Consider the following 144,179-nt stretch of genomic DNA (forward strand, 5'->3'; position numbering starts at 1 on the left):
TCCCCACTCAGTCTTCTCTTCTCCAGGCTGAACAAACCCATGTCTCTCAGCCTTTCCTCATAAGGGAGATGTTCCAGTCCCCTCATCATCTTGGTAGCTCTCTGCTGGACTTGCTCAAGCAGTTCCCTGTCCTTCTTAAACTCAGGGGCCCAAAACTGGACACAGCACTCCAAATGTGGTCTCACTAGGGCAGGCAGAGGGGGAGGATGACCTCCCTCGACCTGCTGGCCACACTCCTTTCAATGCACCCCAGGATACCGTTGGCCTTCTTGGCCACAAGGGCACGGTGCTGGCTCATGGTCAACTTGCTGTCCACCAGCACTCCCAGGGCCTTCTCACCAGAGCTGCTTTCCAGCAGGTCAGCCCCCAGCCTGTACTGGTGCGTGGGGTTGTTCCTCCCCAGGTGCAGGACCTTGCACTTGTTCTTGTTGAATTCCATGAGGTTCCCCTTGGCCCAGCTCTCCAGCCTGTCCAGGTCTCACTGAATGGCAGCACAGCCTTCTGGTGCATCAGCCACTCCTCCCAGCTTGGTATCATCAGCGAACTGGCTAAGGTTACACTCTGTCCCTTTGCCCAGGTCATTGATGAATATGTTGAACAGGACTGGACCCAGCACAGACCCCTGGGGAACACCACTAGTTAAAGGGCTCCAACCAGGCTCTGCTCTGTTGATCACGACCCTCTGAGTTCTGTCGTTGAGCTAGTTCTCTGTCCCCCAGCTCTATATGCTGAGCATGACACCATATGTTGTGGGATGTCCCTGGGGTCAGTTGGGATCAGCTGTCCCCCCTCCCAACTCCTTGTGAACCCCAGCCCACTCACTCGTGGCGTGGGATGTAGAGCAGAAACACCTTGACTCTGTTTAAGCCCTGCTCAGCAGTAAGGAAACATCCCTGTATTATCAACACTTTTTCCAGCACAAATCCAAAACCCAACTCCATACTAGCTGCCATGAAGAAAATGAACTCTATCCCAGCCCAAACCAGCACACTTATCTAAGATTTTGAAGATAGAAGTAGCTTAAACCTTACTGGTTTTAGTACCTAGGGTTAAGCTCTTCTTCAAGTTCTCAGAGTCATATCTATTATTTGTGTTATAAGATCTGAACACAAGTCTGAACTAGTCTCCACCTGGGTTTCCTGTAACTGAGGAGTAAGAGAAAATTCAGCCTCTAGGGCTGGTTCCTCTTATAGTGGAGTTTGGGTTCAGACCTTCCGAGGTACATGGCTTTCAGCTGGCATGCCATGCAATACATAATAGGTGCTTAAGCTTATTTAGGATCTGAATCTCAGATGTTGGCAATAATGAGCTCCTGAAATCACTGCTGAATGGAAGTGCAGAATGAAAAAACTCTTTACCCTCAACATAGTCCTTTCCAAATTAGGATGAGACATTTGCTGAGGATAGAAAATATCTTGAACATGTTGTACTTGCACTATACCTGTTCTATAGCTAGGCAGAGAACTCACAGTTCTGGCATCTCTCCCGGACTCTGCAGTATGTTCACTTTCAGTTTCAGTTTAGTAGTAAAAGATCCTTTCTTGGCAATGGCTACAAATATCAGAATTCCCACTGTGAGGAAAAGTTTAAATATTCAGCAATTCCCCTTCAAAGCATTAGTTGAAAATCACTATAAGGAATTCTGCTCTTTTCTTTGTTTTTTATCTTGTGAAGAAAAGCAAAACCATAAAACCTCAAGAAACAATTTCTGTCTTTGACCTTACCCTTGCCTGGATTGGGCATACGTATGTATGTAAGTAGACCCTTGCTAGTCAGCAGCTGAATGTTTGCAAGTTTAATGATTAAGTGTCTGACCCATTCAGTTACAATACTAGAGCTTAATCACACTAGTAACAAGTTCTTAGAGATCTGGAAGCTGTATTCTGCTCGTATTTGCTACTTTTCTTTTTACCTGTTACAGTGCACTTGGGCATCTGCTAGTTTTGGTAAATTCAAGTTGACGTTGTCTTAGAGAGGCAAGAGAAGACCACAGGTGCATGCCCTAATTGTAATTCCCAGAGAACCTGAATCAGGCCAGCTATGGAAAATAATTAATTCTCTTGGTCCAGTATAAAAAGGATCTGATATGTGCTGTTCTAGTTGACTGTTCTTATGATGGAGGGGAGGGCTTTAGGGGAAAGCCTTTAGGCAAAAACACTGCTAGAAGAAGCATGCAGAGCTTTTCAAGCTATATGTTCTAATTCTTGCTTATATTTCTTTTGTGGTTGGGCTGAAGAGAGTTGTCCCTTTGCTCTTAAGCTCTGTGTTTCGAACATAGGAAATTACTTGTCTTTCTCACAGGCTGTAACTGTAGGCTTTGAAACTGTAGTTGACTTAGTATGTTCTTGGCTTGCTGACTTTGCTTTATTCTCTTAACAGAATAAATGATCTCATGTAATAACTAACCTGACAGATCTTCATAATTGATCACTATTCCTCACAGATGAAGGGCACAGGATGCAAACAGAATGAAGCAGTGTAAGTATTGTGCAATGTAAGTATTGATTCTTTTAATAGCAGTACTGCTTTTCTCTGTAAGTGCCCACCTCAGCAATAAGAAATTATGGGGCAAAGTAGAAGTGGGAAGTAAAATTAGAATTAAATGAAAAAAATATGTAACTGATAACTCAGTGAGAGCCTGCCAGGTAGTCTCTCATTGCCTGAGGGTTCAGCTTTACATAAAGCCCTTAACTGTACCAATAGATTCCTTTTGGAGTGCTGAAGGCTAAAACAAGTATAAGTGGGGAAGGAGTAATAAATCAACCCTGCTTGTACTAGACATAAGTTAGTAGTGTTCAAAACCCCTTTATACAATCAGAATGATTTGCAGAGGAGTGACCGGCGTAGGCTAAGAGGTGCTGTGGATAATGGGTAGTGGTATGGGAAGGGCTGCCCACACCTCTCACAGCAAAATTATAACCTAGCAAATTGTGCTTTCAAAGTCTGATGTCCTTGACAAACAAAGAATGGCAAAACTTATTAAAGTGTAGTCTAATCATTGTTATACCCTGATACTGGAAGAGATAGGTGTCAGGTTCTGTTACTGCTGAAGTTTTCACAACATCCAAATGATCTCTTCTGAGGTGTGTGAGAAAGCACGTTGGCACATAATATGTGCACACCTATTCCCAAACCTGCAAAACCACTGCAGGAACCCTTTAACCTGTTCTTTCATCTTCTCTTATAGATCACTGTTGTCTCGCAATCTGTTCCCACTGAGCATGCTGCAGTTGTCTAACAAATTTCACATTCAGATGGTTGACTCACATTACACTCCACAGGGTCTTATAAATGTTCTGAAACTGACACTTGTGATTACAAGTTAGTTGGGTAAGAAGAGGACCCCTGGGCACAAATCTCTGTTGTACCTGAAAATTTTTTTGGCACCAGTGGCTAAATCTATCCCAAGCCTACAAGGTCAGTTTGCAGCTTAGTTGCCACCCATATTTATCTGCCTCACACATTGAAATTTTGCCATGATAGTGATTGGATCTCTAGGAAATATCTCAAGTAGATTGTTTCAGTGGATAGCCTGTAATTCTCATTCTCTTAAAACAATCTTCCAGGGTATGCCATTCTCCTGAAGGTGCCATCTTATGTTAAGCTTAAAAATCAAAACATAAAACAAAACAAAATATAATTTTGTAGTAATAGAATTCACCTTGATTTCAACCCTCAATGGCTTGTAACTTGGTAAACCTTGGTCACAGCACTGTTAACAGGTGTAGGCATTGTTCTGATAACCAATAAAGGTAAGGGGTTGACTACTAGAAGGGACAAAGAATACAGTGTAATATCACTAAGTAACTTGAATTTCTTATGTTAGTTGTGATAGCTCATATTATGGAGGCACTTAGGAATAGAAAAAATACGGAAGACAAGGAAAGTCCTGTTTATACAGCCTCTTCCCCTAAGCACTTTCAGATTCTGATGATTTGTCAGTAGGAATTCCTGCTGAGAACTAATATATTTAATCAAGCAATAGTATGACAAAACCCCAGATAACTACAGTTACTAAGGGAATCATTCCTACATGTATTGTGCAGATTTTAGAAACAATAGCAATTTCAGAAGCAAGCGGAGGGGGAGGAAATCAGATTGTTCAGACTGGTTTTAAAGTATTTAGTATGTAGCAAGTTTTAGAGTATTTAGCATGAGGTGATATTTGAGAAGTTTTCAGCTGAGTCTCCTGAGAGAACTGTTTCTCTCAGTCCATGATCAAGGCAGTGCATGGCCTTGTGTGAGATAGGAACATGCCTGAAATGGAAGAAGGTTTTAACTAGGATTTTGTAATTCACTAAATGAAATGGCTGGTTATTTTCAACTCTCAACACAATCCACTTCTGAACTGCTGAATATTGTGAAAAATAAGGCAGTCATTGCTCTGAAGTAGCTGCTTGATATTGAGACAATGCAGCTGGTATTTTTGTCTGGTGTTTTTTTTCCAAGAACAAAAGCATATAAAAGCAAGGGAGCTTGCTCAATATCTTGGAGAAACTTGTATTTTTTGTGGTAGACTGTAAAATGAGCACTGAAAGGGGGGGGAAATAACTTTCTCTGGCTCTGCCTTATGTGTGTTCCTTAAGTTGTCAAATATCCACGTAACATAAGGGTTCAAGAACTTCAGCATTCAAACACTGTCACTGCAACTGACTGCACCAAGGGCCTAATATAATGCATGCTGAAGTCAACAGGAGTCTTTCCGTCAGCTGGAATGGATGCTGGATCAGGTTCAACACAACACAGAAAAGCAAGCTCTGCAGCTCTTGCTCTCAGAGGAGCTCTCCACTATGTCAGCTGAAGTAAACTCTCCATTAGCTGAGTTGGTATTGTCATCTGTGATACTGAACACGTAAGCAATTCTACAAAATAAGCCATGTGCTAGAAGGTACTGTGATAGGCACTAAATGCAGGTAAGTATATATCTTCAAAAGCACAATCTCTGTGCTGTATATGTGCTATGATGTGCATTATGCAAAGTTTCTGCTCAGCAGAATTAGTCTTTTTATTCTGTATTTAATTTTGATAGTTAAAAGACTGTATTTTATAGTTACTCAGCAAAGAGTGTTCACTAAGATGGGGAACTGACATGCAGGGAGATGGACATGCAGAGGTTTTTTCTGAACCTATTTACTGATCTCCCTTGTGACCCAAGGCAAAGTTGCTATAGCTTTCTCCATCATAATTCAATTGCTAAAATACCAATAACACTTAACTAGGGGCCGTAAAATGCTACCTGTGTTCTACTGTGAATGTGTCCTCTTGCCATTCACAACCTGAAATCTTAGTCCTGCAAAGTTTTGCTTTTTATTTACAGCCCTCTAAGATCTAGATAATACAGTCTTCGTCAGAGGTACAAGCAATAAAATATTACAATATAGTTGGCATCTCTGAAGCTAGACTACAACCCAATCAAACTGACACAAATGATAAAATTCAGTGCTGCAACTCTTGCAAAGCCTTTGCAGCACTCTGAAATGTTTGACTACAGAATGGTCCTGAAATCAGTATGGTTTTGCCATAAAAACACACTATATCAGTGCCAGGGAATAGCATCCTTTGTTGCACTGATTTAGTGCTCTGTGCCAACCCCATTCTCATCAGGAATTGGTCACCAGGGACTACTCAAAGTGTTTTGCTACTTTTAAGTAAGAAATCTAAATTAGTGGAAGCTTCAAGTGGAGGCATATGTTTTCTTTTGCGACTAGAAATCCCTCTGTACTTTGCATCAATAAAACAGATTGATTCTAAATTTGCTAATCCTGTTGAAAATGGTTTTATTGTACTCTCTCTTGAGTCTTAGTAAATGGGGATGGAAAGTGATAGTTCTAGTAGATTCAGTGTGATGTAGATGGTGAGTCAGAACCCCTGAAGTCCAGCATGTTGGGGTAGTTTTGTTTTGTTTGAAGAAATAATATAGGGCAACATTATAAATGTACCTTCAGCCCTAAGTAAGCTTTGTTTCTCACTCTTTTCTGGACGAACTAATTTTATATTAGGTACCAATTTCTTCTATGCAGAGGAAGAGAAAGTTTTGGGTTCATACTACTATTGCATATTTGATGACAGGAGAAAATATTAACCATAGGTATCTCTGAGGTACCTGTGGTGATAGGATGCATAGTATCACAGCACCGATCCTCCTATATAAATTTGTTAAAGCATTTCACTGACTCTTCACTGTGTGGAAACCTGTTCAGTAACTACCTAGCTTTTAACCACTTGGGGTTTTTTGCCTTGCCTTCTGCCCCACAGGAGCAATGTAAATTTAAATCAAAGATGATTTACAATGTTTTGAAATATGGTGTATGTTAAACTTGTAAGTGACAAGTATCATTAGACCTGATGGGAAGGATGAAGACGACTGTGTTCTGTGGCGAGCAAAAATGCACTGCCTGTAACAGAAGCTTGCAGCAAAACTCCCACCCCAGCATGTTTCCTACTGCTTTTCCATATTGCTGCAGGTGATACTGCAGAGCTAAACAAAAAGAAACAGATTTTGCTTTTTCAAAGCTGCATCTTTCCTTCTTTCATCTCTTCTCTGCTTATCTCTTGCTGTTGTTCAGACCCCCCTCTAGGAGGAACATTAAAGAACAATGCTGAAAAACAAAGGAAATAACAAGAATGTTTTCTTTTAAAGAAACCTTTTTCAAGAGTCTCTGCTCTCAAATGCTTACCTTCAGATTTTAATGTTGTTGTTTTGTGTTTAAACCCATTCTACTCTGTCATAAAACCTCCTTGTGTCATTTCCAGTGTCAGGATGGGAAACCTGGGGCTTGAATTGTGTAAAGGTACAGTTACAAGGAGAAGCAGATGGAAGGTAAAATATTGGGTGAGATTTTCTGTCTGTCTAGCCACCCGTTCATTTATTGTTCATTTCCATCTGTCTTTGCCTGGCTTCCAAGTTTGCATTGTGTATTTCTCTAAGTGCTGTTAAGTGCCAGAGATTTGACTGAGTGCTGCACTAGTGCTACATTAGCTTATTTCAAGAAGGAATAGTATTTAGTTATAGTGAATTGGGTTTATGGTCAATGTTTTTTTTACAGCTTTTTTTAAAAATATAGTTGCTCATGGGTCTGCAGAAGGCTTTTATGACAGGTTTATTGTGTAGCCCATCTTAACTGACATGTTACCTACAATGTAGGACATGCTCCAGGGTTTCTTTTTCTTTACTGCTCATATCTTTATTTGTCTTGCCAGTTTTTAATCCTTATTCTCACTTTTCAGCTGGCTTGCCTCTTGATACTTTTTATTATTTAAGATTTATTCAGCAAAATAGTTGTAGTTCTTGTTAGTATGGGAAAGGATTCAGTAAGGTAGCTGGGATTGTATACAGCTTTTAAGGTGACTTTCCTGAATTCCTAAGCAGGTCTGATCCTGATGGTAGGTGTTACTTTAGACATAAGCTTCTTGCCTCTGTCTCCCCAGCTGGATCGTGGAGATGCTAATGCTACTCTCTCAACTGCAAATGGGTGGTTGAGAAGGATAGTTAAACAGTGTTAACTGTTGACTGTTTTATACACCATGCTGATAGTTGTCAAGTGCTGCACCCTCGAAAAGACTCACAAAACCTGGTGTTTTTAAGCTCACTTGACACTTTGTTCAGATAAACACCAGTATTCAACATGTAACCTGAAAATCTGCGTATGTGTATATATCGGAATGCAAAGTCTGTTGTTGACATTACCAGCAGCTTTAGGTTAGAGGACTAAAATCACCCACAACGAAACTGCTAAAATGTTACAGAATCCTGCTTAGAATGATGATGGAAATGTCCAGTGAACTCTGAGTGATGTGATGCTAACAGTTCCTGGATATGGAAAACAAGATATGGCTACTGTAAAGTTAGCCAGAGCTAAAGGCCAGGTGCTGATGTTGGGAGCCTTTAAGGAGAAGCTATGAGAAATGACCCAGGTCAGATCTGCAACTGAGAGGGGATGGATGTTTTGAAGAAAGATCAGGAGCTGGAGTAAGGGTACTTATCTTCAGGTCATCAGAGGAAGATGGTAGTTTTAAAGACTTAAAAATACAAATTCTGACATCTTTCAGCACCTAGACGTGGTTACTGCTTTGTTCTCAGTGTGGTTCTTTTTTGACTGTTCATTCGTTCATTCATCCTTTCTCTGATTTCTTGTCCTAAAGTAACAGTTGTGTGAATTGGCTGAAAAACTCCACAAAGTTACATAAGGCTTTAACAGATTCTCAGCCGTGGTGGGCAGGGGGAAATCCATCCTCTCTATTTCCAGGCTCCTGTCTCCTCCAGGAGATAGGTGCACTGATTTTTCTGTTAGCTCTATTTGTGAAATAGTTAAATGCTGCTAGGCATTGAATATCAATGCAGAAACAGCTCAGCTATGATAAGCCACACAACCCTATCAGCAATTGCTATGCTGTTGTGAAAAAAAAAAAAAAAAATTCATATGCAAGTTGTCAAGTTTGTCTCAAGACAAATATATATTTCTTTGTGAAGCTTAAGTATGTCACTAATTTTTTCATTATTATTTTTCACTCACTTGAGAGTACTTCTTTATACAGTAGACTTCATTGAAAGCCATTTGGGTAAGAATGATAGGATTAAGAAATGTAGTATTAGAAACTTTCTTCATACAAAAAATTGTTGCTTTCTCTCTAAGCAATTATGTTATTGGAGTACAACTGGAAGTTCCCCAAAACTTCATGCCTGAATTTCCGAAAAGAGTAATTCCATCATAATCAATCCCATATGTTGTGCGAAAAGAAATAGCTGTCTGTACTGAATTTGCTTCAGTGATATACATTAAAATATTCATTATATATTTATAGTGGGCACAGATACAACATGTATCTTCATGTCTTGTAAATAAATGCTTTTTCTGTTTGCTGGCCAATTTCACGCTATAAGCCTTTCTGAGATACTATTCTGTTGAAATCTTAGCTGACATGTTTTGTTTCCTGCCTTTTTATAACTTTTCAGTGGTTTGGGAACTGAATTATAATACATTCCTCAATCTGATTTATTTTTGATGTTGCATGGTCACCAGAGTGCTGCTAAGATGTTCAGAGTGAAAAGGAAAAGAACCTAGAGTTTTTCTTCAACCTGTTTTGCAAGCTTGGCAACACCAAGTAGCAAATTAGTGTTGGCATGTGCTCTTCCCCACATATTCTCAAGGGAATTTCCTGATATGAGGACTCTCTAGTCTTTAAAATACCACAACCAACTCCTTTGCCATATTCCCTTAGAGAATCTGAGAACATAGGAAAACTGTCCAATGTCTGCTGAACTCTGACCTTCTGGGTATGGGAGATATGTGTTGGAAGCTACCCATTATAGATTAGACTAGTTGCTCTGGCTTCCCTGACTATTAAGACACTGTAATTGTGTTACTGATTTCCCCAACATAGTCAATCCCATCTGCAGAAAATGTTTTCATGTAGTACTCCCTTCAAGCTATGCAATAGCCAACTTCATTACCATTTTCCTTGGCACACCTCTATGTGCAGATGCAGAGATAACTGCACTGTCTAGGATGTTCTTATGAGATCCCTTAGGGTGGGACTAATTCTTTAATGACTACCACAAGTTATTCCAATAGCTCATTGCCACGGTAGTGAGAGACTGCTCACATATCCTGTTGCCTTTTTCAGAGAAAAGAATGTTTGTGTTCTGAGAAATGCAGTAGATTTTCCTTAAAGTGTTTATGAAAGAGGAGGAGATAGCCATTAGACTGTCATGTAGGCTGCTTTTCCAACCCCACAGTTATCTGGCAATAAATACTTGGATAGGAGTAAGATGAAGTTGTGAAATTGAATCATGATATCTCAACAGATGGTCATAAGCAGCCTAAATGAGGTGAGTGCATCATACGCTCGACTTGACTCTGAGAAGATTTATACAGTTATGTTCTAGCTTAAAAGGAAATACCTAAATACCTTTGCTAATCTAGATCTGTACTACATTAACTTTCAAAGATATACAATATCTTCATTGTACTTTAAGGTAGATTATTGGTTCTCTGAGCAAGAAGGCATGTAAAAAATGACAAAAGGGAATAGGCTCCTATTGAATTTACCAGAACAAGTTGATGAATTGTATGTGAAAAGGGAGGTTGGAAGTATAAATATGTTCTACATCCTTTCCATGACAGGCTATGGAATATTTATTATAAATGGAGACATAAAGCAGGAATAATCTTCCCCATGACCTCACTGTGACAAACTGGCTTTCTAATTCTTGCTGAGTGCTGATTATTACTTGGCTAACACTCTGACTAAAGATGAAGCATGTGCTAAGTTGCAGGAATTCTTACAAATAGGCTAAGCTATTTTCAGAAGGGCAATTTTAAGGACACACTAATGTTTTTACATGCAGGAGTATTTTTTCTTAAAGAATATGAGTAGATCCACACAATGTGCAGAACCTTCAGGCAAATAATATGAACGCAATTGCTCATACATGCATTATGTTTAGGGTTTGGTTCAATGCAGTAGGCTCGTGAAGTGAGAGTTGGGGACCTTGGTTACAATGCTATGAAAGGCACTCTCATCTTTTTTGGAGGCATATATTAACGGAACAGGCGTAACATTAATCAACTTGTTTTAATTTTTATCAACTCAGAGAGGATGCTACTGGCAAAGGTACCTTAGAATTAGATAGGTATAACATGAAACCGTAGAGTTAAGAGGTTCTTTGTTGAGTTTTATCACCTGCTGGAAACATTTGAACTGTATGTACAGACTTTCCTCACGGAAGGAAGCAAGGATCCTGCTGCGTGTAGCAGTGCAGCTGTTTCTATACAGTGCTTTCAGCAGGCTAGAGGGAAGGGCTACAGTGAAATCACAGAAGGAAAAATAGTCATAACTAGTACCATTAAATTAAGAATTGTGCCTTTCTTCGTGCAAGGTTTCCCCTACATACTATCTTGATGATTTTACTATGGTCTGAATTAAACCAAAGCTACTTCTGGTCTGTACTTTGAAGGTGGCAATGTCCTTAAGCAAAGACTCACCATATCTGTCTGACCATATGTAGACCATCTCCTGTCTAGGCCTGTAACTTCAAGGAGCCAAACCTTCTAAGTGCTCTGAGCAGTGTAACATAGACTTCATACTGTTTAGGTTTAACCTGGATACATGTTAATCTAGCAAGCAGGTCAAGCCAGTTAGACTTACCTGAAAGTTGTTTTTTCCATACCTTCCCTATGTTGCATGACGTGATCTTCTAAATCTTGCACCAACCTTTGATAAATTCGTCGTATGCTTACACAGCAATGAGCCATAGTCAGGGGACCTCTGCAGTATCCTTCTTACTATGTTTTCAGAGCCTGTTAGTGGTAGGTAACCTCTTTGCAGTTTTGTTCCACAGCCCTCTTAATGTATAGATACAGGAACAAGGGGGAAAAAAGGTAAAAATTTTCAGGTCTTACTGATACTGAACAGCAAGAATAGCACATTTCTGGGGATAGTTGTAGCATTTCTTCTAATAATGTCCAAAAAGCGTATAAAGGAAGGATTAATCATTCATTTGGTAATAATCTAAACACCTGTAACTTGCTTTCAAAGTTTTCCCGTATGACATAAGAGTTCCTCTACAACTTATTCTACCATCTCACCATGCAGTCTGCTTCTATGATACAACACTTCTGTTCTGAAATTAAGACCACTAGGGGAGATCAGTGGAGGGAATTGTCTCTCATGAAGAGTGTAAAACATCAAATAGAATGAGCAAACACCTCTCTTAAGTTCTATATGAGCTGTGGGAAGTTTCTGCTTCTATGAAATTTCACAGACTGCCTGAATATAAATCTCCTAAATCTGTGAAAACAGAGAGGATGTTTTTTTTTCTTTCAGATCCAAAATATGAGACTTTTTCCAAAACTAGACAGGCTCAGCATTGTGCAACATTGACAAGACAGAAGAGCTGTCTTCAGGCTCAGTAGCATGTTTCTATTGGCTCTGTTATCTGAGGCCTGTGGTATTATCAATGCAAGCATACCGTTAATCCATGTAACGTTATTAAACAAGTAGGTGTATCTTAGTTCCTCAGATGGGTCAACATTTCTCCTATTTTACAAAAAGTCTGATAACTTTGTGTCTCTGACGTTATTTTCACTAAAATGGAACAAATCCGTTTTTGCAATCAAGTCATCCAGCAAATGCAGGGGGTTTTCTCGTATTCTTGCTACCTGCAAAGAATCTCAGGTGAGGCACATCTGTAGAGCATCTTTCACAAGCACATACTGCATTGGTTTGGTTGATTTCAGCTCAGCTGAATTTGACAAAAAAAGTCTTGAGCAAATCTTAATAGTAATATTTGTGGTTTTGTATATCGCATGTTCACAGGGTAACACAAACTTTTACATAAAATACACTGGAGACTTAAACGTATGCTTTCCTATTACTGTGGGTTACTCCGCCATATTCTGTGTCAGCGTGTCAGATTTGAAAAAAATAAAAGCATAATAAAATAGTTTCCAGTACATGTTTAATTTCATATGCTTGAGGGTGTTACATTGGTGTACAATGTTACTCCTATAAGACGGCTTTACTCCAGCATTAGAGGTGAATTTTTAGTGGTTGCATACTTCAAGGTCTCACCAGCTTCAGGTATAATTTCATGTTCTTGCCTGCCTTCAAAACTTAAAGGAAACATCCAGTTATTAAATCAGGGATAGAAACAATAAAAGAATCCAAACAGTTTTATGAAAGGTCTATGAAGTTTTAAAAGGAATGTTTCTGTGAAGATCTGGGAGACAATAAGAATCCATCAAACTGTCCTTTGCAAGAAAATTTATGGTTCTAATTTTGCTGGTCTGCGTAGAGTATTTTCCAGAGGCTTTTGGGAATATCAAATTTCCATTTAGGGGAGTAGTTCACTAGAGAGCACAGCAGAAGACCCTAGAGAGATATTTTTGCTCTGAATCATTAAAGGTTAAAGCCATGATCACAAAGATATTCAGTCAAATCTTGCCCTTATTTTCAAACCACAGAAAGATGTATGCAACTTAAGTCATTCATGTGAGAAGTTGGCTATCTTTGTGGGGGCCACAGAAAGCTGGTCTGCTTTCAATGCCTTGGATTCTTTCAGTTCTTGCCTAGACTTTTCACTTAATTCAGCAGAGCAATGGTGTAGAACAAATTGTCAAATGCATGCACAGAAGTCCTAGAACAAAATTTAAGCTATGCCTGACCATAGCTGTAGGATCAGATGTTGTTCATGTTATTGTTTCTACATGCTTAAATTCTGCAATGTCTTATGAGTATTAATTGGTACCTCGTGGGGTGATTCTGGGTACAAGGTTGTGTCAGAACGAAAGGCTGTGGTCATGGGTGGGAGGGGAATCAGAATCGGGCTTCGCAAGAGAGGTGTTGCTCCATAGCAGATGTCTATAAACATGCAATACTCCTCTGCTTTGCAGGAACAGAGGTCAGATGCTCTCAGAAAGGGACCTCTAAACATGATGGGAATACAGAGTTCTCCAGGGCACCTCAGATATTCTAAATGACTTTTTTTAGGGATCGTCATGGAAAGGTTTTAACCACATAAAGTAGAAATTAGTGTTGTACAGGTATTGCCTAAAAGAAAAGTTACACTATATGTTTTTAAGTGTCTAACAAAGGAAAGGTATTTTACATTTAACATTTTCAAGTGTTAAGAAGCAATACATTCTGCATAGGCTAATAGGGATAAATTTTACTTGCACTTTAGGTGAGCTGCGTAAAAGCAAGGATTATACCTGTAGGTAGGAAGCTCAGTGTGGGCATGGCTTCACAGCTAAAGAAACTGCTTCAGGTTAGAACACTTTTGTAACTAATTGATAGTGTAATACTACCTTAATACAACAGCACTATGCAGCTTTCTCTCTGGCTGAATTGAATATGACTCAATATAATTTTGTTGCTTTGACCTCTAATAATTAAAGAGAAAGGCTTCTAAATTTTGCTAATAGGATCTGTGTAGATATCTACCCTAAACTGGAGAAGCATACAGAGGCGTCATGGTGACTGTCCCTTTAAAGAGGCTTGTGTATGTAACTAAACAATGACTGGGAACAGATTTCTTCTTCAAACTCCTGGACAAGTTGTAGTACTAGTAGTAAGATAAAAACCAAAAATAAGCCAATGTGGAGAAATAGAACTTCTAACGCCAGAGCTGGAAACCTTGGTGGCTGTGGAAGTGGCTGGCAGAAGTTCAGACCAAAACGTCACACACAGCACCTGTGAGTGCTGAATTCCAGCAGCAGGGGAGCACTGGGAACCAGTGGCCGTTTGGGGAACACTTGTAGGTGACACCAAGGGAAGGATAAGTATGATGCAGCAGTGGATATGTTTCAGATCTATGTTTCATGCTGTAAGTCTTTCCAACAGCTGGAATGTAATCTTGCAAGTTATAATTTGCCAGACTCCCTGATATGGCATTTAAAAACAAACAACATTCAAAAGTCATTGCAAGATCTAGAATGAACACTTGAGATGACAGGTAAAACACTGTAGTAAACAAAAGTCCTTCAGGGCTAGGATGAGGCTTGTGACACTTAATACTGGATATGTTTGAACCCACAGTACACATACATAAAAAAATCAAACCAAAGGCCTATGCTTAAAAATACTCAGGACAAGGAGAAATCACACAAGAATGAACTGCGGGACTTTAACTATGACAACCAATATCTGTTATAATGAAGTGGATTAAATAATTCTAGCGTTTGTAAATACCTACTTAGAGCAAACTAGATATTCATATCATTCCAATTCTCAGAGAGTATAAATTTTAGTATTATTAATAACTATGGCTGGGAAAGGGGGAGGTAGAAGACTGTACTTCAGAGGTGCCCCAATTCTTTAATGCCAAAGCCTTAAATATCTGAGTTGGAACTGGGACAATGAAAAGTAATTATCTCACTTGTCTTGACGTGGTCACAGAACACCATGGTGTCGTGGCACGAATTCCGCCCCAGGTACAAAAGAGATGAAAACTGAGGTTTGTGGAGGGAGATGGCAGAAGTGTGAATTTGTCAGGATCTCTTCTGGTGGTGGTGGCTGCGGTAGCCACAGTCCCTCTGGTGATACCCTTTGGGGTCTGGTGAGCTGCCATCAGGATTTAACCCCTCTTTCCCTGTAAGGGAGGCAGTGAGACCTGAGTTTGTATTCCAGCTGCTGGGCTGATAGCAGATGGGCTTGTGTCTTTGGGAGGATAAAGGGGCTGTAACTTTTATCTGGAATAAATAAATACTGTTTCTCCTGCTCCACAGATTTTGTGTGGAACCTTTGTGCATATGTTCAGCTTCTAGACAGAAGCATGCCATATGTGCAGGCTAGCTCTTCCTGAGGTATAAAAAAAATAAGAAATCAGCAAATGGCACCAGCCCCACATGTCTGGGGAGTTTTAGAATGGAGCTCTGAGGGCTGGATGACAGTAAATTCTTAAGGAACACGGAGAAATTGGGACAGAAGAGCAGCAACCAGTGTGAAAGGGTGAGGAGAGGCCTGGAGCACAGCGTGCAATCTCAGTGTGACTGAGCGTTTTGTAGTGAGCTGAGCCGTGTGAGGCTAGGAAGATTTTGAGGGAGACCTAATTAAAATCATCTGGCCCTCATGAGGGAGATTTCTTTTTCCTTGCAATTATTTTTTATGTGTTGAGGATATTTAATTAGGCACGTAGAGCTGATGTTTCTGAGAGGAATTCAAAGCGCACTCATAGCTATTTTTAGTATATTATTATATTGTTGGACTTGGGGATTACAAACACTGCAAGTCTATAAGAACAAAGAAACTATATGTCCAAGACTGCAGCAGTGGTTCAGGATTGACATGATCTGCAGCTATGGAAGTTCTCTGTATCTGATTTTTGGGAGGCAGTAAATGTCTAAGTAGAAATTCTACAGCATCCCAAACAGATTCATCAGCAAGGTTTAATTATTTCTTCTTTGACCTGCTCAACCTCCTGCAGCTATTCTCTGGCGTATTAATATTAGATGAACTTTGGAGAACAATGGTTTTGATAAGGTTTTCCACTAGTGTCTTAGTTTTTTATTTCAGCTGAATTTGTTTTTTCTTTTCATTTTCTTTTCAGTGATCACAGTTACAAAAAGAGACCATCTGGGAGCTTTCTTCTTGCAAGTGGTCTTTATAGCAAAAAGTAATTTAGCAAGCAGTGGCTAATAGGTAACTGCTAGACTGACGAGGTACAAACTCTGGCTGCTTCTTTATAGTTCCACACATTCTGCATCTTTCTAACATGAGGATAAATGCATGGTGTAGCTCTGTGAACATCCAGAGGAATAGCACAGATATGAGACCATAAGTGTGTAACTTTGTCAGAGATCTCCTGGAATAACTTTGCAAAGGCAAACTCAGGAATCATACCTGGATGTTTTTCTGTGGACCCTTATGGTTGAGAGCTTTTTTGTTTTTCTTTTCTTTCACAGAGCTAGAATTTCACACACAGAGCTAGTACATGCAAGTGCTATTCCTGATATGAACTGAGCTCATAGGTTCTCTTGTCTTACTCAAAAGACTTCATATTATTTTCACAACAACATGCAAATTTAGGTTAGCAGATATGGTAGAATACGAACACAGTGGGGAAGCAGGCTCTCTGTGCGAATTCCCAGGGGCAGTTCTAAGGATCTCTCCCTCTGGACTTTGCCCTTTTTTAATATTGTATGGTATAAGGGTTTTCAGTCAGCAGTAATGTTTTGATTTAGAAATGGGTACCTAAGAAAAAGGTGAGGTGAATATATATGTATAAAAACATACACCTATACTTGTTCCTAACCAAAACTTTGCAATTCACTTAACCCTCAGACATCTTTTTAAATACTTGAACTCTCACCCAAACATTCATTTCTAGAGTCGTAAAGTGGTGAGGAATCTCCTCTCACTACTATGAAGTAAGTCAAGAGCCCTTCTGCTCTGCTACTGCATTTACTATGATGCAAAGACCCTATGAAACACATTGCTAATTTTCGCACTGTTTTAGCGCTGTATTTGTATGTAACTCCAGCCTCTGTAAGAATTCACTGAATTTTCTTCCAGCTCGTGATTCCTCACTAAAGCCACTAGGTGGCTGTCTAAGAACACTCATATTCTTTTAGTTGCTGAAGCCCAGCTCTTTCGCTGCTGTGCCATTCTCTGATCTCACACTGGAGAGCACCCTCTCATCAGCCACAGCAGGTACCAGGTACCAGCTGCAAGGTCTGGGCTGAGGGACCCCAGCCTCACACAGACTGGACACCACCAGATCCCTTTGATTAAACCACTTTTATTCTCCAAGACAGAATTAAGTATTTATGTCAAATAAGTCCGAGCCTCGCCTGAATGACTTCCTCGCGTCAACAGTTTCTTGGATTCTATGCAGTATTCATAGAAGTCAGGTAAAAACAGGGAATAAGGTAGACTGTGCGTAACAAAGGCTAGTTTATTCTTCCGGTAAGCTAGAGGACTGAGGCAAAGCAGCTTCCAGAATCTGGAAGTTGTGGTTTGTATGTTGAGGGGATAGACTGAGAAAAAAAGCTACGTGCTGTTCACTTAACATCCTTCTTGTTAAAGTCCTTATTACCAGATGTGGCTTGAGTTTGGCTTGTACGCACTGATTTTGTATGGTTATGAATCCTTTAACTTAAGGGAAATTATTTCTGATTGAGATGAAAATTGGACCCCAAGGCTCAGGCTGAGCTGAACTTTGGGCATGTATCTCAGTTTTCCAATGCTTTTCATTGGAAACCCTGACTTACGAAGGAAAGTATGCATGGATCTATCTCCAGTCCATGTGTCATCCTATTGTCTTCAGTACTGCAGAATATAAAGCAGGGAATAAGACCACACAGGAATGCATCTCTCTAGAGCACCTCTGAATCTTACTTACATGGTCTGTGTTACTCTGTACTACCCCAGAAAGATGAGGTAGGGAATAGGCAGTATGTTGTCTCTTTGCCTTAATGGCATTGCAGCAAAGCTCAGTCGGCACATGGCTGGAAATTATCTCAATTGCTTATGCATGGAGAAACAAGGGGGAGGATGGGCAAATAGTAGGGAATAGAAGTGTTATCTGTACTTAAACAGATTTTTCCCATCACCGTGTTTTCAACAGGATACTTATATTCCATAAAAAAAAAAATTTTTCTTTTAGTTTAGACTAACTGAAAAACTCAGATTTACCTGAGATTTTAACAATTTTCAGTTGGAAAACTGAAATGTGGGCTGGGTCAATTCCCTATCTTCCAGAAAATCTCAGACTGTGAAATAGTTTGTTTCCTGTCATCAGGACACAAAAAGCTGATGTACAGCTCTCCAGTGCCTTCTGGGAGTTGTAATTCGCTTGTTCTCTGCCCAGCTTTGGTATTTTTTGGCACCTTGCAACTACATGATACCTTTTCCATGTGAAGATAAATGCATAATTTTTAGCCTTTATTTGCCATAAATCTTAATTTGCATATTGCAAGTTTAGCTGAAATAATAACAAATTGCCAAAGTGTTTTTGCCTGGCTGTCAGGCGAGTATGAAAGCTAGCATTCTTGGCTCAGAATCTGTGGGATTAATATGAAATGCTAAAACATGATACTGGAGCTGATCAAACCATGCAGCCTACACCTGAGGGGAATTTTTTCTCATGGAATTCATAAAAACGTCCTTATTTTCTCTTGATTAGATGTGACTGTTAAGGTTTAAATAGAAAGCAGCAACTTGTACATGGACAGCAGTGGGAGCTTTACTGTTCCAAAGCCATAACTTTTAATCAGCATAGTTCCCTGTCAAAGTGGATTACCCCAAGACACTTCACAACCCACTCTGCTCCCACCCCCTGATGGCTTCGGGGGGGAGCTTTGGAACAGGAGGAGGGAAGCAGTGAAAAAGGGGATGCAATTGTCCGAGAGAGACAGAGCTATGTGCCAAAATGTCTGAAGGTTTCAGGACTGTATGATCCTCACATTATCAGTACTTTATTTTTTGATTGACTGCTGTTTTTAAAAAAGCAAATCCACTGTTTGCCTTCCTCTTTTATATAGTTAGTATGCCACAGTAACACAATTTGGAAACTGAGGTGTAAACTCTCCTTTCAAAGAATCCGTGGGTATTTGAAGGATGCTGGCTGGGATCCATCCAGTAGGCATGAGGTTCAGAAGGTTAATGAGAAGTTCAGAGAAGAGCATTTACAAAAGCCAGCACCAAGAATAACCCAGTATTCTGTCCCTGGGCAAAGTGTGATTGTGTAATCTAGGAAGCTGGGGAACTACTTCACTCTTGCTGTTTCATGAATAAGATGACGTAGCATATATGAAATAGTTTGGGGATTTTTCCACCTTAATTCAATTCCTAATATATATATAAAAAAGCTAGATTAACAGCCTGGAAGAACTGTCCAGTATATATTGTGTATATGTGGATAAGAAGAGTTTGGGTGGTAGGTTCTAAAATTGGCCTTGTTAGAGGAATCTCTTCTCTGACCTAAAAGAAGACGACGACCTTTAATCTCCCTTTAAGTCGCGATCTCTCAGCATGTAAGTGCTGTTATCAGCACCAGTCAACACAAAGGCCCATTGCACTTGCCTTCGTGCAAACATGAGGTGGGAGTTGTGCCTGCATTAAATAAAACCATTTAACCGAACTAATCAAAGAGGGGATAGTGGATATAGTGAGCCTAGAGAGAGGTGGTTAAAGGGCTGAAAGTGATCAATTATTTTATCAAATCCAGTCTCTGATCATAACAGACTGCTCTGTCATAGCTTTAGAGTCCAGAATGAACTAAGTATCTGCTCTTCTGTTTCTTTTCCCCTCTTCCTTCCCCAGTGCAAGTACAAGAAGTTGCAAAAACACTATCTACCACCTTAGAGCAGACTCAATACAAAAGGTCAAAGACTTAAAACTTGGTAATTCACAGGAGGATTTTAGAAGAGTTTAAAATATGTGCAATAATACTAGGAATGTATTTGAAAATGTCCAGATGATCTTAACTGGGTGAGAGAAAATCCTTCTTGACCATAGACTTAGCATTGGGTGTAAAAAGAGAGTGAGCAAATCACTCAACCAAGAAAAACAGAGTATCGGCAAGTCCTGTACAGTGTCTCATCTCTGCTTTTTGTCAGTCAGAAGACAGATTCCCTTCTATTTTGTGTTTCCAAGCTGTGCTTCAAGACAAAAATACCATTCTCGGTCCCTGCTGAACACCAGCAGAAACACTCAAATTCAATGCAATGCAAATACTGTGCAGCAAACACAAGCCAGTATGGCCTTCCTTCAAACTTGCAGCTGTTGATCACAACAGGTCAAAGCTCAGAAGCCCTGTAATCCCAAATTTATAGCTCTGGCACCAACACTCACCTGTTATATAAGCAGTTCTGTGAACTTCTTGCTTCTCAGCTCCTGGGCCCAGATGAAGTTTTTTCACCAGTGCCCACAACCAACCCACAGCACCGCACTGCAGCACGGAGGCTTTAGCTCGAACACAGAGAGCAATATGATTGGTGAAACTGAGCAGGATTCCCAAAAATGTGTAAGCTCTAGGGCAGAAACACTGTGCTAAGGAATAAATAAAATGGCTGATGAGTGTGCTAGATGGTAAATTTGGCTTTTATGACAACGGGACGTTCTTCAACAACCGTGGGCTGCTAGGGAGGGATGGACTCCACCTGTCCGGAAGGGACAAGGGAATCCTTGGCAGAAGGCTGGCAAACTTGGTGAGGAGGGCTTTAAACTGAGGAACTTGGGGGGAGGGGGACAAACTGGCAACGCTGATGCCATCACACAGAATGGGGGAATAAGACAGGACAACCTGAGCAGTGATAAATGTGCCGTAGTGGCCTCATGCAGTGGCAACCAGGAGACCAACCACCTCAAGGGTTTGCATGGCTGTAGTGGGTCCTCGTACACCCCTCTGGAGAAACCTGTGTGCTCAAGCACCTTTCTGAAATACCTGTACACCAACGCACGCAGCATGGGGAATAAACAGGAGGAACTAGGGGTCTGTGTGCAGTCGCAGGGCCACGATCTCATTGCAGTTACAGAGACATGGTGGGACAGCTCTCATGACTGGAATGTGGTCATGGATGGCTACAGGCTTTTAAGGAAAGACAGACCAGCAAAGCAAGGTGGGGGAGTTGCTCTTTATGTGAGGGAGCAACTGGAATGTATTGAGCTCTTCCTTGGAGTGGAAGGAGAACAAGTTGAGAGCTTGTGGGTAAAAATTAAAGGACAGCCAAATATGGGTGACACTGTTGTGGGTGTTCGCTACAGGGCACCTGATCAAGAAGAGGAAGTTGATGAAGCCTTCTACAGACAGCCGGAAGTAGCCTTGCAATCACAGGGCCTGGTTCTCATGGGGGACTTCAACCACCCTGATATATGGTGGGAAAGCAACACAGCGAGCCATGCACGATCCAGAAGGTTCCTGCAGAGCATTGAGGATAACTTTTGATGCAGGTGGTGGAGGAGCCAACGAGTCAAGATGTGCTGCTCGACCTTATCCTAAGAAACAATGAAGGGCTGGTTGAGGAAGTGAGAGTTAGGGGTAGCCTTGGCTGCAGTGACCATGAGATGGTCAAGTTCATGATACTGTGAGGTAGAAGCAGGGCTATGAGTCGGGTTACAACCTTGGACTTCAAGAGAGCCAGCTTGGTCTCTTCAAAGACCTGCTAGGAGGAATCTGATGGGCTAGGGCTCTGGAAGGCAGGGGGGTCCAAGAGAACTGGCCAGTATTCAAGGACCACATCCTCTGAGCTCAAGATCGGTGCATCCCCAGGAGGAAGAAATCAGGCAGGGGAGGCAGGAGACATGCATGGGTGATCAAAGAGCATCCAGATAAACTCAAATGGAAGAGGAAGGTTCACAGTACGTTGAAAAAGGGACTGGCCACTTGGGTGGAATATAGGAATATTGTCAGGATATGCAGAGATGCAACGAGGAAAGCCAAGGCCCACTTGGAATTAAATCTGGCAATGCGTGTCAAAGATAACAAGAAGTGCTATTTTAAATACATCATCAGTAAAAGGAAGACTGGGGACACAGTGGGCCCACTGCTGAACTAGGTGGGTGCCCTGGTAATGCAGGATGCAGAGAAGGTGGAATTACTGAATGCCTTTTTTGCTTCAGTCTTTACTGCTACGGCTGGCCGTGAGGCATCTCAGCCCCCAGAGAAGAGATGAAATATCTGGAGAAAGGAAGAATTCCATCGGTTGAGAAGGATCGGGTCAGAGATCATTTAGGCAAACTGGATCCTTGCAAATCCATGGGCCCCGATGGGATGCACCCACCAGTGCTGAGGGAGCTGGTGGATGTTATTGCCAATCCAACCTCCATCATCTTCGACAGGTCATGGAGGACAGGAGAAGTGCCAAGGACTGGAGGAAAGCAAATGTCACTCCAATCTTCAAAAAGGGCAAGAAGGAGGATGTGGGGAACTATTGTCCAGTCAGCCTCACCTCCATCCCTGGAAAGGTGATGGAGGTCATCTCCAGGAACGTAGAGGAAAAGAAGGTTATCCAATACAGTCAACATGGATTCACCAAGGGAAGATCATACTTGACTAACCTGATAGACTTCTATGATGGTGTGACTGGCTGGGTGGGCAAAGGGAGAGCAGTGGATGTTGTCGATCGTGACTTCAGTAAGGCATTCAACACTGTCTCCCATAACATCCTCGTAGGCAAGCTAAGGAAGTGTGGGTTGGATGAGTGGACAGTGAGGTGGACAGAGAACTGGCTCAACAACAGAACTCAGAGGGTCGTGATCAACGGAGCAGAATGTGGATGGAGCCCTGTCGCTAGCGGTGTTCCCCAGGGGTTTGTGCTGGGTCCAGTCCTGTTCAACATATTCATCAGTGACCTGGGCAAAGGGACAGAGTGTCCTCTCAGCAAGTTTGCGGATGATACCAAGCTGGGAGGAGTGGCTGATACACCAGAAGGTTGTGCTGCCATCCAGCGAGACCTGGACAGGCTGGAGAGCTGGGCCGAGGGGAACCTCATGGAATTCAACAAGAGCAAGTGCAAGGCCCTGCACCTGGGGAGGAACAACCCCATGCACCGGTACAGGCTGGGGGCTGACCTGCTGGAAAGCAGCTCTGGTGAGAAGGCCCTGGGAGTGCTGGTGGACAACAAGCTGACCATGAGCCAGCACCGTGCCCTTGTGGCCAAGAAGGCCAACGGTATCCTGGGGTGCATTGAAAGGAGTGTGGCCAGCAGGTCGAGGGAAGCTATCCTCCCCCTCTGCCTGCCCTAGTGAGACCACATTTGGAGTGCTGTGTCCAGTTTTGGGCCCCTGAGTTTAAGAAGCACAGGGAACTGCTTGAGCAAGTCCAGCAGAGAGCTACCAAGATGATGAGGGGACTGGAACATCTCCCTTATGAGGAAAGGCTGAGACACATGGGTTTGTTCAGCCTGGAGAAGAGAAGGCTGAGGGGGATTTCATCAATGCCTATAAATATCTAAAGGGTGGGTGTCAGAATGATGTGACTAGGCTCTTTTCAATAGTGCCCAAGGACAGGACAAGGGGCAATGGGCACAAGTTGGAACACAGGAAGCTCCACCTCAATATGAGAAAAAACCCTTTCCTGTGTGGGTGCCAGAGCAGTGGCACAGACTGCCCAGAGAGGCTGTGGAGTCCCTTCCCTGGAGACATTCAAACCCTACCTGGACTCGGTCCTTTGCCCCCTGCTCTGGGTGTGCCTGCTCAGGCAGCGGGGTTGGATGAGATGATCTCCAGAGGTTCCTTCCAACCCCCGCCATTCTGTGGATCTGCATATGTGTCTTAGTTAAGTGTTTTATATCAGCTACCTGAGACTGCACTGGTATGATCTTGAATCGATGTGGCCAATATAACATAAGTCTAGTCTAGCCAGAGGTTGGTTGACTGTTTCTGCCACTTGAGCAATCTCTATGCTTATCTGAACAATATACTTATAAGAAGGTCATAATTTTCATGGCAAGTTCCATTGCAACTGAGAAAAAAAGTCAGCATTAGATGTTAACTGGCCACAAGAAACAACGCCAATTCAAGTTCAGAACATGTAATATGGTAGATGTATATCACAGTAGCCCATATACCGTCTGATGGTCTCACTCAATAGCTGAATGCTTTTAGAATTAGATGTTACATTTTGTTTATACACAATTTTGGTTTTGCAACTAGTATTTTGGAAGTGGACACCAAAACCCTCAAAATTAAATTGTGGTAAATTATACAGTTTGAAGAAGTCTATACTACACTTAATTGGAGAGAGCTGCGTTTACAGCCTGTTATTGTCTGTGCTGGTTGACTTTTCCCCACACACCAGCAAAGACAAGAATGAATAAGTCATGGTAGTTCTGGGCAATTTGGCATTTGCAGTGTATTTTTGCAAAGCCTGAGCTGATGAATGTTTTGCTGACAGGCAATATCTCTGGCTAGAAATGGAATGTTCTCATCCAGTTAAAATATTTTCTATCAATGGAGGGTGCTGTACAGTTAAATTCTTTGAAAGTTAAAATTCCTGTAAGAGACTTGGGAGTATCTTTGTGGAGGGTGAAATGATTTGTATATTGAAACTTCTTATTCAGCTTCTGTGGATAAATAGTGACATGTCATATGCAATGAATAATCTATGAGCACTTTCTGCAGGTTTAGCTATTTATACCATTTGGGGGAAAAAAAATCAGTGAGGTGATCTGTTTCTATATTAAAAATACACATAGACAGCTTATGCTGTCTTTTTCAATCAAAAGTTATATTTCAGCTATCAAAATCCTCCAAAAATGAAAGCCACAAAATATTTTTTTTAGTAGCTTATAAAAATCATTTTTGGTTGTGCATTTTGAGGAAACAGAGACCTCAGCAACCTTTTACTTGCTCAACAGTTACTTTGAATATACAACATGGAAATGTGAGTTCTAGTGCTCTGGGGAACGTATTGCACCAACATGGCTTTTTCTGTGAGAAGAGCCGTAACTGCAGCCAGGGAAAACATTCACGGCATTTTCCCTCATCTTTCTTACGGAAGGAAAAGATAGCCACTTCTGTGTTCAGGTGCCCCCCTCTGCTTGAGCTCTGCAGGAATCCTGGGGATCATCGCAGTGTCCGAGGTGAGCAATGAGGATGGCTGTAATACATTACTGTGCTCAGAGCACTGTGACAGTTGGTCAGAAAGGTCGTGCTAGATAGCACTGAGCGTTTTGTACAAGAACAACTGTTGAATTCTGCAGATACCCCGAATCGCTTCACCTATAACCTAAATAGAGCTAGTAGAGGGCCATTATTTCCATAGAAGCACAGGATTGTTGGCAGAGGATTCCTGCTTTAGGGAGAATGCCTTCAGTTTCTCCTATTAGACAGACCTAGGTCAGATATTATGGTGATGTGAGAGGTGAAGATCCCAGAGAGGGAGTTCTTGTGTCTGATTTTCTCTGAAATGTGTTTTATTCCCACAGGTAAGAAATTAATGAGTAAACATTTCCACTATAAACCCTTCCATATTCTTTTTGAATGAGCTTTTGTGTCAGCTCTCATATGTTATTATGAAAGGATTAGTGAACGTTATCACAACAGAACATAATAAATTAATACTTGGCATCCCAAGTCACCTAAGGGATACTAAAGGTCTATCTTAAGTTGGAGTAAGCACACAGCAGTGTTAGGGTTGAAATGTATGGTGACAATAGCTTGATTTAATGCTTAGAACGTAAGCCTGGAAGGTAGGACTTAGCTGAAGGTTCCTGCTTCCACTGCCAGAATCCAGAAATTAAAACAGATTCTGTTTATAACTGAATACTACTTATTATTGAAAGAAAGTACTTAAAATATTTCGTATTTTGAAGTATATGTCCCATGATAGATGCTTTTCTTCAGGGAGCATGAGTTTGATGTTACTACATCACAATGTGAATTGAGAAATTCAGGTTTTGTCTCTAGGTAAGCCCATCTGGGACATTCAGGCTGGTTTTGCCCCCATATCTCTCCTGCAAAATGAGTACAGTGCTTGCCTTAGCCCTGTCTGGTGTGCGCTGGCTCTTAGAAGGCAAGCTCTTTGGGCCAGAGGGTGCTTCTGATTACCTCTACCCAGGGCAGAGGCAATGACTTCCCTTGGGCAATGCAAAACAAACGCTGTACGTAACAACCCGCATCCGTGGCATTTGCAGTGCAGGTCTGCGAATCACTACGCCCTGCTACCAGTCTGTCACTGCCTGTTCTTGTGGGAAGCAGGTGTTATTTGTAAGCTGCAAGGTGAAGAACTTTGGAATGTGATATACCTTGAAGGACACACTCCAGACGAGACCGGCCCCGGATTCATTCTGAAGAGCAGGGGATGAAGTGATAGTGGTGCACAGTGTGTAGGAAGTAGACAGGAAGGTCAGCTTGATTTGGCTGATGTTCATACATTATTGGCTGGGGAGGAATTTAAGGTATTTTCTAGCAGCTGCATGTCCTTATTTCGGAACATTTTTTGATGGAAAGAAGACATACTGCCTTGCCAGAAACTCACACCTCTGCAGTCCCTGCTAACTGCCAGGCTAACAGTTAGATTGATTCATATGTATTGCTTTCCTCTCGTGATAGTCACTATCTGGGTTACCACTCAGCGTCGACCACACCTCGGTTTTGATTCGCTCTGCTGTATCTCAGCTTCCCTGCTGCCTGTCCCCCTACTAGCCTCTCAGGCCTCGGCAGTGCTCAGCGTTTGCTTTCGAAACAGAGTCAAGATAAAGTTCCTCAGCATTGCTGTTTCAGATCTTACCCTCGTGGAGCTGCTTTTGAAGCATCTGCATTGTCCAGCCAGTGAGCCATGAGCAACGCTTTTTCTCCTAATCACAATGAGCTCACTATTAACGTATTCTTTTCCTATTGTGTCTTGCTGTACACCCAGGGCTGTAAGCCTTTCCTGAAGTGTGTACGCAGTGTTGTGCACAATGGGATCCCAGTGACTCAGTAGGGTTGGACTTCTATTACAATAGAAGTAATAATGTTAATTTATTTTATTGATGCTTTTGAATAGGATTTGCTGAAAAATAAGGGAAATATGGGGTGTGGATCATGTTACCATAAAACCACATGCAGTGAAACGTTCATTTGTCTCCAGCATTTCATATCTTCTGGGCATCCGATGTAGTTGAGTTTGATTTACACAATCAAGCCATTCATTAAATATCTGTTTGAGTTTTAGGCAGATGCATCCTTTACCTGAGTGATGAAATCTGACTACAGGAAACAGAGCTATTCCTTTGTGAAAAGACCCCATTCTGCTTTATAAAGTGAGCCTTGCAGCAATATACTTCTAGAAAACTGCCAAGCTTTGTATACCAAATATCGTTGTAAGGGCTCAGCAATAAAAGTTGTGGACTTGGGGTTGATCCAACCACACAATAGCACGTTTTTATGCAATAGTTCCTCTTTCAACATCCATCTCCAACACTGTAATTCACTGACAACCGTCAGCTCATTTTAATTCCAAAATTCTAGCCCAGAACACAAAGCAGTTCAGAATCTGAATTCTTGTGTGGGCATATTAATTATTTAAATCACTAGCCCAAATCATGTTCGGAAGGGCGCTTGCTGGCAATCCTTCGGGAGCAGACTGATCCATTGCATATTATCACCTCCTAGATTATACTGTAAGTCAGAAGCATGCTCAGCATTTCCTATCAACAATACTCTAAGCAGCGTGCTGTTAGAGAGCTGAGTGATGGTGAATGAAGGGACAAGTGGCAAATATGTGTTACAGAATATATGTATAAAATGATCCAGTGATTCAATGTAGTCCCTACTAGGGATTGGCCTGGAAACGTCTTAGCTGAGTCATTTTTACAAAAATAAAGTTCCCCCAGGCACATGGGAGAAGCTGTAAAACCTAATGCTGTGTTGAATGAGGCTTCTTACCTTGCAAACCACCTTGCAGATAAATACATGCAGGGGAGAATCATGCTGGTTCTGTGATACACACGTTTCCGCTGTCTTTGGTGGAAGACGCAACAGTCAGTTTTGGCTTGCACATAGGGGGGGCAACTGTACTTTTGTGTAACTTAGCTTTTGTGTTGTTATGAAAATAAAACCATGACGTGTTGTCCCTTTTGACTTTTTGTGCCTGAAATGGGCACAATCCGAGCCAGCTGCTTCAATGGTCGGGTAGTCATTCAAATGAGAAACATCTTCTGCTCTTAAAAGGCAACTACAATATATTCACTCTGTTGAATAACCAGTCGTGCATTCCTCAATTGCCAGTATAATGGGACCTTCAAAAGTAGCGGAGTTTCACATGACCTTAGCACATACGCCTGACTTTGAGTGCCTGAAAGGAATGACCTCCATCCCATTCATCATAATGGCTTGTTAACACTCAAATCTACTGTTTCGAGGGTTCCCCCGCCAATATTAACCCATACAAGACGTGAATGGTCGGGGCATGGTTAGGCAGAGGTCACACTTGGCTCTGGTGGCTAAATTTCCACTGCCCCAGAGAACAGGCTTTTCTTGTGGGCAGCTTTTGTCGCTGCCCCTCCACAGAACTGGCGCAGGCCCAGAGTCGCAGACATCGGCCAATTACGTAGCAGATGAAAACAGGATAATGTTTTACTTAAATATACTGAGGGACAATCGACACAAATGCGAATGAATGCATACACCACTTATAGTACCTGATATTTACTTATAACCTCCGTATTTTATTCATGAATTTTACAATTCCAAATATAATGAAACAGTTAGAGTACTTTATTACACAGCTTATAAAATAATTAAATATTACACTTATATTTTTTGCTTTTTTACACCATAATTCATACTTTGTGACACTACCATTTTCTTTCCTCAGTTGTCACTTAAGGAAGTGAGCAAAGAAATACAAAGGAAAAGTTATGCATTAATAAATTAATTATTTTACATCAAATAATAAAAAGGACACAATTATAAAAACAAAACAAAAAAGCCCTTGTCGTTTTCCTAGAAAAAAGGTTATAATTACATGATGTCCAATATCAAGACAGAGCGGTGTGGGTTAAGATATGTTTCCAATCATCATGTCTTGAAGTATCATAGAATACATGTTTTTAATTTAAATTGTTGCAAAAGGAACTGCTAATTTTAAGTGACCACTGTCTGGCATTAGTGCTGAGCTGGCTAATCTTAACACTGAAACGATACTTTAAAAAAACAGCAAAACTGAACTACATTCATCAAACGAAGTTGTGGGATTGGGTGGAATTAGATAAATATGTCCCTCGTAGGCACTCCCCAGAAAATTACAGTAGAACCCAGCTCTGTCTCAGAATGGGTTTGGCAAATACGTTGGGTATTTTTTCAATGCAGGACCTTTTTAAATTGTAGCAGTTGATACAGAGTGTCACCGAACATCTCGATACTGAATGCTCACAAATATTCTGTTTAGATTTCTTTTGTTTGCTGGTGGATTCTGAACTAAAGAAAAGTATTAGGAGAATGTATAAAAATAGAATTGACTTTTATTTGGTTAGAGTAAATCATTCACTTATCTTTTTATTTCTTTTCATATAAACTGTGTGAATAAATAACTATTTAGAGAAGTGTAGCGTGAATTAATGGACTGTAATATTCTTGTTATTGCCTTTGGGTAACGGATGAATCAGAATTTGCAGAGAGATTTGAGATTAAAAGGAAGACATTCTTCAGTATCTTGTCATTCAAACAAGCTAGCTTCTGAAAAAAACTACTTTAAAATAGCAAGTTTAAATTTTAAAAGTACATATCTAATGAGCTTAGAAAGTTGAAAACATAACCATTGAGCTCAATAAATCTGAGTTCCTTGAGTTAGTTGAAATATGAAATTCTATTTTACTTGTAGCACAGCAATATTAAAAGTCCAAATATTCTAATGCTGAATATTTCTAGGAATACATTTCAAGTTACTAGTTAACCACCTCTGAGTTTCTACACAAAGCAGAAAATGAATTCTTCAAAACAATAAAAACATTAGCATGATGCAAAACTTGCTTTTCCAGCAGCAAGTGTAACAGAGAAGCACCATATATCTTTGTAGTGCACTATTTACTTCTTGTGGTCACACGTGTGACGCTGCATTCTCCAAACAACAGCTGTTGCAATGTCTGTCTGTGAAAGTGGCAGTAAACAGCTCCCTTACCCTGGGATGACAGCATCATAAAAGATATGAAAAGAAGCACTTTTCTTAGTGGGATCTGTCATGCTGCCACGCTGTAACCTTCCTCCTTGAGCTCCCAAACTCTTTTGCTTTGTGTTCTGGTAAATTAGCCAGAAAAGGCTTCCTTGCCTTAATTTCTTCCTCATAACATAAGACAGTGCAAAATGACACTTTTAAAGAAAGAAGAACTGCCTCTCGAGTCTCAGTGTTCAAGTGATCCGCAGTACCCTGTACTTCAGTGAGGTCAGCAAATAGAGAAAAAAAAGAAACATTCCTTTTTCAACACACAGCCAACAATTACTGTACCTCAGACATTCCCTTAGAAAAAATGTCTCTTCCTCAGCGGTTTATGTGGCACCATGTCTTGCCTCAAAGCAAAGTTAATTCCAACATAAATTGAAGAAGAGAATCCTATCACTGAAGGGTTCAGATAACACGCTGCTATCAGTTCTTCTTCGTGCATGATTTACAACATTGCTTGCCATAAAATTTGTGGTTACAGACACCGTGCTGGGGTACCAGATGACACCACGTGAAGAAATCCACACAGGAAGGATCATCTGAAGGACAGAAATCCAAGCAAGATGGTAAGGCTGTGTTTTAGCAAGCCTACATGTCAGACAATAGTTCTGCATACTTGTATGCGTTTGGTAGTATTAAAACCACCATGGGTTAATCAATTCAAAGAAGAGGAACATGAACTAGCTTTCATCTCAAAAATACTTGTTTCTTTTTCAATTGGTTAAGAGATGTTCAATGTGTTAGATCAGATTTGTTAATTTGATAGCGATAGAGCTAATATAATAGGAGGGTCAGAGGCAAAAAGAATTAAAACATTTAGGGCACACTTTGAGGTTCAGGAAACAGGAGGAAGTTCTACTCCAGAGGATAAAAAGAGTCACCTGTGTTTTCATCTCTGATTACAAGTGTTGTTCTAAAGCCAGGCACTCGTACAATCGAGCCCGCGCCGTGCTCGATGCTGATGGCTTGTTGCCATCAGCATCACATGGAGTTTACCTGCTCCTCAAAGTCATGTCAGCATTGAGTGTATGTGTGTGTACACACAACATGCATGGAGATCTGAGTGCGCGGGCCCTACGCCACGCACGCACGCAAAGTGCTCTGCTGTGTGTTTGCGCTCCAACCCCTTCCGGAGGGACTTACTCCTCTCCATTTGACCATGCAGGGAGCCTAAGAAATCTCTCTTCCTAGACACTTTAGTTAGGTGGCAGGAATCGGGTTTTTAAGACTGTGATTATGCCACGTTGGTGAAATCTTAATTAACTGCAGTGGGAAAAGAGACAGGCTGACAACTCTTAGTTCTGAAAAGCCCAACTTTTAACTACAAATACAAATAAACCATATTTTTCAATTAAGATTTTATTTCATTTAAATTTATGTGCGCATCATTTATACGCACAGCCCGGTCACTTTAAAAACATTTCATAGCTGCTCCTTTCTACAGTTTTGTAGTGGATGCTTTATGTTTCTTTAAAAGAGCAGAGTGATGATTCATATGGATGATTTATAAACAAATTCACCACGTCTGAGAGAGCAGTAAGACATTTAAATGAGGTTTAGCAAAATTTATAGCTAAACTGAAATCTCCTGTGAGCATGGGAAAAGATTCCATTCGACTCTTGGAACTACTGTTTACATGGTCAATAAAAGGAATTTACAAGGAGACAGTGAAGAAAAATCTAGCCACTGTTGTCTGCGTTCTCAGATCAGCTAAGTTGAGTCACGGCAGACAAATGCTCCCTCGCATAGCACAGACAACTTCTTCATATTCTGTGGGCCAGGATTCACCTCCATCTCTCTGTAGGAACTTCTTTGGTTCGTCACCACTTTGCTTTTTTTGATTCCCTTTTATATGATGACTAAGGTGACTTTGTGTACATTTATCACCCTCATATTTTTTGAATGTGTAAGGAAAGATTTAATAGTAATATTTTTAAAAAAGATTACATTTTATTCCTCAGTTTTTAACACCATAAGCCTGTCTGTAAATGCTAATGTTACGCAAAGAAAATACTGTCCTTGAACAAAGAGTTGTCCAGGAGCTAGGAAGCTCCGAGCCGAGCGGCAGCCTTCCCGCTCCACAGCATTGCCTGTCTATTCTTAGCTGGGAGTCAGCAGGGGTGAAACTGGGAGTTCAGCCCCAGCTTTCACGTTACTCCACCTACCATCCACCAGACGGAACTTGCCCTTGGGAGGACCCAAAGCAGACAGCAGATTAAAAACATGCACAGCACAAAGTGAGGAAATATGGTCTAAGTCAGGAGGAATCTCTCCTGCCTTGGAAGGGTGAATTTTCAAAAATTACGAATTATAGTTTAAAAAAAATTTATAAGCACTGAGGAGGCAAATGTTAATAAATCTTTATGCCCCTTTCGAAGATCAGAGTGCAACACTAACATTACAGAGGTATGGCCGAAAACTTTACTCTTGGGACCTAATCCAAGGACCATTGGAATGAACACAAAGAGTCCCACAAACTTCAATGGATGTGGATCAGGCGGTCAGTTCCTTATTTCTATTTACTCGAGTATTTATACGTTGTTTAAATTTTCATTCATTTTAAGCAGTTGGGTTTACTCGGAGTTACGGTGACCGTAACTGCATCTAACAGAGGGGTGGAAATGACCCAGTTTGTCTAGGAAAGTGTGTGAACTCTCCCTGAAACATTAATTTCTGGACTGTGATCACTGAGCTGGAGCTGCATGGTTGATAATAGAGACTGATTTGCTTCAATGTAACTCCAGCACAGCTGGTTCCCTCTCTTTTTGCTGGTTTAGACAGAAAGTTAGAGAGCAGTGAAGAGATAATTGATCTCTAGAGCCCGACGACCCAGTTATAATAAAGGGGAAAGGGCTTCTGCAGATGTGAGGAGAGAGCGAAACAAGCCAAGGCCAAAATTAATAACAGACATTACTCCAGACATGAAATATAGTAGAGGAAGGCAGGGGTGAAAGAAAAGTGCTTGCTGTATCGTGACGGAAAAGGATGTAGCACAGAAACTCCAAAGTACAGCAGAACTTTTTACAAAGGTTAATTTGAAGTGTTAAGAACATTTACTTATAAAAACCAGCAGAACTATTTACTTATCCCTTTTAGGACCATTTCATCTATATATCCATGTTTGGATTCAGGTCCCCCGCCTCATTGGTTGGCTAATCTGCATCGGTGCAATAGAATGGTCTGCTAAGGTATCACTGGGTTTTACAGGGTTTCTGTGCGCGGTGAATGCCAGGAGTCGGTACAGATGAGAAGGGTGGTTGGCTAATGTCAATTTACAAGATGCAGGGTCAGAGCGTGACCTTTGCTCCCAATTCTATTACTACCTTTCTCTTGCAATTCGGCCTAAGTTTTATACAGGTTACTTTCAGCTCCCAGTTTTAAAATGGTAACAACGCAGTTAATGTATGGTATTTTGAAAGTTAATGTTTAAAGTGCTTTAGCTTACCTTGGTAACTAGTGTTACATGGGACAAAGCTGGACTCCATGAGCTTTTTCTCTGCAGTTAAGAAGGGCTCACAAACTGTAACCAGCTTGTAAGCAAATACCTGGGATGGGGCTAATGCAACTCTCTCTTTCTGTGGTGGTTCTGAGAGAATTCCTATTCCATCATTCAGAGTGACACAAACCCTCTTGCTCCTCCAGAATTGCAAAACACACTGAAGAGGTGGAGAGGGATACAGTAGACATCCAAGTGGGGACAGAGCTTAATTTCATGTTCCCTGACTGCACATCATACACTGATCAGAAGCAGTATGAAGAGAAAGTACATTCTAGACAAAGCATTTTTGGACTCCCAGGATATGGGTGCAATCTGAAGCTTGGGCAGGCTTCAAAAAACTAAAAATAAATGACAAGTTTGTATTGCTTAGTTCAAAAGTTGCTATTGTTAAGCAGAAAACACTACCAGCATAGGATGCTTCTGTTTTATTCAAGAAGATAGTATAGAGATGCAGCTCAGAACCAAATGGCATAACTTTTTGTCACGCTTTTGGTTTTTTAACATACCTCTATTTTTAAAATCTCACAATGACACAATTATTCTCTCAAGTCTGCTGTAAGAGGATTCACTTTGAGAAGAGAGATGCTGTAGTGTCAAAGAGTAACTGTAAAGCTGGAAAGTCTGAGAAAAAATCATTTCTGAAGGGAGACGCCAAATACTAATCTTCAATGGGTATAGCTGGAAAGGGTGATTTTTGCTGGATATAGAGCCCTAAGCAACCAACCCTGCTGCAGCGTGTAGAGCTGAGCTTTACCTCTTTTCACAGGGGCGGGGCAGAAGTTAGTGTTGCAGGCTCTCAGGACTGCTGGTTTCTGATGGGGCAAGCACCCTGAAGCTGGTCTTCCGTGGCGCAGGCACTGTACGCTCCGGGTTTGCACTCCCCCTCCACATGTTACTGTACACTGTAGAGAAGAAAAACGTAAAAGCCATCTTTTGTTACAGAGACTCTCTGGGAGCCCGTGAAAGCCAAGGAGTAACTTTCAAGAGCTTTGGATGAGACTTTCAAAGAGAGAGAGGTCAGGGTCGGATGTGTTGCTGTTCAGCAACCCCCATGAGGACCAACTTCTCAAAGATGCGTGCATCTGTTCTCCCTTCTGAAAGTTTGGTTTTTAAGGACTCAGCTGAAAATTTGGTTCCTTACTTAGGCATCGAGACAGAAACTGAACACTTTAGAAAACCTGTTCTTGATTGTCTGTTCTGATCTCTTTTGAACTCTGAGCCTCTGGGCCCAATCCTGCTGTCTGAACAGAGATAAAACTCCCATTGGAACCATAATTATGGCAGTATCTGGGGAAAAACACTATGCGTTTGCAGGAAGATCTATGGAGTATTTTAAAATGAATAAGCCTTTTACTTGTATGTGTTTCATGAAAAGTTGTCTTTAAGATAAATGTGATCATTTTCATCTGATTACAATTGTCAGGCATACATTGTTTCATGTAAATGTTATTAAATGAGTGTGTGTCCCTGATATGTGACTCATAAAGTAGATAAGTTCCAGAAATACAGAAGCTTGTTTGCAAGAATGTAGAAACAAATACAGACTGATCCCATAATTAATCATAGTATTTAGGGAATTCCAAGGAATCTGTGCAGATGCTCAAATACGTTGTGCATATAGATATGTAATAGTTCAACCACAGTGCATTTTGAACAAGACTGAGAAGAAAGCGTTGGAAAATGAACATGGACTATAGTGCCTCTCAAGCATGAATAACAATTTTAGGTGACATTCTTCAGTTTTAGCGGAAAGTAATGAGCTGCACCAAAGCAAATGACGGATGTGGACCAGCTGCATCATGTTTCAGTGGCTGAGTGGTGCAACCTTCTTTAGGGAATGGCCTCATGCAGGAGACACGTGTGGACTGTTAGTACTGGAGATACCTCCTCCGCACAATCGGACGTTTGACCATGGCACAGTGTAAGACTGAAGCTAGCTTAATCTAGGTAGCTTGGACTCACACTGCTCTGAAGTCACAGTGGTGTGGTCTTTGATATTTTACACCCACCAGGTGTCTGTGCCACTCCAGCTAGTGTCCATTCAGTGGCATATGATACCACAGCTTTTCTAGGTATGGTGCTCTCTAAGCCCGGCACTTCAACCTCCCCTTCTAGTTACGGTGGATACTCTGTCCAAGAGTCAGCAGTCACGTTGCAGTTGTTTTGTTCTTTAATGTTGTGTAGTGAAAAGCACTAGGGGATGCTACTCGAGCTACTGTGTAGAGAAACGTGCTCCTTTTGTAAACTCTGTAAAAGCCAAGGCATGAAATAGTGCTGGAGAAAGGGTGCTAGCTGGGAAAGGGGCAGAGAGGGCAGAAAGTTTCCCATTCCTACCTGCTGCCAGGGTGAGGAGTACCAGCCAGACACCACGTTATACGTTTGTGATGGACAGGGTCCATTGTTACAAGCTTCTTCCAGGTCGGCGTTTGGTTTCTTGATGTTTCTACATCTTCTCTGAGGAAAGGTGATCAATTTCCCGTGGATGCTTTTCTCACCGCATTTTAGTTCTCGCTTCTGTACACCTGGGCCACAGGAGGCTGAGCACTGTGGAGGCAAAGGACACCTCTTAAATCTACAGAAACACATTCAGATAAAGGAGGATGTGCCTGTGTAAGAGACCCCAGATTCTGCAAAGCTACAGAAGCATTATATAACTAAAACCACAAAGACCATGTTCCATAATGTGTAAGCTTAAATAGGAATCCAAGTCAGTGAAAGTCCTGAAAAACAAAGACATCAGGGTACATCTAACTACATCTGGATGTAAAGAATTGTGTTTTTATAGCAGCTTGCCTACAACACCTGATTTTCAAATGACAGCTCAGCTTTCTCTCCCCCACATGGTTTGTGTGTGTCCCTGAGTCAACGTTTCCAAGAGCAGCAAAAGAAGGCAGCGAGCCATGTAACTGCACCACTTTACCTCGCTCCAGGAAGAAATCACCCACTGGAGGCGGTCATTTTTGGGGCAGCGTCCCAGCACACAGGTCTGCTGGGATTCAGGTTTCTGGTCTCTGCTGCACATGCTTTCAGGCAAGATTTTAACCTTGGGAGAACCGGTACTTTTGCAGTAGACATCCCGTTTCTTAACACCTCTCCCACAAGTCTTGGAGCACTGTGATAGAAAGAAATATTCATTTGAACTACAGGAAATGAAAATTGACATTATTCATATTTTACAGCAGAGCGTAGAAACCATAGCTAATGTGCTGTGTAGCTGCCATTATAATACAAGTAAATTTGATGCTCTATTGGTAAACAAGTAACAGTAACATCTGTATGTCACTTCTAAAACATTGTTCTAAGTGCTTTCTTAACGTAAACTCTGAACCCTTATGGCCCCTGTGTAGGACAGATAACTAGTATCTCTCTTCCGTATAGGAGGGAAGTTGGACTTGTGAGCAAAATGCTTTTTTCCCTGGACAGCATAGTTGAAAGCTGGCCCTAACCTTCCATCTCCAAATATCCCACGGCAAGATGTTCTCAGCTATTTGTTATTTTGTCCTCACCTTGGCCAAGAGGGATGAGATAGAAGCAGAGAAAACTACCCAGGGAATCTATACATAACTCCTTCACTAAATGAACCTCTCTACAAGACAGAATCTGATACAGACAATGGTTAAGAAGTTTGACCAAAGATCTTTTAATAGCCAAGATTACAGCTGAAGCGTAGGACAGGTCACCAGTGAATAAGTATGCATTGCTGAGCTGTGGTTCAGTTGAAAAGACATTCTGTAGTTTTCACTGCCTTAGTGTACAACAAAATGCACGAACGAGCCATTTCTGATGAAAGGAGGAAGTAACAGCCCCGAAATAATGCTGCCAGCTTCCTGCCTTCTTGCATCCTCTTCTAATTGGTCTGGTTTTTTTGGGTTTTGGGTTGGTTTTTTTTTTTACGGGGCACATTCCAAGGCAGAATCCTGTACTATCACTATCTGTATAAAATCACAAATGTTTTTAACAGATTTCATGAAAACAGAGTTGTACTGAGGGTGCAACAGAAATACCTGCATGCTGAAAATCTGTGATTTTAATCTTTCCCCCAAACAAACACAAATCTTATTTCATTTAAATTATTCTGTGTAGAGAGGCTGGGTATTTTGCATTTTTTTTTCCCCTTTAACTCCTTTGAGCCTGTGATATAACAGCTTTCAGCTGAATCTTAAAATCTTCAGTAACTTGTTCAATAGGCCCATTCACTACATTCTGCAGGACCTGTGGACTTAATTTTCATAGGCTTATTTCAAAATCCCAACTTGAATTGTACACCTCCTAAAGAGGAGGGAAACGCTTTATTATTATTATTATTATTTTTTAATTGTAGATGAAGGGAAGTTTGAAAGTATGAATGTGGTTTTTCTTCCTTTTTAAGTATCTAATCATCATACCTGTTTTTTATAATCTCCTGCCACACTAAGGTTTCCTTCACATACACTGGAAGAAAAAGTTTCTTTTTGAGTGTTAAAACTCCGTTACGATGGACTATTGAGTAGTTACTTGTCTGTCATAGTGCATTACAGGGCACTCCCCTGGAGAGGCAGTCTGTGCTTCTCAGCTGGGAATGCTTAGGTCAAGATGTTCTTGAACACCTAAAGAGTAACAGTACCAAGAAGTGCACACAGAAGTCACAGATTTTTCAGTAAATTATATCCACCTTGAATCTCACTAAATTAAGCTGGAAAAAATATAAATAAGGTAGCTCCTTTTGATATGAGCATACTGTCAGCTCCCTCTTGAATCCCAGATTTCCCGGTACTTCATTTATCCTCACATTAACAGTTCATACCAGCAGCAACAGTAGTGAAAGAAAGAGCAAAGATCAGATTTGTGTAAGCGTGTGTGGTTTTTTAACTCAGGCTGGTTTAATGTGGGGCAGTTGGCAGGTTTGTGAAGCAGGGTGTGTACACGCAGGAATCTGCCCGGGGGCCTGATGCCCCTCATGGCGATTAACTGCAGCAGTACTCTGCTTGCAGTGGAATAGTTACTCTAACAAATGCAAAAGTACAGACTTGATCAGTGAACGTGTAAATCACAAATTTGTCAACCTACCATTTGCATATGTGTGTGCACTAATATGGAACCCTGACCCCAAATATTTCTTCATTCCTTGACTACCTGTCATCTCTGAGAAGAGTTAATATTGCTATGGGAAGTCATCTCTGAGGGGGGTTAATGGCTTTGAAGAATTCATACAGCCTTAAGTTATGAAACCAGAAAAAGTCATCCACCTCTTTGTATAAACCAAAAAGGACACCATGTGTCCACTTCTGGCAAGCCCTCCTGTCTAGGAAGGCTAGTTAAAATACAGACATAGTCTACATATTATCTTCATGAATAGAGTCACTTGCAAAATACTGATCCTCATGAAGTTTGCACTATTCTTCTTTCTGAGGAGAGTTTTTAGCAGTATTTTCATTACGCCAGCAGACAAAACCGTAAGTTTTTCTTCAAATTACCTGAGACCACAGGCCAGGGCTCCATTCAGGTGGGCAGTCCTGACTATTGCACATCTGCACCTGGGTAGGGGTGCTGACAGGACACAGGGCATGGGCCACTACCTCCTCCCGTTGGAAAGCCCTTTTCTGGACACAGTGAATGAGGCGACTTTGTTGCCCTCCTCCACAGGATTTGCTGCATGCGCTCCATTCACCTGTTGACCAGCTTAAAGGAGAAAATGTATGTTAGAAACACAGAAGTCCAATTAGCTTTATAAAATCAATACATATGGGTGCCCATCAAATGTGAATTGTTCAGGGGTTCTGCTTAGCCTACTCTCCTGATGTACTGATACCTGTTGAAGCAACCAAAAAGCCTCAGTTACATCTTCTGTCTTCAAAGCATGGAACATTTTGCTAGGGATGAAATATAAGTTGCACAACTAGAAAAACCAGTATTACTTATTTACAGTTCTCATCTACCAGAACCAACTTGCCTACGAATCCAACCTGGAATCTGGAATTCCACGGGGTCTGAGAGAGATGCTGCTATTGAGGAGGGTGGAAGATCTAAGAGTCTGGCTAACAAATCACCATTCCTTTTTACTACGTCTCTGCTTTTAATTGAAAAAATCTCTCTCAAACAGGAAAAGAAAAATATTTTCTAAAGAAATGACAGGATGATCGCTTTTGTCACTTTCGCTGCTGAAGAGACCTTCAAACGGACTAACAGACCCGAGGCCAAAGGAGGAAGCCAGATAGATGGAGAGAGTTCAGTAAATAGATAAGATTTCATTATTGGAAAGTTCTGCCTTTTTGTTGTTACATTTTTTCCTTTTTACATCTCTCTCAGAAGGTTCACCTAAGCTGATATAAGAGAAAAGCTGGCGTGGCAGGGAAAGGATGGGGCCAGTTTAGCTGAGCGTGTCCCTCCCGGTGCCTTTGTGCGTAGATACACTCACACAGGGTGACAAACAATGGCATGGTGCTGCCCAGTGGTGTTTATGTCAAACCTTAATGGCCTCTATTCACAAAAAATAATTTGCTTCCTAAAATCAGCAGCCCTGTCACCAGTGGCTGGAGGATTTAAATGTCCTCAGACTAATAATTTTGGCAGACAGATGATGCAGAATCTAAATAAAACAGAGGCAATTTCACCAGCAAAAGCTGTCAGGCAAATCTATATGGCAGTCACAGGCATGCTTCAGTTACGCATCATGTCACTGAAGTTACACAGCGTCTGAAGAATTATTGCCAATTGTTTAGGATAAGCTCTGTTTTGAAATGGCAATAGCTGCTCAGTATTTCTATTACTGAAGCACTGAGTGGGTCCCCAGCCTTTGTGGAACATTTTGCAAACATACGACCAAGTGTCTTTGTCCCGGAAGGCTTACAACGTTAAGACCATAAATAACAACTACAGGACAACAGAAGTGAAGAAACAAAGGAAATTATGATTACTCAAGTTGAGAACCCTTATTCAAAGACCCAGCACTGGATTTGAACTAAAGATTTTAAAGCAGCAGTTTTACAAATTTTTAATCATTTGTGCCACATAAAAGGTTCTCGTCTCAAATCCGACTGCTTGGCCTATCCTCCTGCCACGGTTTCTACAGCATCAGCCCCGTGACCGCTGGAATACTGCTTATATACAGTTTTAATGGCAAGAGAGCTTTTTATTTTTTTCTCTTCTTACTCCGTGAAAGATGAACAGCATCCCATTTGCCTGTCTGCTCACATCTGCCTGAAAACAAAGCTAATTTTAATTTGTAAAAAAATGTATAAAAAGCCTATTTTGGAAAAATTCCTTTGGGAATAGAAATCCCAAACCTCAGTCTAGTAACTTCAGTAAATGCCAAAAGTAGTGGGAAATAAAAAAAAAAGCACTAATTTAAGGACAAAGAAATATTAATGTGAAAAGTCAGTAGTTATGTAATTCCAGAACACGTCAGAAGTTTCCTTTTCATCTGATTTATAAATATTTGGGCTATTGCAACACAAACTTCTCAAAAAAAAAGTTATCGTTTTAATCCATTTTACAACTTTTAATTAGTCTGCCTGGGTGTTTCTGACAACGGTGATTGGTTGAGCATCCAAAAGTGTTCATTTTAAGAGTTTATTCGCCATAACTGCCCTGAAAGTTCCCCTCTTCACAAAGGAGAGGGCAATAAACCTACATTAATGTCCTCCAGTAAACTGCCATTTTCCAAGATTATCTGGGCTGTGATCCAAGAGTATCTTTCATTAGCTCAAATAACTAAATAATTATGACCAGATTTGGCAGCTCTGAAATCCAACAACAACAGTGTGCAGTACTGATGCCTTTCTGTGTTCTTACTGTTGGGACAGTAGTTTGTTCCTACTCAGACATTAATAAGTCTTTGTTCTTATGCAGCAATTATTCCTCACTGACCTTTGTAAGTCTGGAGCCTCTTTTTTGTCACAAAACCAACACGCTGGTATCTTATCTATTAGTCACCTCCTTCCCTTGCCTGTTATGCCTACCTTTTTTTGTCTTTTTTTTTTTTTTTGCTTTATTTGCTGGCTATTAGGCATTCTTTGTTTCCTCCATGGTATTTATTAATACTACATTTTTTGATGTTGGCAACCTCAGTTTTATGGGAAATATTACATGCCGTGACTTTCTGGGCAGATTGCTCAGCAGAGGTATTCTGGCATAGTTTCACTCAGCTGAATGGCAATCTGTTCATTTAAGACATGGTCCTACATGTAGATCCTCCATACATTAATATATCCTAAGGATTTTAAGAATAATTAATTAGTGACTTGAATTGTTTTTCCCCAGAGGTGGCTTGGCGCTTTCATGGTTTTTCTTTTTTTAATCTTTTTAGGGTTCAAGTCATTAACTGTGCTTTAAAGTAGTAAATCTAAGAATTTCAGAGCAATTTTAGCATGAAAACATGGCACTGCATGGCAAAATTGATATTCAGCATTTTCAGTGATAGGTGTATCAGTGGATATTCAAAATACATCGGGATCACTGGTTAATAGAGATGGAAATTTTGTGTGTGGTCCAGAGAAATGAATATGATTTTGGTGAAGCTTTATAGCATAACAATGCCACATCAAAATGAAGGTAAGCATGAACAGCTTAAGACGACTCCTGGGAACATCATAGACAATACAGTTCTGTGTACATGATACTGAGTTCATTGGATAAAAATAGTTCTGGCAGAAGATAAGTCGCATATGAAAAGATTGTGTTTGGCTACATAAATTACTTAAAATTGGGATTGAGAAAATCATGTGGCTAAACGCAATCTAAAGAAACTGCTGAAGCAGGAACATGGGGCTCTCATGTCACATGTTACCATTATTTAAACCTTATCTCTATCGCTTTTGTGGTCATAGTGTATAATTTGCCATTTAGGTTTTGTGTACTCTTCTGTAATCTTTAAGTTTTGCAGAAAATTCCAAACTATTACTGGACTATTTTTTAGTATGTTCAACATATTGCAAACTACGGATTTTTAAGTAAAAACAAAGCTGCTGCAGAACATATACATCGTTTTGCTTTGCCCCATCATCCTCTTCTGGACTGGGGGAGATGAGGAATGCTTCCTATTAAACTTCATTAAGTGTGTTATTTTATGAAGTATGGGAGCAGGCTTAGCCAATCCCTTTTACCGCCCATTGCTTTTGTCACTGCAGAGTAAAACCAGCAGATGACACCAGGTCTGGAGCTTTCCTCCGTTTCCTCTGCCTTCTGCTGCCTCTGCACTTCAATGCACCTTCCACTGTATTTCCCACTGAAACACTCGTAATTTTTTGAACATATCACTTTAGAAAAATCTCCTATTCTGGAAGTCAAAATGTCTTGTCCAACACAGTACAGCTTTTCTGATCTTCAGAATGAAATTAAAGGTTGCTAAGGTTGCAAAGTCAGGAATCCAAAAGTGAAAAAAAAAACCAGCAGAAGAAAGATGGCCAACGTGTCCTTAAGTCTACCCGTTTATAATCTAAGCGACATGATACTGTGTTTAATTATATGAGCACACTTTTTTTTTCCAAAGGACCCCTACTACAGCTACTATAAATCAGTGTAATTCCCTTGTTTTTAAAGGAACTCTATTGATTTAGACCAGCTGGATTCTAAATGCTTATCTATACGTCAATGTCTTCCTTTTCATCTCACCTTTCTTAAGCCTTTTAGAAAATAAGATTGTTCACATAGGCAATGTCTTCGTATTTATTTTCGTGGGCACCAGGAGCATTGCTGATGATTTATTTGGTTTAGATAGTCCTCTTCTTGCTATCATAACACTCTGTGAGACATTTTGTCCAAAAATCACTAATTACACTTCACAAGATTCTTCTAACCTAATCTGATAGTGGAATCTGAGTCATGGGGCCAAGCTTCCACACGGGGAGTAGCACTTTACTCAGGAAATGGTCTTATTGATTCAAGGTGAGTAAAGGTGGCAGAACAGGCCTCTAAGTAACTTAGATTTACTCAGTGTCACATAGCTAACCCCAGCATGGTGACAGAGCTGCAAGCAATCCTCAGGGGGTCTTGCTTAGCAACATTAGAAATACCGCCCCTGTTATTATCATTGGGCAGAAGCCTACACAACTAACATTTTTAAACAAGTACTGTTCTACGTTACAGAATAAAAGTGGGTTCATCGAGCAGGCTATAGGATTCTGTGTGCCTGTCGGAGAGGACTTCTTTTGTGGCAAACCTGGGCATAAGGCACAGCGAAAAGGTATAAAAACAAAGAGAACTTACTATGCTGGGCAGGGATTGGTATTGCATACTTTTGTTTCAGTTAAAGGCTTTGTCCTTGGGCCACAAAAGGAGGAATTTACTTGCGTACGATGATCTTCTAAACAAATTGCCTTTGCTGTAACGTGTCCTATGGAAGTATTAGAAAAAATACAGTAAAATAAATGTATACTGAAAAAGAAGAGAAAAAATAGTAGGGAAGAATTTTAACTGAACAAGTCCAAGCTCATCCTTAGCACAATTCCACTGACTTGAACTAAATAAAATAGGATTTAATTTGGCAACGTGTTTTTAAAATTAATTTCCTTCTCTGTAACGCAGGTACTATTGAAGTCAGATGAAACGTTTTAGTTATAAACAGCATATTTGCAGAATCTTCCCCCAGCAAAAATTAGTAATTCTTCAAATCCTAATTCCCTGCAGAAACTAGCAGTGCTTGCTTAGAGCTCTCCTCGTGCACTTGTGAACTGCACCAATACATTTTGCAACTTTTTACAGTGTATCTTTACAGAAATCATAATTCTGCAGGTTCCTGTACCTAAAGCGTGTCTAGTGTCAACATCAGGACAGGTTACAGAGAAGGCTGCAAATGCCTTAAGAGATGAAGTGATTCTATAGATTTATCTTTTAATTGAGAAGTCTCATTCACCTCACACATGGTTCATTGGGCACAGCAAGTCAAATGAGGAAACATGGTTGTTTCCATCATCTTTATATCCATGCTGCAACCTTAATTTGTTTTAAAGGGAAGCAAGAAAAACACAGTTGTCATATTTTATGTCTGCAGTGCTCCTGGTGGGGCTTTCTTCCACAAACAATCTGCTGAGGTGCTGTGAAGTTTGGCAACACACTAGCAAGAGATTCCTGAATTTCCCCTGGACTTTTTTGCCATTACAGGAGCATAACGTGGCATTTGCTTGATCACCCAGTCCCAATCTTTGGTATTAAAGACAACTGCATCATATAGTCTTACTTATATGACCCAGTTCCAACTTAAAGCCACTAAAATTTTAATTCTTAATTCTTTTTGCAGGACTTCCCAAATGCCACTTTTCTGCTTTCATTACATCCCAGCATGACTTTCACTGACAGGACATCCAGGTTTTAGAAAAACAAATAGATGGTTTGTGCAAAGCAAATACCTAGAGGAATATGATCATAAGAAATCCTTAGTTTGTATAGAATTTCAGACCAGACTCTGACCTGGCAGAACTCAAATATTTGTAATTAAACAGTGAGAAGATCAGGGTGCGACTGTCAGTAAAGGTCTCGATAATATTTTAGTCTTCAGTTATTCTCTACAGATAAGATAAATTTTACTTATTATCTATTATCTTTCTATGTTCCCAAATTACAACAACATGAAAGCACATAATTCCCACATTACTTCAAGAGCAATATATCGCATGCATACAGATCGACCTAAAGAAAAAAGACTAAGTCACTGTAAGTGACATGAATTGAGACTGGCATTAATTTTTTTTTTTTTTACTTATAGTAAAAAAAAAAAAAAAGGAAGTATGGAGGTACTTCATCTGTGTTATAAGTTTTCAGCTAAAAAAACTAAGGACCAGGTGTTCAGTGTCACCCCCTGTATGTATCGATACGCATGTCTGCAAAATTAAAGGCAGCTGAAATGTTTGAGATGCTTTAAAAAAACAAAAAATAAGAGGACTGGCAAATGGCAAGTTACCTACCACCACCACAAGTAGCTGAGCACTCAGACTGCACCGTCACCCAGGAGTAACTATGTTTTTTGACAGATGTCTTGTTTTCATTGTTGGTTTTCGAAAATGTGTATTCCCAAGCAATCCCAGGATTTTTGCCTTGTAACAGGATCTGTAGAGTGGTGTTTGGGGTTTGTTTAAAAAAAAGGAAGGAGGAAAAAAAAAAGAAAAGGATTCTGTCATTCTGAAAGGAGATGAACTAAACATGATACCTACCATGTCTGTGAAAGAATTTTCAGAAGACCTGATTTTTTTGATAAGCTAAAAACCATCAAAGTAATTCCTAAACAGCAAAGCATTTGCTTGGACTAACACCTGCAGGGTATGTGACAGAAGAGTGCAGAAATACATGATGCAGCATAACGCTCCTCTAAACCAGAAGGCATTTGACTGGATTGGTGGAGCAGAGATGCCTTCAGTAGCATGAAATATCATCCAAAGCCTTTTGGCGATGCAGCAATAGTCGCCGCCCCTGCCCCAGCTCTCAGTGCTCTGCTCTTGCAACTGGCCCTCGCTGCGTGGGTCCCGGCATTCACCAGGGCTCACGGCAGCTGCTAGAGTTTGCCCGGGCGCTGTAGTGGGTGGGTTAAGGATTTGGGGGTGGGAGAAATTTCCTGTCTTTAGTAAACAAAGTCCAGGCTAGCTGAGCCTTCCACAATGCCTCCTACGAATGAAGAAGCCTTTGCCCATTAGGTAAGCAGGAATCAAATGCTTTACTAAAAGAAGCCTGAGCAAAGCAGTGGTGTAGCTGTGCGGGAGCCTGGAAGAGAGGTGCCTAGAGATGGCTTCCTCAGTTCTTGAGGCTGAGGGTATAAAACAGATTTTTTTTTCTTCTTGTAAAAAACATTTTTCTATGCGAGTGGTGATCAATTTTGTTTGGAAGATCCTCAGCTGGTATTTTCCCCATAATGATTGAAGCAGATAAAGCTTCAGTCCAAGAGAGGACCCATCCCTGGGTGTCTACATGGGAAAGAGGATTGGAAAAATCTTTTATTAGTGATTTTAGCATAATGAGTTCGAAAATTTATAGAAAGTGTGATTACTGACTATAATAACAATCTTTGTCATTTAACTCAGGGAGCCTAGCTCTCAAGGGTGTGCTATTTTAGTGGTGAATTATACTGCAGTTTTCATGTAGGCAACTTTCTAAAATTCACTGTATTCATTTCAGATCTGAATTATAAGCAATGCAAGATGCATGAACATCTGACACATACCTAAATTTGGGGAGAAATTTCTATTTAAAATTTATTTTAGAAACTATCTTTGGCAGCAATGTGCATTTGTAGTCATACTTAATAGAAAAGGGGCAAGAGTTTGCAGTTACAGAGCTCTACTAAGTTTTAACTCTTCACCAGTACGGATCTGGTCATAGTAATACAAAGAGCAGGTGCAGTTAACCTCAGTTCCTAAATACACTGTTTGATAAGCCCTAGCATTTCAAGTACAGTTTCAGGCTATGTTAATGCTTGCTATTGAAAATATTAATAAAATACCAGTTAAGTTCACATGATGTCTAACCCGAGTGCTTAAGCAAACCACGTAGGTAGAGCTGATCGCAGTGTAGACTGGTTTCATAAAATAGCAACAAACTTGCATATATGTAGTTTTAGACCAAGAAATAAAATAACATTTTTAAAAGTAGTAGACAAGGGTTTTAAAGTATTCTGAAAGTGTACTTATTGGAAAACAGAAATTACCCAAGACAGTGAAAATTCAAACCAAATTTACATGACCTCCACCTCAGTAATGTTGAACACATGAAGGACCTGGACTGCATACTGTTTACTTTGCCTGAAGAAAGAAGACCGGATGCTATATTTTCCATTCTTAGCAGCCAAAGATTTTATTTCAGGCAGTGAACCTTAATAATGATCCAAACTGAGAATATAGTGATTAGGACTGTAAAAGACAAAATACTCCTGAAAGAATTGGAGAGTACGTGTCTTCTCGTTGGAAGACTCAGATTAGAAGATCTTCCAAGCACAGGTAAAATAAAGTATTTCATGTGAAAGTTTTCATCTCAGCCATCCAAGTTTAATTCACGAGCACCTTAGAAATCCATGAGATTACAGAAGAAGCAGATCTGAGAGTGATGACTGACCTCTCTGTTCTTAATTAATGTTCTGATAGAAATAGTATTACTATATCTGTTTTAGGGGTGAGTCATATATGTATGTACGTATCACAACTATTTTACAAGAACGGGATGAAAATCAAACACTCTGAAATTAGGAAACATTAGAATTGAGCCTGCTGTGCGACTTCATGCTGCCCTGCACAGGTGCACTCTGAATCACTGGTTCTTGTACTGTCTTTCCAGAAAGCCTCTACTGCGTTCAGTGCTCACAGCACACGGTGCTCACTAATGAGCGTATTACAAAGTTTCCGTATTTTACTTTATGCTCATTCATCAATGTGTCGTTCCGTGCCCTATTTGTGGTGCTCTACTCAAACCGTTACCAGTGTAACTTTTTTCATGACCTTCCTTTTCTCCTTGGCCGTTCATCACTATCTGATGTAAATGTTTTATAAGATTTAACAGCGCCTTCAGATGAAAGCAAATATCTAATCTATATAAATTTTTCTTTTTAGAAAGCTGTCCAGCTGCTGATAGCAAAAAGTCCAATTCTGTTAAAACAGCTGTTCCACAGTCACTTTGACTCTTGAACCTGAAGTCCACGGGTGTTTGAGTTTCTAGAAAAAAACAGGCGGCGGTAACATGTGTTCACTCTACTGTCCTTCTCTTAAGGACAAAGTGAGACAAATATCTGCTATGTAAAGTTTCAGAACATGTGCTTCAGAAAAAAATAGGGTGCATTAAGACTAATAAGAATTGAGCCCTGGAAAACTATTCTTTAATTAAAACAATTCCTTTCCTGGTTCTTCTTACAGACCAGACCTCAAAATGCTTTCATTTGCTTTTACTCCTACGAGTCCAAGGTATTAGCACAGCTCTCAGCATCTTAGGCAGCCAGAAAATTTCAGAGAGTAGCTTATTTTCTTCTTGTGTTAGAAAAGATCTGGCTAATGTACGGCAAAAGTCAAAGTCAGATTTCCTCTTTCATGGCCCTATGAGGATGCACTTTCTCCCATTTCAGTAGGTGCTCTGTCTTCCTTCAAGTGCACAGGCTAAAATTCTATCTGGCCTTTTAGTAAGTCGTGTCAAAAGAGGAGGTTTGTCCATACCTCAAGATTTTGTGTACGGTTAGCCCTCACCTCATTTGATTCTGACAACTCTCATAAAACTGTGCTATGTCAGTGGCCAAGAAAACAGTAGAGCTTAAAACTTTTCTGATAAAAATATCTTGAAGTATTAGACTGACCACTTGCGTCCTGAGAGTGCTCTTTACTTTGCGATAGTAGAGGCAAGAAACGGAACAAATGCATCCTGAACAACAGAATTCAGAACACGGAAGAGGGAAAATGAGAAGATAAAAGTGGCAACCAGTCTTATTCCTGTTAGAGCAATATTCTCCTGGTGCTTCAACAGTGAAGGGAATGAAGAGGAAATGGTCTCAGGCGAGTTAGAACAAGACACGTTAGTATCTATCGCTTCAGCAAGCAGCCACACAGTGATGTAAGAAACTCGCAGCCTCCAGCTGAGTGCCTGTGGGGTAAATCTGGCACACCAGGCAAGCTGGGCCTTACACTTTTAAGGCCTTGGGCTACACCCCCTTCTTGTGCATTGGGAAGTAGACGCAGTTCTGATGGGCAGATGAAGTGAACTTCCTCTCCATTTCCTGGCCGGCAGCCAAAGATAGGGCCCCTTCCCGCCCAGCAGACTACAAGAGGGAACATTTACAAAGCAAGAGCTGCATCACAGTCAGGTCTCTTCCCTCCTATATCATCCCAGCTACACAGAAAAAGGGCAAAATCAAGCTCTGGAAAAGTATTGTAGACAAAATATTGCAGGGCACAAAAGCGTATACTTTAAAGTCCTTGGCACTGAGCTGAAAAACAGTATACAATGCGCAATGTTCAAGTTTTCATCAGGCATGCAATACTGTTGCAAAGGTGCAGTTTTGCAAAGTAATGAGCATATAAGTTTTCTATCGTATTTTCAAACATTCGTTATAAAGCCCTTCCTTAACAACCCAATAACTGAAGTCTGCATATACGTACAGCCAAGTTATCAGACCTACAAATTTGGAAAGACCTCCAGTGCTAGTCTACTTAACTGGATGCATTCCAGCATCTTTTCAGCCAACTGGCATTTGCTCCCAAATTTACAGCTGGCAAACAACCGCCTTAAACATTTCCAGTTCCTCAATAGAACTGTTTAATGTCTACCTTTAACACACCAACCACCTGACTTCAGACACAACACTCAGCAGCTCTGACCGCAGGGCGCAGAGTTATAAAATTTACAGCTTCTTGAGTTCGAAAACCACAGACTCTATGGCTGGAATTGGGCAGATCTATTTTGAAGAAAAGGAACTGTGGCTTTCGCTTAGGGCACAAAATGTTAAAACAATGGATAAATTGAATTCTCCTGAGTAAAGAACCTTTTCCTTTTGCTGCTAATTTTGATTTCAAAGCTAAAGTAATAAATTTTCTAAACTAGCTGTGCATCTGCTCCTTTGTTTGAGATTATTTTTTTTCTCTCATGGCTGTCCTAAGTTTCCAACACAATACTCCATAGTGCAGGTCAAATTTTAAAGGAACCTATCAACATCACTTTGGTATGATTGTCTCTGTGCTTTTCAGGTGGTATTTATTGTAAGATGTGTATGTGAAGTTACTTGCAACACACTGAATTAAAAGTGATTAATTTACTCAAGATAAACTCCTCTTTCTTCCACAGTAGTCTGGCCAATGTATAGGAAAGCATACTAATGCCTGGCATGTAACAAGCTGAAAGAAAGGTTCATTATCTCTGTGAAGGACTAACAGACATTTACAACTCACTCACACAGTGAAGCTGAGCACAGAAAAAAAGCCCGGTGAAGGAATAGCTAGTGTTTACCCATATGTGTTTCATGTATTTTCATCTTCACTCATTCTGTATGTGCATAATTTATGAAATGGGCATGAGCCCAGACTTTGAATCCCAGCGTACATGGTAGCTTTGATCAGAGTCTTCAAAAATGCGTCTACATTTCTGGGGTCACTCCCATGCTTTGTAAGGCTTTGATAATGTCTTTAAGTGGCTGTAACAGAGTTAAGCTATCTGCAGTGAGCCATCAGTTACACCTATAAGGGCAGATGGAGAAGTTTGTCTGTGGAAGACCAGTGCCTGGCTGTGTTATGCTTGTGAGACCTGCAGGTTTCATCCACTGTGAATCTACATGCTGTTTAATGAATATTGTAACATCCAACATCCTAAGCCAGAGCCTGATTTCTCTGTTCACTCAAGATTAATTCCACTGACTTTTAGGAATTTACTCTGGTTTCAGTAGCATAAATCTAAGCATGCTGCATCTGATGCTCATGGAAAACTGTTTAAAACAGGTTTTAAACAGGGCTGTTGCCTTGAATGGGCAGTTATTGGATGGGAACCTTGACAGTGTCTAACACCCAGAGCTTCACAGGAGAGTATTGATAGAGCACCTGTTTGGAAAGCACCAGTAAAAGGAGAATTGCCCGTTGATTACTTACACCAGACCTTAAAACAAAAGCAGTTTTATCTGTTTCTAAAGTCTCTTTAAACACAGTCTTAACTAAAAGCTTATGACGAACTATTGGTTTTTTTCAAGAAAGTCCACTAAGGTCTTTAAAAGGAAAAAAAGAATAGCCTTGAAAGGTCCTGTATGATCCCATTTCTGCTTCAGCTGTTTCAAATTTATCTTCTGTTGTTATTGTGTCTCCATTTTTTTACTGTTCACATGCTAAACACACAACCTTCAGGGACACTGTCCAGCTAATCTCTTCTCACTAAAGGAAAACCTTTTTATCCCCTGTATTGGATCAACATCTGTAGCTTATAAGCACACCTTAGCCCTCTTTAGCTTACTTTCTCTTTAGGGGAAATCGGTACAAATTTATCATCTAGTAGCTAATAATAAATGTAATGCTTTATAACTGCAACTTGGCTTTCTCCCAGTGGCAGCCAGATCATCAGTAAAGTCATTCCACCTGGCCTCCTTTCTCTTTTTTTTCCCCCTATTGATAAAGAGGAAGTGATTTCACTGGTTTTAATTAGATATATTCCTGCCTTGAAGCACCATTCACCTCTTCCTGTGAATGTCTGCCTCTTTGCAAAGCATCCTTTCCATCTGTTACTTATTTCTGTCAAAATAAAATATCTTTTTTCACAAAGATTTCACAATTTCTTGACTGAATATTTCACCAAGTTTGAGGTAAACTTCAGTGAGGATCCTGATCGTATCTCATCCTGAAAAACTTTACAGTGCTTTCTCAAATTGCATTTGACTTCTCAAATCCGTCAATTCTTCATCCGCTTATTGATAGAACGGAAAACCGAATTATTAAGTGTTTTAGTTTATCAATCCCTGGTCATGCAATACTTTTCATGCCCACGTAACAGTTCAGTTTCTTTTGCCCTTTCAGAACATTTCTCGGAATCCAAGTCAGTCATGCAGGGTGAACAAACGGAGGTCACGAGTGAACCTCGCACGAGCTCTGTATTGGTAGTGCCCTGTGATGGCAATGTCCCTTGTGCTCCGCTAGCCTCTCCTGGGAAGTGTTTTCAGCAGTTAGTGGTGCCCACTGGCAGCCCTGATACGCAAAGCCAGATAAATGAATGGTGCATTTACTGTTTGTTTCTCCTCAAGTTAAATATTTATCAGATAACAGAAAAACTCTGACAAAGTCTTTAAAATGAAAGTTCTGATCTTAGATTTCATATGACCAAATGACAGATAAGTGAGCTGGATATATTCAATTACATTTTAAAAAATTCCAGCATGTTTTCATTTAAGATGAGACAATTATGCTTCAGAAACCATATTTTAAAAACCTGGTATTAATTTCTGAGCCTAGATTATCATTTAACTCTCATATTTCTAGTCCTTTGACCATTGTCTGTTCTTTCATCTAACCTGAATCTGGCCATTTTGGGAACTGCCTTCTGAATCCATGAATATTTTTCATTTCAGCTTTTATTGGTTTCTACAAACACACAATCACCAAAGTATCGATAATAGTAACTTCAGAAGGACAGATACACAAATTCTGAAGGGCACTAGTTTACTGGTTTTTGCATTCCCTCCGTCTGTGCAATTAATTCTTGAACAATCCAGGAAGGGTTCTGATTAATTCTACAATCTCATAATGCATTTACAATTCCAGTAGTTGAGCTCAGGAAGTACTAGTCCTATCCATTTAATTCCACATTCATCTCACAATGTTCTCTTCGTCCTCATAAAATATTTGGCCACTATAGTTTGTATTTTTAATCCCACAACCTAGTCAAATTACAGATTCGCTGCCCTTTGTCTTCTTTGGTATGGTTCATTCCCATAATTACATACATATCATACATGTAAATATATATTTTTATGTGTGTGTGTAGTTTTTTTATTGTGAAATTCCAGGGTAAGTAAGAAAAGCACTTAATCAGTCTTTTTCTTGTCTCTTACCCATTTTCGAATAGCGTTTAGGTCTGCAAAGTCTAACTAAATGATACATGCTCCGCTGAACTATTGAAAAATCTGATAGGAAAATGGATCATAGGAACATACTGTACAATAAGAGATAAATACAAAGCATTTCGTAGATCTGCAAGACTGAACTAGTGATATGCAAGAAAATAAGGATTTTTAAGATTTTTTTTCTTACTTGGGCTTCCTCCTTCTCTCTTAATACATGCTTCAGATGTCTCTTTCAAGAAAATATTTTGGGGAATGACTCCATTCCAAAGGAAGTGATTGCCTTGAGCACAGACTTGCCAGACCTGTCTGGACCCATACCTGGAGAGCACTGGTCCCATCCTCTCCTGTGAACGTTGCTCAGAGGACGTGCCTAACCTGAACTTTCTGGATACACGCATACATGCAGGCTGAGGTGCAGTCAGGAACACAGTCAGAAACCTGGACCGTTTGAGTCACCACATGAATGTCTAGCAAACCCATGACTACAAACTTAAACAGGCTCAAGCTGTGTTAATCTGTCTTTCAGATCATAGTGGAATGGCAATAAATACACCTACAAAACCTTTTATTTTCTGCGCACCTGAATAATAAAATGTCTTTTATTCATGCATGCAATTTATTCAATTTCTCAATACCTGTAGTGTGCATTTTTACAAGGGCTTGCACTGAATTCTTCTGGAAAAAAAAACTAATCTAGAAAATAAGAATTAATTTTCTTTTGAATACAACCTAATTTAAAAAATGGAAAAAAACCCTAAAGAGTCTAAACACTGCGGGAAGAAGTTGAGGTCCAAACCTTGGGAAGCCTTATCTTACTGAAAATCAACTTAATTGGATAAAAAACTGCTGGCAGGCCTTTTTTTGGTATGCTTCTTTGAAAATTACAGATAAGATAAAAAGAAAAACAAAGCTAAAATGTACTATGCTTAAACATTCCTTTTTTTCAGCCTTCTCTCAGTTTATGGTATTTATAGTTGAAGTAGGATTTGTTCATTATTACTGCTGCAAAGAGATCTTCAGCAATATGTGTGTTTTCTCATAAAAGCATATTTCTTCAGTTTTCATTGGCATTTTTGCTGCTCAGAGTTATTGGCAAATTATAAATAATGCAGAGCTCTGAACGTACAAAGTTTTGCATTTTTTTCAGCATTCAGCTTGTTGAATGTTGCTTAAATTATTGAAAGGGAAAAAAATTTTGACTACAGCTCATAGACACAGATAAGTGGGGAATACACAACTGTAACATTTTCAGTCATTTGAATCCCTAGTTCCCAATGCCAGTGATGTAGGTATTTCAATAAAAATACAAGGGAAGTTTAAATAAGTTCTCATAGGAGCAATAGCCTCCAGTTAAATGTTAAATCTTAATAAATCTCTTTAGCATAATTTGATAGGATGAAAATAGAAGTGTTATTTGGCATTAAAATTTTTTTCTTTAATCTTTATTCTGCAAAGTATGTGCATGATATGCAGCCAAGTCATCTTGCAAGCAATTTATTTTTCATACTTTAGCTCTATAATGATACAGTTCCATCTACTTTGTATTATGACAACTAAGATTCCTGAGAGTTCAGCTTAATGTTTCATAGTATTTATAGGTGTGCTTGTTTCTTTGGTGTAAGGCTATTTTGGAGGTGATTTGCAGATAGAGAAGCATGTCTGTAACTTGTAGACTAAACCCTTCCTTGGACTAAAGCATCCCTGTTAACATACATCCCCAAACTGAAAATTCTTCAACTGAGAAAAAAATGTTTTTAAAAGGCATCGCAAATTGTGATGGTAATTTGTGAAAACACATGCCCTTGGCCCAAGTCAAACTGTCCATTCTAGAACATGTGTTCATCCTAAAGTACTTCAACATGTGTTCATGGTCCACGAACTTCAGTGGGTCTTAAAGGTATGTGTAAGTACATTACTCAATCGTTATGAATAGCAGTAAGGCTCTTCAGTATTCAAAATAAAAACTTACTAAATCACTGTGAAAGATCAAACAATCCTTGAAGAATATATTTCATGTCACAGTCTATACTTACTGTGTTACTCAGTTTAAGAGAGCAGAGCTGCGTAAGGGAGATGGGATGCAGAGCTCTCAGCTAACGGCTCCCACTAAACCTCTGCAGAGAGCAGTTTTCACTTACGGTGTTACATGATGGGGCGAAGAACCACAGATTGCTGCCTCAGGTACAGCGCTCGCTCTCATGCTCCCCAAGTGCACGTCTGAGAAAGCTATACGTTTGGTAGTGAGCTGACCAGAGTATTGCTGGAAGGTATGGGAAGGAATTGAATCCCTTCTGAGGAGGGCTCCTTCCTTCTCACAGGGAAGGATTCATCAAAACAGACATAACAGATGAGTTACGAAGCCAAGGATTTCCTAGAGCTTTCTAACAAAGCAGGCGAACTAATGTAGCTAACAGGGAGTAAAGACTTCAGCGATTCAGCCAGAAATTGACCCTCAGGTGTTCTGATGCATTTTAAAAGAAACTCTAAGGTTTTTTTAGCACTATTAGCAGCCAATTTCAAAACTGTAACACTGGGACAAACTATATAAGTACCAAATTTACTTTCTACTAAATACAGTTTCAACACAAAGCATCTGGCAGACAGAGTAGGCGGTACAAATCTGACCGGGAGATAAACATGTATAAAATTCATTATTTTAGATGCTATCACCAATGAAACTGAATCACCAGAAATTACACAGGAGCCTGTGTGTGGTACTTTGACCATCTGTATCCCAAGGTAGATATAAAACTGGCTGCGTGTGCCTGCAGTTTCATAAGCATTGTTTGAAACTGTTACCATTTAGCCATGCCATAATGTTAGATTTAATTTTTACACCACTGAATTTTATTGTATACCATTTACAGGATGCATTTATAATCTCTATTACCATTGTCCAGCAACTGAGAAATAATGCTGTATGGTGTGTTTTATGCACCTTCCTTTTCACTGAATTTGTGACGGTTTACTAAACTTCAGACCTTGATAAACTGGTGAAAGGCCTTTCAATCTAGCATGAGCACACAATTAAGTCTGAATACTGTTGTGACTCAACGCTGTTCTTTAATCTTGCTGACAGCTACAGTGCAGAGCTAAAGCTGTCGTTACTAATTCTGTAATAGACATCAAGGGAAGAATAAACAGAAGAAAGCTTACTTCAAAGACCAGCGTCTCATTAGTTGGTCCTGCTGCATATAGGCTCTCTGGATGGTTAAAAGAGCGTTGATAGTCAAAAACTGTTCCAGCAAAAGAGAACTTTCCTGGCCAGTCAATTGTCCAGTCTCCTGTTAGATAATACTTTTTATTGAGGTTGCGCACTGCAAGGTAGCTGCTGGAGATTTGCATTTCATGGAGCTGTATACTGCGTGCTCCTGCTGGAATAGTGACCACAGCATAGTAGTCTGAAATGAAAGAAGTAAGCAACATTTTTGCAGTTGTCACACAGGTAGAAATGACTTATCATTTTTTAGCCAATTTGAATTTTTTTGCAATTTAGAAGATATAGAAGACAGCTCTTCTGATCCACCAAATTCACTCTGTTTTCACAAGGAGAAACCAGTTCTGTTTTTAACCCTGCTGTGCAGCCTGTAATCAGAATAACTCACAGGTATTTCAATTCCTGGAATTTTTCTTTGTGCTTAAAGACAAGAAAAAGCAAGTTCATCTTAGAAAAATGCAGAACAGACTAATGGTGGTTTCGCTGTAATTGTCTTACCATGTTTTCCCTGTGGTGCCCTACAGTAGTTGGAAGGTATGACTTCTATCATGGACAAGGTTTTTGAAGTGAGATGCACTGGGATGCAGAGAGCTTTCACAAAGCCCTGTATACCACTGGACCTCCCTGCTGTAACCCATTGCCCTCTGAGCATGTAGGAATCTCACTCATTCTACAGTCAGATGAGATACTGCTGACAATCTCCAACACATGCTGCACACAGATACTTTTGCAGAGTATTCACTTTAGATTATTCTTCTAGCATTGTATCTCTGTATTACTATACCCTACACAATTTCCTGGCCTATATTACTGTAGTATTATCATGTTCGACAATAAATAGATCCTCAACATACTACCATGGGTAAAGAAATATTATCTGCATTTTATTCCTGAGACACTAAGGCATAGTGAGATAATTTCACAAGAAGCCTGTGACAGTGCACTAAAGAAAAGTCCACCTCCCAGTGACTGGATCATCCATTGAATCAGCTGGACAGCTTCCAGCCAACTTAATTTGAAAATGGATATGGAAATACTGTCATGTTTGGCATTATGCTGTGTATTGCTTTTTATATCTTCTACGGTCCCATTCCAGTCAGAGCTGTTGACAGCTATTTTTTCACTTGCCTGAATCCTAAAATCTCTTTTAAGAGGAAATTCACACGTAAAGGGAAAATGTGGCTTAAGAAGCAAGAGAAATGCTTGCAAATTAACTAACCAAGACTTATGCTCATAGCTTTCTTGTTACCAAGAAACAGAAGAAATGTGAACTCTCCTCTGACTCTCCCTGTGATTTTCAGTTCACATCTGGACTTTTAGCCACTGCCCTAATGAGCAAGGAGTCATATATTTTACATGGAGATACAGCAGAGCAATGAGTTGATGATCATGTGGAACAGCTTTCCTTACCATTAGCTTTGTGCTGGATCAAGTATTGGCCTTTAAAGAACTTGCATGTTGAATTATCTCCTTTACAAACTCCACAAGCATCCAGTACAGCTTTGGAACCAAGTCCATGATCACACCCTACTTGCTGCAACCAAAAGGCACAAGTGAAGGACTCAGACACAAGGGAATTTGAAGAAACAGCTGCATTTTCCATAAAGGAGTCAATTGCCCACTTAAAAAAAATAGACATTAGGATTGTAAGAAACTCAATTTTCTCTTACTTCACATATTCCATCAATGCAAACATCGTATTTATTTGGAGAACACAGAGTTCCATCCTTCACTTTGCTGGACATTGCAAAGAAAAAGTCAAAGTCTTCAGCTGTGCAGTACAATTTACATCTATCTTCCTCTGGGGGAAAAAAAAACCAAACCCAAAAAACAAATAACAAGACAAGAAAGTATTAGCAGACCTGCAGCACAGAAAAAAAGCACCCTGCTATTGTTTCTTCCTGCATCCTAGACCACAAGCTACAAGGATTAATTATGTGTAGTGAAACATTGGGACTCCAAGATGGGCAGAAATATAGCCAAGCACAGTGGCTTATATTATGCTATTTTAAAAGAACATATGGGTTTGACTGTCTACACATAGAGTTAAGAATTCAAAATCAGTGTGAAAACATGCACAGTGCATTAGCTCTGCTGATGTGGCCCTGATTTCTGTCCCACCGATCCACAGTTTCAAATTTCATTTTTTATTGAGAGAAATGGGAGATTGTAATAATTTTATTTAATTTCTAGTTAAAATTTGAAAAATATGTAAGATGGCACAAATGATCAATTCAGCTGAAAGCTAGGACTGGGGGCAGATTTTCCCCTAACAAAAGCACTTTTCCTCTAAAAAATCCCAACCATTGTCAATCAAATTTCTTCTTACACACAGATGGTATGTTATGCTTATAAAGGGCTGATTAATTCTACATACACAAAAACAGTCATGCAATTGTAAATATTGTCACAGTTGCTGAAATTCTAATAGAAATAGCAAGTGCAACAGATAAAACAGCATAACAAAATTTTGCAGAACATGAAATTGGATTCAAAATAGTATCCTTTTACTCTTAAATAAGCAGCTGCATTTTCAATAGCGCTTTCTACAGAGGCAAGGCATCTGTAGCAATTTTGAAAACCAGATCACGTTTTCAGGACTATAAATGTAGATCTTGGGGAATATTTTTGAGAAGCAGCTAAGAGAGTAAGGACAGACATTTTCAACTTGAGAGTCACTTGGCGACATCTTGCTTTTGAAAATTTTGCTCTTTGTCCCTCATTTTAAGCTCCTATTTCTTTTACTAAATGCAGCCCCTACCTTTAAAACCAACATAGGCTACTCAGTTTCTGTTAAACAAGATGCATTGTTCTCCCTGTTATACAACATCCATAGTTATGTGCTGTGAAAACATATTTCCTTTTTCCTCTGTTCACAATGGCTGTTAGGACATAGGTTTCTAAATACCCACAAAAATGTCTGCAAAGTCTTTTGAAGAAAATATAGTCAGGTTACGAATGAAAGCTACATGTATGTGTATGTGTGTATATATATATATATAAATAATTATACACTTCCTATCAAAAAAGGCAAATTTGTACAGGTACTAAATGAAGCAGCTACAATGTGACTTAATCCAGGCACTTTTATTCAGGTAGTAGCAACTGCAGCTACAAATTGTGCTTTCAGACGGCAGAAAATATTTGTTGTATCGATAAAAATGAATATTGATTCAATATATTTGCAAAATTAAGAGGTGTAAAGTCAAAATAGACTTTGCCTGTACAAAAGACAAGAAACAGTTATCGAGGCTTGAACTTTATAAAGATCTCTTAGTAAAAGCTGACTTAAATAAATTTATGCCAGTACATTGTTTGTTTTTCCAATTCTCATGGGACTACACCAGCAGAAAAGTCAAAAGGTTGATTTATTGTTACGTTTTGAAATCTGAGAACATTCCAAAGGAAGGAAGATTCTGGTAGTGTTATTGTGGGACCTCACATTTCCCATGCTGAAAAATCCATGGAAGTTGTTTCGGTTTGTTTTTACACTAACAGATATGTAATATAAAATGAAAGAGAGGGGTAGCAACAGCCAGGGAGTCATGCTAAGGACAGAGGTGGAAATTCACACCAAAATCAATTCTGCATGTTCATACAGGCAGTATCGCACAGGAGGCCGGATTCAACCAGGCTAGAAAGCAAACACATCTCCAATAAGCCAACTGAATTTCTATTTGCTTACATTAGGGTGATATTTGCCCAAATAATATGGATGAATTACAGCTTACAGTTCACTTCCTGCAATCGCCTTTGTCTGTCAGAGCTGTAGCATAATTACCTTCCACTTTAGTATATGGCTTCCATTTGTAGTACCATCCCCGGAAGGGTTTGCTGTTGTATTCTGCACACTGCTGGGCACGGAAGTCCAAACTATTTGCTGGACATGGCTGATTATTACAAAGTTGATAGATACGACTGGAACCTTGGCAGAATTTGCCGCCATACTGTGGCCTAAAAAAAAGGAAAAAAAAATTCCTTTGCAAAACCTACCTTTTGTGTGATTGACATGTTACATGTGTATTAACAGAGAAAATGAGAGCACGCACTGTCTTAGGAGATGAGTATTTCTTATATGGGCCATTAATTTTCATAGTTCCTAAAACCAAGAAAAGCAGTTACCATGAATTATCTACTTGGATCACTGCAAACGCAGCAAAGATGCAACCATCCAGAGGTGAGTCATGTTTTTACTAATTTAAATTTATAGGGCTATTTCGTACTGACTGGTTTCAGTCTTGTTATATAGCTATTTTTACTCTGCTGTAGCCCAGGAACGAACATGTGCAAAGAATTACCTATCACAATAAGAGTTAACAGCATAACACTGATCAGACATAAACAGAATGAAAAATTACATTTAGTTGTTCATTTCTTTTGTAAATCATTTTGAAAAGATGTGCTTTTAAGCAGTCGAAGGAAACAAGACCTGTGCACCGTTGTCCTGCTTTAGGAAAATGTTGGATTTTATGGAGAACTTTAAACATGTCACATCTACTTCAGCAAATGTTACCTGGGCATTTCCTTTAATTTGGCCAGAATAAAAAGAGCATATTCTATTACTTTGCTAGAATCTTATTTTATCAGAATAATACTTTTTAACTATTTGGTCTATGCACAAGACTGTAAAACAATGTAAAATGTATGACTTGCTCTTTTTAAAGTGACTGAGAGGTCTCACAAGCTGCTGAGAAACGTATTCACTCACTTTTGTATTCCTTATGGACCTACACAGGAATTCACTAACGGTATTTTTGCAGTTTCACAATGCTCAGATATACATCTGCAAGTACTGAGCCAAATCTTCAAAACACCAAATTCTAAGAACTGTTTGTCTTATTGTACAATTTCTTGCATCAAGTGAAAAGAAATGTAACCATGCTGCACTTGATACCTTTACAGAATGATTTTTAAAACTTAGGGAACATACATACTTGGAAGAGAAGCTCTGATCTTTCAGTGGACAGCTTGCCCATGTTACACACGTATTAAGGAAAATAATTAGAATAAGATAAAAGATATTGAATAATAATGATATTAATAAATTAACTAACAATAATAATTAATAATAGTAGTATAAAAGATACAATTGCAACAAGTATAATTTGAGTTGTTTGTTTAAATCCCTAAACCCTATGTTACAACTATTCCCCATATCTAGTATCTCACGCAACTTCTCCTGACGTGCACCTGACTGGTGTAATACGGTGACAGCTTGGTGCAGCATGATGAGAAAATCCAGGTGCTTCTTCTGTTTGCTTTATTATAAATTTTAACCCTTGTATATCTAGCGATCTAACCAAGCTGGGGCTTGGTTTTTGTGTTTTGACTCAGCTTTGAATGTACAAAATATCTGTCTTTTCCAGAACTCTGGGCTATCAAACAGTCTTTCAAAAGAAGAGGTGGAAACCCACCCACTACTCTATTTAGAACCTGGTTCAAGCACCAGCAAAATGTGTTGTGGAAATAAAACCAACTTCCAGTGACTTTTCTTGAGGTCACCTACTAACTACCCTGACACTGGGTATAATGGTGAAGGTCTTAAAACCAAGTCAAATTTTCTGCCCTAGTTGGTGGCAGTTCAGTCTGTGAAGGGCAGGGAGGACACGTAACATCAGTGAAGTTGGGCAGTATTTATGCTGACTTTGTGCACTTGGTGCAAGCTTTGAGTTAAGGCAGCCAAACCGCTGGGTCCTTATTCAGTTCTCTACAGACCCTCTTTACAGCTTCAGCACATGTATGATTTTTGACCTCCTTCAGCCCCAGAGAACAAATCTGTGTGAGTGTAAGGAAAAGAAGCAACCTCCTTCCAAGTAAGTGCCAGCAAACAAGCAATATAATGGAATTATTTATGTCTAGATCGTGATTTCTAGCCACAGTCTTGCATTTGAGCATGGTATAATATTCCACCAAACTAAGGCAGCCCTGAAAGAGGCATTCTGTTTCCCAGCTCTGTTACAGCATTTTTATATTACAGTACACTCCCATTGCTGAAACTGTTGGCCAGGGAATTATGGAAACTTCCCCACCTTCGTTTTCTACCTACAAGATGTCAGTGAGAGTTAAGTAATTCACAGGAAACAAGACGTAGATCTACAAAACCAAATTTCTGAGAAAAGATTATTATCTATACTGATAAAATCATGCTTTTATTGGTGATGTTTATACCACCCATAGCTTTTGGTTTGACTGCCTACAGAAGCTCTGTTAGTATAACTGTGCTTACAACAGAACGCTTTGCAAAAAGGGTGTTCTGATATTTCTGTAGTGATACAGTGCTCCTAATATAGGTACAGCCTAAACTTTAAATCTGTCTGTGTACCTCCCCAGCACTGGCACGTCTGGGTAAAGATTCCTGAATGAACAGATGCTGTTAGAGCTGAGGCTTTGCTGAGGATAACTGGAAAAGGGAGAAATTTGGTGAGAAAGGCCAGCAAAAAAACGGTCTCCAAGGAATGGTTTGTAAAAGGAGTACAAGTGCAAAGAAGGAAATATTCCACTTCATATATGACTTAAATTTTAAAATGCTACAGAAATAGCTTAAATTAATTCTGCAGTACCCTTTTAATAATAGACTTCATGGACAATGAAATTAAAATGGCTATTCACTGCAGTGCAACACAGAGAGTGAGAAACCCTGGAATTAATCTGATCAAGGAAAGTATTTTATGGATTATAAAGGGAATTAGACTCTGAAATTCTGGACTCCTATTTTTTCCTGTTTTGTAATCATTTAAATTCAAGTGAGAACATTTCTGCTCATATTATGACCATACTATGACCGTATCACAAAGCTAGACTGTTTTATTCTGCATGAATTTGAAAGGTCTACAAGGTCTTTAAGAGTATTAATTTTTAATTGGTATTTTAAATGGCATCACGACTTTGCATTAGTTTACATCTGCATTGTCTGTAATCACTGTTAGAGATATTGTACACAAAAGATTAAAAAGACACATTCACACAATTTTGATTTAGTCTTTTGATTGTATACATGCCTAAAACTCCATTGTACTCTTACTGAACAATGCACTATTGTGAAGTGGGTAGGATGCAGTCCTACAGATATGATTTAGGTATTAATTTAAATCTCTCGGGCACTCTTCAGGTTCTTTCCCAGCTAAACTATTATGTAATCTATTTCTATCTTGGAAAAGTACCTCAATTGTAAAATGTTGTGACATATGAAAACCAGATCCATGAAATTACACTGTGACAATTTACAGAAACATAATGATTTTAGCAAATCTGCATAGTTGTGTTCCACAGGTGACCTCCAAAGGTGTGCATTCATACATAACCTAGGCTGTAAGTCAGAAGCTATACCCAGAGTTGTTTGGGTGTGCTCACAAGATCTGTGTTAAAATTGTCGAGAGAACAGGAATTGAAATGCTTGGATATTATTTGCAAGAGGAAATTTTCAGATACAAACACAGGTAATGAGGTTTTCATAAGCAGCAGCCTGAATTTGTGTTCTTCACCTGTCTCTAGGATATGTCACCTTTAAGATCACTGGAAACCTAGAAATGTCCCTCAATGTTCCTAAGAAGTCAGTTGCTTTGAAAAATTGACTACTTATTTTAAAACCCCATTTTAGAGTCCACACCCCTTGTCCTAATCTCTTACAGAAATACATGTTATTCTTTTTGTCATTCTCAAAATTTTGCTATCCAAAATCATCTATCAAGCTTCTGAACAGAATAAACATTAGCTCCTACACAAATCTGGATTAGGAAAAATGAAATAAATATATGACATATGAAATAATATACATATATGTACTGAAATATATAAACATCTGAAATATATTTCAGAAGTTAAAAAAAAAAAAGGAATTATTATTCTTTGTTTATGTGTAGCTATAGAGGTGAACAATGAACAATGACTAGGTTATAAATCTTTCCATGTGGGGTAACACTGAAAAAGGATAGTATCATTTTTCTACGGAGTCCACATTTATACAAAAGTGCCGTAATGGGAAATGCAACTACCTGGCTATTCGTACACTGCTGCGTGGATGGTTTATTTATAGTTCTGTCATTTCATCAGTCTAACTCTGAGAGAGATTTGTAGTATCTTCTCTTTGCTCTAACTGAATTATCACTAATATAATAAAATTAAACTTAGTATAAACATGATCCGGTTCTGGTATCAAGTCTTGGTTACATCAAGTATTGCATTAAGTCTTGCTTTGGTTAGAACAGACAGATCACTCTGAATGCAAGTTTGACATACATAATGCTACAGTAAGGGACAACCTTCATGTTAAAGAGCTTCTGTTTGAAGACGATTTGAAATCATTATCAGTTAAAATAGTGCAACAAACTGAAACATTTCAACTACTGGGCATTCTTCTGTCACACAGGGAGAGCAAAGGAAGGCTTACGAACAAATGCAAAGAACAATGTCATGCATACAAATTTAGCAGGCAAAACAGGGGCCATAGTAGGAAGACCAAAATATACGTATGATGTGTAATTGACACCCTGCATTCTCTCTCTGAATAGTTTAATAAAGGAAACTATCCAAGTAATTTTAGTTATCGAAATACACTAAGAAACAACAGAAAAGTTTGAGAAAATGGTCTGCTACAGCTCTGCAAAAATTGCCATGACAGAGTGAAGGTAGTAAAGACTATTTTAACTAACTCACATTTTCCTATAACATACTACATGAAGCGTGGATATTATTACTGCAGCACTGTATAGTAGGTGTGAGGCTTCTTTACAGCCTCATACAAACTGTGTCATATTTTCTCTGTTTTTTATTACTGCAGTTTAAATGCTGTTTTTATTGTGTGCAATGAAGAATACATGTGTCTGTGCCTGTTGAAGTTGTGTACGAAATAAAACAGTGAAAATCTTTTTTCTTGTAAGTTGAAGTGAATTGTGTACTTGGGCAAGATGCTGGTCAGATAACACTTCACCTCTACTTTGAAATAGCATTGTAAGGAATTGTAGTATTTACAGTGATAAGACATTCACTAGAGGAAAATACCAGAAATATTTCATGAGTTAGCTAGCATACAGTTCTAGGGTTCAGCAACTTTATTCTGACCTGTGAAACACAAAAGAATGCAATAAACATGACAGGCATAAAAAGAATCTGTCTACAACAATTTTGATATTGATTTTAAACATTTTTGGTTTATTATCCTGGATAATATGATCTCATCAGAAGTCTTAATAGCTTTTAAGACCTTTTTTCCTTGCTCTTAAATTATTAGGTGTGAATATGTCTGCGTGGAGTTTCGTGACTCCTGCAGGTACCTGATAAACTCTAATGTCACAAAATAAATTGGGATGGTTGGGCCACAGATGGTATAGTACTCTAGCAGCCTTCAGACAGCCACTTCTTCCTAGTATCAGGACATATTTGTGTCTTTCAGCTACAAACTGGTCATATTGGACATGAAAGAAAGGTCTTAAAAACATTTTCACACATACTATTTCCCTACAGAAATGGACTCCGTTAATTTTTTTTTCTTCTAAAATCTTAAATAGTTAGTATAAAAATAATACCTTTTCATATCTATGTCTTACTTTGGATTATTGCAGTGTCTTTCTTGATATGTGACCCCACCTCCACAAGTGCGAGTACACTCTGACCACTCTGACCAGGCAGACCATTGGCCATTTACAGGCTTGGGTCCATGATCACCATATTTGACACACTGTCCTCTTCGACACCACTGCCAAAAGAATGCCAAAAAAATATCCCATCAGAGTTAGCGGTATCTAGTAGATGCAAAAAAGAAAAAATCCACATTTAAAAGCTCCAGCGCTTAACCTTAATAAATATGAGGTAACCCAATGAACTCAATGAGATAGTTCACATTAGAACAAGGCCTCTGAAGTAGGACATTGATCCACACAATGGTATAGGTAAGTAATGTCCTAAAATTTGTCCAAGTTCTGAGCTGAAGGTCTCTGAGGTACAAATTCTCAAAACTGTTCTCTTGGAAAATATCCTTCTGGCTTACTCTTCCCAAAAGGTCCGTGTTATTTTATGGTCCTGTGCTGTCAGCACCTCAAAACTTCCCTTGTAATTTAAAAATAGCCTGCTAAAATTCTGCTCAAATTCCTCCCTTTTATTATTCAATTATGAAACACTGCACAAAGAGAAAAAGCAAAACAGAACGTTTGTTAGTGACTTGAAAATCAAACCAATATTCTGCCGGAAGAAACATTACAGCGAAAGAAAATATTTTGGTTAACTACAGATGTGTGTAAATTAGAAGGAAACTAAACTTTTAAACTAAATTTTTAGAAACTAAAACAAATATCCATGTTCTTTTAGTAGTGATCACTGATGATAATACGCATGATGGCCCTAGCCTGTACAGCAAATATTATGGCTTAAGGAATGTATATATCAGAGTAGAATTTAAAGCCTTGATCTGACTTCTGTTATAATTAATGGGTTTTCTTGCAGAGTTAGATTTGCCAGATGTATCTTATTCCACAGCTCAATGGGAGAGGCATCATTCCCTACCATCAGACAGGTGCCACTGTGAGGACTGGTCCTGACTACGTATCACAATGCAGTCTTTTACAGAGCAATCCGAAAGTCCATGATAGCAAACCTGGAGGGATCTGGATAAAACTGTTTTTGACAGGAGCTGTTATTTGACCCACTACAGTCTAAAAACAAGTTAGAATGATATTGTCCTATTTATAAAACAACTTACCATACTTATACCACAAGCTGTTCCTTCTGCTGCTGGCATGAACTTTGTCTCGCACCTATGACCCACTTTGTGACACCAGAGAGATTTGCATATATCCTGAAAAGAAGAAGGTACTCACTATAGTACTCATAATTCCCATTATTCCCTGGCGTTCAGAAAGAGTAATGAATGATACAATGCCTTTGCTATCTTAAAAGCCCTTTAAATAAAACATTTTCTGAATTTAGAAAATCCAGGGTTTAAAATTCATAGCACAGCCATATCCTATATATTGCCTTCTTATTTATGCCCATTTCGCTATATATTTTTTAAAACTATTTTGAGTGTGAGACTATAGTAGAACAAAAACTGTGTTGAAAAGTTCAAGGCTAAAATGTCATCAATATAGTCAATATAGTTTACAGTGACTATAACACTGTGAAGAGACTAGATTTTCTAAAACACAGGACATACATGGGAACATAGTCTCTTCATAGTGCTGTTCACTCTCCCTTCTTTGTTTATTAGCTGTAGAGGAAACACAGCTGCCATCACCTGATAAATGGGGTCAGTATAAAATAAATCAAAATATTCCAGGATAATAATAGGAGTGAAAGAAACAGCAATACTTCTTTTCAGAATAAGCACTCCAGATTATTTAACGTCTTCTCTGAAGAGATCAGCAAGGAGTGTAGCAGTCACTAAAAGAATAGGTTAATCTAAATTAATCCTTCATCATAAAGTCCAGAGTATAAGTTACATTTTTATTATTCTAAAATAACCCTATAGATATTTTCCAGACTTTGCTGTCAATGCATAAGAATAAACCACAACACAAGAAACTTACTCCTTCTTACCCCGCACCCCATGCAAGTTTTGATCAAAACTCTACTGCCTGCTAATTTCCCTTAGCAGGAGAGGGCTCATGAGCCTTCTGTATTCAACTGTACTCCATATGACTCCTGGAAAGAACACACTTCCTTCTGAAATTCCCCTGGGATAGCGATATTCCAGTAGAGGCCAGTACTTTCAAAGCAAATTGCCAAGCAAGATAAGGTAGAGAAATAGCCCAGGCCTCTGAAGAACACTGTATTACTTGTACTTATTTAGTGTACTGCAGTTCTCTAATGTAATTTTAACTTTTCAAAAGTACGTCAATAGGTACCTTTACGAAGCTGAGGTTGCACAGTTTTGCTTTCATTCCAAATTGCCATTTGCACTGGGTATCAGCATCATAGATCTGCCCTGGCAGTTTGTCAGGGTATTTATACTGTCCTGTTTGCTTAGGTTCATCAATCAGGCAGGCAGCTTGAGCTGTACTATAATGAGAATGTATATTAGTCATGACTATGATCTTTACATCAAAATATTTTAATTTGCTACAGACCAGCAAAACCACATAATATGGTATACAGTACCTTTAACTAGCTTTAGAGTTATGCACTGAAATGAGAATATCTGCTTGCAGGAGCCAAACGATCGTGACATCTTGTTGGTAGCCTGACCTGCAAAGTTTTAAGGAAGCAGGAACTTCCAGGCTTTGGGACTGTTGTGACAACAAGGAAGAATGATGTCAAATTCTTTTCCTCCCTTTATGCCTGTGTAACCAAGAGCATGGTGATTGAGTCTGCTTCTTTCCCTTAAATGGATTCCCAAAAATCAGGAATCAAGGGAATCAGCAGGCACACTGTCTCATTTCAGCATTCATTTTCTGTGGATTGACAAACAGAAGGCTGTTGCAGCTTGCATGCATTGGGTTGGCTGTGTCCTGCTTAAGACCAAAGGTACCCTATGGTCTACTTTTTTTCCTTTGTATATGCTTGAGGACCCATGTACACAGAAGGTCACTCTATGCTGGATTTCTCTTCCAAGTGTGTGTCTCTTGGACAATACTGCATGTTGGAGAGCTTATATGACTTTTTAGTTTGCCATTTTCTTGTGTACTCAGAATATGTTGTATCATTGGAGCAGAAAAAATTCACCAGAACTTTGTCACCTTTCCTGGCCGCTACTCTAAGATACTAACTTGGAATTCAAGGATCAGATCCACAGAATTATCAGGGAGTTTGATTCTCACTCTAAGGAATTAACGTCTAAAATGCCTGCATTGCATCTGCTCTTAGTACCGCTTACACGTTGTTTAGTAATCAATCATGTACAGTCTACCCATGTATGACAAACAAAATAAAAGGAAAGTTGTACAGGAAAGGACTGCAATTCTGATGACATTAAACAGAGACCGAAAAGCCGTTCCTTTAAAAGCACCACTGAATAACGCCAACATGCTGGAGAAATAACTGGCACCTTTTTCTTTTTTTCCCCCCCAGAAACAGTATATGAAAAATGTAAAATGTCCTTGCTCATGACATGAGCTAGATTAAGAGAGAAACACCAGTGAGAAAGGCCACTAATGTTAATTTACATTTTGTGATTACTTTGATATCACTGTGTCTGCCCTCTTTTGTGTTCACTTCCTACTAATTCTCTAATAAACCTAGCTGCTGACAGGAATGCCTGGGAAAGAATGATACGCCAGTCATTACTGCAGGATATTCATGGAAGGTGAAATTAATTCTTTTGAAATGATGCAGGACAAAAACACTTATATGCCATACCACCTATATGCTTCGTAAGTCCAAGTGTATGTGCTCAAATAGTACATGGGTTTGAGCACATTTTAAAAGAGGTGAATTTCACACTTAAGTAATTTTTATGTCTGTTCAAGAGTTCAAGCCCAGTTACTAAAGCTACATTCCCTGGCACCAGCCCAGATTTACATCTGACCTACCTGAGAAATTTGTTGAGATACTGCCTGCTGCATACAGACCAAGAAAACACTCCATTGTTTCCTGTGAGTGTGGGAGACATAATATTACCCTCAGCTTTTCTGCAAGGATTTCCTTCTCCATCATGAATCATACCAAAGCTGAAAAGAGAACCAGGCATGAGAGTAAAAATCTAGATTAATCAGAAGCAAGACACAATTTGGGGCAGAAGAAACACTTTCTGGGCAACAGTTCTATGGTTGAACTCCACAGGGAATGTGGAATTCAATCCTTTCATTCCAAAGGGATGAAAACATATGCACTGTACAAATGACTATTAGTATGACACAAGCTCCAATTAATAGCATTCAAATTTTATTGTCATCATGCACTTGTCTGATGAGAAAAAGATTATCAAGTTTCAAGGAAGACCCATACTGGTGATGCACAGGAGCTCTGCAATGTGAGCTAATGACAAGTCACTGGCACATAACTACCAGACCTGCAGACTGGGTCAAAAGTTTTACAGTTTAACTATTTCTCTTTCCTGAAAGAGAAACGTTTTGTGTCGAGATGGATGGAAGTAGTGTGTCTTATGTTCAGTCACACTTGTACTTGCCTAGAAATCTGTCAGCTTAAAATATGCATGCAGTCTGAGCCTGCCTTTGCCTAGTGATAATGCCTGATAACAGGAATGGTGTGGAGATCAGAATCCACTAAAATATCAGTGTCACGCAGCTGTAAGAATATAACATAACTGTCCTCCTAATGGGAGGGAAGAACTACATAGCTACATTCAATCTGTAGCAAAAGAAGTGGGATCGAATGAATAAAATAAAAAGTATAAATATAAAAATATCGTTCTTTTTCTAATTTTGGCCACTACCTTGCTATATTATCTCAGGCAAATCACTTCCTTTTCCTCACCTTCGTTATACACTGTCACTTACTTTGTCTAGACTGTAACCTCTTTCGTGGGAATACTGCCTCTTATTGGGTGCTTTGCTCAGTCTGCAGCATCATGAGGCCCTGCTTTCACTAGCAGAGGTGTTAGGATAATATAAAGAATAATAAGCAATAATAAAACCATGTTAAAAAATTATAAATTATGTGGAGCTTATGGTTATAATAAAGCTAATTTTCAGTTTTTTTCCTTTAACTGTTTTATATTTACTCACTGTACAGGACATCTGTGAATTTCAATGTGTTTTGAATAGAAATTTCATAATCTGTTACTTCAACATTGTAGTACATTGGTGACTTTATGAATGTACTCTGTGCATGTGCAGGGAATATCTAATTTACTGGACTCGATCCTCTACTGTTATAAATCATGGCAGGCTCATCAGAGTTACTGCAAGTGTTGCCACCAGCTGAGGCTCCAAACTTGCTAAAATATATGGTTCCTTCTATAAATGGACAAAAAGAGTCCCAATGGAGCTAGTATTTTGGAATCCTTTAAAATATACTAACTTTGTTCACATGCATTGCAGCCAAAGAATCCACAGTTTATGCACCCACTGATGCAATGGGCTCTGAACTCCCAAAGGAATTGCTAAACTTTCAGGTAAAAACACAAACTACTTAAAGAAAACCATAAAAATGTAAAACAACTGAAGCTGCTCAGTGGATCACAGAGTGTGATTTATACAGTATACAATATTCTCCCTCTATGAAATCCTCGGGTTAATGTATTCACAGTGGACCTCAGCACCACCGTAGCTGTCACAGGTTTTTTTCTTCTAGGAATCTCTGTATCACAGAGACTGAATTCTGTTGTCTTACATCACATGCTGGGCAGTCTCAGGAACAGGAACATGAACAAATGATGGTAAAGACATTTTGCACCTGGGGAAGATTTTTTCCAGGAGGTAAAATGCATTTTATTACACAGGAGTGTGGAACTGCACCAAAGAAAGGCTGAATAATTTGAGACTCAAAGGCAATGGTGAAGAAGGGAAAAAAACAACATTAAAAAATTTCCAAGAGATAAACTCTCAAGGCAAATAAGAAAATAAACAGGAAGGAAGGACATTAAGAGGCTAAAGGGGATAATTCTTGAAAAATAAGCTATGGGCCTGATTCTCTCCTAAGACTGATTGAAGGGCATTAAAAATGTACTGAGGCCAGTGAAATTGCACTAGCGTGACAGGAGGATCAAACAATACATATTTTACATATTTGGTCCCATTGAAAGCATTGGCACAATTCCCACGGGCTTCGCTGGTAGCTGGATTAACCTTTAATTCCTTGTTTCCCTTCAGATGTACAGAAACCTGTGAAAGGGTCACTCATGTAGACATTAGGTCATAGTATATACTGTAGAGCATATTTGTACAATGAAAACTAAACGGTCCTGATGCAGTCATGCAGAATCGGAAGGATTCATGCCTTGACAGTACAACTGCTTTTCAAAGATATTCTGTGCAGTAACGTTGCTACACAAAATACAGATCCTATGCCCATGTTTTATCTGATCCTTGATTTCAGGTTTGTACCTCATAGAGAAACTATGTTACTATACTGCCAGGGGTTAGGCAGACTCCAGCTTGAGCTATGTTAAAACTGAAAATCAAAACCATGCAAAAAGTTGTGAAAAAGTAATTCAAAATTATTTGGGGAAAAAACAGGAAAGCAAAACCTACTCATCCTCTTTAGATTTAATTTAACAATTCAGAGAATAGCTGAAGCTCCATGGATGATTATTACTGATTTTGTTTGAGAGACAGCAGGTTCTTAGGAAAATTAGTCTTATTATCATAGAAATCAAACAGAAAACCAATGGATATAGACACAGAAAGGCAGAAACCAGAAACAAAGGTTGCTTTTAGCCAAACCATGCATTAAATAGGTAGAGAGAACAAAGACGGACAGGTTCAATGGAACTAATGGCTCCCAAATCCTATGAAACACTGGGTCTTCTGGGAAAGGGATATCTAAAAGACTCAGAGAGATCACTTCTCCATCCTGTAAGCTGCAGTGTCCTTTCCCTTTTTGAAGCAACCACACGGATTCTACGAGCAATTTGTCTACAAAACGTACTGTGGGAAGCTTGTAAATTATTGTTGTCAGATTTTGCTGGTTGTTCTGGTTATCACCTGGAATATACAAAATGTCAAAAAATAAAAATAAAAGGGAAGCACCCTAGGCAGCTGAGTCACCATTTCATCCAAACGACACACCTCTGAGTGAGGAGTCTTGACTCTGTTTGGCCTAAAATTGCCCATAGCTTCCCATCAAATTAGTAACAGTTGTGGGGTACCTGTATCAGATAAGGTCCTTCCACCTATGGCAGCAAAATTGATCAAAATGCCAGAGTGGTTATTTCTATGATTTTTGAAGAGATTGTATTTAATAAGGCCCATGCATTAATTGGATGCTCTATATATTCTGATCATTATACGGCTCTCTATATATGATGCATATTTAACTGATTTATATTAACTGGTGCTATGTTTCCATTCACTTACGTATTTATTTATAGAGGAGCATGTAAGACTCATTAAACTTACTTGTGTCCAGATTCATGTGCAATTGTAAAAGCCAGTCCAAGGCCTGTATCTTCATTAATGGTGCAACTACGGTATTTGCTGCACATGCCACTGATAGGTGCAAATCCTGAAGGAAGGAAGCGGTAGAATAGCTTGTTCCTCTACAGAATTCCAAGGACACATATCATTCACACTGGTCCTAATAAGCCAACCTATTGTGGTGCATGAAGATGGTTGTCTGCTTCATCAGGTTTATCATGAAAGAATTACAGCAGACTTTTATTTGACAATAAAGGGACTCCTGTATAAGAAGTATAATTCAAACCCAATCTCCCAAAATACACTTTACTTGCAAAGATTATTCTTTTCCCCCTTATGCCTTTACTGCTCCCAAATTAGGGAGAAATCCCATTCAAAAAGGGCAAGTAGTCACAAAAAGAAAAAAAATATCAGAGTGGCTCAGAAATATTTTCAATATAAAAAATATTCCTTGAAATGGTAACAGTCCAAAAGGATGTCTTTAGAGAGCTTATTTTGCCACTTTTTCTGGGGCAATGGTACCATTTTCTTCTAGGTACCTCACAGATAAAAATGTAAAAATAATACTGTTCTTTCTTCTTCAAGGCTAACATTATGTGCAAAAATGGACTCTTTTATTTTAAAACATTTCAGTCTCTGTCAATGAAGATGCTGCTGTTGACACCCAAAAGTTTCTCAGAATATATTTCATATCATACCCAAAGTATCACAGGGCTCATTTTTCCACGAGCAGATATCAAAACCCGTAAGCAAGATGGCATGGTCATGGCGCTTTCCATTCTTCCCAACCAGAGCAGACTGCCATTGACAAAAGCTGTTCAGTGACTGGTCTGCATGGTGGTTAATCAGTAATCCACCCTGTAGATATTTCACAGACACAGAAATAAGGTGCTTCCATCAGTACTTCAGAAAGGCGATTGAAAGAATAGGAGTTGGTTAGGGAAAAGGGAATTACTTTTTCATATTTGTCCTACAGAATCTTATGTATTCCCGTGTTAGCTGTCTGTGATGACCAATTCAGCTGATGAGTGAATTCTATTACTATTGTAAAATAAAACTAATCTCCCCCCGGACACATAGATATTTTCAAAGTCAGTGCTTGGAATTACAGTGTACAAATATATTTGATTCCTGATAAAGCTGAACGCTAAACCATTTCTAACCTTGTGATTAAACTGTTTGGAGATTTCTGCGGAGGAAAAGTATTATCCAAGTAGATCAACCCATCACAAATTTCTTTTCATTGAAAGAAATTTTATCTTCTTTTGTCTCAACACCCTTGACAAAAGAATTGGCTCCACTCCCACTTTTTGTTACATGCTATCTTCAGTTTGGGACTTTTGATTCCTTCCCCCTTCTGATCACCACATCCTGGAAAGCCCAAGTCAAAATCTTTTTATTTATTTAAATATTTCTTAAGTAGATTTCTCATTCCAGTAATTACTCTTCAAGGAAGTGCTGGAAATTGTTAAGTTTTATCTTACTGGAAGCATTTCAATGTTTCTAAAGTACATTTATATGAAATGAAGATTTTAGCATCAAAAACTGAGAAGCAGTGAAAGGCAGAAAGCATGATTTTGGAGGTTTTTGTGATTTTAATCTTCTTCTCATGCTTTAAGTCTTAAGAAACCTCTAAGAAAAGTTCATGTACATAATGTGGGAGCACCCAATGCTCCCTGTGAACCGTAGCAAATGAAGTATACCATGCAGAAATTCTGACTCAACTTACAGGCTCTTGTTCCAGAAGAAGGAGGCTCACAACAATAATGTTTATATCACTTCCGATTGTTCCATCTTTAAAAAGACTAGAGACCTGCAACAGTTATTGAAGAGGAAATATCACCTACATGTTGTTGTTTTCTTTTAATAGACTAAATATATGTACCAAGGTATTGCATTGGGCTTCAATTTTCAATACAAATTAATTCAGTTATACCTTGCAGGATTAATCCAAAAGAGCTTAACACAGAAGGATTATGCCCCAAACCACTACACTTATTCAAAAAACTTTAAAACCTTCTATTGATTTCAATGCTCTTTGTTCTGTCCTTGGTCTCCTGGATGAAGTAATCAAATTCGAAGTTCAAGTTTTGTAGTACAAAACCAAAGAGCAAAGCCACAAAGAAAAACATATTTCTAGCTAAATTATATTATTTTTCTCAAAATAAATTTATGCTTTCTCAAATTTTTGTTTCAAGGAGCAACATCAGACAAAACAGGCTAAGCTTCATTATACTAGAAGAAAGTATAAATTTCAGAATACCTACCAGAGTACTTTAAAATCTAATGTTTTAAATATTTTCCTTTTTTTTAATTTTTTTACCCTACAGTACCGTTGCCAGAGCTGATAATCTAGGGATGTATTTTTCAAGAGCTTTTTGACATAATACATTAGATGAGGCTTGAAGAAAGGCTTGAGTAAGGTGCCTCTCCTCTTTTTGGTATCACTATTTGTCTAATATCCTACTCTGACAGAACAATATTCTACAGGGAAAACATGTTTCAGGTACAGCACATCTTACCATATTCATAACTGTTAAGATGTATGTTGTTACATTTTCCTTTCCATGTTTCTCCAACATTTTTTTATCTGCCACTACAAGGGTTTCAACATTTAGACTTCCATTTTTCTGAATTTTTGCAGATGATCTTTTGAACCTTGCAGAAGTGCCATATTCATCCGAGCGAATGTATGTCTCTTCTGTGGGTGGCTTAGGTGCATCTAAAAGGAAATAAAACTCAGTTTTGGAAAGAGTTCAGATCACCCATGAATGATTTCATCAGAAAATTAAGTATCACAGATTTGGAGCCTTAGATTATTTTTACAGCATGTGATTTAATACTTATGGCTAAGTTCTTGTATATGTATTAAAAAAGACCTGATCCAATCCTGAGGGAAGGATGGCTACAGGGAGAGAAGAAAATGAGAGAACCACATTCGTATGCAATAAGCGGTTCAAAATAAGTAATTCACCTAATAAAAAGGTAGCATCTGAGGCAAAAAATACATACAGAATTTTTAACAGAATATCTACATTTTTCCTTGCTTTTGATAACTTCCTAAGGTATTCGGCATGTGCTACTTACATAGCAGATGGTAAAAAACTCCTTTCCACAGCAGATGTCCACCGTCAGTACAGAAAGCAGACACACACACAAGTAAGATTCCTGCCAGCCTGCTATTGTGACTGACATTAGCTTGCTATGCAAATTTGCCACTGAGATTATTCCTGCTGAGAACATATTTATTTAGTATAGGGAAATGTCAGGCAACAGCAAGGAGGGCTTGACAACAGGATGTGAGCATCCAGCCCACATACCCCAATGCCAGGGTGCAATTTTTCCCTCTGTGTAGCATGGTCAATGGCATGGCTAGTGAATGGTCTCTACTCCATTTCTTCAGACAGCCAAAAAATGGGAAAAGAAATCTGTATCCTACATCCTATAATGCTCCTGTTATTCATAGCTTCTGCATAAACATACACTGCCTTTGCATCAAGAATTAACTCGAAGGTCACTTTGACATACTACTGGGATAACAATAGGATTTTTTTTTACACAGGATGCAACATGACACGAGTGAGGGAGCCTCAGGTAATTAAAAAAATCCTGTCTGTGCCTCATTAGAAAGTTATTCCAATGACAGAGCTAAACCAGACGCTACTTCCTGCCATGCCAACCCGGGAAATCAAGAATACCATAGAATGCACAAGAGTGGTCTGCTTTCAAGAATTAAGTCACTCTGAACCATATTTAACATTGTAAGTGACTGTGCTAGTAAGATTTTAAAATGTACCACTCATTATATACAATTGTCCTTTACAAGCTCTAAGAACCTTTCTCTTCCGGAAGCACATCAAAACATGAAGACATGCCTCACCCAAGAGTGAAGCATTTTGTTCAAGGCACATCATTTTCCATGTAGTATTTTGAAAGCAATACAACTTCAAGGCAGCTGCCTCATAAATCCATGAGCAGTGGAGTTTTGCCTTTGAATTTACTTCATTGCTACTAATAAAACCTAAGCAGCAGCAATATTTCAAGCATGATTTACTAACTAGAGTCCAGTCAATTCTCATGATCTAAAAACATTTAGATTGTGAAGTAGAGTTTGAAAGATGATTAACTGGCTTCTCTAGTGCTTACAAATTGCCAGCATATAAAATTTAAAAAAAATGGTGAGTGGGACAAGCTACTTTTATGACACTAAAAGTGGCAGCATGGTATTCCCTCTTAATGTTGAGCAAGCTTGGATTTATTCTTAGGTTAGGATAAATTAACCTTGACTAGGCAGTGTTAATAGCAATAGACTGCATTACATAAGACTGCATTCTCAATGCCTTTGCTCATTCAAGATGAGATTTTCTATTCCAGGTGACCAGACTGGATTTTGCTGAAAATTTCAAACTGATAGGACTCCAGGCCTTGGAACAAGGCCAAGAAAACAATGTAAAATCCAAAATTAAAAAGAAAAAAGAGGAAGAGGAAGAGGAAAAAGAAAAGGAAAAAGAAAAGGAAAAAGAAAAGGAAAAAGAAAAGGAAAAAGAAAAGGAAAAAGAAAAGGAAAAAGAAAAGGAAAAAGAAAAGGAAAAAGAAAAAGAAAAAGAAAAAGGAAAAGAAGAAGAAAAGGAAAAAGAAAAAAAGAAGAAAAAAGAAAGGAACAAGAAGAAAAAAGCCCCAAGTACTCATAGTGTTGCTTTGAAGGGGTGTTGCCTTTGCTGAAGTGACATGTTTTTCTTCTACATCCTATACTTGCCCCTACTCAATTAAACACTCACACATGATTTTATATGTAGGACAGCATTCATTCAGTGAACATGAGATGGAATTGTTCTATAGATAAACCAAGGCTGGGTATGGAAATAGGTTAGTATTTTTTAGAACAACTCCTTCCTTTCTCTCAGAAGGTTACAGGTATGTACTGCATGAAGTGAAAGACTGCAGGATGTGAAGAGTTTCACAGTTAAGGTAATTAAGTGAAATCTTGCTTAATGGGATTCTAACAGTGCGTCTAACACTGAGTTCCTAACCAATGATGGGTAAATGACTTATACTAAACTCAGTACAGTTGGATGCTAATTGCATGTTCTTCACGTAAAATACACTCGGCTTGAATATGCAGTTAAGAACTTTTAGTTGTAACAGAAATTATTGAATATATAGATACACACGTACAATTAAAGGGCCATATATTTTGATAAATACATCTCTTCATAAATAAATAGGCAAGGAAGGACAGATGGTGGGGTGGCTCTATATGTTAGACAGTGCTTTGATTGCATAGAGCTTAGCAATTTTGGTGATAAGGTCAAATGCTCATGGTAAGGATGAGGGGGAAGGCCAACAAGGCAGATATCCTGCTGGGGGTCTGTTACAGACCACCCGACCAGGATGAAGTGTTCTACAAGCAGCTGGAGGAAGTATCACAATTGGTTGCCCTTGTTCTAAGTGAGGGACTTCAATTTACCAGAAGTCTGCTGGAAATACAACACAGCAGAGAAGAAACAGTCTAGGAGGTTCCTGGTGTGTGTGGAAGGTAACTTCCTCACGCAGCTCGTAAGTGAGCCTACCAGGGGAGTTGCCTTGCTTGACCTGCTGTTCACAGAGAAGGACTGGTGGGAGATGTAGTGATCAGAGGCTGTCTTGGCCTTAGCGACCACAATAAGATTGAGTTCTAAATCCTTGGTGAAGTAAGAAGGGGGGTCATCAGAACCACTACTATGGACTTCCGGAGGGCAGACTTTGGCCTCTTCAGGGCACTGGTTGGGAGAGCCCCTTGCAAGGAAGTCCTGAAGGGGAAAGGAGTCCAGGAAGGGTGGGCTTTCTTCAAGAAGGAAGTCTTGCAGTTGCAGGAGCAGGCTGTCCCCAAGTACTGCAAGATGAACCAGCCTGGCTGAAGAGGGAGCTTCTGCTGACAAGCAGGAAAAAGAAAAAAAAAGAAGAGAGTCTACTGCTTTTGGAAGAAGGAGCAGGTAACACAAGAAGAGTACAGAGACCTCGTTAGGTCTTGCAGAGGGAAAATTAGGCAAGCAAAAGCCCAGCTAGAACTCAACCTGGCCACTGCTGTAAGGGATAAAAAAGAAGTTTTTACAAATATATTAACAACAAAAAGACAACCAAAGAGAATCTCCATCCTCTAATGGATGCGAAGGGGAAGATTGCTACCAAGGATGAGGAAAAGGCTGAGGTACTTAATGCCTTCTTTGCCTCAGTGTTCAACACTCAGACCAGTTATCCCCAGGGTATTCAGCCCCCTGAGCTGGTAGGCAGGGATGAGGCATAAACCCCCCATAATCCAGGAGGAAGCAGTTTACAACCTGCTAAGCCACCTGGGCACACACAAGTCTATGTGGCCAGATGGGACCCACCTGAGAGTACTGAGGGAGCTGGCAGAGGAGCTTGCCAAGCCAGTCTCCATCATTTACCAGCAGTCCTGGTTAACAGGGCAGGTCCCAGATGACTGGAGGCTTGCCAATGTGACACCAATCTACAAAAAGGGCCGGAAGGAGGATCTGGAGAACTACGGGCCTGTCAGCCTGACCACAGTACCAGGGAAGGTTATGGAGTGATACATCTTGAGTGAGCTCTCCAAGCAAGTGCAAGACAACTAGGGGATCAGGCCCAGCCAGGATGGCTTCATGAAAGGCAGGTCCTGCCTGACCAACCTGATCTCCTTCTATGACAGGTGACCCAACTAGTGGATGAGGGAAGGGCTGTGGATGTTGTCTACCTAGACTTCAATAAAGCTTTTGACACTGTCTCACACAACATCCTCCTAGAGAAGCTGGTGGCTCATCGCTTGGGTGGGTGGACTCTTTGCTGGGTAAAAAACTGGCTGGATGGCCGATCCCAGAGAGTGGTGGTGAATGGAGCTAAATCCAGTTGGTGGCCAGTCACAAGCGGGGTTCCCCAGGGCTCAGTGTTGGGGCCAGTCTTGTTTAATATCTTTATCAATGACCTGGACAAGGGGATCGAGTGCACCCTCAGTAGGCTTGGAGGTGACACCAAGTTGGGTGGGAGTATTGATCTGCTTGAGGGTAGGGAGGCTCTGCAGAGGGACCTGGACAGGCTGGATTGATGGGCTGAGGCCAATTGTATGAGGTTTAACAAGGCCAAGTGCCGGGTCCTGCACTTGGGTCACAACAGCTCCATGCAACGCTACAGGCTTGGGGAAGAGTGGCTGGAGAGCTGCCTGGAGGAAAGGGACCTGGGGGTGTTGGTTGACAGCCGGCTGAACATGAGCTAGCAGTGTGCCCAGGTGGGCACGGAGGCCAACAGCATCCTGGCTTGTATCAGGGATAGCATGGCCAGCAGGAGCAGGGCAGGGATTGTGCTTCTGTACTGGGCACTGGTGAGGCCGCCCCTTGAATCCTGGGTTCAGTTTTGGGTCCCTCAGCACAAGGACATTGAGGTGCTGAAGCGTGTCCAGAGAAGGGCAACAAAGCTGGTGAAGGGTCTGGAGAGCAGGTCTGATGAGGAGAGGCTGAGGGAACTGGGGTTGTTTAGTCTGGAGAAGAGGAGGCTGAGGGGGGACCTTATCCCTCTCTACAGCCACCTGAAAGGAAATTGTAGCAAGGTGGGTGTTGGTCTCTTCTGCCAAGTTACCAGCCATAGAAAGAGAGGAAATGGCTTCAAGCTGCATCAGGGGAGGTTTAGATTGGATTTAAGGAAAAATTTCTTCACTGAGAGAATGGTCAGGCATTGGAACAGGCTGTCCAGAGAGGTGGTGCAGTCACCGTCCCTGGAGGTATTTAAAAGATGTGTAGATGTGGCACTTCAGGGCATGGTTTATGAAGCACAGTAGTGCTGGGTTTACGGTTGTACCTGATGATCCTAGAGGTCTTTTCCAACCTTAATGAGTCTATGATTCTATAAGCATTTTAAAGGAAAACACAGTTTATTGATTTGGTACCCAGAAGCAATAGTTATTTTTGACCTCTCCTGTGTCTATGAGTCCCATTTATACAACAGGAATAACGATATCTTCTCACATCCCAGGAGGTTATGAAAATAGATTGTTCTAAATGCACTCATTTTTAATAGGGATAAGCACCATGTGAAAGCTCAAGAGGATATTAATAATTCTGAATTTGGACAAGCAGTCACAGGGATACAGTAAATAAGGTGCAAGACCACAGTGCACAATGCAAATAAGAGAAAACACTGTAGAGCAGATGAGCTAATTTAGCACCATTATCCTCTGCTCTGAAACAGGCGGCAGGAAAACCAGACAGGAGGGAAAGGGAGTATGTAATGAGGTAGTTTTGAGCTGCATCAGAATGCAAGTATTTACAGGTTGAATCTTTGGCTTGTGCATCTGGCATTTGAGGCCTAGCTTTCAAATCTAAGGAGAAGGATTTCTGAAGAAGCAGTCAAGTTTTAATAAGCAGTTTTCAGGCCTCAAATAGGCCTCAGTCTCATACAGCCGCCTTTTCCACTACCTCCCTTCTCATTCCTTCCCTTCTATTTATTTTTCTCTTTCTTCCTTACACGCCTTTTGGAAAAGGAACCTGCTCATTTTCTCAGAACTCTAGTAGGAAGTTGGAAGAATGTAACTGGACTGAGACCATGTTTTCAATACTGTGTGCAGTCTTGGAGACCTTCATTAAGCAACTCAGCTCAGAAGCAGCTCACCTTTCAAAAAGAATCAATTGAATGCTGTAAGTACAGATATAGTGTCCAAGGGTGCTCTAAAATGTTCTGCAATTTGAGGGCGTAATAAAGGACACAGAATAGACCTTGGCAGGATAACATATTCCAATACAGTTTTTAAGAGGTGGCTCCAAAATCTTATTTAAACAATTTACATGGGAGGTTCTTCTTGAAGACCTCAGTTGCTGAAAATTTCATTATCAAATGGTGACTTCTGAAAGACTTATTCTCTGTCCTCTCAGAAATTAATGGTTTGGAAGTCTTTTTCTCCATCTTCAAGCCTAATTAGTTATATAGCGCCGAACTAATAGAGAGCAGTTCAGGGACTTGGCATCTATCACTGTGCAAAAGCAGCAATCTAAAACAGAATTGCTTACTGAAAATTATGTCAATGTAAAAAAAAATAGCAAGGAATCTTTTAATCTAGGCAGAGAATAAGAAAACTAAACATTGATTCTGATGGCTTAATAAAACAGATGATGACATCAATTTAAAGGAGTAATCAAGTTTCTTATATCTATTTCACTTCAGAAATGCATCATTTCAAAATAGTATGTCTCCACCACACCTCAGAATCACCATACAGTCTCTAAGAAACACTATATCAAACAAGGAGAGAAAGTTTCCTTACATACATTTCTTGCGACGTCCACAAAAATGTTGCTTTTGAAACCTTCCGTGGTGGTAACCATTCGCTCGAGCATGATACTTGTGGGAATTGTGAATTCTGTGATGACCCAAAGAAAAGTATTTGGGGTTGGACTCTACTGTGTACCGGTGCACCTTCTCTTCTGCAGTTCGTTTATATAATACATGAGGATGGTGTCCAGCAGGTGATGTGTAGTTGTGTTCCTGTGCTAGCTGCTGAGGTAATGGAGATATAAGGAACTCGATCTTCTGTGTCCTTATCAAACCTGACTAAAAAAAGAAACACCACCACAAATTAGTGAGAAGACTGTCAAAGTTCACAACTTCAACATGTTAGGTCTTAAAGTGATCTCCCTTCAAAGGCTAGATAGGTTGAAATGCGCTCTTCTAAATTAGATTTACTCAAGATATAATCTAGATAGTCTTCCCATTTAACGCATGCATTGTTTCACTTTGGAGGTGACCAGGTTTCACATTTGGTAACACAAAAAGCAAGAATGTTGCGGGCCTGGCAGCATAGCAACTTCACACAGTACCATGAATAATTTCATATGCAATATTAATCCATTCTTCACATTACGGATTTGTTTGTATGTGTGTTTGTGTATAGGATATACAGTCTGACATAAAAAGAAAATGTTTTTGGAAAATGCAACTGCTAATAAATGCATACGTTAGTAGAACAAAGTATTTGAATTAAGATTCAGGGCTTTTTCAGAACAAGATATTACCAGACAGGGATCCTAGACTTAAGGTTACATAGAAACGTAAGCATATTATGGTACAGCTGCACAAAGTTGAAGCATCTGAACATTTTAAATACTATCATTCAGTAATCAGATCCCCACAATTTAATTATCATGAAGGCAGTTTAAAATTTATGCCTCCTACTAGAGAAAAATGATCAGTGAAAGCAAGTATCTGATTGTTTTCCTTCTTGGATCCCTGAAAGACAGAAGTAAGTATGGGAAAACTACACTGTATTTTTCACATAGTATCTGTGCATAAAACTGCACATGTGATGAAGTGTTTCCAGGATCAGGGCCAGGGAAATGTGGGTGGCACTGAGGAAGTATTTCCATGCAGCTCATTAATCAGTTATGATTTTATTTCATTTCTTGGTTTTGTAAAACATGTTGTAATAAACACTCCTTTTTACCAAGTCAAAAACCAAGAAGTTTCATCAGGTAATTCTATTACATTATATACGTAATACTAGATACAGATTTTTGTTTTGGATCAGTGAGGCTCTACGATGTGCCAACACCCTCCTGCCAAAATTGATGTCCCATGAGGACTACATATCTCTTATGCTTCAGAAAAATATGTGCAGACAAACAAATGTCAATTGCAAACTATTTTGCCTGCCATCTTAAGTCCTCCCAGATCATGATTCCACCTCCTTCCTCAAAAAGTATTCTTTGAAAATGCACATATTAGACTCATGTCACCTCACCTATTCTGTTCTGAAATGGATTATTTTCTTTAGCCTAACCTCCTAGGACCAGAATGCCAAGGGTATCAGAAGGAGAGCAGTTTGAATGCCTAATGTAAGCATTGTATTTCTTAAGGATTTGGGGAATTTTCTGCACTTTCAGAACTGTTTCCCATGAGGAAAACTCAACAGAAAATGAAAAGCAACTGAAAATAGAAAGTTACATGAAATCTTCACAGCTTTAAATAATTACTAAGCTAATGCTAAAATTGACTTTAAGTCTATTCCAGTTTGAAAAGATTTATCAGAGGTATACAGGACCTCAACAGTTTATAGTCATACATTATGCCCTTTTCATTGAAATTCACCTCCATCTTTCCAAATCAAAGGTATCTTCACAGTAGTCCCCAATATAAGCATCTTTCACACTTTCATTTTCACAGGTCTAATAATAGTGATCATAAAATCGTATTGTGATCTTAATTTTGACAATAGAAGAGATTCCATATTAAGAACTGGGAGGGTCTAATTGCCTCCTGAAAAATAACATGAAAACAAACATAGATGATATTAGGATTAATGACTTGCCCCCTCTTCTTTCTTCAAAATGAATTTAGAATTACATATCTTAGCCTATATCTACTGAAAATTCTAAATGGAGGTTAAAATTGCCTCTGTCAATAAGAGACAGGCTGTAAATAATTGACAAGAATTTAACTTGCCTGCTCACTGCAATAAGTTGGCATATTTCAAATGTCAGATCACATTTGGTCATGACAAAGTACTTTCCTGTAGGGAAGAAGAGTAATATTTTAATCCTGATGATGTGTGTCATCACACAATTTAAAAGTGGTTTTGAGAGGTAATCTTTATCTACTAGAGTGCACTGATAACTGGGCACTGCTAAGTGATACTTTTTTTTTCAGCTGGAAAACAGAAATGTAGTGAATCTGGTTTTTATTTCCCCATTTTAAAGGTTTCCACAGCTGAAATTATTCCTGTAGGATTCATTTTCTAAATGATTCAAACCATATGGAACAAAGGGGTTTCTACATTTTCCTGTAAGAAACTGTCCCTATGTACACCAAGTTTCAGCCTCAAACATAATTTCTATATTTAACATTATAATGGTGGATTGAGAATTCGGGGCGGGGGCGGGGAGGGAAGTGAACTGAATTCTGGTCCCTATACTGCATGTTTATTGCTGCACCTTTACATAGCCAGTAGCTGACTGAGTGCCTTACAAATGTATTCATATTTTTTTCCAGCAAAAATGACCCTAAATCTCCAATAAGACTTCTTTCCTTTGGGTTTTACATCAGACACATCCTCCAAATTGAAAAATGCTGTGTGAATGAAAGACACCTTCTATAATGATAACATCCAGTTTTATGAAGTTGTCAAGAAGAAAGGGAAAGTGCCACAGAGCAGTCTGGACACCCATTCAACCACAGACCATCATTTCTTCCAGGTATGGGATGGTTTGAAGGATTCATATTAAAATAATCTCCTTGTTAATTCCAAAGTAATGCTGAGAATGCTGACCTGGCTTCCAACAGAGGTGCAGTCCTCTGGATCATTGGGAAGGGTGCAATTGGGCAATACCTGTCAGACACTTTTCTTGCAGGTCCTTGAATTCTAGCCTTAGGTAAAGCAAAGTGACCTATGGTTATCATCATGTTGGCGGGAAAATACGCCAGCTGAAAAATGCCAGAGCAGAGAGGCAGGATACTAGCACAGAATCACCTTTTCTAATTCTACACTGCCAAGGAATTCCAGTTTCTTGAAGGCCAGATTTTGGCTAGTCTGTACTCCTGGGCAGTGTAAGTGTTTCTGGGAATTTTTTCTGCAAATATATGAAACATCTCTCTAATTGTTGAGTTAGATGCAATATGTTTGTCCAGCTCAAATACTTCAGTAGATGAGCAAATACTGGCAAAATTGTCATGGAAATTTATGCATTAGGTTTCCTGTTGCCAGCATAGCTGTAAGTATACATTTTACTTTCCTTGAATCAGAACTCAATTATATCTTTCCATAAACTTTGATGGGTTGGGACCCAACAAGGCAAGGGTCAGATAGGTCAAAACTCCATTTTTATTTCAGATTCTCTGCAATTGTAACACTATGAGAGGAAGCAGGATGACAAAATCTAACATTCTTAGTAAGTCTAGACAACACAGCATGAAAAAGACCAGGGACTCCTGTCTATTCCCTCTCTCCCCCACTGTGGCTATCACTAATAATAGCAGTAATTGTGAGAATATGGTAGGAAGGAAAACCCAAGAGATTGCTCAGTTGGAATTTGCTGTTCTCTTGTTCTTCTCTCACAACGCATATTTGCTATCCTTCTGAAAGGGCTATTCCTTGCCATTGGAAAGTAAATGGAAAGATATGCTGATCTGTGTGGTTAAGGCAAATAATTCTGAATCAATAAATTAGAGGAACTTGCAGTTTGTTTGCAGACAAGTTGAGAAGAGATGAAGAGGCAACATTCCTCCCACTTGTTATTTGTTATGAAATGTTTGCTTAGCTCTGGGCTAAAGGAATTTTCAGATCCAATACATCTTTATGAAATTCCTCAGTATGAGGGTGTTATCACCAAGGTAAGACGCTTGTTCGGTTTTCTTGGTGTGTTTCAAAAGGAGGAAGAATCTCAAAATGAAACTTAGACAAATTAAATTATAATAAAATATCTGCTTCAAGTTTTTTTAAAATTGAATTTAGATTATAAACTGAAAAATAAGGAGAACTTTTTTAAACCACTGAAAGTTCATCTTAAGCTATAAAAACCAGGTAAATCTTCCCCTGATTTTAGACCCACATGGAATGGTTACGAGAGTCACACGCTAACGTATCTGTTTCTAACAGGTCTCATCGGCCTCTTACTGGAACAGCACAAAGGCTGCTCCCATTTGTCTCCCCCTGTGTTCTTAGGCTCCGAGTGAAGCCTTTGGCAGCTTCCCAGCCTGTAAACCTAATTCATTTTGAGGTTCCAGCATCTCCAAGAAACAGACCCTCCATAAAAAACACAGCAGTGACAGTGAGTGAAGGATTTTCAGAACTTATATTTTTTACCTATAATTTAACGCAGTGACATTCCGAGACAGTAGACAAACCCTTGTTCTAAACTAGAAACGCCTCGTGGCTGTGGGTTCCCTGTTTGCATACAAGGCATTTTCATTACATGCTAATTAAATTAAAGGCAACAGCTTGGCCATATGCATATTTAAGTTACAGGAGTTTCATAAACCAGATGCAAATAATGAGGTAAGAAGCATAATGAAATGAAACTGAGAATTAAAACATATGAATAAATGAACTGCAATGTCTTTGCTAAACATAACTGCTTAATACAGACCGACGCATAGTTAAACTACAAGTTGTACAAAGACAGGAGTATCTCAACTAAATAAAGTGCTAAAAAGTTTGGATGTATGGTATAAGGAATACTACTTATATCCAGAATGCTTTTTCAGTGTTATGAGCAGATACATAAAATTAGGCGTTAAAACGCCGCTGTGTCTAAACTGAGAGCAGCTAAAACAATGGCCAAAGAAATCAATGAAGCCTATACCATTAGATGGGTGTGCATGTACTCAGGATGAAAAATCTATCAAAAGGAAGAGTTAAATGTAGTTTCACACCCATTAAAATAGTTCCAAATATTCATGCAAAGTTTTAAACGACTTGACAAAAGGCCAATTGAAATTGGCATAAAGCTTTCCACAGACTTCAGTGGACATTGATCTAAGACTTCTGTTGTGTTATTTCCCAACTGTCCAGCTCCTAAAAAACACAAATCATTGATTCAAACACATCTTAACAAGAGTTACAGCACGTAAAGTACAGAGATATAAAGCATAAAGGACAATTTTTAGTTCTACTTAAATAAAAATGTAAATTAAGAACTTCCTTGAAATATCAAGAATAAGAAGAACAGATGACCTAAGAACTATGTTTGCTAGTTATTTTAAATTATCTGAGGTCAAAAATGCCTATATATCTAGTATTCACATCACATTATTGTTTGGACCATCTCTTGTCACAGCTTACTGGAGTCTTTTCTAATCTACGTTGTAGTGAAAACTCATGAAACTATGTTAGCTACAGTTCATTTGAATCAAAGTCAAACTCTTATTTTGTGCCCTGATGCTCTGCTAAGTCTCTGGCACTTTGGCACCACAAAGGAAGCACAAAAGACCTCTCTCTGCCACCAAAGAATTCCCTTGCTGGAGGAGTGCCTCCCGTCGCCCAGATGTCCCACCTGTGGGTGTTGTCTGCCAGACCGTTTCCCATACTGGAATAACGAGCATCTTAGAAGCAGAAAGAGGGTACGATGGAAATCCAGAGAACATGATGTTATTCACACAACTTAGAGCTACCCAACAACAGCCAGAAGCTGTCTTTGGGTCCAGACTGGCCTCTAGAATTGGTCAGATGTCAGTTTTCAAATACCAACATACTGCACCATGTGCTAGAAGAAGGGAGAGGTCTCCCCATAACCCCTGTACCTCTGCTCGGATTCCACCACAGACTGATGGGGAGATGAGGCCCTTCTCTCAGGTTTTAGAAGCAGATAGTGGTAGTCCCTTCACAAAGTATAGAAATGATCTTCATGTTTGTGATCAGCCCTCTGTTCATTCTGCACATGCTCCAAGGCAGCTGGTGGCAAGCCAGCTCAAACTAGAAGCAGTGTAGCTGCTAACAGACTGGGTTATTAGCTCAAGTACAGCATAACGTTTATGTGTCTACATGGTATTTTGTAACATCTAGTTCATGGCAAGCAGCTTGGAGAACAATGACCGTGATTTCTGATCCGTTTCAAATGCATACTCAGAGAAACCCATGTGGAGATGGCAGTCCCCCGGGCATATACCAGCAGCCTGACACAAAGTCCTGTCAAGACAGCAGGAAAAGTGCCTGCTGTTTAGAATGGGTTTCGCATCAAGCCTTGAAAATGGGGGACATACAGTTTTCTCCCACATACCAAGGAATCACAGGAAGAATAAAGTCCTGTTAAGTTTGGCAACATTCATTTTATGGGTTCCTCCTTCCACCAAAGCAAGGATATTCAACCAATACAAGGCTGTTCAAAGCAATCCTGCATCATGTAAGCAGTCTAAATAAATTACTGTTTCTTTAGAGGATGTGTAAAGAAGTAGATTCACCTCATGGGATGGGTTAAGTTGGTAGTTTGGAAAATATGCGAGACTATAACCTTACTACAGTCATAAGCAAAACTACTTCCAAGAATTATAGCCAGCAGCGTAGTACAGCCTGACCTGGAACTGTAGATACTCGATATCACTGACTTTTTGAGAGATGGGTTATTGAGCACCTCTCAGGTTAGGGTCAAAATGTCAATGCTCTGGAAAATATAATCAAAGTGAGCAAATTAAGATGTGAAATTAGGTAGAAAAAATGACAAGCAACATATCTGGCAAAGCAGAAAGAAGGAGCCGAATTGCAGAAAGTATTACTGAGGTGAAAGATACCTTTACCCTTGGGAAGTATCATGAGCAAACAGCCAAACCAATGGCAGTAAATCACAGTAATTAAAGTAGTTCATTTCAACTCTGCTATGACCTACAGCCCCTCTTTTGTGTGGTAACTGCAAAGGGGGCAGCAGCAGCAGCTAACAGAGCTGAGGCATACTTTGTCTTCACATGCTGTTTCTGTCCCCCACAGAATGGCAATTCACACAGATGTGCCCATGTTACTGAAGCACTGGGTAAATTAAACAGGCTTCCGAGACACAGTGACAGGGACACGAGCCATGATTCTCCAACAAAAAGTGAAAGGTCTGGGCCCTGAATCCATACACAGGTTGTTAAACAAATGACTGACTTTTAAAGAGTGTCAAGCACCCAGGAGCTCCCATTGAGCTGAATATTGTCTCTGCAAGCATTTCCAGAACGTGCTTATCCCAATTTGGGAAAGCAAATGTTCTGGGAAACTAGTGAGAATGGACTCTCATGAGGTTTCCAATAATACACATGTATTATTGAAGTCAGAAATCCCACGAGTAAAACTCTGAGCATGTTAATTTTTGATCCTAGCCCAAACCAGGCAACACAAAGGCATGCGAACACAGTAAATGAAAGAGAGAATTTGAGTTAACTAAACTTTTCCATAGCTTTTATGTTTGCCAAACAAATTCACCCATCCTTCAGAAAAGTATCAAGTCTATACATGGGCAGTTAGGGACGACTGCCCCGGAGTCAGGGAAGTACAAATGTAATGTTTTATTGGACTGGGTCCTTGGCTGATGAGAATAAACTCAGCAGACCTTTACTGATTTTCACTAGATTGGAATATCTGGTTCTGTACTGCAGTAAATGTTTAGGGTTACCTTAATGGCCTTTATACACACTAAAATATTTCTATCATGGAAGAAGCATTGGAATCACTGGTTGCCTATTTTGATGTGAGAATTGTACAGCAGATCACATTTTTCTTTAGATTCTAAGTGACTCACAAAAATTACTCAGTTTATTCTGTTTTCCAACATAATATAGATTTTTTTGCAAATGTAAAATGTTAAAAGTTCTTAGCAATATAGAATTTTATTATCTGAGGATCTGACAAAAGGATAATATGAAGTTTAAATTGCCAGTGTGAGTTAGTCATGAAAGACTACTCTGTTTGGTTGTTCAAAAGAATTGCTATGCAGAACATTCAGCAATTATTAAAACAAGGTAACAAAATTGCATGTCTTTAATTATTCCTATATGAACAAAGACAGCGTTATCTCTGAATAGTGCCTTTGTATTTCTGCAGTTGACTGAACTTGTTTAAAACATCTTTATGCAATCCTCTGTCAACATATAGCAAATAAGGAAATATTCTTATTTGTTCCTCCACTTAAGGTAATTGAACGAGTCACATTGGTATTTAAATGTATTAAATTGGTGTTTATTGCAGGGTAATGATATATTCTAGAACTAACACAAATTTGATTGCTTCGCCACAGATTAAATACTTGCTTGTCAGTGTGTGAGCTCCCTCATTTCTCATGCTTTGTGGTTGGTTTGTTTTTTTTTTTAAATCAGAGATAGGCATGATAGATGAACAGTGAAAAATACTAATGTAAACTACAGCATTATGACACTAACTATACACTAATAATATTTAAGTTAAGAGCCAAAGTTTTACCAAGTTGCACTCAGGATCACTTCACTAATGATTCCGTCAGTATGGTTCTTTGGCTTGCTATGATGGTTCTGGAGAGCAATTAGCTAAAACCAACAGCTTGAATTTAGGCTTGGTTGCTGTACAACCACTTTGGTGTGGCCTGTTTAAGCAAATCCCTGCAACTGTAAGATACAATCTAGATATTTTATTAGTTATGACAGTTCTAAAATCCATCACAAAGCAAACAGGAAACAGCAGGATTGTTTTATGAATGCGTTCATGCTCCACTTTTCCTAAAACGAGCCCACTATTTGTCATGTGCTGTCTTACAGCTGATTAGTTAGTTACGGTACATCAAGAATAACAGAAAAACTGACTCCAGAAGGTAGCTTAGTTAGTCCCCGAATCTAGCACCCCCTGTAACTGAGTGCTCACATTAAGAGAATCCTTAAAGTGTGAAAGGAGGTCTACCTTTTGGAAATTTTGAAGCATAGAAAACGCAGCCCTCCCTATCCTCTCATTTTGTGTAACAGCACAAAATAAAAGCACCATTTATGTTCCTCTTAAATCTCTGAAATGTGACTTCAAGATGCCTAGACCTTTAACAGGCCTTTAGGCAGGGCAGAATTTCACCCTAAGGATGGTTTCCTATAAATTATTCATGCTGTTCAAAGGATTAGGTGCAATGAAAATGTTCTGGCAAGATCCTCCTCCTCCTTTGTGTACAACTAATCGATTTTTTGTGGATGGAATTCAGATGTACTAATATTCTAGAGAAACTGCATGCCTTCTTAATGAATATTCTGCTCTTATAGTTGTGATAAAGGCAAAACCAATAAGCTTAGGGCATAATGACACAGAAAATTAACAGCTTAAAAAAAAGAACTGATGACAGATAACTAAAATCAGTATTTGGAAATTCTTTTCCATAGGTACTTAGCATTAACAGATGCCTGCTTGAGTGTTTCTGATCAGGAACATTCCTCCCTATCAGACATGCAACTCCAAACATTAGAAGTCATGAATCAGGCCTTCCAGGAAACACCACCATAAATTATGAGATTTTTTTAAATAATGCTGAAGGGATTTGGTATTTTATTTTCTTTCTGATTTCTTGAACCATTTGCAACTGAGTTTTTAAGAGGTTTTTTACCCTTTATGATCATGTGTACTAGAAACAACTTTTTTTTTGTGAAAACACAGCTTTTCCTGGGATGATGGGACTTTGGCAGTTGGACCTTTCAGAAGAACATTTCATATCATGAGTGAGAGTGGCAGACAAGCCCGAAAGACTCCCTCTCTCTTACAAGATACCCTGTTGAAGTTGCAGCCAATAAAGAGACACTTACCCAATGCACTTAGACACCACACGGGGCTAGCTGGTGGTAGACCCTTCACTCTGTTCAGAAGTTTTGGCTTCAGAGTGACTTACATTGACTGCATCAAAGCCCCAAAGCAAATACTCTAGATGTCGGCGGTTCACTACCCATACCCACTTTTCCCCAGCAAAGATCCTCCAGATAAAAGCTTCAGCCTGGCAGAGCTGATGCAAATGAATTTGAGGGGGCAGAAGATCTGAGCCTGTCTGACCTGGGATAATTTGCATTCAAACAAAATAAATCCAGCTCAATTCCCATAGCAATTTTACGTTGCTATGAATAGCTCAGGCAGCTCCAATAACGAGGAGCTTGGGTTACATCTGATTGCCAGCTGTATTGCTTACTAAGAAGTTAGGTCAGTAGTTCCCAACCTTTTAATTTTCCTTGTTGGAGTATACATTGCTATGGATTAGTTACATGAGAGAGTGGTCACAAGGAAGTCTGTAGGGAGCAAAGTATCGGCTTTGCTGATATTCCACATACACATATGTTGAAATATCTATGTGGGAAGGAGAAAGGGAGGGGAACAAAAGAGCACAGGCCATTAAGGGAATGGAAAACAAGAAGTAAAGATGGCCCAAAAGTGAGAACTTGAGGCTGCTGCCTGGGTTATCTGTATTAAACTCGCAGTTCTTCAGCAGTTCAGCTTCTTTGTTCCTTATTTCTCAGTTTTATAAGCAGGGTTTAGTAATCAAGCCAGTAAATGCTCAAGAGGGACTTAAGAAGGCTCACATTTGACCCCAGCTGGGTTGTTCTATTAAAATGCCTCCATCTGCCTCACAATAAGCTGCAGGCCCAGCCGTCAGAATGCCCCTCAGTAGCCTGAGCTGTGATCCAGTGACCAGTTGCATGAAGCACAGAAGGTCACAGCATAGTTAGGTATGTGCCATCAAGCAGGGCTCCATGCCGGCAAGTGGCCTGCTCAGAGACACATGCCTCAGACATGGCTCTGCCCATGACCTGTCCCTCATCGCATCACTGGATGGCTTCTGCCATGTGACCCCACTCACAGGAACAACGCTACATGGTAGGTGACCCAGAAACATGCAGTCACATTCACTGGAGTCTGAGAAGGTTGATAGGTTTGGTCGCAACTAGGAATTCCCTTGCTCTAACACGTTCTGCTTTATACATGCCTATAGAGAAAGTGTGATTGTTTAGCACCACTGCGAAAGGAAGAGCTGGAAAGAATACATTTAACCTCCTCTTCTTTTACTGTAATGACTCTTTGAAACAGGACAACAGCCTGGGTATGACTGAAAAACTTTTTTTTCCCCAAGAAATCACAAATCAGTAAAACCTTGAGGGCAATTCATATTATTAAACCTGAAATAAAAAGCAGCAGCATCCCAAAGGTCCATTGATTTAAAATAAGACCTCACCATTTTCTGTTTTTCACAGCATTAAGAAACCTGTGTAATGGCAACTCCATGTAACATTCAGATAACTCTAAAACCATACAAACATCCTCAGCATCCAGATCTTAGTTTACAATGGGCGTTTGAATAAGAAGTGAGTTATTTTCTAAGATATATGTAGTAACTTACATCTATATTCCATGACATGGAATAAGTCTCATATTTGTAGGCAGCATTTACAGCCATAAAACCTGCCTTCGCAATATTATATTGCCAAGTCCAAGGATTCTTTGTTTTCCCACTTGTAGCCAAATCAGCAGTGCTCAGCCACACTGCGCTAATCCCTGTCCTGCTTCAAAACTGTGCACACTCCTTCACACTCCTCTCTCCCACAGATTAACCTAGGTTCCTATTTTAAGGGAATGATGCGCAAAGGTGAGCATGCTATAACTGCTCTGCTGGTGTAACTGTACTGCGATTAAAAGCAGGAAACCTGGGTGGATTTATCCCAGAGTAGAAAAATTTTTAATATTATTATAAATGCAAGTTTGATGAGAAATAGTTTTCAGTACAATTTTCTAACTACAGAAATCTCTCTAGCAGAAATAACTGTGACACCATGCAAAAACTGCCATAAAGAGGTCCTGGTTTGGTATGAAATAAAACATTACTCCATAACTGTCTTCTTAAAACAGAAACAGTAACACTACCTTAATATTTGTCCAGATTTTCAGCATAAAGCAAGGTAAATCCATTCCTCAACCCAATACATCAGTTTACATCTCCTGACATCCTGTTTACTGACAGGGTCAGAGTACAACATACAAGTCTAAACCAGTATTTAGAGTGTTAACACAACAGTTCCCACATATTCAGATCCATGTTTGACTTGTACTTACTGAATAGGCCTGCAGGACAAAACTGGTCATGAAAGGTCACACTGATTTTACCATAAGCAGACTTTAGTACAAGCCTATGAATTATGGAACTGTTCAGGAGGGATGAATCTTAAGAAAAGTATGAAAGATGGTGTGCGAGCATTTACTTAGGTCTTTTCATTGAGAAATCGTATCTATTAAGCACCTCTGAGAATCAGAAATGAGAACAGAAGACAAAGATGAAGCTGAGGAGAGGACATGAAGGTTCCCATTTCTAGTCTCACAGAAACTGATCCAAGATGGGAGGCCTTTGATTCCTGTGTCAGCAAGCACCATTTACTATGATTTTCAAGCAAGTGAATAGCATTTCTTCATGAAAGCATTTGTACAGTAAAGTGTTTTCAGCACAATGCCTTATGTATTAGGCTCTCAACATACAGTCTGTGGAGAACAAAAGATCTAAGTAACCTGTGATGATCTCTCGGATCTCAGGAAATAGGAACAATACAGCAATAAAGGAAAGGCTGTGTCTGAAAGCAACTTTTTCTTCTATGAGATATTCTTTCTATTAAATCGGTCCAAGAAATCTAGAAATCTATTGCCACAAATGTTGCCACTATGTTAAACACTATAGGCCTTCTTATTGAAACAAAAATGCACTGAAGTTAAGGGAGACACAATCATAGGGAGTTTGTTGACAGCTCAGCGTGCTGCAAAGTTATAAAAAGACAGTAAAAAAAAAAAGAAAACAAGCAGAAGATTTAGGAGGCAAAATTTCCTAAGCAGCCTGACCTTCTTTCTGCAATGAACCTACTGAAGGAGTAGGTTAAGCAAAGGTCAGGTTAAACATAGGTTAGGAAAAAGCTCCAAGAAGAGGAATGTGCTGTCAGGGTCACAGAGGGTCTGGGACATCAGGGAAGTGTGTGACAGCTACAGACACTTCAATCTCCTAGTCCCAGGGCCTGAGTGTGCTCTCTGCTCCATCCTGACACCACAGAACGTGACCTGAGTTTGCACCATGCCACACCGCAGCCAGCGGCTGCTCTCTGTGGCCTTCGGGCATGGCGAGAGAAGTGCTGCACAGCTTAGCTGCTATGTGTCTTGAGCCCTTACTTAGAAATCAGGATACACTTGGTGTGCTGTGAAGTGCTGCATAAGTCAAAGTAGGAGCGTGTCAAAGCACACCAACTCCCATAAACATGATATAATTTGTATACTTTCATTGGGAAGAATTAGAAAAGTGAACGTGAAAAGTGAAAAACACGGTCCTCCCATTCGGAGTCTCTCTGAAGCTCCGTGTCACTTGTACAGCCACTGATACATCATTCCCAGATTCTAACTTCTCTGCTTGAGCCTGTCCTCAAGCCCCTGTCCCTCACATTAGTGTATACTTGACTTTTCCTCAAAACAATCTGGTTGCTCAGTGGCCGCTGAAGGGGCCCTGCCTGCCAAAAGACTACTGGCATGGAGGTAATCAAGCCCTGTTTGTGCCTACACATTTTCCTACAGAAGATTATATGTGCTTCCAAGAGTTAAAGTGCAATCCTGCACTTTAATTCTCAGTGTGAATTTGCCCAGCTTAATGTGTCATGACTAAAGACGTGACTGTTCATGCAATCCATTTTGATCATCAGTCATTGACTCCACCTTTTCTTCTTCCCAGGTGGTAATGTAAACAGAGGAAAAGCCAGAAGGACCACTTGTTGTGAAACATTTCCCCTCTTCACAGCATGTTACACTATACACTCCTCCCACAGCATAAAACCAGCAGTGTTAATGTGCTATGGAAGTAAATTAGTCACAAATAGCACCATAGGGAACTTAAATATTTTGAATGTATACCATATAATCAGGAAATGCCCACCCTCTTTATCTGTCAGGAACAAGGAAATTGAAAGCTTTGTAATTTTAAACTGCCCATCAGTTGCTATGAATCAATCAACCATCTTACTGTGGAGATCTAGCGTGCACAAGAATGCTGCTAAGATAAGAGAGGGTTTAAACTACACTCCCCATCCTGTTGGAATAGTTTCAGCCAAGATTCCACATTTGATCACCTCGGTCTAGGGCTTCTCTTTATACACTTCCACTGAACCCCTCAAAAGGACTAGAATAGAACGCTGAACTTTCATATTTTTTCAAATTCTTTACACTATTACTAATTCTCACAAATTCAACCAATCCAAAGTAAATTTGATTTTTTTTCAAAAGTGAATAAATTTTATAAGATAATTTACAGACTTATAGTGACTTACTCCTTTAACATATATTAATGTATAATGACAGAAGTCATGCAAGACTGCTCTACATCCCCTACATTATCATTTTTTGCAATAACACTACATCCATCCACTTATTACAAAAGTCAGAGACAAATCACCTCAATTGCAAATCACATAAATCACATCTTTAAAATGTAAGTCCCTTCCTTGAAGAAACATGAAGGTGTAGATTTAGATGATAATTCCTATTTCGCTAGCACATAATATAGTTATCAAATGGTAGAAGAGACAACAGCTGTAAAAAGTATTGCCTTGTGCGACTTCATGGAAATACAAATATATTAATATTTCACAGACAATAGACACTGAATTGCACTGTCCTTTGTAAAATCAGGATTAAAGGATTGGCACCAATCCAGTGCACTGGTATAGATATGTATATATGCATATACGAATTTCTCTTCCATTTTATTGGCAAGAAAAATGCAAAAAGATGGGTCCAGAGGCTAAGCTGTTATTAAGGGCGTGCGGCATATCCATGGAGGTATTTTGGAGCACGTGGGCACCATTCAGAGCAGGCTGATGGTGAGCAGGAAGCATAGGCCCATGGGGAAATGCTCCACATCTTCTTCTGTTAAACCTAACACAGAAGTAAGGCTGTGGAGGTAAAGTGACCTTTGCTATGCACAAATGCTAGTTTGAAGATGACAGACCTTCATTCTGGGTGAATAGCATTTCCTTCTGTTTTAATTTTCACATTAGAGTGTGTTCCTAACTTTCCTAAAGTGTAATGTTTAAAATTCTTAAATAAATCACGCGAACAGCCACAACAAAAAAATATACTATTCCCTCAGCACTCAGCTATTTCCAGATAAATTACTGTTGTGGTGCTATTATGCACAGCAGAAAGCTAGCTTTCAAGAAATGCCTGGAAAATTACAACAAAAATAAACTTCTCACAGCACTATAACCCAAAAGCTGAGAACCTGTAAATAGAACCTGTGCAATATTCATAGGCCAGACCAAAGTCTGACACACTTTTGACCCCAGGTTCACCCAGCCTCTCTTTTCTGATTCGGATTCTGGTCCAAATTGTCTTTCCATTGGTATTACACCTGTCACACAGGCTGATGGAAAAAACAAGCCTTTGTCACCATACCATTAGTCTGATATTCAGTGACACAGGGCACCAACTCTATATGCTGTTCTGTCAGGGTTCCAACCCGTATCTGAGTTCATGCACAATCTTCATCAAATGAGATGCACACTGTGCCTCAGGCAGTTAAAATGACTATAGAACACTTTGGGCTGGAAAGGACTTTAAAGTTCCAAGCCCCCTGCCATGGGCAGGGAAAGGCAAACCCGTCCCTGGGTGGGCTCGAACCACCAGCCTTTCGGTTAACAGCCGAACGCGCTAACCGATTGCGCCACAGAGACTCACACCCACGGCTCTCCTGTATGCGGAGGAATCAGAGGAATCAGTTAATGATTTCTATATCAGACCACATGTTCTTCTCTATGCAATTATTCGGCTCTCCTACCAAAGGCAGAGATGAATAAGGTCTTGCCTCCTACAGTGTCCCCAAGATGACAAGTTATAATATCCTTGCACATTTTTGTAGATCAAAAATTGTGAAGTCCATTTCCTGTCTAACAAGGGAAACAAGCCTCAAAAGCTTCTTTCCTCTTTTAATCCCAAAGCCAGACTTGACTTTATCAGGACCTGATAGGGATTAGGCCAAGTAACCTCTTTACATTTACTGTTGACTTCTTATTTCTTGGTGGCAACTGTGCTGCCTTTACTCCTTCACTGTCGTAACACCCTGGCAGCACAGCAGAATGAAAACAGTTGGCATTAGCACATTGAAATGTATCAGGCAGCTGCAGGCACCAGATGCCAAGCACTTCAGTGCATTTTCTAGCGGCAGTAGCAGCAGCTGGTACTCTGGAAAAGTGCCTGAACTCCTGCCTCATTTCACCTCTGGCTGTTACTAGTGCAGCGGTCCATGCAAACAGCACAGGGCCAGTCTGCAGATGGTCTCTTTGCCCTTCAAGTAGGCCATTTTCCTCCACCTCTCTTCTGATTCAGGGAAATCTGATTACACAGCACCACCTTGGATTATTTACAAGATATGTTTTGTGGTCTGCCAGTAGAAACAGACATGCTTCACTTTCTTGATGAGCCAGTGGTACTTTCCATTTGCAAAATGTCTTTCTAAACCAAATATTAATTGTAATAATGTTTCCCAAAGAAATGGTGTGCATCTTGACTCAAGGGCCAAGATGATGTGGGGAGGAAGAAAAAAGAACTCTCCTGAGGACAGGTGCTGATCCAAAGCAGTCAGCATAAAACTTTTTACTCACTCCAAGCTTTAGATGAAGCCCATAAACAGCAAATACTGTCAATGAAAGTGGAAGATACTGTGCTGCAGGAATCAGTAGACATCAGCTGCTCACTTGTGTCTCAGCCTGGAAATTGTCCTTTATCCACCCCTTTGCTCAAGCTTTTGCTGCTAGAGGAAGGATAAAAATCTGATCATCAGTGTGTGATGTTGGGAGTGCAAAAATATCCATATGGCCTTCAGCATGGCTTCTAGCATGAAGAGAAGCCAGAAAACAGAGAAAAAACCTGGAGGCTGGAGATTGTGGTGGTAGGCTGGTCTGTACAGTGATTTCAAAGACATCTGTTGCAAAAAATGTAATGTAGAGTAGGCTATAAGGAATGATCCTTGGTCAGAAAGAGTAGCAAAAAAATGCAAAAGTGACAGGAGCATTTTTCTTGCCCATACTGTAATCATCCACAGTGGGCTGCAAAACATTCATCTCTGCCCTAGCCCACGATAGGTAATTTAATCTTTAATTTACACTTGCATCTAACTAAACAAAGAGCATAACTTTCTGTCAAGTTTTAAGAAGAAATGAAACCGGGTAGCCATATTTTCAGAAAAGTTTAAACTTTCTTCTCTGACAATGCGTTACAGAATTTATACCTACTCCTTACCGTGACCAGCTTATACTTTCATTACAATATTACCTTGAAATATTTCTTGAGGTTTAGTCTAGCCTAATTTTAAGACTTACTGTTCTGATGACTTCTTCCTAAAAAAGAATAAGTATGTGGCATAAGACAAGGCTGTTCAAGATAGAATTATTTTTAAATGCTCACTCTTTTCACTCAAGTGCAATAATTTGCATGAAGAAAAAAACAAATCTGTTTTTAATTTCATTATTTAAAAAAACCACTAATTATATTCTGGTGTTATATAAATTTTATATCTCATGGCAAAGAAACTGCAGATCTGAAGAGTAATTCATGTTTCATTAGTTTGTGTATTCTGCCACAGAATATAATATTACGTTCTTAAATTAGTTGGAAGCCACACTGTGCTGCAGAGTATAAAAACAAAAGTGAGGGCTCAAGCTAGGTCAAGCATATTTTGTATAGGTCCATTAAAAATCTCATCCATTAATATTAATAAAGATGTTGAGACACAAAAGTCCTTCAATTAACATATATTAGGCAGGCAGGCACTAGCATTCAAGTGATCCCACTGTGAACAGCAAGAATCCAGTCCTCAAAGAATAAAGCTATGAGTGTGCTGTGTACATAGTGGGGCAGCTAGAAATGCTAATGCCACAGAAGAGTGAAAAGGCAACGCCCTATTGTCTGTGCAAGTAAATATCACTTCATTGCCTCAGCTTCCTCTTCTGTTAAGCAGGTTTGTGCTGGGCCTTGTTAGTCCAGTAAGAATAACTTCAAGACCTATTATCTTTGCCATCAAACATTTTTCTTTAACTATTTTTTGGCAGGAACTAGCTGGGCAGCCACATATGAGATTCAGGAAAAGGATTTTCATCTGACTGTACAACTTGTTTGTAGATTTCCCGAGCTTATGAACTAACATTGTAAAAAAAAAAAAGTTAACTCATATGTTCCAGAAATTACTCTGGACAATAATGGTTCCCACGGTACTGAGCGTCAACCATCAAGACTCATTCACTTGCATATGACCTGATTATTTGACATTTCTTCACCCTCATTCTTAGTGACTTCCGAGCATGATAAACAATAAAAGGTTACTGATGTCAACCTATTATGAGCCAGGATGCTGTTCTTGTCTAACACACAGTAAAGCCAGTACTGAAGCTTAATTAATACATGTTTGTAAATTGTGCTGAGCTGCAAGGCATTATGATTTCAGGTTCCTTCTGTAAATGTTTACCTCGAAGCTTTAGTCAATGCTCTACTGTCTGAACCAAAGATAAGTTCTGCTTCCATCAGCTATTCACATAGCTGGTCAAATCACTGTCAGAGCAAATCAATAGGAAATTCCTTTAGCATACTGTAATTTATGGTAGACCTGCAGCAACAGAACTGTGATTAAAAAGGGATAAGAAAAGGCAAGAAAGCACCAACATTTCTGCTCCCAGTGACATGATCAAAAAGACAGAGGAAAACCTTGTTTCTAATGTAATTATCCATTAAAGTTCAATTCAGATGCCTTCCTAATACAAAATGAGTGGTTTTTGGAAAAAAAGATAGTGAAGTCTGAGCTTCAGCTGATATAATTCACTGTAGGTCCACTGCTAGCTCTCGCTGCAGGGTTAACTAATTTTAACCCCTCTTCTGCCAGCTCACTGAGAGAAGTCCATTACAAAATGAGGCACACAGCGCTAACAGCTTCTGCATGTGGTCAGGAATCAGGTCAGAGGGAACAGTTCTGATGACTAAAAAGGCTGCAGACTTTAATGGGCCTGCTGTCAGGTTATCGCTGGACACTGCAACTTCTAAAAAGAGAAAACAGGTGTTTTCTAGAAAATCCCTAGAGAGCTATGAATCTGTAAGTCAGCAACATTACTCATGCTTAGAAGAGAACAAAATCAGATGCAAATAGCTCTGAAATTGTCTTAAAGAATTGACCAGTGTATTATTGGCATCACAGCTCTGGATGCCTTTGTCTAGCATGGCCCCAGCTTTCATTTTGCGCCCATCCATGGACTGCAAATCTCAAAACCATAGCCATCGAGAACAGCCTTTAGACTTCCGTCCTTCTCTCACTGTTTGCAGTACTGGACAGCAGTCCCAGTGATCAAACTACCACCTCTTTTGAAGAGTATGGGACATGCCATGCATCAGAAATACAAACCCTTCCCTAAAAAGTTGCAAATTACAGAACATTATCTTAAATACCTTGTAGACTTAAACATAGCTGTGACAAACAAAAATTGTAGGTGCCAAAATGACTGAGGGACGTATGGAGCTGGTAACAACCTCCCAGTGACCATACAGACCGGTTATGACTGGGCAGCCTACTTTGAATCAAAGTAATGTTCCCAACTGAGTAGAAGTGTGCAAATAACAAAGCTGTCATCATAATCAGGGCACTGGCTTTGCAAAGGGCCTAAGGAGGAAGTAAGCTTGGGGGAAAAAAAAATTGTTTTAACAGCTTTGATACCGCTGTTTGCTCAAATTGAGTGGACTCCGCAGCAGGGCCAGGGCACAACCGAAATACTCCTGTGCTTACCACTCACTTGACTGCTATGTGTCAGGTACAGAGCTCTAGGAGTGGGCTGTTGGACCTGAACTACAGTTTCACAGACTGTCATTGTGTTTTGGGTAAACAAAAGTGTTTACACTCCAGGTCTGCAAACCTGGTATCTTCCTCAGACACTTCTGAAGTGGAGGAAGAAGGGGAAAGGGACAGAAATAAAACCTCATTTAGGTTAATTATTAGTGACTGAAAGCTGCTAGTAGTTAATAGAATCTGCCTCTATAAAGGGAAATATTTTAGATGTTCAGCAGTTCACAGCTGTGCAGAAGACAACGTGTTGCATCTCAGCAGCAGAGATGGTACGGTCCAAATGAAAATAGAGGCGCTTAAAATAAAAATCCTCATTTACATCAAAGACATCCTGTCATGAAGAGGTCAAGTCTGTGCAGACAGGTCATCCTCTCCTGACCCTTATGAGAGCATTTGACTATAAGCTTCTCTCTAACAGACTAGGGAAAGTGTGGGAACTAAGCTTCGTGGAAAGACTTTGCTACAGCAAGGAAAACACTGATGTTTCAAGTACAGAGTCTACTAATTCCCTTAGAAGTTATGGTAAGACTGCTGCTTAACAGAAAGGCCGGGATAAACTCCCTGCCTGTGTACGAATGGATAGTTCCCTGTTTCTGGAACTGCTTTAATGGTGCAAGCAGCAGTGCTCACAACAGCCTGACGTTTGGTCTGAAATACATCAGCTAACAATTTCCACACTCTTACTTCCAGCTGAGCAATAACGGAGCAGGCAAAAGTGACTGAGAGGACCAGCTCCTGTAGACACTCTTGTGAGCTGTTCTACACCCAGAGCCCACTGTGCTCAGGCTGACGGAGCCAAAGTACTCTCAGTGATGCAGTATTCCCTCTATATATGTTCAAGGGTTCCAGGTCTTTTTAACATCAAACCTGGAATAAATGCAACCTCTACTTCCAGGGGACAGGAAAAGTAATAGATTATTTCTCCATCGTTAATTCTCTTTAATTCCATTTCTTACCCATCAGGAATCAGTACGGTCAAAATGCCTGGGATAACACTGTCTTTGCCTTGCAGAGCTAAAGCGAGAGTTAAACAGAAAGCTTATCAGACAGATATGGAGAAGGGCAATCAATAATCTAATCACACAATTCATTCCCCATCAGCAGTCAATTCAAGGCTGAGACCAGAAACAGTGTCTTGTACTTGTCTAGTATAATTTAAAATGTCTTCAAGAATACAGCTTTTTCCCACTGTCACCTCATTCTCTTGTAAAGATTTTTCTTATTTACCTCTTTATCATATTATGGAGTGAATAATGACAAAATGTCCATCAAAACAGTGGACAAAATTATGAGCCTGTAAAACACAGTTTGTGTTTTATAAAGGATGGAGATGTAATGGTGGGTGAATATAAATAAAGTCAAAGAACTCATACAGCAGATGCTCCTCATGTTGTGCTGGTATAACAGCAGAAAATGTAGTATTTGTATATTGACTTGTGGTTGGACTAAAATAATTTTGAGAATGAGTCAAATCACCAGTTCTGTACTCAGTTTCTCTTCAAGGTCCCACTGGGCCAAGTTTTGTCCTATTTTTACAGCTGTGCATTTCTAAAGGAACCTCATTGTGAACAGCAATTATTTAGTACTTTTACCAGCAGTCTGGCTCACTGATTTGGATGGGAGTTTGTCTGCATAAGAACTTTGGGATTTGTCTCAACATATTTAATTGGACTTAAAGTGTGAGCTCTAGGAATAAGAGGCTGTTGTTAGCATGAACTTAAATAATGCTAATACAGGGTGCAATTAAACAACTACAAAGAATGGATACACGAGTTGCCTTGCCTGCCTGCCTCTTAAGTGGCCAGACTGCGTTAAGAAGCTTTAATTTTGTGGCTTCTTTGATACTTTGAGTAAAGTCCTGCCCTCAGACATGCACACACAGCTTCCATTGAATTAATACATCTCCTGTTTATCTCTCAGTGCTACATCTAACCCTTTCTCCAGTCGTAGACTCCTGACAGCTCAGTGAGTGTAACATGATTCATCCTTCCCTCCTCTTTCTCTTTCCTTGACTAGACACTAACAAACATAACAGAACTTGAGACAAGAGAAAGAGGCCCCTTATAATGAAAGATTCAATCACATCGTACCAAAAACAAAGGAGGGCACTAGCTAGTGCATGAAGCTGACTCCACTCTTCTAATTGAGGTACATAAATAAAAGGGAGAGAATGGCTCACATTCACCTCCAGTGTAAGCAGGTGCAGCCCCCCAGGCCCCCGTGCTAGTGCGTTTGCTTAGGGATGAATTTGGCCTGAACAATAAAACTGTGTATCATATAGTTTTAAAGGACCTGAACTATTCCACTTAACTGTACTGATTTTCTCTTTGACCCAAAATACGCATGTCTCCTCTGATGTAACAGTAGGACAGTTCCTTTATGTTGTACATAGGTTTCTTTCCTCTGGGCGCACATGTTTTGTAGTTGCTATATACCCTCACCTGTCTCCTCCACCAAAGAGCAGCAACATCCCCACAAATACTGTATAATAAACTACTCATTCATTATGTTCACTATTTTCTATGTTGTTTATTGGACTATCGCATAAACTCATATGGCTTCGTAAGAGAGAGTTCTTGTCCACAAAGGGAATGCAACTTCTGCTCCTAAATGCACAGTTATAAATTACTTCTAAGAATGTCTCCAGAACACAACTGGACTACTGACAAGTCTGGGGTTCTCTTGTATTCTGCCCTGATTTACTGTGTGACTGCAAACAACTCACTTTATACAAGAGATTATGTACACATAGACTTAATATAAGCAGCACATAAGGAGACAAAAACTGGCATATAAAGAGAGACAAACACCACACAGTTTATACACCAACTAGGAAGACACTAATAAGGCTTTTAGAGACGATGTCATCATGAAAGAGGAGTTAAAGATGGTGGAGCTACAAGAGACACCTGTTTTTAATGCAGATGAGGTAGCACAACACAAGAACGACGAAGTAGGAATACAGATACGGACAGACTGAACAAGTCCTAAAACATAATTTCTTATTCTAACAGTGGCCAGCACCATCTCCTTCAGAAAAACTCAAAAACCCCTGCATTCTGTGGATTTGGCATGGTCTGCCTCCCAAATAGATAGCTAAAGGCAATTATAAGTAATAATATATTACTAAATAATAATAATAATAAAACCATATAATTACAGTAAGTAAGACTTAGCTCAAGTCAGGAGTTTGGAAAAAAACTGAATTTGGGAAGAATGAACAGCTTGAATTGGAAAATATAAACAGAGGATGAAGCAGCAAGACAAACCAGTGGCCTGGACATATCAATTGGGAGAGCAGAGGGGGTTGAAGGAGGCTCCAAGAAGTCATGCTAGAGTAACAGAAGAGTTTTAATCAAAGTAATAATGAATATCAGTGGAGAAAGGAGTTTAAAATTTTGCATTAATTTCTCTTTGGGCCACATTAAGATGATGCCAAAGAGAGAAACTAGTTTTGTATTTACTAACATAAACGAACTCATTGACCCAAAGTTGTGTGAGTTAAAAAACCCCACCCTAAGAGTGAGAATGTATTAACAAAATATATGAAAGTGAAAAAAATTATCACAACTTCTTCAGAGAGAATGTATCATATTCTCCACAAATAGTCCAGAACAGAGAGTTTTCTGAAGGTGTAAAAGTACATTCATCTTTTGAGCATTTTTGATAAAATGACTGAGAAATCTGAGATGTACAGCATAAGCCTAGATTTTAATAAATCTGTCATATTCTTTTATTGCTCAGTAAGTATGATGCTGCTACTTAATGCCTGATGGTAAAATACACACTTAGGAAGATCTAAACTAGACTTCTTGCATACAAGTAAATTTCATTTAAAGAAAAAATAAGAAAAATAAATTTTTCTTGCTGAATAACAGATGCTCCAGCAAGTAAAGGATGCTGACTGAAGCAGGGAAGGGCAGAAGACAGGAGAAAGCAAGTTTCCTGTTGAAAATTGAAGTACCTAAACACTTTGATGATGAAAAGGCAAGAGACAGTACTCATAGTAAACTTGCACACATTCGCCAAAAATGCTAACGTAATGTATTAGAGTGCTTATTCAGATAAAGAGCATAGATCCAGTTTTGCCTTCCGACGCACCAAGGCAATTGCGTTGTCTGATGGAAACATTCGGTCTCAAATCAACAAATCAGCATAAAAATATGGGGCCTTACTGTCAACTAAGCTATTAAAACACGAGTAAGATACATGCATCTCTTAAAAGATCTATACCAAAGCAACAAATTCTTGCTGCTTTCCAGTGTTAAGTTAAGGTCATCCTGCCTAACAAACCATTTCGTATAGAGTCTCTCAAAAGTCTACTCTGCAGGCAATGGCAGATAACAGACAGCTGAATGACTGAATACTCTAGGTCATCCAAAAAATTAGATCAAAGAGTCCCTGTAGTCTATTGAAATGCAATTGCTTCCAAATCACATTGTGCTGTTCCAGGCTTGAAAGAATGGGTCACTGCAGTTTTATTGTAGAGAAGCTATTGCTAATGAAAGGAACAATGGAAAGATTAGTGCTACCAACCATATAGAAGAAACACCACTTTCGGTTTAATTGCAGTGAACAAAGCAAATAGGAAAGAAGGGCAACCAAGTGACAAAAGTAGTTGGTGCAAAGAGGATATAGAAGCTTTTCACAAGGTTCTCTTGATCAGAGCACAGCGTCCAGACTTAACATATGATTACTGAATTTGGATCACAGTAAAAAAAATGACGTGGTTGTCATTACAGACAGCTGACGACATGTTTTTAAGGCGGCAGCCTTACAAACTGAAAGACTAATAATCCTGTTGATAATTTGCCTGGGATTCATTAGGTGCACAGAAATTAATAAATGGATAGGGAGAAAGGAACTATTACACTTTATTTGTGATACCTACTCAGGATACCTCTGCAGGAGATTATTATAAATAAAGGTTTAGTACATTTACTAGTTTAAAATATTAATTTAAGGTGAAATCTATTGAACCTTGGAACTGATTAAAGAAAGAGATTCTAACTGGTGATAACCTAGCTACTGAAAAATGTTCTGTCATAATAAATTTGTTCATGCCACAGTATTTATTCTCTTTTGTTCAGTTTCTGGATCTTTTCTAAGTGAAGCTTAACAGTCATAACAATCTCTATGTCGAGACAGTGGTAAAAGATCCATTTCAGTCTCAGTTAAGATCACCACATTCTGTTTCTCCATGACCTGAGGCAGACTTGAACCTTCCTTCTGCAGACAAGACTGGACAAGCCCAGCTTCACTTACTCAGAAAGCATGTTAAAAACCAAAACAGGGGAGATCACCCAAACCTTTGTGTGTAGGTAGAGAACTTCTCTTAGAGGAACACTGCAATAAGTGAAAACACTTATTTCATATTTCATATATGGGGTTGGGTTTTTTTTTTCCCTGAATAAATATGGTAAAAGCTAGCAGTTGTGAAAATGAAACTCCCACAGAAACAACTAAGCACATCCGACATGAACAGTTCAACACTACAAACACAACTTAAAAAACCAAAAGAAAGCTTCATCCCAGTTCCTGGCACCTGCTCCGAAGTCACATTTGCAACTGTTCAAATTAACTATAAGATACTAATTCCCCTAACTTGCTGAGAAAAAGAGTAGAGCATTCAAAATATATTCCAGGCTACTTCAGCCAGTCACCAGTATTCAACAGCTCTTCCTAATGAGCCACCCTCTTCTCAAGTCACTGATTACTATTTCAAAAGAAACACTGGGTGTCTCAAGTGCTCCTTTTTTGGTCCTGTCACACAGTTTAATAGCCCTTATGGACAAGTACCTTTGCAAAACAGATTTCTAGAGGGTCACCCAACATATCCTCCGGACTTAGTCAACCACAAGGCATAGAGATAGCTTCATACACCTAACACCGTTAAATGCCACTGCTTCATCTGCATCCCTAGGAGGTTGTTTTGCAAGTGCAAGGGCTTAAGCCTAAAAACCATCAGTAACTATTAATTCTGCAGATTATTCTTCTGAATTACATCAGTAAAGAGTTCTCCGCAGGCAATGAGCACTGTCAAAAGTATTTTGAAAAAATCATTTGTGAGTAGTAATTTTTCATTAACTTGGATGGCAGCCATAAACGGAAAACATGCAATGATAAATACTTAACACGTTCATACGAGATCAACTAATCAAGACTTACAAAACCAAATAAGGCTGGAATTGTCAAAGGAAACGAAAGGAAATTGGTTCATAACTCCTTTTGCGGAGCTAGAAAACTCACCTTTCATTAAAGCGGTTGAGAACCCTAGGTACAATATTTTTTTCCCTCACAAGCCTGTGGATTGATTTTTTTTTTCCTTTATTCATAGCAGTTCACAAAGGCAGGAAGAGAATTTACTTAAGAGCAAGCAAAAATGTATAAACTATCACAAACTATAACATACGAAAATTGCTATGGGATAATTATTAGGACTACCAGTGTGTCTTCTGGTTTTTTCCTGAAAGACTGTGATCAGAAAATCCCAAGGGTATGTTGCAGCTGATTGGCTATAACTGAACCTCTTCTGTTAAATGCAATAGCAACTGGTGAGAAATCAGCAAATGGTGTATGGTGCCCTGAGTATTATATCAATTACATAACTTCAGCTACTATTCCACGTATGAAAATACTTTTAATGCTGATTTGTTTTAAATAACCACTTACCAAGCCTACACATGTAGATATTGCTACCGAAGAGGTGCTATCATTCCTTATAAATCCCTGGTAGAAACACTGCTCAATTTCATGTTCCTGAGAATTTGAGACTCCATCTTTCCCGAGTACCTGGACAATAAAACTGTTGCTTAAAATGGTCGAAGGTTTAAGTTCTAAGTGAAGTTCCTGTCCAAATGCTGAAAATTTGTAGTGCAAGGAACTCTTTGAACTCTGAGTTGATCTCTTTCTCCTAGTACTGTGCAAAACATCATGTGAAATGTACGATCCACTGGAATCCACTTTGACAGGTGTCACAAATACATAATCTGTAACAATAAAAAGTTAGCCATCAGCTTTTGTATCCAACAAATAAGGTAAGTGTCATTCTAACATGGCAAGCATCAGCCTTTCACTATACCATGAAGCACTCCCTCATGTAGGGAATGGCCTGAAAGCTCTGCAGGCTCTGTGTGTATAAGCTTGACTGCATAAATTCACCCCTGTAAGTCACACAGGCTCTCAAACACTGTTTGTTTCCTTTCTGCCCCACTGAGAGGCACAGCCTAAATAGCATAGCTGTGAACATTCCCACAATCGCTCTTCTGAAGACATTTGTCATCACCAGCAGATCTGTAGATTTTCCCCTCCCCCTGTATTAATTGCTGTCAAATGCACAGGCTGCTCTGGTCTCAGGGTTTTGCTCTTTCCCTAAGAATGCAGCAAATATTATATCACTGTAGGGGTAACCATGACTGAGACTTTGTAGGACTGTACCACTTGTTCAAATGGATTAAAGGATTAATTTATTAATGCCTTAACTGAGTGAGACCTCATCTCTTTGTAGTGACTTGATTAGACTGGGTTTCAAATTGTAACTGACCTTCAGCAGAAAGAGATTACATCCTACCTAATAACCTTTAGTCAGCCACTGCTAATTGCATGTCAAAGAAGTTTATTGTTTTGGATAAAATATGTGAAAAATTGCAAAACTGTTTGTGAGGAGAAGACTAAGATCTACTCACAACCACCTAAGAAAGGAAAAATAGAGGCCATGATTTAGCTAGCTGCACAAGCAGGTGCCTAGCTTGAAGAACATTACCATTGCTGTTGATCCAGCCATACAGAGATTCCTTGTATCCTGGAAGCTGGGTCTGAATTTTAGCCGTTTGCTGACCTAGGACCTTTGCACCTACTCCTGGTTATATGAGTAATTATGCTGAAGAACCTGCTTCCCAACCCCATTCCATTTTTTGAGCTGTATTCCTCTGTTAATACTTAAAGATGTCCATGCATTTGACAGGCAAACAATTCATTTATCTTCCTAAATTGAAATAACACCTTTAAAAAAAAAAAGAAGAAAATCCTCTCCTTCTTGTAACAGATGTTGCAAAAACTATCAATCTCTGCCTCAATAGACTTCACTGGACACACATTAAGCTGAAAACATAACCAGTGATAGGTTGTTTACCCTCAGACAGTTGAAACAATACATCAGGAACTTTCACTTTCCTCGAGTGGTGATAATCAATGGCAGAAGCTGAGGACGCTAAGCAGGCTGGTGGCCAAAAAATGCAAGCAGCTGCTGGAGAGAGGGAATCCCCCAGCGAGCAGACGGTAGGGTGCAAGAGGGTGTTCCTTTCTGCACCCTGGTGTGCTTCTCTATTGTACTTTGTTTCCACTCGCACCCAATAAAAAGCATACACCGCACTTCAAACTTCCCAAAGTCATCAGCATCTAAGTGTTAGTCTCTGCAACCTGGGAACAAACAGCGCCTGTGCTCTCACTCCCTCCAGTCCTTTCCCTCCAGGTTTGTTTTCCCTTAGCCTGCATTGCACAGCTTCTTCCGCTCTCCCACCCGAATCTTTTCATTACTTTTGTCTCATCGCTTCCATAAAGACACATGAGGTTTTGGTGCTGTGGCTGCATACACACAGCCATCTTCCCAATCGCACATGGAAACGTGGCTGTATTTACCATCTCATTCATTTGCTTTGCTGTTACACATCATTCCTTCCAGCGTTCGCACACAGGGCTTAACAAGTTAGTCTCTGCCCACAGTTTGCTATTTCACAGCAGCCAACTTGCTTTCACTTTATGTTCCCCGAACACCGTGGCTTCTTCCCTTCAAATGCTCAGTCCAGCAAAAAAAAGCATCCATGCAAATGTTCATATACACAGACACAGAAAGAGCTATACAAACCATGAGTCAATTCACTGATGCTGTCACTGGTTAAAGTTGCTGCATGAGACATGCAACAGAGGCAGCACAGCTGAAGGGTCTGCAAGAGAAAAAAAAAAAAAAGAGAGAGAGAGAGAAAAGGAGTATTGGGCGAGATTTACTTGACAAGGGAAGGCAGAAAGACAAGGCACCAGAAACTGTGCAGTAACCTGGTATGAAATTACACTAGGCGACTGCAAAAGAACGTGCTCTCGACCTGCCTTTACAGTGCTTCCAAGCCACGGGAGAGTCGGGAATTGCATGGAGCTGCCGCTGAGAATCGCAACAGGTAACGTCCAGACGACAAGCAGGAGACAGTCCATGTTCCGCCGTGCGCCCGGTGCGTGCTACCTGCTCCCCGAGGCGTGCGGCGGGCCAGCCCGGCTCCCCGGCATGGTCACCTGGGCTCTGCCCCGCCGCCGCTCCGGCGGCCGGCCCGCAGCGCCGCGCCCCCGCCCTGCGCGGCGGCGGAGCCCATGGAGCGGCGCCCAGGTGAGCGCCGAGCGGTGAGCGCCGAGCGCCCGCCCCGCCGCCGCCGCGCGCTTTAACCCGCCGCCGCCGCCGCCGCCGCCGCGGGGCAGCGCTGCCTCCGGCGCCGCGTCTCGGCGCGGCCGCCGCCCGGGGGGCGCCGCGGAGCGGAGCGGGACGGGACGGGACGGGACGGGACGGGACGGGCGGGCGGGACCAATGGGGCGGCGGCGGGGCCGGGCCGGGGCCGGGGCTGGCGGGGAGGCACCTGGGAAAGGGGGTGGCTTGCGGGGCCCCCCCAGCCCCAGCCCGGCCCCCGGGGGCGGCCGGGCTGGGCGAGGGCAGCGCCAGCGGGCACACCTGTGGCGATCTGCGGAGGGGCGGGCGGCCTTCGCGGGGGCGCAGAAACGGGGAGCCGACCCACGGGGCTTCATCACGCGGACCAGAGTTTTCGCGATGATGCCGGGAGAAGAGCAGAGCCCAGCATCAGCCATCCAGCTTCCAAAGCACCCTTCGCTTGGAGAGAACACGCTGGCTTTAAAGGTAGCTTCACGGGAAAACAAACAAATAAGCCAACAAAAGCAACAAAGATTAGGTTGCCCGAGAAGAAAATAACAGCGGTGAGAGCCAGGACCAGTTTCTGGGTATTGAACACCGATGTCCATATAGGAGCCGGCTCTCACACAGCGGCGTACACGTACGGAGCCACACGCAGAACCTGGTTCTGGCGTCCACCGATCTGGTCTATGCTATTAGGTTACACTTTCCCTTCTACAGAAAACTTCAGTAAAGGAGCAAAGGTCTAAATAACCTGAAAGGAAAGGGAAGTATTGAAGTGAATGGGACTGGTCCAGGTTAGAAATCGATACAGAACCTGTTTCTGATGCTTTTGGCTGCACTTGGAGGAGTGCCTCTCACCTCACGATCTCCCTTTTGTGCTAGAGAGTTTTCCACTATGTGTCTTTGTCCAATCTCACACAAAATCTCCCTTGTCCCAGGGTCACACTATGAAAACAAACCATAGCCGTGTCAATCCAAGGCGCCCGGCTGCTCCGGTTGGCGCACAAGCTGGAGAGCGCAATGGAGGCCGAGGTGAGCTGGAGGGCATCTCCTCTATCTACCTTCTCCACCGGGGTCTTGTGCTAACTAGTTTGGGGCAGTGGAATAGACAGATCAGAGGTATTTTCTCTTCTAAAGCATTTCCTGTTTTTAAACATTAAATAAGTTCCCAGGTGTGGAATTTCTCCTTCACCTCTCTCTATTTCCCAGTGGGTTTTATATTATCACCTTGCTGAATATATTATGATAAAGTTCCAAGATCTCTTTGTAATAGTGCACCTGTCACCTCCCACTGAGTGTATTCAAACAGAATAGCTGGCTACAGGTTTACGATGGTCCCAGTGGAGCAGAACACATAAAACATGCTGTGTGTTGCAGATAATAGGAGAAAAATATAAAATTATTGGGCTGTAATTTTATTATCAGCCCTCAACACCCTGAACAGACAGACTTGACTGTTTTCAGTAGACTAGCTGACTGTGACGGCTGACATTTTATTTGCTGTGAGAGGAGGGAAATAAATACAGTTCTCCAGCAATTACAGGAATTGCTTAAGAAAGAAAAAGACAACTTTCACCATAAACTCAGCACCACTGAAGGGAGTTTTGCTCTTGATTTCTGTGGAGTTAAGATTTCACCCTGGGGATTTATAGTTTCTAAGTATGATCAAAGAAGAAGAAAAAAATGTGACACTGCTTTGCATGACTATAAATGACATGCGTCCAAATTTGAGTTGGCATTAGGCAGGGGACCCCAACCTTTCCCGGCCTGTAGGCAGCAACACTGATCAGTTAACTGCTCAGACAACATCATACTTTGCTCCCCAAGTCAATCAAGCTCCCAGCAGTGATGGTCATAAACATCAGAGAATCCCGCAGGCAGCTCGTTACCATGTGCAAACATAGTTACCATGCAAAACATTAGAGAAATAAAGCTCCACAGTCAGCAGTGTAGTAAACAATGCAGGCAGAGGGGCTTCTTCCTCCCCCCACTCCGTAGCAATTCACACCTCAGATGACCAGCAAGCGCATATCCCTTCAGAGACAGTCATTACCATACTGCAGCCTGTTATTGGACTGGTCTCTATTCTCCTTAAGCTTGTCAGGTTGGGTGCTGCCATCACTTTTTTATACTCATCAGTTTTGTCATGGTTTCAGTACATCTTTCTCTTCCCCTACTTGTTTGTATCCACCTGTTGTAATTGTGTTCCACCTACATGAGAAACTCCCCATTACTGGTGAATACAAGAAAGCGTGGGGCCCCGCTGGAAGCTTGGCACCCGTAAGCAGCGTTGCACTACAGATAATGATACCCTTCTCGGGGTAAAGAGAACACCTATGTACCATGGCTCAGGAAGTCAGGATTCCTCTCATATATGCAAGGGAAAGTAAGCGGTTTGCTACTCCATACCAGCACTGAGTTACTGCTTCACTTTCATCACTACCCTGAGGCTCACAAGAGCACAGCCTCAGTTTCACCAGGGCTTCTCGTCCACCCGCTCTAGTCAGATCACACCTACGTGCAAAGCGTCCATTGCCTTGATGCTTAGGTGCAAGGACATTGGATGTTCTTGTTTCCACTTGTTAGATTATCAGAGAAAATGGGTTATTATTTTTAATATTCTTTCTAATTCTGAATTCCTACAGACTATTCCCGAAGGACTATGCCGTCATGGCCATCGTGATAGAGTCTAGCCCCACACAGAACTCACATTATCAGTACGTGACTGACAGGCATGCAGAAGAAATATGCCCTGAACTAAAATGCCATCGAGCTTGTTTTGCCACCTTTGTTAGAGCAAATTCTTTATCATGTGAGACATTCGTGACGACTGAGATGAGTGAATGATTCAAAGAAGTCTGTTGCCTGATAGCTGTCACTTCTTCCTCTGTCAGCCCAGATTATTTTTCCAGTTATATTTGTATTCTAAATTATTTTGAATAATTTATACCAAATTTAAACCAGATATGGTTGGATAACTGGAAGCAGAGTACTTACAATGGGAAAACGGTGCAGTGAAGGCTTGTTTAATCAGGTAGTCACATCGTATTGAGTGAATACGCATAGTAGAATCAGAGCATATGTGGTTTTTGCTAACTCAGCGTTCAATTTCTGCAACTGTCCATTCCCACTTGACCATTTCTGTGACTGTTTCTTACCAAACGACATACTGTTGGGTTATTCAGGATACATGTAAGCACTCTATAGGATTCTTTCAGATCAATCTTCATGCCCTCTTTGTGTTTATCCTCATGAAGATGTTTCACTCTTGTGAAGCACAGAAGCCCTTTGCTTTCATCTATAGAGTGGTGATTAACCACATGCTGGGTGAAACTCCTTATGGAGAAGTCTTCAGGGAAAGCCCTTTACAAATGAAAATTACCTTCTTTAGAATGAGCTGGTAGGTTTTAAAACCCATCAAGTTCATCTTTGTCCCAAGTTGAAGAGGCTCCACAGTGAAGTTGTGCTCCAAAGTTGGTACATATGTATGCTCCATGCATATGGCAACTGCTAAGGAGGCTTTTCTTTCCCCTTGTATTATTCATTCAATAATCTGAAGGCATTTTGTGAATTTGTTTAATTTGTCTAAGGAGTTCAGCAACTGTTACTCAGTTGTAGCAGGACAAAACCTCTAGCTGAACAAAATATGAGCAACTCAAAAAGGAACTTGTGGAAGGGTTCGTACAGATCAAGCATAGTTGCAGGAACGCAGTCATCTGGTATCCAATTACATTTGCGTGGCTATTCGTACGTTATCTAAACCCACTCAATACCATACAGTTTAGGAAGAGGCCAAATCCTTCCAGCTGGCATAAGTGATCATAGCTCCTCTATCTGGATGAGTTACAGAACCTGAGAAGATAGTCTACTGTATCCTTCCCGCCAGAAAGATCCCTTGTGCAGAAAGGAGGCTGTAAACAAAGAGTTCGTGGCCTACCTCCCTGCCGTGGGGAGCACCTCATGTACGGTACAGGGGCGCAGCTGGCACAGGACACATCCTAATGGACTGATGGTCTGGGGACACTGGCCAGCTTCCCCTCCAGCTGGAACGGCATTAGCACTTGCTTTTATTTCCACAGAGCAGGTTTATAAAGTACTAGACAGTATTGTAATGCCTGCCAACAGCAGATCCACTCCTGCACCATAATCTTTCCCCCTCCCCAAATTTTAAAGGCTACTCTTGTAAAAAGAAACGATGAGGGCTTCTTTGTTTACTTCCCTGAAATCTGAAGCTGACTACAGTATTCTCAGGAATGGAACATGCTAATCTAGCGTGTTCCCAAAAGCATATTTCTGCATTTCTAACCAGTGCTCAGTTTATAATATGGGCTATTGTAATAAAGTTGCTTTTGCATGGTGGCTAGTCCTGTTCTTCAGCGACACATGGCATGGTCACTGGTTATCCTGTTTATGGGCAACTATATTTCAGCTGACATGGAAAATGTATAAGTAACAAAAACATCCACTGGATGACTTAGGGTGGTTCCTCCATTAATTCCTGTTCCTCTAGGGCCTGAAAGTGCACAGAATAAAATTCCAGTCTCACCAGGTTCTGTATTAAATTCTGCTTTCTGCAGAAGCCTCAAAACGTGGTGTTAGGACTGAAGTTATTTCCTCAAATGGTCTCTAAACCCACAGTTTTCAGTTCGCATCCTATAAATTCTGGCAAACTCCATGTAATAAAGAGTAATCTCTGTGGAATAGGTTTTCACCACCATTTACAGTAATATTTTCTGTCAATAAGCCTCTAAATTCATTTTGCATAGCTTTTTAATCACAGCCACTGGAAAAGGAGCTTGATCCAGCATTCCTGCTGTACCCTAACTCCCAACAAAATCAAAGAAACAACATTAACATTTTTTCCTCACCCAATTTGCACGTAGCACTGGGCTGTTATAGCCCCAAATAAATGCTTTTGATTACAAATATTAAACACAATTTTCTGCTTACATGCATTTCTCTGTATTGCACAGCATGTCCATCCTAATTTGATTAGTTCTACACATTTATTTGTGCTAGCTGGACATCCTACTTTCTGGCATGCAGTATGAAGTTCCAGCTATCCTGCTGACTTGTTACCATTGTACTTGCTCTATCCTGCTACACAAGAGATTTGGGCGCAGGAGCGGAACTAAAACCACCTCCATGCTGGGTGCTTACGGCTGACATATAGAAACTTCACAGAGCAATGTTCTGCATTTCTCTTGCCGTCAGTGCTGTAGGCGAATGCTTAGGCTTTAGAAGAGGTTAACTGACTTGCATTTCTAGTGTCACCAGCGATTTTTAGAAGTAGGAGGGGAGACCAAGGAAGAAAGAAAGACAACCTAAAAACTCTGCAAATAGCATTCATTTGGCTTGGATCCAAATGTCACAAGTTGCTGCCACAGTGTCCCGACACACTCTGTGGCTGAAAAGTGAACAGGGGGAAGCTGCAGCTCAGTACATGGGGGCTCTGTCACACACCCAGACCAAAATTAAATGAAAATGTCCATCACTAATAGAAGGAAAATAAAAGCTGTCATTGTGGGTGGCCCGACTAAGGCTTTGCAAGCACTACATTTTAGAAGAGTTTTCCTGGAAACTTGCCAAGTGTAATTAAAGCACAGGTACCTCCAAACTCACAGAACTCTAATAAAAACAATTATGCAGTTTATACTGTTGTGCACGTGCCAAAATTTGTATTTATACAATGGATCAAAAATGGCACAGGAGAAACCATGCAGTCCAGCAGGTTCAAAGATCCACTTTGAAAATGCTTTTTATAAATACTGATTTGCACTACGCCCGGAAGGCTGTGTAGCCTACGGAGTCACAAAGACATATTTAAAGCCCCTGCAAATTACTTCTAAGACACTAGTATTGCTTTCAGACGTACTTTGGCATCACGTGCAGGAAGGAAAGCCCAGTCTCTGTTACAGTTAGCCAGCATCTGCACCCCAGAAAAGGATGAACCAGGCCAAGAAAGAAAATCCATATGGAAGTTCCAACCTCTGTTTTCCATGATAGGAATGTATGAGGTTACTCCACCCCCAAAACAAATGGCATTGGGATGAAATGGTACCTTGTTCATTTCTTATTGGTTCTTTTCATCTCTGTAAACAAAACATACTTGTTTCATCCAATAGAGGCTAAAAGTTGTCTTTTTCTCCCCTGATCCTAGTAGCGCTGCTTCAACCCCCCCAAGCCTGACATATTACCTTGCTTTTTCATTTTATTTCTGGACTGGAAAACTACCTTCTGCTGATGTGACTTGTTCCCACAAGTGCTAGCATCAGTTTGCATTGCTTTGTAAGGTAAGATCTCTGACAATTCTCCTGCTTGTATCCAGTTAGTTTCAGGGTGGGAGTCTGAGTTCTGGGATGAAAATTTTAAGTGCACTCTGGGGACTTATTTTTCCAAAGTACTAAGAACTCCCAGCTCCAGTTGAGATCAAGAGGAACTGAACCTGCTCAGCATTTCTGAACATGAACCCCTGTACTCTTTTGAACAATGTACCCTGAGAAGAATGTTGCTGGGAAGATTTAGTCTCCAGTTCTTTTTCCATGTGTTTCTTCTTTTATTTGCTACTAATTTCATGGGCCAAGCAAAGAAGAAAATTGGCTTCTCTCTCCTCTGAATTTCATTATTTGCAGATTTTTTAAATACAAGATAATGCTTCCTTGGCTGGCTCCTGGGATTCCTCTATTAAAAACTTCCCCCCCTTTTCACATCAATGAGCCTTTGTTACTTCAGCCTTCTTGCTGGGAACATAGATTGCAAAGAGGTTCAGGAGCCTTTTCAGTCCCTCTGTGTAACAGTTGCACTGTACCCACAAATACTTTGTTTTACCATTTTCAATTAAATATCAGCCCATTTCCTATGAGAATTAGGTGCTTTTACTTCTGGTTCAGTGTGTGTTCATCTTCCCTTTGTAGCTGTCTGCCCAGACCCACCACCTTCATCTCTTTCTTACTCAAAATGGACCTCTCAGTGGGAATTTTAACTACAGCTTGGCAATCAAACAGGAAAATGTCTCCCACAGAATTATGGAGCTGTTCCATATTTGCTTCTATAAGAAAGGGCTTACAGCACCATGCAATACTATACAAAGAAGGCGTTGTCTAATAAATCTGCATAGATATTCTGTTTGCTGTGTACTGAAAGACTTCAAAATCTTGTACCATGACAAGAGCGGGGTTTGTGTTTGCCATTGGAAAGCTGCATTTTTTGAGGACCAAATTCTCATTGCTTGTAGGCTATTATGCACGACAGTGGCAGCGAGCTATCACATCACAGCTTTGCATAAGGGCATTAACTCCAAATGTTTAACTTGCTTTATACTCTTTCAGCAGGAAAACAGGGCTTTCATGACTTACCTTTTATTTCTGCAAAGAAGGATATTTTTACCACTATTTTTCTTGCCAAAAGATGACAATAACAGATGAAAAATATGGTAGCAGTAGTTGTACAGAACCCCTTGAGCTAGGTGCTGAACACACGCAGAACAGAAAATTGGTCCCCATCCCAAGAGCTCATCTTACAGTTTTTAATTTACCACAGCCGCCTTTGCATTCCTAATTTGCAAACAAAACTATTTCCTGACTGCGGTGTTGATTTCCAAAGTGATTTCAGCATGTTGAGGAGTCAAACAGTTGTTTTACAAACTCAGTGTTGCACTGGTTGCCATGACAACATTTAATAATATCTTACTCTGTGTGTGTACTGACTGGGAAGTGTTTGATTTTTTGTCTATTTTCAATAGAGCTGGATGTTAGGAAGAAAAAGGAATGAAATCATTTTAGGCTGTACATCTGTAACCTTGAAATTAACAGCCCCTCTTCAGCTGAATTCAGTAAGGGTAGCTTTGGACCTTTATGGTGGCAGTTCTGAACTTGCATATTAAGACAAGCGCTCCAGTGGAGCAAGAATGTAAAGGTAGCTAGGGGAGTTAGAGAGAAGTGATTTTTACGCAATTACGATAAGAGAAATGTAGACTAGAATATTCATGAAAATCGGAGTCATGCAAGTTGAAACTTTACTCAGCAAACCCTTATGCATGAGTCTAATGCTAGGTATGTTCATGTTTGCTGGGAGGTGCCTCATCCTCAAAATCCTTCCCCTCCTTTCCTTTAAGAAAGACCAAATATTGTGAAAGTGATGTTGTTTTGCTCCATGGATGAGCTCTTAAAGAGTGTGACATTAATAAAAGTGATTTCGTGGCCTTTTCAATCATTTCACTTTTAATGAGAGCAGGGGCTTTTTAGCTTGAATTTAAATGAGATTTCAACCTTCTTGGCAACGCAGACACTGCAACATTGTGCTATAGCTTCATAACCAGAAGCTGAAACTGATTAGTCTATTTGAGAGTAACCTGATTATTTTTACCCATGCTCGCAGGATAATTTTACTGAGTTGCATCTAGCAGAAAGAAATGCGCTGACTCCAGCTCTGCCACGCCAGCTAGCACTGCCTGCTGCCCTCACGGTATGAAACTGGAGTCGCACACTGCATGATGTGTGTCAATATATGCACGGGATCTTTCAGAGGACTATGGAAGGCATTGCGTGTCTAGGACTTCACCATGGTCAAGCAAAAATTATTTGCAGTCAAAAGTCTACACACTAAAGTCTACAGCTTGAGTTACCTTGGCCTATTTTAATAATCCAGAATAAAATGGAATTAAAAGTAAACAAAAAAATGTGACAACTAAAATCTCAATTAGATTGACAAAGTACTTTTTTTTTTTATGACCTATAATAGTCTAAGCTGCAACATTTTTATTTCTCTGGGATCTACCTTTTGTGTCCCTTTGATTATATATATATACACTTGTGTCTTGCTCATTTGTGATGACACACGAAGGGTGTCAAGAGCAGCAAGATATAAATGCTGTTCTCATCCATAAAACTTTCTCATTGCAAACTGAGGAAAATGGGCAGTTTTTATTAAGTCCCTATTTTCCAGATACATTCTTTCTGAATCCTGCCTCATCACAGTAGAAAGACAATGTGATCTGAATGCATATTGGTTTGGACGAGGGCCAGCCATCTGGGAATCCTTCACAAGTGCCTGAAATAGAAGTAAGGTAGGGCATATTGAGGTGAGCAGCTTCCAGATTTTACCTGAAAGCTCTGTAGGTGGCCTAAGGCCACTTGAATCTAATCCAAAACAGGCACCTGGCTCTGGCCTGGATGCCTGCCAGTTTCATAGCATATTCTATCCCTGAATTATGGTGTCTGGACTTATTTCATGGCTTATTGTTGTATGTCTTTTCAAACTAATTCCTCACTGAAAGATGTTTGAAATTCAAAGCTTTCTTCAGTTTCCCACTTTATTTTGGAGCTGCAGACACTTGCCTTATTACATCCAGGAAAACCTGCTCTAACAATTCACTAAAGAGATCTTAATGCTTTGGTAGTGTGCAGGTTGTTGTTCCTGGGAGGAGGAAGAAAAGGGAGAACAGAGGTTTGTGTTTTACCTTGTTGATAAACATGACGAGGTATAACTTTTGTGATGTCAGAGTTCTCATTAAATGTCTGTGCTGCTTAACTTTGAAAGCACTTTTTTTATAGGTCTAAAGGGAGCAATATACTTGCAGCGATTAAAGCCTGGCTGCTTATTAACTACAAATATGACTTGTATATGCTAGACCCTGAATTATCACAATGCTTTTATTATAACTCAGTCTTTCATATTTCACTGAGATTATTTGAACTTCTTCCTTATGAGCTGCCCAGAAGCAACTCTACTATGGAGCTTTGTGACTATTGGACTTTTTTTGGAATACCAAGTCAGGCTTACTCATACTCCAAAACTCTGACTGGAGAAAAGAAATCTCCTAAAATCCAAATGTGAGCAGTAATAGTCAATACTTCCTCCACAGACGAACAAAATACTTAAAATACTTAAGGGAGAATTTAGCAATGGGTGATACATGTAAATATGAGAACCTTTCCCTGAACACCAAATGTTCAGCTTTTGATGTTGAAATATTTTAAGTGGAAAATACTACAGGATTTCTCAGTGCTACAAGGGCAGATTAAATGGTAATGTATTCCTCTTTTTTCTCTCTATTAGATCCGTCAAAATGGTTTGTATCGTCATGATCTTGTATAGCCAGCAAATCTAATCCTTACCAGATACCTGGACTTTATATTGTAGCATTGCATATTCTTAATTATGCTGCTATCTGCCCATCTTAATACTTGATTATCATTATCACACTACACAGTCTACTTAGCTAATCTTCTAAAGAAACAGAAAGGCTGACTTCTGCAAAATCCTCTCCTAAGTTGGGTAGCCTCACTGTTACAGAAAACATGTTTGCTGTTTAAACAGCCCAGAAAGGAATGACCTGACCAGAATAAATAACAATGGCCTTAGGGCATGTTCCCTCTCGAATGTTGATTTGAAATTGCTGATCAAGTGTTAGATTAACTGAATGACTTACAACTCTCAATTAATAAATACCAAAGCAACTTGGCTAAGAGAACAACAGAGAACATTAAACAAGAGGGCAATGCCCGGGTCTGCAAAAATCACTTGGAGTGGTTTGTCAGATACAGGGGCATTACACAGAGAAGAGATTTCTACTGAATCATCCTCAGAGCTAAATCAAGGGGCATCTGTTATTTCCCACCTAAAAGTCTAATAAGAGACTCAGAAGGATTTAAAGACTGTTGGGCCTACAGGAAAATCACAAATAACTGCAAAGTCAGGAGAACACTTAACCTGAGATTTATGTGTTGTATCAACAATAATGGAAAGCCCAAGAGAGGCTAAGGGTTCAAGATATGAACCTATTACGTGTTTGTGTGGAGTGTGGAATGTGGGAAGCTTAGGGCTACCATATTTCTGTCCAGGTTTTCCCAGACAAAATGAAATGCAGTGAGACTAATGTGTCTGGGATGTGTCCTTGATTTATACACATACAGTACGTTCAGAGTGAATTGGGTTTACTGTGCTCACACAGATCACCTATTCAGTGCACGCACATTAGATCCCATGCATTCGGGATGCATGGGATCCATTGTTCATATACTGCGGAGTAGATCTGACCATATGCAATAGATCCATCTGCAAATGGCCTTGATTAGCTCATCAGAGTCCTAAACAGGCATCACATTACCTCAATTTTTCCTGAACAAAATATCTAGGTAGAAAAAGAGGACATACCTGGAAAAAAGTCAGATGCAAGCCTAGGTAAACGGCGTAAGTACAAATTTCATTTGGTATATTAATGGTATCATTATAAAAATATCTGAAGCTATTATTCATATCAAGGAGCTGAATCCATAAATACTTGAAATGGAGAATTCAATTTTATTGCCCTGAGTGCTCAGTGGAGAGAGATTAGAAAAATATGTCACTGTCCACTCTTGTCTAAAGGGACAGAAATAAGTGCTGGTGTTCAAGAGGGAGAGATACTCCTTGAAACATTAAAAATCCAATAAGTCAATTTTTTCCCCAGCCTAATAGATGTGCTTGATTCATATGCACTAAAATCTTGACTGTAACCATAGATTTTAAGGATTTTAAGCACTTTTGGAAATACACTCCAATGTGTTTGTAGCTTGAAGAGACTCTAAAGTCCTCAGATGGGGAAAGACAGTCCTTCATATTCAGACTGACTGAAATGTTCAGAACTCCAGAACGTATGCTTCGTGTACATCCACACATTCCCTGCCTTGGACTATAAAACTGGAAAGTCAAATGATGAAGTAATATCACCCTCAGCAATGTGTCATTAATATTTCAGTATACTAGAGGACATAACTGGATTTGGAATGGTTAGGGCAATGTGCTACTCTAGAGTGGCCGAATGACCGCATGTCAAAAAGCTACGCTGTCTGTATGCTTACTTCTCTGAATCCTGTCTAATGTCATTGTACCATGACTCAAGTTCTGCACGTACTTACTGACTGGCAGTGACAGAAACACTTTAAGATAAAATCTGATTTTATTTGGCAATGTACGCTGATGGCTATCAAGCTACGATCTCTCATCCAACTCCTATTTCTTCAGATAAAAAAAATTAAATAGGGCTACTTTTTCCTAAAATCTGTCTCATTACAGCATACAATGCCAGAGGGACACTCCATGTTCAACCCCAAGCTTATCTGTCTAAGTAACCTAACTCAAAGCATACCCACAAATATTTTTTAAAACAGGATAAAAATAATGCTAAGCAATTTTTCTAAATTAAGAAGGGTAGGATTCAGGCAATCACAAGCCCAGAAGCACTTATCTGGTGACTTTTGCATCCAGTCCCTCTGCATGCTCTAGCCTGAAAAGCAGTCAGTGTGGAAATGGTGGAACGTGCTATGCACATCGGAAAGATACGCTAGACCTAGTATGTGCATAAAGGAATTCTTCTCTTCTACACCACCATAACATTTTATATCCTAGCTCCACTGCAGCCAAGAAGCAAGTCAAGACAAATTCCCTTCACCAGTAAACCTGAAATTCCACCCAGCAGATGTCAGCAGCGAGCCTTGCACACCCGTCTTCAGGTTACACACTCTTCTGTAGCTCCTTCCAGGGCACTTACTGAACTCAGTTTATACAAAATGTATAAGACAAAGTCATCTACATATAGATCAAGAAGGAAACTGCTGTATTAAAAAAGTCAATGAAGATTTCCATTGCAAGGGTGAGTATGTGGGAGGTCTTTTGTCTTTAAAGAACCTCTGGCTTCCACCTTTTGACTCTCAGCTGAAAGATGCTATTTAAAACTACTGTTTCAGCATGTAACTTTTATTTCTTTATGCCTTGTTTTCTTAGGTCTGCTGCTATCTTTTATAGCTAAGCTTTTTAGATTTTTCATCCTGCTATATAACTCTGAAATGTGAAAATTCTCTAATACCAAGTGTTATATCACTGAATTGAAGTGTGGCGTTATAGTCCCATCATCACCGAGTCACAATGGGCTCAGTTTTGGACATGCTCCAGATCCTTTACTGCAACTGATGTGAAAGTCTATAAAAGACAAAAAATTCCTACGCTACCTTTCTCATTCAGAATAGAATCTTCCTGACTCATGTTCTGTTAATCCAACTCTTGCACAGTGTTCTGAATTTCACACCACTTCACAGCAAACATATTTGTAGTAAAACCAGATATCGGTTTACAAAAAAGCATCAGTGAGGCTTCACAGGCTCCTTGCTGTGAACAGGGGGTCAGATTCTCCTGAAAGTCTCTGCTGGTGTGAACTGGTATAGCTCAACTGAAGTCATGTTTTGCTGAAACCTATTGCTAGACAGAATTGCAGGCCAGCTCAGAGTGTAACAAATCAACAGAACTGGAGCAATGTGCATCGACAGCAAAATTTGTCTAGGGAATATAAAGCAATCCAAGAGGCTTTTTGATCCAATCTGGATGTCTCATATTATCTATACCCATAAACGAACTGTAATACCCAACAGATCTGATGGCCAGAGTTTCTTGAGAGAAACAGCTTTTCCCTTTCTGTTGAAGGAGGAGAGTGCTCTCACAGAAAGCCTTGTACAGCCTATGTACACAGAATTATTTGAATGGTTCTTGGGGAGACACTGTATAGGTACATTGATACTTTTGGGAACAGCTTCCAGAAAGGCTCATAAGTAGAAACGAAGGCAATTACTTGTCAAGTAAGAGTTAGCATTCAAGTCACTACCACTCTTGCTATGGCAGCCTAAACACATGGGAAGACTTTGATGAAAAAATATGTTACTGAGGATTTTGTTGTGGAACACAGTGCAAGACTGAAGACTACTCTAGAACACCCCCTAAGACTGAAGACTACTTTAGAATGCCACCTACCACAGCCTAAAGAGCTCATCCCAGTAGCCTATCTATAGCTCCTGGAGAGGAAGATGGTCCTCCAGAGGATGCTTCAGAGGGGGTCTAACTTGGATAGGACTCCAGAAGAGCCTCCAGCAATGGCAAAGTCTTTTTCTACCCCAATAATTAGACACACACAGGTTTAGGTCTAGCAGTTGCCTCAAAATCAGCTATACAATGTCTGTTGAAACCTTTAAATACCATCAAGTCCACATGCTCAATCCTCTGAGAGCCCTGCTTGAATATGTGGGTGGGTGACATTCATTATACAAAAAGGGGTAGAATTTGTTCAGTGCCCTTAACTTCAAAGAATTCTGGTAGTTCATTTTGTTTAAAAAAATTCTCATTCCAAATTTTAATCTCTAATTAGCTGTTGTAACTCTTCAGGTTAAACTTATAATTTAAATTCAAGAGACTTTAAATCTGTCTGGACAAATTAGATATGTACTTAGAATACTGGCACTTCTCCAAGACAAACAGTGTCTGTTATTATCAACAGTGCTGATGTTACCAGAATAACTAGGAAGCTTTACAAATCAGCATGACAAATTAAAAAGAGGAAAAACAAAAATCTCCAAAGGCAAGTTTTTAGCACTCATTTAAATTTAATCTCCATGGCTAGATTTGTTTCTATAAACATACGTTTGTTGTAATTAGCTACTGAGACTGGAGCTTAATGAGTTTAATAAATATTTCAGGCTGTTAAGAGATGGAAGTGGCACTGTGATGACTGGAGATTTTCTGCAGTTCAATGAAATATAAATGAAGAGTAGAAATTAATAATTAAAAGAGAATTGGAATGACTGAATCACACATTTCCTAAGGGCACCATCTGACTCTCTGTGGAGTGGAAAAAGTTATTATGAACTGGGCATGGACCATAAGCTTCTCAACACTTGTCCAGCACAAGAACAGAAGATCAGTCTGCTGGAGGTATCCATTAAGGAAACCTGAAGAGTTATGCACAATGTAGACAGAATATTTTCCCCGAACACGAGATTGAGGAGAGCAGCGGATGTATTGCTGTTTGCTTCAAAACTGTTTTCACTGCAACCCCTGTGAGTATCACAGAGTTTGATGATGCCCTATGAGGAAAAAGTAACAGGAACCATGCAGAATTATGGGTTCATAAATCTTCAGACAACTGTCCTCTTCATTTAGACTTCTAGCTGATAAAATATCTTCCTTTTTTTTTTGTTGTTCCTTTATTTTAGAATATTTGGGTTTGAGTCGTTATAGGAAACATAAATTTTCACACTGTCTGGATTTTTGTACTCTTGAGTATAGATGCAAGTACGTTTCACTCATATGTAATCCTGAGAATACTTATTAACAGATTTAGACCACCTTTCACAATCCAGATATCCATGTCACCAGAATGCAGGGAAGGCTGAGGCACCATTCCAGTGCTAACTCTTCCATCTCACATCAGATCAGATGCATGAGAGCCGTCTTAAAAATCATGAGAGAAATGTACAAGTCATTAAATCATTATGTACTCATGTTTGCCTGAGTTTTATGCAGCAGAAGTCAGCTGTGCACAGGTTATTTGCTTTAGGTTTTTGTAGATTTCAGCCTTTCTTTTACAACCACATTATTGAAACTTCTTTTTTTAGATGAAGGGTAATATCCTTAAACAACCACACGATTTCAAGAAACTTGGGACATTACGTCCTCATTAATACCATCACTAAAGTTGATAGTAAGCATCAAATCCTGGACCTAAAAAGCAAAATTTTGGAATTTGGAACTTCCTTTTAGTACTGACTGACTATTCTTAGAACAGGGAGAATTTTTGCTTTTAGATGATGAAACTACTCTTAAGAGAAAACAATTTAAATGCTGCTTGTTGTGAAGATCCTAGCCTTCAGGTGCCTGTGGCTAGAGATACTTTTTAAAACTGGGCAAGGAAAATTCAATTCCATAATCTTGGAGCAAGTGCTAAACCAGACCTTGCAGCTTGATGCAGATTGTGTGCCCGACCTCTTCAGAATCTCATGACTTGTGTTGCATGGAGAATAATCTGGATAATCTAGTCCATACTGTATAATAATTCACTACTTCAAAGGAAACAGAGAACTGTGCATTTATCAGATAACTGTAATGTCATGAAAGGCTGAAGGCTATAAGATTGGACTACAGAGACAGAAAGTTAAGTATTTAAATGTTAATGTGGAAACACTTGCTACTTACCATAAAACACATAAAAATCTTAAAATAGAACATGCTAACAATGGAGAACTGACTTGAGGCCCATTCTCAACTGCTATTTCAGTACTTGATCATAGGTTATCATTCAATAATAAGGTGTAATCTAGCAAGCAGATAGCATTTTAAAATGAGGCTTTGGAGAACTACTTCTTACTTTGATTACCAACAAATATTAAAGTTGTTACTTTAATGAGGAGTGCAAATGTCATGTCAAAGGACACTGGTGAGGCTTTTCCTTTTCTTCCTCTCTGGCTCTTTAAATTACAGTGTTAAATTAGCCTGACTCACAGACCAGACAAAACAGGTAAACAAACTAAACTTTTGTTTGTAGCTGGGTTTTTTCCTTATTTCACTCCATTTTTCTCCATTTTATACAGTAGGCTTGCAAATGGAGCATGGTCAAACTTGTTTTCCTGGTTTGACTCACGGCTCATTCCTTATGCAGAGGCAGAAGAGGGGGAAGGGGGATTTCTACATGGGTTCAGCATGTCCTAAATTATCCTTATTTTATTTAGTTCAGACAGGCGCTTCCACTGGTTAAAATATTTGCAGAGTACATATGTCTCAAGAAATATAGCAACATGTTAGCTATGAATATATGAACCACAAAAATCAGCTTATCTCAAGCTGTTCATAAAGACAAGAAATATAATGAATGACGAAATTAGGAATCAGCTGTCATCACTTTGTAATACTCTCACCCCATATATTTTCATAATTTCACATGGTTATGTCACAGAACTCTCTAATGATTGTACAAGTTGTGTGTCATGAGATGGAAAGATTTAAAATTGCTGAAAAAAATCATATGTTTTTTCCTTCTTTTTCCCCATGAATTTGACAAGTTTCTCATCGTCCTATTAACAGCGGGCTCAATAGTTGAAAGTTGCTAAACAGCATATTCCAAAGAATATGAACATGGTTCAAATACTATAGATTAATAAAAAAGAAATCACAACTGCAAATAAAGAAAGCTAAACAGAAACATGCTTGACATTTTGCAAATAAATCTTCAAAAATCAAGCCCCATGAAAGTATATTCTCATGCACTCAAGTGGAAAAATGTGATCTCAAACCAAATGTTTATTTTTCAAACAAAGGAAGAAGTAACCAGTCCATCTTATTCCAATGTCTTCATTGTGGTCTAATTAATCAAACCAAAATGAAAAAAAAAAATGGCAATGATTTGCCAAACGCATAAAGGAGATGTCTGATGCTGACGATTAAACAAACAACTCCCCCAAACAGTCTGAATTGTTTCTAGAGGAAAGTATTTTAGGGGCTTTTGAGCTTTCTGAACTTTTTCTCATAAGTTATTTTCAAAAGATCAAATACAAGAATTGGGGGTGTCTTTGAAATTCCCTTCACTTGAATTACTGCATCTACTTAAAAAAAAAGGATCTGTGGAAATTTTGTCTTCTAGAAAAGGCTCCATTTATGAATAGCTCCACTAAAATATATATGACTACAGAAATGAACACAGATGCAGGTGTTTCGTACGTCATTTATAACATGCATTCCTGATGAACTCAAGCAAGTAATTTCTATTCATCTCTCAAGTAAAAAGCAAATACCAATACTTTTATGAAGTGCTTTCATTATAAGAATTCAGAGTTTGATAGATGATTGTTTCTTGCCATATTTCCAACAGTTTGCCAGAGGCAGCCTTAGAGCCTGATGGCAATTTATTTACATCATTTTACATCTACGGTAACAGTTGTTTCCAGTGAAATTCTCTATTTTCATATTCATGCCATGCTCCTACATCACAGACATGGGGCTCATCATGGAACAGGTTTCCTAGAGCTGAAAACTAGAACTATCAGTTACCAAATATAAAATACCCTGAGGCAGAAATGAATGTCAATTAAAAAATTGTTATTTTGGTAAATGGCAAAAAGTTTTAGCTTGTTCAGTCCAACTGGAGATATAGAGGGAAATCTTATTAAGCATAAGCAAACTGGAGACTACATCGCAATAATAAAAAGAAGGTGCAGGCAAAACTTCTTGAACACTACAGCCCCATGTTCCCAGTCAGAGACATTACGTGAACCAACACACTGGGAATTTTAACCACAGCCTCTTTGTGCCCCATACACAATATTTAAGGCCAATTAATCTGTGTGTTCACACACCCTATGTGTGGTCTTCTCTCCAGTTCAACCACATTACTGCTTGGTGCCGTGAATTCCTTTGCTTTGCCAGGCCAAAATAATGTACTGACCCTCTTGTAAGGCTGTTACACTGGTGCTTTCCACACAGAACCAGCTCATGCAGAGAAACGGGAGTTTCATCGCCTTTGGCACCAGAGTGGACTTCACCTGCTTCAAAAGCTGGTAATACCAAATGTCAGAGAAAATAATTTCAACATGCTGTGTCTGCTGTTCTGTAACTGCACCTACTGTGTTTCAATCAAAGAAGGGTATAAAATGTTTTTCTACTGCTATACTTGATTTCAGCCTCTATACAAAATAGGTCAGAGCTCTAAGCCATCTTTGTGCTTTTTTAGTAACCAGAATCAAATGGAAATTTGCACACTTACAGACAAAAAGTCCCAATGTCAAAAGAAATTTTCAGCAAGAACTGACAGTCAGCTTAAGGACTAATACATGAAGAGGATATAGAGGTGTACCTGGGGGCATGTGCAGATAGCTATTATAAACAGTAGTGTACAGTGAAAAATGAGATCTGTAGTCCTGTATGTTTTAAGTACTAATTAAGTTGCTGTTATTGTACAGGGAAAATCCACTTCCGATAACATAGCTCTTATCTGTCACTTTCTTATATACATCAGCACAATGAGTTTTCTTAGTGATAAATATCACCTCTTTTTTACAGAGAACCTGACACCAAATTATTCATATTTACAGTCTGGTTAATAATAATTGTGAATATCATCTTTTGATTAGTAAATTAAGTATTCCTCATATTTCCAGCCTAGCAGAGGATCCTTTAATAATACAGATTAATCTTGCCATCTATTCCACTGTATGATCACAATACTGTCACATGCATACACCCAGAAGACAGTTCATTCCCAAAAGATGTCACAGAAGAGTCTTTCTCAAGAGAGTTGAGCATTAGGGTAGCGAACAAATCAATTGGGAGAGATGCAATTGCTTAAATACTTAGTTGTTCATCTCAGCATGCTACAATCTTTAAGGATCTGAAGAGCTGATTAATTTCTTAAACCAAAATCCTCATTAAAATCCAAGAGCTTTGCCCAGGCTACTTTTCAGCTTTAGGTTTTGCATACAACATTTTGAAAATTTCACTTTTTGAGTAAAAAAAGAAACAAGGCTTTTGAAAATTTACTACCTACCCAGCTGGCTGACATAGCCTGAAATTCACCCTCCCGCAAAGGAGGATTTTCAAAATACACTGGAGGCAAGGAAGGGTGTTGAGTGGATCTACTGTTGAACCTATATGCATATAAAAAATTTTAACAGCCTGTTCCTGAAATTCTTACTGTAAAATAGAGTTGTCCCCTTAACTGTCATGGAAAGAAAAGCTCCTTTACTAAGGGAACTGTTGTCAATATTACATCATTCTCTTCACCTGGGCTACAGTCTTCTATAGCCTTTACTCAGTTTTAAAGAACATTGATCCTTTAGCAAACTACCAGAGGCCACTGAAATCAGTAGAGGTCTTTTCTGTTCATTCACACACTTGTTAGATTAGGCTTGTACATATTCCCTTGCTGTAACATGGTACCCTGATATCATCCAGAGAATCAAGTCTCCTTCTTTCCATCTGTGGTACCAGGACAAGCCTATGGAACTATCCATCAGAGAACCCACTCTGTGTTAGCAGCGGGAGGACACTCAGAACGCACACTCTGGTGTTTCTCTGACTCACCTTGCAGCCGGGTGTCATGGCACGCTGACTGCGGTTTGGGATCAGCGCATCACATCGCCCTGAAGAAAGAACAAACATTTTACTGTTCTTGCAGTTACAGCTACGGAACTTTACCAAGGAAAAAGTTTTCATCTTGCTAAGGTCTTCAGATCTATTATTATTACTGCTTTTGAACTAAAAATGTCTGCTTTAATCAATATGGTTATAGATTTCTTTCTGCCATCCACTGAAGTCAGTAGAGTATCTCCATTACAGCCCAGCCAAAAGGACATTTCCTCTCAAAAGAAAAAAGCAGCATGTTTCATGAAACAATTTATTTAAAGAACATCTGCTTGAGTTTTCAGAATGTTGCTGTAGGATATGGTTACACTGAACCTTAAGACAAAAATGTCTGGTTTTACTGTGTTCCGTATCTCAGTTATTAAGTCAATTTTATAGGACCACTTATGTAGGCTGAAAGTTTTCCTAATAAATCATTAGAGGCCTCTCTCTCAGTTTGTGGTCTTTGTTTGTTTTCCAGTAACCACAAAACATCTGAATTAAATTATCTAGCAAATTTGATTACTTGTATTCCAGAAGTTGTACATCTTCAAGATATGCGAATGTCAGTGCTACATCAGCAACCTCATGTTCTGACTGCACTTAAATCACTCGGTTCCTCTTTCATTGTATTGCTAAAACATAGGTGTTAAATCATACACCAGCAATATTACACAGCTTCAACTTCTTCTGAAGTTGAATATATACATTTTAAAAAATCTTTATGCTTGGATCACATCACGTGCCCTGTTTGACCTTTTTTAGCCATGACCTACTGCCCCTGCAGATGATGAAGAAAAAATAAGCTGGCATCTTGCATAATGGTATAGGCTATATGGTTTTAGGTCGAAGGGTTCTGAAAGAGGGTTTGTGACGATACCTAGGGGGCTATTTTGTCCATTCCAACAAATTCTTTAATGAAATAGAAACTGTGTTTTAAAGGGTCTGAATGTCACATTTGGATATGCCTCACCTTAGAAAGATTTGATTTTACTTAAAATTTTGAAACAACTTTTGAAGAAAACACTTGTCTTTTTCAGAATTCAGTTTCTTCAAAATAATTAACAGCCTATGTTTCCATCTTGATCCAAAGGATTTCTTTTCTGCACAATCTCAGTATTTTTTACAAGATAAGGCATTTATATTTCAATCAGCTGTGCTTGTTTTGTTGCATGGTGTAAACAAACTTAGCACAGAAGAGTTAGTAGATGCCTCAGTATGGGACTGCAGACACAAGAACTAGTCCCCCTTTACTTACTGGAATGATGATGTCTTCATTTAGAGAGCACACCTTTTTTTTTTTTCACAAATGAAAGCAAAAGTAAAAACTGAATAAATCCCTAAGATGATACAGTAACCCTTAATTTTCTTTAACACCATGAGAAACCACTATTTTTTTATTTGCTTTTGCTGCTTAAAAGTGAGCTCTAATTGTATGTAAAAATTCATAAATCCAACCCCAAAATAATTGTCTAAAACCAGCTTAAGCTACTGGAGAGCAAGTTTATCCCATAAAATGCGTTGGCTATTACCTCGGAAGTGTCTTTCCATGTTAGCATTCTTCAGCCCAGGGAATACAAAAGTTAATGAAATTAGATATTAAATTAAGCATAGTTTTGACACAATACAGTTCATTGGAACTTTATACAGTAAGCTCCCAGAATTACTCAGGGTCAATAAAGAATTACCTCAGCAATCTCCCATTGCACAGACATTGTCCCATCAGGCAAGACAAGAATGTACCACACATTTCCCTATTCACACCGGGCTTATAAATGTTTAGATTTTTGGGTGGGTGATGGATAGAAAGAAAAGGAAAAAGAACAGTCTTTCTGCAAACAGTTTGATATAACATAATAGGAGCAAAGAGGTTTTCTACTCTGTATTGCTCCCCTGGCCTGCAATAGCAGACAAGGAGGCTTTCAGGCACTCCATTTGTGTCACACTCCAAGCTACATTCCACATTTCCTTGCTTTGGGCACCATCTGTAGTTTGTATATTCCTTTAGGACGCCAAACATCCCTGGGAAAACAACAGCAAAAGCCAAACATACACAATATGCAGCCCATTCTCACATAGCAGAAGCCTCAGTCGGAAAATCTAGACAATAAAAGCTTTAAATAAAAAATATTATCTCTAGGCAGAACTGTATTTTCCTGGTCCCTTAGAGAATTTTTCTCTCGTTTCTGGCTTTGTTCGTTGCCATTGGGTACCCTGCTTCCTTGTTGTTTGAGGTAAAGAAATCTACAATGATGTCTCTTTCTCCATTAAAATGTCCCTGCAAATGACTAGATATAAATTCACAGGATTTTTTAAAGCCTCAGTGGATGCAAAGTTGGAAAACTGAAGTGTTTTACTGCCACACTAAGAATATTACACAATGTCAGTAAACCTAATGAATCTTAGTACAAAGCATACAGGTTGGTTCATTGCAGCATGGCTTGCCTGCAAGCAACGACTTTGTCTTTACTGATCTCCTGCCTATGCCAGAGAGAGATGCAGAGGGAGCTTTACTTCCCACATCTCCAGTATTTGCAGAAGCTTCAGTAGCAGTGTGTTACTTTTCCACACACATTTGCCAGCTGTTTTATCTTACAGATCACTCAGGGCTTTCAGGATAAGGGAATGTTCCTACAGAGGAGGATGGTGAAAGAAAGCAGTGTAACACCCTTCCTTAATGTACCTCCATTTTCAAGCTGTTCCAGAGGTGAACTGCTGAGCATTAAATATATTAGTCACCACATCCACATCCAGGGGTTCGGTATTACCAAGCCTCAAGCAATGCTCCACCCTGTGAGAAGTGAAATTCCTGCATTTTACATACATTCAGTTTTGTTATTATTTAATGTTCACGATGTACTAATTGTCTAACCTATGCCTGTGGCAAGTCTGCTGCAGGCCTGAGCTTTCACAGGTCACGATGAGATGCTGTTATGGCCTAATAGGACTTTTCTTCAGAACGGCACCAGACAGTGGGATTGCTTAAAAGTGAGGTTTTGAGAGTAGCAGGAGAGTATTGCATGAGGCCACAGTTATTCTGTGCTGTCAGAGAAGCAGCACCAAAGCATGTGGATCTCCTCTGTAGATCCATGAGAATCCGAGAACCTACCCCCTCCCAAGCCATACTCTCTAAGTATGGCTCTCTTTTAAGGATCTTAATTAAGGCTCCATTTCACTAGTTGTCTTGTAGAAGAACAGGATCAGCATTTTAGTTCCTTCATTTGTTCCTCTGGGGTACCTTTATATCACTTTTTCCATGGAAAGATATCTTACAGAATAGTACAAGACAAGCAGACCTCAGCAAGAGAGTATGTATTTGACACAAGAGGAATGCACAGGATCTGTGTGGTTTTGCTATTCTTTTTTTATGGGTGCACATTTTAAAACATGCTTTAAAAGACTGACCTTCTGCTGAAGAGACATATAGCTGAGGTAAGAAGGATTAGGGGGAAAGGAGTAAAAATAATCTTTATTAATTGTTACTACCTCTGTTGCTAACAAAGGTGAGTACGCATGAGAAAGCAGCCTGCATTTAGTTCTGTCCATCACCTCCCCGAAGCTGAGCTTCACGTTGCACTTAATTCTGAGAAGTAAGGCTGAGGAAAGACAAAGATATGTTTTAGTTTGTCATGCATGTGGTCTGGCTAAAGCAATAACAGCCCCATGGAAGAAACCCAGTCCAACTGCTGCAGACATGGCTCTCTGTTTACATGTCCTATATGAACGTTAGGGGGTTGCTTTGTTAGATTTTCATAGAGTCCAGAATAGTCCCGCTCAGAAGCCCACCAACATCGGAATTTTTGTTTTTCAATTTGCACCAGATTTCCCTGCAGCTCTTTGACTTGTACGGACCTGTACTTCGTTGTTTTGGTTGGTCAGGAAAAGCACGACAGGATTTCATAGAGAAACTTAAGAAGGTCTCAAGAATCTTTGGTTTCACAGCTATTAGTAGGACAGTTCTATTGAATTTTTGGGTGGCTCCAGGCTCAGAGCCCTCCTGTAGTAGGCACCCTATGGTACATTACTGCCTGCCTCCAGTGAACTTGTGGGAGGCGATTTGTTTTTTTTTAATATGATACAAATAGCTTTTATTAAAGAAAATATAACCGTAGAAAGGGATGTTGTCTTGTGATGATTAAAGGATCTTTAACATTTTCAGTGTCAGTACAAAACTGGGGCTGAACAATGTATCAAATCCTCTACCACTATTAATTAATTGCTGCATTTTAGGTTTAATTGAGTTTGATATCACTATAATATCTCTCAGAGACACATTTTTCTTTCAGCACCTCTCACAAGCTTTTTATATCCACTCATCCTGTACTTTGTTATATTTAAATGATAAACTCTTTGGTCTGGGACCATCCCTTTCATACGTTCACACAGCGCCTAATGTAACAAGCTTCTACCTTCGGGGAGTTCTGCAGTGCAAATTAATGATGTCAAGTCTTCCAAAACCTATATACAAAAGGTCATTAAGTTTATGAAGTAAGAATTCAACAACCAGGAGGTACCAGAATTAAGGCTTCCTCTGCAATTGCCTCTGCAGTCTTAATCTGGCAGGCATGCATACATGTATTAAGGTACAGACTCTCTTGTACAGGAATAGGCAAAGCTCACTGCTGCTATTGAGTATTTTATTTTGTTCCCCTCCTTCACTGCAAAACCTCCTGCATTCCCTGCTGCACCTCATCAGACTCATGAGTCTTCCATAATTGCCAAATGTGCTATCTTGTTTTGTTTCCCTGGTTTAAGAAGCATAAGGCTTGACTTTTTGAAGCAATTACAACGTATAGCACATTTCCACTCAGAACAGATGTTAATGCAATAGAGAAATTGCTACATCTGCAAACCAGAAACATCAGCTTAGATGTCTCAAGTCGGATCCCCAGAAAATGAGGAACACAGCATTACTACCTCTAAAACCTTGGTTTAAATCACTTACTTTTACTAACTACATAGAAGTATCTGCCAAACATGTAGTTCACCAGACATATTTCATTACACAAGACTGATTTGTCTTAACACTTGAATCCTCTGTCCCTTTTACTGTAGCCATGACATGTCTCCTCAGATCTCTTTGAGCTGTCAGTTACTTAGCAACTTCTCAGGGCTAAAAGCTTACTTTAGTCTGTGTAAACTAAGCACCTGAAGATAGGTACAGTTCTCATTAGATTTCTGTCTCGGAGGAGAATTTGGCATGCATTTACTGCCTTGCCAAGGTCTTCAAAGGGAGCTCCTGTGTAATCCTGCCAGGCTCCTAATCCAAATAGTTTGGAAAAACATGGCCTTAGAGCATGCTATGTCGCACAGCTGTGGTGGGGTCCAGCTATAGCCTCAGTAATAAAATTGACTGCAGCACCCGTGGAGATTAATTTCTCATAAATGTCTACCATGAAAAAATGCACAGGAGTCCCCTTTAGCTCATCAGCTCATCTTTTGTAAGTCTCCACTGATCTAGGGACTTTGTACTGTTTGCTTCTTTGACCTGAATTTGTGTACTTCCCATACCCCTCCTTGCTGTTTTAGGCTGTGAAGGGTGCCTAATGATCATGTTGTTACCTTACAGCAAGATCCACAGAGCAGTAATCTCCTATTCTCTAATCAGCCTCGAGACATAATTAGCAGTTCCCTTCCCCACAGCGAGTGCACCCTGTAAAAGCAGCACGACACCTAGCTGGTCCACTACAGAGTCGCGCCCTCACAAACTTTTTTCTTTGCTCAGACACTTTTTTTGCCCTTGAGTTCTATTTTATCCACATCTTTGAAGCTCACTGCCACCTTTGAGGACAAGGAGCAAAGAATCCCAGTAACAAACTATCTGGACTACCTACACTTACAAAAATAATACATACGGACCAAACAGCGCATATGTTTTAAAGTTTACTGATGTTGGGATGAAGATTCACTCTCCCCTTAAGCAGACAGAGATAAGAGTGTCTTCCCCTGAAATTCCTGTATTAATTAAAGAGAAAATAGTGCTTCACTGGAACAAATCCCTTGTGTTACTTCCTAATCATCCGTTTACAAGTACAGATTCTAAAGCAACAACCCGTGGGTGGTTCTGAGAACATTAACAAGATATAAATCTTTTAATAAATAATCTCATGGGTATGGCATCTTAGGAAGACTGATACCAATTTCTACACTATTTTAAAGCCTGCTGTGCAGTTAGGATGGATGCCAGGGCTGAAAAAGAACAGCCTGAAGCTTGGCATGGCAAACCTCCAGTGGGCAGCTTTAGTCTGTGAGTGGTCATATTGTGCTCTTCCAGGGTACAGTTCTGAAGAAGCTATCAGAGGAAGAGGCCCATATACTGTAGTGGAGCATTAGCCATGTGTAAATCCAAGCGTTTTCATGCTGTCAACTGAAGCCTACTTAACACAGACTGTGTGCACAGCATGTAAAATAACTGGGTGAGCATTTCCCTTCCCAGTGTACTAAGGCTACCCTTACAGCAAGGACTGAGAAAGAAAAATAGATGCCCTGTCAATTTTCATTTACCTCTTTCAATAAAAATATGGTACACACAGCCTCTAAAGGTGTATATGTCTATGGTATGTCTGACAGCCACAGGAGGAAGAAGTTGCAGGGGGACCATAATTCTGGATGTGCTTTCCCTGCTAGCATGGCTGTAAGTGATGGGTGATCACAGAGGTGGCTGAATTCAGTGCCTTTCTGACTGGAATGATAATGCCATCAGGAAGATAACAAACGAGATGAAGCATCCAAAATGCCTTATTAGCCTTTGATGGGATGTGAGTAGCTGCCAGCAGAAGCAAAATATATATGACCTGCATTTCAGCTGCTTTGTGTATGGAAGTGCACTGCTGGAGCAACGTGGAGGGTGTGCATACATTAATTCTCCCTCTGTGTGGCAGAGTAGGTGGAAAAAAAGCCAGGAGGAAGAATTATAGAGGAAGAATTATAGTAGTCTCTCTTTTATTGTTGTGATTTTATTTGTAGTCAGCTTTGTCCTTTCACTCAGTTATTTACAATTCTGTTGTTTGTTCTATTTATTGTTACAGGTTCTTACACTTGGCCCACAAAGTCAGTGTATTTTGCATGAGGACTGTATCGTTTTGATGGTTCTTTTAACGGTCTCTTTTTTATTCTAAATGGCTTGCTCTGGCTATCTGGTTTGAATAGCTAATATAGAGTTAGTCTATCCTGTTGGACAGGAGCATAAGGTCTAGGACAGCTTATTGTGGTGTATTACAATGAAAAAGACCTCAAACAACTTAAGAAAGAGGCTTTGTGTATTCCCTGCCCCAGCTGACTTGACTGTTGGTTAGGACAGCAGCACAGCATGTGGTCAGACTCCTTCTCTGCCTCTCATTGTCTTCTCCGAGACTATGCTAACTCTATACTGCTGAGCACAAGTGTTCGTTTGTTCATGCTCTCCTCCTCGCCTCTACCCTGGGAATATATATAACGGAAGAGAAGTACTTTCACCTGTTTTTACACTCACAGTATTCTGGCACCAGCCAACCTTCCATGTGTAGCTGGTATGGTTAAAATAATACTGTTATACTAGCACCTCCCCAGTGCAAAGATGTAACAAAGTGCTGGTACTGTAAGGTATGCAGTCCCCATGCTCACACCTCTGCCAATCCCAGCTGTTAAAGCCACCATGAGCCAAACACAAGATAATCAGGTTCTTTTTTTAAAAGATGATACATGGAGCTCTCTATATCCTCTGACTTTTGATCTTCGCAATTTTGCCTGTGATGGAAGGTAAAAATACAACATGTTACAGTCTGTTCTACTTTTAACACTGATTGAAGACTCTTCATTCATACTATATACAAAAGCTTTTTTCAAGGAGAATGCTAATTCAGTGGTTTAGTTCAAAGACTGTAAGACTCAGAAATAGACATGAGGCTTTAAAACTGAAGGAACTTGAGTTTCAAGGACACGTGACACAGAAATCATATGACTTGCAGCAGTGGTACGTGCTATAAAAAGAGAGCTAATTCTATCAATGGGAATGTAAGGCTGGGATGTGAAAAGGCCTGTATGTAGTAGCAGCAAAAAATACTTCTTAAACTATTAGCATGCTCTCTTATTTTCTCAGCAGCTAGCAAGAACCTTCAAAATTTTATTTTTATTCTTCTCTGTTATCTGGGGCTATTTACATTCTTATAACTACTATGTGGACCTGAACTTATTGATGACGGAGTTGATGAAACTGCCCAGAAATAAATGGGCTGCTCCACTGTCTTGGCTCCTTAAACATTGCACTAAAGGTGTATTTCCTCACATAACCTCATCAGCCATATGTCTCCTGTCCTATGACACTATGTAACTGTTCAGTCCTTGGAAAATCAGTCATCTCTTACACTGGGTAATTTAACCATTTTAGCCACATGCCCTCAAGATAATCTCTTGAACAGGATGTGCAACTGATTTAGTTTAACAGTATTCATAAGGAAGTATTCAATAGTAAGGCATTACAGGAGTTGTCAGAGCAGAATAAAAGAAAGGAATAAATGCAACTCTGCTTATAAGTATGTAGCTGAGCCATTTAGTTCAGCATATTCCATATCTATAAAGAATGTCTCAAATTAGATTCTTTTCACAGACCACACGCATGGTTCCCCTACATCCACTTTTCATCACTTCAGCACTTGGCAGGACAGCACCTGGCAGGACTTAGTCTTAAAACAGTCGTTTACCTCAGGTAATCTACATCTCCTACTAGTTTGAGAGAAGACAGAAATAAAAATCATCTTGCATTTTGAACAATTTTCTTTTTCTTTTTCTTTGCAGGAAGCCTTGAAAGAAGAGATTGTAGAAAGCATGACTGAAACCCACTTGAAAACATTTTCTAGTGCAGATGTTGCAGTTCCTTCCCATGGGAAGGAAAGTATGTCAGGAATCTTTTACCAACCCATATGATTATGTGACAAGCTTCTAAATGCATCTCTCACAGTCAACCCACAACTGCTGAAGCATGAGGTAAGAAAGATTAGTGTAGCTGGGAGCAGACTTAACTTGAGGGTCTGCCTGTATACTACAGTCATTCGTTCTGCCAAAAATACAGCACCAAAGAAGTCCTGCTACATTGCCCAACATTTACAACATTCACTGCATCTGTACATGCCAACGTACTGCTTTCTGTCGTAGGATTTCAGCAAAACAAACCCTTCAATAGGAATAATGCTGTAAGCCATCTGGCAATAAGGATTTACAGGGAAGTAAGCCTGAAGGTCTAATGCAAGCCAGCAACACCTGCCTACTCTTACACACAACTTCCTGACTGGCACCCAGGCTGGGTCTGCACAATATTTTCCTTGCTGAGAACAGAAGCAAAATAGAGACCAACTCCCTTATAGCATGGTAAGATGCACTTTGTAAAGATTCAAGAGAATGAGGAGATTCCAACATCTACTGTAAATTGAACTTGACAAAAATGCAAATTATATGGTTACGTTCAAGGGATTCAGACTGTGGTCTATCTAACGAGACCCCATGTAAAAGAGATCTGACAATGGCGTGTGGGTAACAAGGTTGGATATGTACATGGGGGGTTTTGGTCAAGCAGCCAAGAGTTAATCGGCAAACCTGAAAGTTATTACTCCAGTGTAAAAACTAGTGTAACCATTTTCAATGAGCTGTCATCAACATTTTCTTCTTTGCACTCACCTCTGATATTTCCAAGTCTTAACCTGGCCACTACAGTCAAGACCCGCCTTCCTTCTGCTTGGAAAGTGCCTGAATCTAACCCTGCAGTTTCCTAGCTCCCTCCCTTCTCCCTCTGTCAGGCTTCCTGGCTCATTTACCCTTTTCATCAAGAAAGCAGGACTGCTTTTCTAACATCCCATGGCCATCAGACAGAGCAATCATGAATCTTGATGACTGCCAGAACAGAGAGAGACCTGTTTCTGCCCACAGCTGCAGGACAGGAACAGTGCTTGTAGACAAATCATGGCACTTGGTGAGAAATGCTTCAAGACAGGCAGGAAGTTTTCCCACTGGCCATCCCAATCCACAGTGCTATCAGAGGAGCATACCTTATCATTAGATCAATCTTCAATTTTGCATTAATTATAAATGATAGGGTCCTTATAACTGAATTAAGGATTATTTTTTAGGCTTAGAAACTGAGATGATCTGTGAAATATATTTTTAATGCCAAATGCTTTAATACCTATGAGAATGCCTTCTTCGATGAAAGATTTTAGCTATATGATCTCTACTGAAACATTTGAAGCAGCAGCTCCTGGCAACAGCAATTGACAGGGCTTGTTATAAGGAATTTTAACTAAGTAGAATAAGAGATAATGAAATGTGGTTAAGTAATTTAGGCAGGATATCAGAAGAAAATTCAGAGTGAGATCTATTAGACAATGAAAATATTGTCTAAAGGAAGTGAAAAAAGCCACATCACTTAAAATATTTAAAGCTGGTTTGTTTAAAGCTCTAGAGAGGATAATTATATTGAACCAATCTCCATTCACAGAGAATGAAATCAGCTTCTATTCAGGAGCATGAAATAAATTACTTAACTGGCCATTGTAGTCTCTAACTGAGGTAACTCCATGGTTTTTCTTCTCTTCGGGGGATGCTGCTTCTCTCTATATGTTTGTTTTCAGAGAGGAAAAACACTTCTAAAAAGGAATTAATCTTGAAGCCAAGTTTAGATAGCCTCCCAAAACCACTGATGTACTTCAGTGTATGGTGTACATGGTGTACCCTGTGCAATGGTGTAGTAAGGCTGTAAAATGAGTAAAATAAACTATCCCAGAGTATCACAGTTCTGCTAGTCCTGTATATTTATATGTATGTTTATATATGTATATTTATAACTGAATTTTACCTCATCTTCAGTTTTTACTGGAACACAAACAGTTCTTCCACATGTTGGCTTGTAAAACACCATTCTGCAATATTTGAGGGATTGTCTATGGTATATTCTCCTTGAGCACATTTAACCAACTCACCTGAAAGTGCTTTTTTGCTTTTCCAAAATACTGAGCCTCAGTCCTACTGTATGGATGATGAGAAATTAGGGTCCCTGTGTCATTCTGGCACTAGGACATACCATAAATCAACCACTGATGGAAAATGTTGACAGGAGTGATTTATAAGTTTTCAACTCTGAGCTCCATCTAGATGTGCTCTGATTGTTTTGCAATTATTCCTTGGAGGAAGTATGTAAGAACATTCATAAGTGCGGCACTGGTGGGTTCCTGTCTGAGAACAATGAAAATTATAATTGCAGTACAGGAGGGGTTCTTATTCTGCAGTAAGACTTTGTATTGAGAGGTGGATTCCAAGTGGAAGTTTTTGATGCAGACATCTGTTAAGAAAACATTTACTCCTTAATTTTTCTATGGAAATAAACCCGCAAGTCTGATTAAGTCCTAGACAATCCTTAGGGCAAAAAGCAAAAAACCAACCCTCCCAACCCTCAGTTTTAACTAAAATGAACAATTATACAATACATTAGAGTTACATCAGAGTTTCAACTATAAAGCCATTTTCCAATACATTTAAATGCCACATAGAAAAAGGATCAAAGTTCGCTACAGTGTGATCAAATGTTCTCAGTATGATGCACATCGATCCAAATAAATGTGTTCTTTATAACTTAATTAATTTATATACTTAATTCTAGAAAGACTCAGGTTCATATTTAACTAAATCCTGGTAGCAATCCAATGATCATAATGAGATTATCCACTGTTTATTGACTTAAGCCTATGCATAAATCTCTACAGCAATGGTAAAACAATTCTTTGCACAAATGTATTTATATGTTATACAAAAATATTTAGGACAGGAGTCTGACTTTTCTACATCTTATTTTTAAAAGGATTCTACCTCATTTTGTGCAATTCTTAGCGTTTGTGCATACACAGACATATGTCTTGATATATTCCCTTTTTAAGGAAAGATGTGTATACAAAAGGCAAAAACTATATAGGTATGTAGCCAGGTACTTTTGACTTAACCACACAGCAATTAAAAGCACACATACATACATATATACAGACATATTTATACAGATTTACATATTATGTGTTCATATTTATATGTATGTCTGCATGTCTATATATGTACACATACACATATGTAAAAATAAATATAATAAGAAGCAAAGTGGAGAGCCAGAGCTACATAACACCTTAGAGTCCATGTTTCAGATACATAAATACATGGCTTTAACATAGATTAATATTAGAAGGGATTAGGAAGAAAAAGAAACAGTGGATTATCATGAAAGAGTTGAGACTAACAAGGAAGAATAAATAGCTGAAAATTTGAATATTTCCCCAGCAATTATGGGGTCATACTTATCCCCACTATCTTCTCCATGTCAATGACTGTGTAAGAAG

The 144,179-nt window shown here is 39.7% G+C and overlaps 1 protein-coding gene, 2 long non-coding RNA genes and 1 other non-coding gene across 6 annotated transcripts; 2 read left to right on the forward strand and 2 right to left on the reverse strand.

The window, feature by feature from the left end:
• Positions 1-2,384: 2,384 nt before the first annotated feature.
• On the forward strand, positions 2,385-34,429 carry LOC135314799 (uncharacterized). 2 transcript variants are annotated; one of them, XR_010374292.1, is made up of 3 exons: positions 2,385-2,478; positions 30,567-30,651; positions 34,351-34,429. It is a non-coding gene; the product is annotated as an uncharacterized LOC135314799 (long non-coding RNA). The 2 variants fall into 2 exon arrangements; XR_010374293.1 differs by lacking the exon at positions 34,351-34,429 and adding an exon at positions 32,464-32,580.
• ADAMTS18 (ADAM metallopeptidase with thrombospondin type 1 motif 18) lies at positions 28,554-111,942 on the reverse strand. 2 transcript variants are annotated; one of them, XM_064459615.1, is made up of 23 exons: positions 111,621-111,942; positions 111,382-111,460; positions 109,191-109,507; positions 82,515-82,797; positions 75,750-75,949; positions 74,957-75,040; positions 73,926-74,085; positions 73,210-73,315; positions 69,721-69,858; positions 68,098-68,251; positions 66,954-67,049; positions 65,806-65,954; positions 60,045-60,217; positions 57,934-58,064; positions 57,674-57,797; positions 56,203-56,447; positions 45,461-45,602; positions 43,767-43,893; positions 39,038-39,242; positions 36,505-36,696; positions 35,919-36,128; positions 34,339-34,486; positions 28,554-30,624 (listed from the first exon to the last, which is right to left on the reverse strand). In XM_064459615.1, the coding sequence occupies exons 1-23, from the start codon at positions 111,720-111,722 to the stop codon at positions 30,509-30,511; spliced, it is 3,681 nt and encodes a 1,226-aa protein (XP_064315685.1). In that variant the 5' UTR covers positions 111,723-111,942; the 3' UTR covers positions 28,554-30,508. The 2 variants fall into 2 exon arrangements, with proteins under 2 accessions (XP_064315685.1, XP_064315686.1); XM_064459616.1 differs by lacking the exons at positions 109,191-109,507; positions 111,382-111,460; positions 111,621-111,942 and having other exon boundaries at positions 82,511-82,591.
• Positions 98,300-98,373, reverse strand: TRNAN-GUU (transfer RNA asparagine (anticodon GUU)). The gene has a single exon. It is a non-coding gene; the product is annotated as a tRNA-Asn (tRNA).
• On the forward strand, positions 111,477-118,245 carry LOC135314798 (uncharacterized). Its single transcript, XR_010374291.1, has 4 exons — positions 111,477-111,688; positions 112,866-112,959; positions 114,573-114,644; positions 118,091-118,245. It is a non-coding gene; the product is annotated as an uncharacterized LOC135314798 (long non-coding RNA).
• The last annotated feature ends 25,934 nt before the right edge of the window (positions 118,246-144,179 follow it).

Source organism: Phalacrocorax carbo, chromosome 8 (genome assembly GCF_963921805.1).
Source record: "Phalacrocorax carbo chromosome 8, bPhaCar2.1, whole genome shotgun sequence".
Taxonomy (NCBI): domain Eukaryota; kingdom Metazoa; phylum Chordata; class Aves; order Suliformes; family Phalacrocoracidae; genus Phalacrocorax; species Phalacrocorax carbo.

Excerpts from the sequence above, each read along its gene's own strand:
- ADAMTS18 (XM_064459615.1), bottom strand. The coding sequence starts at position 111,722 with ATGGACTGTCTCCTGCTTGTCGTCTGGACGTTACCTGTTGCGATTCTC. Across the intron at positions 111,461-111,620 it reads GGCTTGGAAGCACTGTAAAG|ACCCTTCAGCTGTGCTGCCT; the intron begins GCAGGTCGAGAG and ends TTTCTCTTGCAG. Across the intron at positions 39,243-43,766 it reads ACCAATCCCTGCCCAGCATA|CTGGTCAACAGGTGAATGGA; the intron begins GTAAGTTCTCTT and ends TTCTCCTTTAAG.